The 134,476-nt window shown below is 42.9% G+C and overlaps 2 protein-coding genes, 2 long non-coding RNA genes and 1 pseudogene across 7 annotated transcripts; 2 read left to right on the top strand and 3 right to left on the bottom strand.

Annotated features, from left to right (window-relative positions):
* Positions 1–6,627: 6,627 nt before the first annotated feature.
* On the bottom strand, positions 6,628–9,124 carry LOC129051823 (zinc finger protein 345-like; the record flags this gene model as incomplete). Its single annotated transcript, XM_054539246.2, has 1 exon — positions 6,628–9,124. A coding segment is annotated over one exon (891 nt), but the record flags the coding sequence as incomplete, so codon positions are not given.
* Positions 9,125–31,094: 21,970 nt separating this feature from the next.
* LOC100433922 (IST1 homolog) lies at positions 31,095–35,819 on the bottom strand (annotated as a pseudogene).
* An 897-nt stretch (positions 35,820–36,716) lies between these two features.
* Positions 36,717–37,422, top strand: LOC129051958 (uncharacterized). The gene is made up of 2 exons (XR_008516563.2): positions 36,717–36,774; positions 36,918–37,422. It is a non-coding gene; the product is annotated as an uncharacterized LOC129051958 (long non-coding RNA).
* A 971-nt stretch (positions 37,423–38,393) lies between these two features.
* LOC129051957 (uncharacterized) lies at positions 38,394–49,443 on the bottom strand. Its single transcript, XR_010138615.1, has 3 exons — positions 49,000–49,443; positions 39,995–41,048; positions 38,394–39,390 (listed from the first exon to the last, which is right to left on the bottom strand). It is a non-coding gene; the product is annotated as an uncharacterized LOC129051957 (long non-coding RNA).
* ZNF573 (zinc finger protein 573) lies at positions 49,363–97,582 on the top strand. Of its 4 annotated transcripts, XM_054540303.2 has the most exons (7): positions 49,363–49,477; positions 55,181–55,271; positions 55,951–55,995; positions 57,223–57,355; positions 58,798–58,890; positions 88,880–90,171; positions 92,583–97,582. In XM_054540303.2, the coding sequence occupies exons 2-7, from the start codon at positions 55,203–55,205 to the stop codon at positions 92,745–92,747; spliced, it is 1,797 nt and encodes a 598-aa protein (XP_054396278.2). In that variant the 5' UTR covers positions 49,363–49,477; positions 55,181–55,202; the 3' UTR covers positions 92,748–97,582. The 4 variants fall into 4 exon arrangements, with proteins under 4 accessions (XP_054396278.2, XP_054396275.2, XP_003779216.3 ...); XM_054540300.2 differs by lacking the exon at positions 92,583–97,582 and having other exon boundaries at positions 88,880–91,197; XM_054540302.2 differs by lacking the exons at positions 49,363–49,477; positions 92,583–97,582 and adding an exon at positions 49,488–49,673 and having other exon boundaries at positions 88,880–91,197.
* Positions 97,583–134,476: the final 36,894 nt, after the last annotated feature.

Genomic DNA, 134,476 nt, shown 5'->3' with positions numbered 1-134,476 from the left:
ATCCCTTCATTAAGGACATTACATGGATGGCACATCTCTCTTCTCGTTATCCCTCTCAGGCCGCGGCCCTGTATATTTAAATTCCCCTAGTAAACACTTTGCACTCATTGCCCTGACTTTCAGTGCTTCTGTCTTTAGGATCCCAGCTGGCTCCATCTTGGGATGGAATTCCTTCTGAGAACTTCCCTGCTGCCACTTCTGGGGTGACTCCAGCCTTGCTTAGGACAGAACAGATGCCATGAACTCTATGAGCTCTGTTTCACATTTCTAAAATCTGACAATCAACCCGATTCTTCTGAATTTGAACAGCATAAAATTTTCAAATTATAGAAATATATTTTGTCATTATTTCTATTTTTATTTTTCTGAGACACGGTCTTGCTTGGTCACTCAGGCTGGATGGAGTTCAGTGGCACGGTCACGGCTCACTGCAGTCTCTATCTGCTGGGCTCAATCAGTCCTCCCACCTCAGCCTCCTGAGTAGCTGGGATCATAAGCATGCACCACCACATCTGGCTAATTTTTTTATTTTTTGTAGAGACAGGGTCTCACTACATTGCCTCGGCTGGTGTTGAACTCCTGAGCTCAAGCAGTCCTCCCACCTTGGCCTCACAAAGTGGCAGGATTACAGATGTCAGTCACCCTGCCCAGCTGGAAATTTATTATTTTAAACCTGCCTTCCTCGTTGATTCTTCTTGCATATGTTTCTTTGTTAGTCTAGGTTAAAATCAATATGATTAACAATGTTGAGCCAGACACAGTGGCTCACGCCAGCACTTTGGGAGGCCAAGGCAGGTGGATCGCCAGAGCTCAGGAGTTCAAGACCACCCAGGGCAACATGGTAAAACCCCGTCTCTACTAAAAATACAAAAAAATTAACCGGGTATGGTGGCATGCACCTGTAGTCCCAGCTACTTGGGAGGCTAAGGCAGGAGAATCACTTGAGCCCCAGAGGCGCAGGTTGCAATGAGCCAAGATCATGCCACTGCACTCCAGCTTGGGCTACAGAGTGAGACTCTATCTAAAAAAAAACAAAAAACAAAACAAAACAAAAAAATGTTGTATTTGCTGTCATATAGCAGAGCCGAAGTAATTAATGTGTTGCTGTTAGATTTTTGTTTTAAATGTTTGGTTATCAAAAATACCTTTTGAACGTCATTGTACACGCATTTTATGTATTTTTACTAATGCAGTCATAGGCTATAATGTTTCAGTGAACAACAGACCACATATATGGCAGTGGTCCCATAAGATTATAACGGACCTGAAAAATTCCTGTTGCCTAGTGATGTGGTAGCTGTCATATCATCATAGCACAATGCATTCATCACATTTATGGTGATGCTGGTGTAAAACATACTGTGCTGCCAGTTGTATAAAAGTATATAGTTACTTTGATAATATGTACTGTACATATATAATACTTTGATAATAAATAACTATGTTACTGGCTTATGTGTTTACTATACTCTCTATCATTATTTTAGAGTGTAGTCCTGCAATTTACAAGAAAAAGTTAAGTGTAAAATAGCCTCAGGCATGTCATTCAGGAGGGATTCCAGAGGCATTGTTACAGACGATGACAGCTGTATGTGTGTTATCGCCACTGAAGACCTTCCATGGGACGCGATGTGGAGCTGGAAGACAGTGATATTGATGATCCTGACACAGTCCTAGGATAAGTTGTGTGTTTGTGTCTCAGCTTTTACCAAAAAAGTTCAAAAAGCAAAAAAAGATTTAAAAATAGAAAAAGGTATATGAATAAGGACTTAAAAGGAAATATTTTTATACAGCTGTATAATGTGTGTTTTAAGCTGTCTTATTACAAAAGTCAAAAAGTAAAAAAAAATTAAGTTACAAGTTATAGTAGGCTAAGATTGTTATTGGAGAAAAACATTATTGTATAAATTTAGTGTAGCCCAAGTGTACAGTGTTTACATGAAGTCTGCAGTAGTGTATAGAAATATTTTAGGTCTTCACATTCACTCACCACTGAATGACTCACTTAGAGCAACTTCCAGTCCTGTAAGCTTCATTCATGCTAAGTGCCCTACATAGGTGTACCATTTTTTATCTTTTATACTGTCTTTTTTTTTTTTTTCCTCTTGAGACAGAGTCTCGCTCTGTTGCCCAGGCTGGAGTGCAGGGGCACGATCTCGGCCCACTGCAGCCTCTGCCTCCCAGGCTCAGGCGACCCTCCCACCTCAGCCTCCTGAGTAGCTGGGACCATGGACGCCTGCCACCAGGCCCGGTTAATTTTTCTATTTTTTGTAGAAATGGGGATTTGCCGTGTCACCCAGGCTGGTCCTGAACTCCTACACTCAAGCGACCCCCCTGCCTCAGCTTCCCAAAGTGCTGGGATTACAGGCATGAGCCACCACACCCAGGCTGTGTTTTTCTGTTTTGTGTTTTGAGATTGGATCTTATTATGTTGCCCAGCCTGAACTTGAACTCCTGGCTCAAGCAATCCTCCACAGTGGCTGGGATTGCAGGTGTGCACCAGCACACTGGGCTATACTATATTTCTACTGATCCTTTTCTCTGTTTAGATATGTTTAGATACACAAATACCATTGTGTTACAGTTGCCTACAGTATTCACTACAGTAACATGCCGTATAGGTTTGTAGCCTAGGAGCAATAGGCTATACCATGTAGCCTGGATGTGTGTGTAATCGGCTATACCAAAGGTTTAAGTACATTCTGTGATGTCTGCACAGTGACAAAATTGCCTAACCACACATTTCTCAGAGTGTATCCCTGTTGCTAAGTGAGGCGTAATTGCATTTCCTTAAGCGAATTCCTAGAAGCATAATTTGCCTACAGGTATAAGTGCTTATAGTGTAACAGACCTTGCAATCATAGCATTTGAGGTGGTAGACTAAAATGACATAGTTGCTAAGGTGTCTTATAATCTAGTAAAATAAACTCTGATTAGGAATAAATGTATTAAGGACGGCTATCCAGATTCAGGTGATGTGACAGAAATCTTAGAGGAGGTTCAGCTATGAGGAAACTGAAGGAAACACAAGTAATTCAGCAAAAACAGTCCAAATTTATTGTTTTTCTATAAGATCAAGTAGAGATGGTTTTATTTTTTATTTTTTATTTTTTATTTTATTTATTTATTTATTTTTTTTGAGACAGAGTCTCGCTCTGTCGCCCAGGCTGGAGTGCAGTGGCACAATCTCGGCTCACTGCAAGCTCCGCTCCCCCGGGTTCACGCCATTCTCCTGCCTCAGCCTCCCGAGTAGCTGGGACTACAGGCGCCTGCCACCTCACCCGGCTAATTTTTTGTATTTTTAGTAGAGATGGGGTTTCACCGTGTTAGCCAGGATGGTCTCGATCTCCTGACCTCGTGATCCGCCCACCTCGGCCTCCCAAAGTGCTGGGATTACAGGTGTGAGCCACCGCGCCCGGCCGAGATGGTTTTAAAAAGTGAACATTCTGCTTTTGAGAGTGTAGGTTTCCCCTTAAAACACACACACAAAAGTTTACATACATATATTTCCAGTAAGGCATGGCAACTGAACCAAAAATTATGATATATTTAACCAAAATACCCCAAGATCAAAACAAAAAGATAAACACCATTAATATAAGGGTGTATGATATTCTAGACTTTTTCAGTCTAGTTATATATAATGGCCTGAATCCTATATTGAAATATGTGTATGTTTTACAAATAATATCATGTTCTACATGTGGCTTGTAACCTGATTTTCTTCAAAAATAGTATTTCTGAAATATTTTTTATGTCCTCAAGATTTTTCCCTATCTATCATTTATTACATGGGTCCTTTAGTAATCAGGTTCTCTGGAATAAGAATGCCCAAAACTGCCTGACTGTGCAGGAAAGGGTTACCTCAGCAGGTCTGTGGTGGTCAACCCTTATACATTCCAATGAAAAGCCTGTGTTCAGGAGGACTGGCCCTTCACTGGCCCCTGGGAGATAGTCTCTGAGTACTTGGACTATCGTGCTTCCTATGCTGTATCACTGTCACCACAAAGTTTATGCAAAAAATGTGACTTATGATGAATGGCTGTTTTGTGTGCCTAAGGCCTATGCTATATAAGCTTGACTTCTAGAAGGCTGGAGACTGAGTAAATTCAGGAGTTAAGTTCAGTCACCCAGGCACCATGGACACCAACATTCAGACGAGATTCCCTGTTTGGCACTACTTTGCACATGCTGGCACACATCATGGTGGGAAGAATTAAGTGCTCTTGCCATGCAATTGTAATGGGAGGGGAAAACTGGAAGCTTGTGCCTGGTCTCTCCTGGACTTTGTCCAGTGCCTTCTCCCATTGTTCATCGTTGTCTGCATCCTTCGCCTTGAGTTTGAGTATGGCAGCTCTTCTGGATCCCAGGAGTCCTTCCAGCAAATCATTGAGCCTGAGTGGTCCTGGAGACCAGTGGCACACCTTTGTTCAAGATAATGGTTCACTTCTCAATCAATAAAAATGTACTTATAGACGCATTCATTGCTTTTCACTGGTGGGAACAAAACTGTTTGAAACAGTACTATTTTGTTTACTAATCACTAGGCTCTCATTCTTCTGTTGTATTAACTGTTGCTTTGTATTGGCTTAGGGTTCATTTTGCTATCTTTATAACTTTGTGTATTGAATGCTTATTCATTGTTTTATCAAGTTTATCAATGCCAGCTCATTAACAAGTATCGAATGGGTTCTGGGGATAGAGTGGTGAACACAAATTCTGGCCTTTACTCTTCGTTTCCTGTGTGCACTGAAGGGTATTAAATTCCCAAAAAGGTCTGGCAGTATCCCCATGTTCTAATATACAGGCCTTTAATTATTATTACTTTCTGAAGAGGCCTTGATTTCCATTTTTAATTCCATATTTAATTAAGGATTTACACAAGATTATAGATTTCTAAAAGGATGTGACACAATATCCCTGAGATTAATAACTGTAAAATTGCTCTTTATAATGGGGCTCTATTCTGGAGAGATCAAGCCATCACCACTATAACCAAGTGATGACACTTAGCATCCTTAGTACTGGAAAAAATCAAACCTTATAGGCTTTTTAGTGTGCACATCATCTGTGACATATTCTTGCTGAAAATTTTTAATCATAACCTAGTAAAACCTCTTGGTTTAACTTTAAATATACTAGAATTATGAGGACTAAGATAAAGAAAAATAAGACTTCACAATGAAACAATTTTTAAAATCCACAGTTGGGTGTGATGGCTCATGCCTGTAATCCACTTTGGGAGGCCGAGGTGGGAACATCCCCTGAGCCCAGTAGTTCCAGACCAGCATGGGCAACATAGAGAGACCCTGTCTCCACAAAAAAATAAAGTTAGCCAGGTATAGTGGCACACACCTGTGGCCCCAGTTATTTGGGAGGCTGAGGTGGGAGGATTGCTTGAGTCCAGGTCAAGGCTGCAGTTAGCTGTGATTGCACCATGGCACTCCAGCCTGGGTGACAGTGAGACCCTGTCTCAAATGAAAAAAGAAAACCACACACACACACAAAACAACCCAGAATGTTCAGCATTCTATTAGACAACTTTCCTGTGGTCTTCAAAAAGCCAAACTCATGAAAAAACAGAACAAAACAGTAGAGATATTGTTCTAAATGAGTTGGCAAATGTTTTCTAGAAAGGTCATGATATTATATACAGTAGGTTTTGTGACCATTGCAAATGGTCTCATTGCAATGACTTATCTCTGACATGGTAGTAAGAAGGAAACTATAGACAACAGGTAAACAAGTGAATGTGGCAGTGTTGCAATAAAACTACAAAATCTACTGGCAGGTTGCAATTAGCCTGTAGGCCGTAGTTTTCCAGCCACTATTATAAATTAAAAGTGAGTAAAGCTTTATCATAAAGGCATAAACTAGAGCAAATACCAGTTTGAAAATGACCAAAAAGATATAACTTGGATAAATTTTCAAAATTTGAATACAGGTTAGGCATTAGAATATGAAATTATTATTATTATTATTTTTGAGACGGAGTCTCACTCTGTTGCCCAGGCTGGAGTGCAGTGGCGCGATCTCGGCTCACTGCGAGCTCCGCCTCCCGGGTTCACGCCATTCTCCTGCCTCAGCCTCCCGAGTAGCTGGGACTACAGGTGCCTGCCACCACGCCCAGCTAATTTTTTGTATTTTTAGTAGAGATGGGGTTTCACCGTGTTAGCCAGGATGGTCTCTATCTCCTGACCTCGTTATCTGCCCGCCTCAGCATCTCAAAGTGCTGGGATTATAGGCTTGAGCCACCGCACCTGGCCGAAATTATTATTTTTCTTATGTAATTAGAAATCTGTCTCTTGGCCAGGCACGGTGGCTCACACCTGTAATCCCAGCACTTTGGGAGGCCGAGGCAGGTGGATCACCTGAGGTCGGGAGTTCAAGACCAGCCTGACCAACATGGCGAAACCCCGTCTCTACTAAAAATACAAATTTAGCCAGGCATGGTGGCTCATGCCTGTAATTTCAGCTACTCAGGAGGCTGAGGCAGGAGAATCGCTTGAACCCGGGAGGCGGAGGTTGCGGTGAGCCGAGATCGTGCCATTGCACTCCAGCCTGGGCAACAAGAGCGAAACTCCGTCTAAAAAAAAAAAAAACAAAAAAAGAAATCTGTCTCTTTGGGGGATTCATTTTGATATATTTAAAAGTGAAGCATCATGATGTTTACAACTGTCCAATGATACAGCAAAATATACAAAACAGAAAGGTCATATGACATAATATTAACATATATTTGCTGTACTATTATTTCAGCTTTTCTTTATGTTTCTAATTTTTCATAAATTTGGGGGAAATTGCAAAATAGATATCCTTTGGCTAATTTCTAATCAATTTTGAAATGTGGAAGTGGAATGTAAATCATTGGCTAATTTAACATTTTTTTACACTTTCTAAAAGTATAAATATAAATTTCATTAAGGATTAAGTGTTTGATTCACCTTAAGACCTCAGAATGAAGACGCTCTCAGGTTTTTTATATTCTATTAGAGTAGTTCAGAAAGAAAAAATTCACATTAAAAAAGGGGTAAGCAGTTACATGAAATGTTCCTAAATTCATTAGACCCATAAGAGTTTCATCTCAAAACACAAATGATATTAGAAATAGTCGCTAATGTTTATCGAACATGAACTATTATGTCAAAAACTTTCCCATGTTTTCCACATAAATGACCTGATTTAATTCTAACAGCCACTATAATGTAGATATTATTAGTATCGCCATGTACAAATGAGAAAAAACAAGGAGTGGAAAGACAATTAGAACGGTTAAGATCGTACAAAGGCTAAACACTTTCCTACGTCTGTCTGTTACATTAGCAGAGGTTTTCTGTGATATGAATTTGCTCAAGTTTAATAATGATTTGTGCTGGAAAGCTTTTATACATAGAACAAATAAATAAGGTTTGGTGTGTTCTCTTAATATTCCTTTAGTATAAATATTCTGAGACTCCATAAATAGTGTTGGGAAAGGCCGTCATGCAGTCTTTCAGCTCTCACATGGCCACATAAAACTGAGCCTTGGGCCTGGAACACTTCCTTACCATGAGATTCAAAAGCCCTCATAGCCTGTCCTGGGATTATTGACTTGTGTGGGACTGTATTTCCCTGTTTTGGACTTATTGTATACTCTTTTGTTCTGTTTAAGCACATCTGTCAGTGGCCTTGAGGCACATTCCCAGCATTGTGTATTTCAGACCCCAGGGGGGAGGGGATGAAGTCCTGTCACTGCAGCACAAAGTGGGGTGTGTGCAGTTGCTAGTGTCTTCCATATCAGCTGCACAGTGGAACTGCCGGCTAGGGGGACTGACACGTTGCAAGCGGCACAATCTTATGCCCTCTTTCTCCTCTCTAGCTTTAAGTAAATGCTGAACCACTTGAGCCTGGTGTGCTTGTAGTCTGTCTTCCACAACCTCAAACCATGTACCAGTCTCTTCCCTGGGTGGCACTTACCTGCCTTTTAACTTTGGCTGCACAGTCTGGCCACACAGTGAACAGTGAAACAGAGGAATGCCATAAAATACTTTCTTTTATAAAATACAACATAAATACTCTGAACACTTGAGTCATAAATTAAAAACTTCAAACGTTTATATTCCAAAAGAGTTCATACCAGTATAGATTATTTTATGTCCTGTAAAAACTGATCCATGCATAAAAGCCTTCTCATATTTTCTTCATTCAACTGTTTTTCAGTGGTATAATTCATTCATATACTGTACATTGCCTATTATATGTATATGCCATAAAGTATTTCACTGGTATGAATTCTCTGATGTACTTTAAGGATTGAACTAAGCCTAAAGGACTTTCCACATTTGTCACATTCAAAGGGTTTCTCACCAGTATGCATGCTCTGATGCACTTTGAGACTTGAACTGAGCCTAAAGGACTTCCCACATTTGTTACATTGAAAGGGTCTCTCACCACTGTGAATATTCTCATGCCGACTCAGTCGTCCATACACACTAAAAGCCTTCCCACACTCCTTGCATTCATAGGGTTTCTCACCAGTATGAAATCTATGATGTACAGTAAGTTGATGGTTACTCCTAAAAGCTTTCCCACACTCTTTACATTCATGGGGTTTCTCACCAGTATGAATTCTTTCTCTAACAAGATGTGACGTGTGACTAAAGGCCTTTCCACATTCTTTACATTTGTAGGGTTTTTCACCAGTATGAATTCTGTCATGTTGTGCCAGGTTTGAGGCTTGACTGAAGGCCTTCCCACATTCCTTACATTCATAGGGTTTCTCACCAGTATGAATTCTCTGATGTTGCCTAAGTCTTCCAACTTCACTAAAGGCCTTCCCACATTCATGACACACATAGGATTTCTCACCGGTATGAACTCTTCCATGTTGAGCAAGGTTTGTGTCACGACTGAAGGCCTTCCCACATTCTTCACATTCATAGGGTTTCTCACCAGTATGAATTCTCTGATGTACTCTAAGGTCTGTAAGACGACTAAAGGTTGTCCCACAGTCTTCACATTGATAGGGTTTCTCACCAGTGTGAATTCTTTTGTGGATTCTAAGGTCTGTATGGTGACTTCCCACATTCCTGGCAATCACAGGCCTTCCCACATTCCTGGCAATCACAGGGTTTCTCACCAGTATGAATTACTTGATGTACTCTAAGGTCTGTATGACGACCAAAGGCCTTTCCACATTCCTTACATTCATAGGGTTTCTCTCCATATTGAATTCTGTAATGGAGAGTAAGAAATGAATGTTTTCTATAAATGTATATGTTCCCGTAGTTGATTATTTCATATCTCGAATCCAAATCTAAAAGAAATAAGAAAAACATTTTGTTTCCTTGACCAGAAAAAGTAAATGTTGTATGGTAGAATTAAGAGAAAATTGATAATCTCATCTGTTAGATATGACATGAAGAACTCTAAAATACAGTTATATGGACAGAGGGTTCTAGAAGATGGCAGAGCAGGAAGCACTAGGAATGTGTCATCCCACCTAGACAACAATTGTACTGGCAGAATCTACCTTATGTGACCATTTTGGAACCTGAATATATTCAAAGGCTTGTAACTTCCAGGGAAAGGCATGGATGGCAAACTGTGGTTAATTTCTGCCAATTTCAGCTCCAGGCAGCAACTCATCCCCCAGCCATGGGGCAAGCAGCCATGCATATCTGGCAGCTTAAGGGAGACAGGGTGGGCAGCAAGGAACCTGTCCTCCAAAACTTGGGTATCTGATTTCTCATTGCTGTTTCTGATCTTGGCGGTGCAGACAGATTAGCAGTCTGCCATTGCTGCACCCTTCTGCTCCAGTATTCCAAGCCCCTCTTGCTCCAGCTGAAGCTACTTCCAGGTGATTTAAAGGTCCAGTTCCCTTCTTTCCTCTTTGTTTTTCTCTTTTTTCCCTTCTGGGGGCCAGACATTCAAACTCTAGGATGGGGTCCCCAACCGATAGTACTGGTCTGTGGCCTGTTGGGAACTGGGCCACACAGCAGGAGGTGAGCAGCGGGCAAGCAAGTGAAGCTTCATCTGTATTTCCAGCTGCTCTCTGTTGTTCACATGACCGCCTGAGCTCTGCTTCCTGTCTGATCAGCAGTGGCATTAGATTCTCATAGGAGCATGAACCCTACTGTGAACTGTGCATGTGTGGGGTCTAGGTTACACACTCCTTATGAGAATCTAATGCCTGATGATCTGTCACTGTCTCCCATCACCCCTAGATGGGACCATCTAGTTATGGGAAAACAAGCTCAGGGCGCCCACTGATTCTACATTATGGTGAGTTTAATAATTATTTCATTATATATTACTAAGTAATAATAATAGAAATAAAGTACACAATAAATATGACACACTTGACTCATCCTGATATCACCCCACTCCCTCCCCGGGCCCATGGAAAAACTATCTTCCACAAAACCAGTCCCTGGTGCCAAAAAGATTGGGGACTACTGATCTAGGAGATTTTATTAAAAACCAGACACACAGGGGAATTTAGAGAGTCATGGTGCATGCCCAGAGAAGGATGCAGGCTTCAAGAAGATCTGAGAAGACTTTAAGCTTACATCTCTGGGTAATCCATGACACAGAGAGCCTACAATGATCAAAAAACAAAAAAATTCACAAACACCAAAAAAGAAAGAACCTGATTTCCAGAGTTACTATATTATTGGAGTCAAATATCTAGCTTTCAACAACAACAACAATCACAAGGCACACAAATAAATAAGACAGGCCCATTCAAAGTACAAAAACAGAAAATGTCCCTGAGGAAGGGACACCATCAAGCAGACCAGCATATGCTCTGTAGAAATTTCAGTAGGAAAAGAGAAAGGACCAGAGAGATTATTTCAAAAATTAATGCCTAAAATTAATGCCTAAAACTTCCCAAATTTGATGAAAGATATGTATGTTAACATCCAAGATGCTTAATGAACTCCAGTTAAGATGAACTCAAAGAGATCCATTCCAAGACACATCAAACTGTTGAAAGCCAAGGCAGAGAGATTCCTGAAAGCAGCAAGAGAGAAGAAACCAACTCATCACATACAAGGGATCCTCAATAAGATGATCAGTAGATTTCTCATAAAAAAAACTTTGGGCCACACAGCATTGGTGGGGACACGGCTGGTTTGGAGCAGGAGCAGCTTGGCAGGCTGGCTTGTCAGGGCAGCTGGAGCTGCAGCCTCTGGGTACAGGGCCCAGGGGGCAGGCCTCTTGGGAGTCTGGAGGAAGCAGTGGGTGGAGGCGCCCCTTTGACCCTGGCCGGGTGGGCTTGTGAGACCACTGCATGGGCTCAGTCCTAACACACAGAGGCACTGGAAGGATGGGGAGAGAAGGGTGCCCTGAGCAGCTGTGCTGACTCCAGGAGCCTATGACTTTCAGGTCGAAAATATTTGATTCGTGTTCGCTTAGACCATCCCACTGTGAATTGCTAGATAAAATAGAAAATGCCCTAATCAATTGGAATTTCAATTAAGGGGTGAATAATTTTTAGTCCAAGTGTGTCTGAAATACTGCACTGGACACGGGTAAAACGAAAAACAGTTTTTCGGTGTTTCTCTCCAATTCTAATTTAACCCAGCATCCTGCATTCTTGTTTGCTAAGTTTGGCCACCCTACTATAGGAAGTGAAGGCAGCGACTCCTGCTGAATGGCGAAGGCTTTTAGAATAGGGACGGTGACTAATGGTGATGTCGCCTTCAGCTAGACCGAGGATAGTGCTTTCCTTGCACTTTCTTTTGGACTATCCTCGGCTTCGGGACCTGCTGTGGACGACCCGCCGTGCTAGCTGAGGTTGTGCTGCCCACGCCGGCACAGTGGGTTCCTGACGGTCCTGCCTGCTCGCACCTCTGCAGCTGCCACTGCACACCTGGCCCTCGGCCGGGGAGACTCTCTCCCTATCTACTTGATCTGAGAACTCCTACCAGTTTTGCAAGATTCTAGGAACTCAAGATTAACTTTCCAGACCGAGCTAGAGACCCCTCCTTAAGATGCTAATCACATGTTGTTAACTATTTGACAGCTCTTTAAGGCCCGCAGTGTTTTTCTGCGTATCCTTGGGGGCATATCGCATTTTGCCTACTTAGCACATAGTAGGCGCTCCATAAGTGTGGCATGACTAGGTGCTTCATCCTTGTTGAAATGAAATGTTTATTGTGCACTTAGTTCCTCCACAGATGTTTCTTTTCATAGTTCTTGGCAATTTTTACCAAGATCAACTAGAAATTGAAGGGAAAGGGTGCCTTCCAGAAACTCTTTTATTTGGCAGAGAAGTGGGTAATATTTCAGAATGTACCTCCTACTTCCTCTCATTATCAGAGAAAACGTTCTCTTGTGTTCAATTGGAGTTCCTGCTTCAGTAGTGAATGCTATAGTAGATGGTTCGGGTATGACAGTTTTAAGTGCTGGACCTGAGATGAAAAGGACTTTTTTTTTTTCAGTTGATAAACCAAATACAGCTTGCTGACTTATTCCAACCAATACCCTTCTTTGGGTCTCGGTCAGTGCTGCCTAACCTTTTTTGGTTTAGGCTTCAGGAACTCAGCTTGCTTTTTTCTTAAAGCTTCAACCTTCTCCTGAATTGGCTGCAGTTTCCCCAGCTTGCTACTCCCAAGCCCTTTCTGAATTCAGTGCACAGGACTTTCATTTTTTTGTTTTAAAGGGTTTCTTGCTAATCTATTGGGAAGCAAGGAATAATAGATTGTAAACACTGGGTAGTTACAATGTTATAATGTTTAGTTCCTGTCTCTCTTCCTCTTCTTTGTTATAGCTGAAGGTGATGTTTGTTGTAGCTTCCTCACTCTAAGTGTGCAGATATCATTATACAGTAGTTCCCTCTTATCTGTGGTGGACATGTTCCAAGACCCCCAGTTGAGCATAAAACCATGGACAGTACTGAACCCTATATATGCTGTTTTTTCCTATACATACATGCCTATGATAAAGTTTAATTTATAAATTAGGCAGGGTAAGAGATTAACAATAATAAAGGAACAATCATTTTTACAAAAAAAACTTTGGAGGTCAGAAGGCAGTAGGCTAATATATTCAAAGGGCTGAAAGAAAAAAAAACCTGTTAACCAAGAATCCTATCTGGCAAACTCATCCTTCAAAAATGATAGAAAAATTAAGACATTTCATATAAAGAAAAGCTGAGGGAGTTCATTACCACTAGAACTGTCCTGCAAGAAATGCTAAAAGACGTCCTTCAGGTTGAAATGAAAGGACACTAGACAGTAACTTGAAGTTGTATGAAGAAATAAAGATCTCAATAAAGGTAAATACATGGATAATTATCAAAGCTAGCATTATTTTAACTTTGGTTTGTAACTCTACATACATTTTGTTTTCTACATAATTTAAGATGTTAATGCATTAAAAACCAATTATTTGTATTTTTGGACACAAAATAGACATAATTTTGTAACAAAAACTGAAAAGATGTGGTGACAGCACTATAAAAGAGCAGATTTTTTGTGTATTATTGAAGTTAAGCTGCTATCAATTTGAACTGGACTGTTATAATGACATTAGGATGGTAAATGTATCCCTATGGCTACTGCAAATAAAATAACCTGTAGAATATACAGAAAAGAAAACAAAAAGGCAATTAAAACATTTCACTGCAAAAAAAGGAACTGAACACAAAAGACAGTAATACATGAAGTGAAGGACAAAAAGGTATAAGGCATATAGAAAACAAACAGCAAGATGACAGAAGTGAGTGCCCCTGTATCACTAATTAAGTGTAAATGAATTAAACTCACCAATCAAAAATTAGAGATTAGCTGAGTGGATTAAAAAATGATCCAACTAGATGCTTGTCTACAAGAGACTCACTTTAGATGTAGAGACACAAATAGGTTAAAAGTGAAAGGATGGAAAAAGAGAATGAGGTGGCTATACGTAAACTAGTCTCAAAAGATAAATACTGAATGATCCACTTATATGCAATACATAGAACACTCTTATAGCGACAGAAAGTAGAATGGTGGTTGCGTGGGGCTGGATGAAGAGGGGGATGAGGAGTTACTGTTCAGTGGATAGCATTTCAGTTTTGCAAGATGAATAGTTCTGGAGATGGTGATGGCTGCACAACAATATAAATGTACCTAGTACCACTAAATTGTACACTTAAAAATGACGGAAATTATACATTCTGTTAAGTGTATTTTACAATAAAAAAGTTATTAAATTTAAAAAAAGCAAAAGTGCAGGTACAAAATTTGAAGACCTAAAAAGAGAGCTCAGAAAATAATAAGAGTATATGCAGGGGGTGCTAGCAAGTGTTTAACAACCAGCTCTACACACACACACAGAGAGAGCCCTGATTTGGAATGTCTATGGTGTAAACACTTCCACCACAGGCAATTTCAGGCTATGGGTATCATATAACCAAACCCAAACTTTGGATAAGATGTAAACAATTACCTCTAGAGAGCAAATACTAGCCAGCTCTAACACACCATTTCCATATAACATATATATAATGAAAAATTGGAAAGTAAGTATACCTGACCATTCTCCAATTGCAAATCTTCTATTAAAAAAACGTACACGTTTTGACTTTGGGAGGCCAAGGCAGGCGGATCACGAGGTCAGGAGATCGAGACCATCCTGGCTAACACAGTGAAACCCCGTCTTTACTAAAAATACAAAAAAAAAATAAAAATTAGCTGGGCGTGGTGGTGGGTGCCTGTAGTCCCAGCTACTCGGGAGGCTGAGGCAGGCGAATGGCATGAACGCAGGAGGCGGAGCTTTCAGTGAGCCAAGATCACGCCACTTGCACTCCAGCCTGGGCGACAGAGCGAGACTCTGTCTCAAAAAAAAAAAGTACACGTTTTTACTACTGCCATTCATGTCCACCTATGTATAGCCATGTGTTTTCTTCTTTGATGTTCATATAAATTAAGCTAATGAGACTTTTTAGTTTTATTCACCTGACATTTTTATTATTTACCACTCCTATAAATGTTTGATCTGTTTATTTTTTTCTTTTTCCCTAGACAGGGCTTGCTCGGCTGACTAAGCTGGAAGGCAGTGGCATGGTCATGGCTCACTGCAGCCTCGACCTACTGGGCTCAAGTGATCCTCCCACTTCAACCTCCCAAGTAAGCTGGGACTACAGGCTAATTTTTTTCTACATTTTATAGAGACAGGGTCTCATAGGCTGGTCTCAAACTCCTAGGGTCAAGTGATTTTCCCATCTTGGTCTCCCAAAATACTGGGATTATAGGCGTGTTTTATTCTTTTATATATTTTCTCAGGTCTTCTATAGCTTTCCCTTTTGACTAAGATCAACCATTCTGGTAATCCCCATTGAGAGTGTTTCAATGGATTTTGCAACATTACCAGGCTTACACACCAATTTTATGGCATTTTGAACATTTAAGATACTTTCGGCTAGGCGTGGTGGCTCACACCTGTAATCTCAGCACTTTAGGAGGTTGAGGCGGGTGGATCACCTGAGGTCAAGAGTCCGAGACCAGCCTGACCAACATGGTGAAACCCGTCTCTACTAAAAATACAAAAATTAGCTGGGCGTGGTGGCGCATGCCTGTAATCCCAGCTACTTGGGAGGGTGAGGTAGAATCGCTTGAACCTGGGAGGTGGAGGTTGCAGTGAATCAAGATCATGCCACTGCACTCCAGTCTGGGTGACAGAGTGAGACTCCATCTCAAAAAACAAAAACAAACAAACAAAACAAAAACAAACAAACAAAAAAAAACACTTTGGACAAAAGAGGGGAGCTGAATATACGAAGCAATCTAAAATAAGAGTGCCAACCACAAACTATATGAAAAAGACTGGGCAGGTCAGATGTGGGTTGGAAGATAACAGTATAGAGGAAGTAAGCAGTATCTTGAGCAAAATCAAAAGTGATGAGTTTACAGGACATGACTTGGGGGCAGAAATTATCTTCTTGTAGAGTATGGTAAGTGTACATAAAGTTACAATAGTATGAACATCACACTTCAAAATAGAGTAACAATAGAAATTAATAATACAGAAATCCAAGGCCGGGCACAGTGGCTCACACCTGGAATCCTAGCACTTTGGGAGGCTGAGACAGGCAAATCACCTGAGGTCAGGAGTTTGAGACCACCCTGGCCAACATGGCAAAACCCGGTCTCTACTAAAAATACAAAAATTAGCCGGGTGTGGTGGTGCATGCCTGTAATCCCAACTACTGGGGAGGCTAAGGCAGAAGAATTGCTTGAACCCAGGAGGCAGAGATTGCAGTGAGCTAAGATCACACCATTGCACTCCAGTCTGGACAACAGAATGAGACTCCATCTCAAAAAAAAAAAAAAGCCCTACCATGTGGAAATGAAAATGCACTCTCCAAAATAAATGCTGAATCAATATTGAAACAAAAATGGAAATGGAAGAATTTAAGTTACTATAGAGAAAATAAACACATATCAGAATTTTGGCCATTCAATTTCAGCAATCAGAAAATTCAAAACTTAAATAATTATCTCAATAAAAATAAAAGAAGGTGGGTTAAGCATCAAAGCCCAGAATGTAGAAAATAAACACCAAAGTAGAGGAAAGCAGAAAAATAAAGATAAACGCAGAATGTAACGAGTTACAAAACAGAGTAGTGTTAAATAAATCACAGAGCCGGTACTTTAAAAAAAATTGATAGGTAAAATTTGCTAGGAAAATTAATCAAAATTGATCATGAAAGAGAAAACCTAAAGAAACCGCTGTGGGAAAAATGGAAAAAGCCGTCAGAAAAGACAGTTGTCACAAGCCAACTTTAACAATAACTACAGTAGTCCTCCCTTAACCATGGAGAATACAGTCCAAGACCCCCAGTGGATGCCTGAAATTGTGGATAGTACCAAACTCTATATGTTTGGTTAGGCCCTCCATACCTGTGGGTTCTGTATCCGTGAATTCAACCAACTGCAGACAAAAAATACTTGAGGAAAAAAAGATGGTTTCATTTCTACTGAACATGTACAGACTTAATTTTCTTTTTCTTATTTTTCTGAGACGAGGTCTCATTCTGTTGCCCAGGCTGAAGTGCAATGATGCGATCATGGCTCACTGCAGCCTTGACCTCCCCAGTTCAAGCAATGTTCCTACCTCTGCCTCTTGAGTAGCTGAGAGTACAGGTGTGGACCACCATGCTCAGCTAATTTAAAAAAAAATTGTGGAGATGGAATCTTACTGTGTTGTCCAGCCTGGTCTCGAACTCCTGGCCTCAAGCAATCTTCCCACCTCAACCTCCCAAAGTGCTGAGTTTACAGGCATAAGCCACTGCACCCAGAGACTTTTTTTGCTTGTCATTATTCTCTAAACAATACTGTATAACAATATTTATATAGCATTTATATTAGGTAGTATACATAATCTAGAGATGATTTAAAAGTATACAGGAGGATGTGCATGGATTATATGAAAATACTACACCATTTTATATAAAGGACTTCAGCATCTGTGGATTTTGGTTTCTCTGGGGATCCTGGGAACAATCCTCAATGGACTGAAGGATGACTTGGTATATGTTTTTTCCTATACATACATACCTCTGATAAATTTTAATTTATAAATTAGGCACACTAAGAGATTAACAACTAATAATAAAATAGAACAATTATAACAATATATTGCAATACATTATGTAAATATGGTCTCTCTCTTTCTCAAAATATCTTATTATACTATATTTGACCTTGTTGACTGGGGGTAACTGAAACCACAAAATGCAAAACTGCAGAGAAGCAGGGACCATTGTATTTTTATTTCTTTATTTCTGATTAAGTTTTTTTATTTTATTATTTTTTATTGTTAATTTTTAATATTTTAAATAGAAATGGGTCCCCACTATGTTGTCCAGGCTGATCTTGAACTCCGGGGCTCAAGTAATCCTCCTGCCTCAGCCTAACAAAATGTTGGGATTACAGGCATAAGCCACAGCACCCAGCCTGGGGACTATTGCCATTTCTAAATATCTAGATTTAAAATGTGGACATAGGATCATGGACAAAGGGACAATTCACAAAGGAGGCAGGAAAATGAGTCTAGAAATCTTCTGCCAAGGAGAAAGGAAGTCTTCAAAGAATTACAGAGTTGTGACTGTCAAAAGTGTGAAAATATGGCCAGGCATGATGGCTCACACCTGTAATCCCAGCACTTTGGGAGGCCAAGGTGAGAGGATCGCTTGAATCTGGGAGTTTGAGACCAGCCTGGGCAACACAGTGAGACCCCCATCTCTAAAAGTAATTAAAAGTGTGAAAATACTAGCATAAAAATGATCATGGGCCAGGCGCGATGGCTTACACCTGTAATCGCAGCACTTTGGGAGGCCAAGGTGGGTGACAGAGTGAGACTCCACCTTAAAAAACAAAAAAAAAAAGAAAGAAAGGTGAGCCTTACCTGTTCAATCTCTAGAGAGATTTGTTCAAAATCTGGACCTAGAAGAATAAATAAACAAGATTTGCCTGAGTAGGTTTGGCTTCTTCCTTCTTAGGGGAAGCCCTTAAGAAATATCAGCCCCTTGGCCAGGCGCCCACCTATAATCCCAGCACTTTGGGAGGCCGAGGCGGGCAGATCACCTAAGGTCGAGAGGTCGAGACCAGCCTGACCAACATGGAGAAACCCCATCTCTACTAAAAGCGCAAAATTAGCCATGCGTGGTGGCCCATGCCTATAATCGCAGCTACTCGGGAGGCTGAGGCAAAAGAATCGCTTGAACCCGGGAGGCGGAGGTTGCAGTGAGCCGAGACCGCGACATTGCACTCCAGCCTGGGCAAGACAAGCGAAACTCCATCTCAAAAATAAATAAATAAATAAAAAGGAAATGGACAAAGGAAAATTAATGCATGAAATCAAACAAATGCTTTCGCTGACGGGCTCCGTCTTTGCAAAACTGAACCTAGGACAATGCGCACGTTTCTAACTAGCAATTCCGGAGGACAGAGCGGGTAGAGAGCATGAACTTGTTTTTCTGTAATTTAATTGACTTGTCCGTAAAGTCATTGTTTGCAGGCATTTTCAGTGTTCTGTAGTGGGCGTTAGTTCCAATCGCAGTGTGGCAGGCCAGGTTTCCGTTAGCAACCAGAACAGTTTCCACTAATCCTTTACTATAATTTTGATGAATGCATAAGTTAAACGTTGAAGAAATGGAGAAACTGGTGCCTGAGTATCAGGGATGGAATGCGAAAACAAACCCATTAAGACCCTGCCTGGGTCTTCTCAGACCCTAAAGTCTGATCGAATAATAATAGCATTCTTAGGCCAGGCACGGTGGCTCATGCCTGTAATCCCAGCACTTTGGGAGGCCGAGGTGGGCAGATCACGAGGTCAGAAGTTCCAGACCAGAGTGACCAACATGGTGAAACCCCATCTCTACTAAAAATACAAAAATTAGCTGGGCATGGTGGTGCGTGTCTGTAATCTCAGCTACTGGGGAGGCTGAGTCAGGAGAATCGCTTGAACCTGGGAGGCAGAGGTTGCAGTGAGCCGAGATCGCGCCACTGCACTTTAGCCTGGGCAACAGAGTGAGACTCCGTATCAAAAATAATAATAATAATAATAGCATTCTTACACATTCACCTCGGCCTGTCTTAAGGTTCAGAAACTTTCCAAGACTCTAGAGAAATGTTTCCAGACCCTAGACCCTAGCTAAAGATTAGATGTTGATTGAATGAAACACTCCTGCTTGTAGGTGCAATTTCACCGTAGCATGGAGCTTAAGATATATATAAGCACTAAAAAAAAACTTGTAACTTTGAGTTGGTCTGGTGAGTTACTCGTCCCTTCTCCATGTAACTGGCTGCAGAAATAAACTTCCTTCTTTCCCAGTCTGTCTGCATCTTGTTATTGGACAATCGCAATGGACCGGCTCAGCAAACTCCTCTTCTGTGTGGTTACCTGGGACTCCTTTTGGAGGGAACAATTTAAATTTTCCATTGCAAAGGATTCTATTGGCACTCTTGCACTGTTTTTCTCTGCCTACCCTGGGACCTGAGTTCTGGACTGGAATCTCCAGCCAGGGAGTCCAGAAGCCCACACCTCCACATTCTGTGACTGTTCCCAAACACAGGGAGAATTTGCAGAAAATATGCACAAAAACCTTGCCATTCTTCGCAATAAAACCCTACATTACAAACTGGATTTTAGCCCAAATAGGTTTTTCCTCTATTTGAAAGCAATCATTTCCCTTTTACAATTTTGGAGTGAAGTTTCAAAATCAATAAGCACCTCCCCAGGTTTATCCTCATGTAAAGTGCCCCCTCTGCACATACAACATTGAGTAAACCTAGAAAATATGATGCTAAGTGAAAGAAGCCAGTCACAAAAGACCACATGTTATGTAATTCCATTTAAATAAAATGTCCAAAATAGACCAATACATAGAAACAGAAAGTAGATTAGTGGTGGCCCAGGGTTAGGGGAGTTGTGGGGGAATGGAGGGATATGGGGTTTACTTCGGGGTAACGAAAATGATCTAAAATTTATTGTGGTGATGTTTGCACAACTGTGCAAATATACTGAAAACCGTTGAATTTTACACTTTAAATGGGTGGCTTCTGTGATATGTTTTTAATATTTCTCAATAAAACTTCAAAAAAATTGCCTGTGTGTCTCTTTATGTATTATTCCTTCAGAGTCCACATTTTTACACATGATCAAGAAATCAAGATTTTGCTGCTGTTTCCTCTTCTTCCTCCTTTTTCTCCTCTTCCTCCTCCTCCTCCTCTCCTTCTCCTTCTTCTTCTTTGAGACAGAGTCTCCCTCAGTAACCCAGGCTGGAGTGCAGTGGCAGGATGTCAGCTCACTGCAACCTCTGCCTAGGGTGCTGAAGCGATTCTTGTGCCTCAGCAACCTGAGTAGCTGAGATTACAGGCATGCGCCACTACACCTGGCTAATTTTTGTATTTTTAGTAGAGACGGCATTTCGCCATGTTGACTAGGCTGGTCTCGAACTTCCAACCTCAAGTGAGTCCCTCACCTTGGCCTCCCAAAGTCCTGGGATTACAGGCGTGAGCCACCGCGCCCAGCCCAAGATTTAGTTTACACTCGTTCCCAAAGTATTTTACTCTTTTTAAGATTTTATCACCTGGGTGCAGTGGCTCACACCTGTAATCTCAACACTTTGGGAGGCCAAGGTGGGAGGATCGGTTAAGCCCAGTTCAAGACCAGTCTCTGTAACACAGTGAGACCCCCATCTGTACAAAAAAAATTTTTTTTTAATTAGGTGGATGTATTGTTGCATGCCTGTGGTCTCAGCCAGTAGGTAGGCTGAGGTGGGAGGATCACTTGAGCCCAGGAGCTCGAGGCTGTGGTGGCTATGATTATACCACTGCACTCCAGCCCGGGTGACAGAGCAAGACCCTGACTAAAAAATTTTTTTAATCACAATTTTTTTTAGAAAACAAAATATAGACTTAGTGACTTGACACAAATGAATAACTTTTATAATCTACAGAAACCAAAAAGTAATAATAATAAAAACCCACAGCCATTCTTCTTATGTGAGTGTTTGGTGTCTCTGAGTTGTAAGAATTGTGAATTATGATTAATAACAAATATGCAAGACAAGGACTCAATAAGGGATAGGCATTAATAAATTGCAATCCACACTTACTGGAGTAAGGTCTTTAAAGATGTACAAGAAAAAGAAAAAGAAAAGGCATTGAAAAACTGCATTGGCGGCCGGGCGCGGTGGCTCAAGCGTGTAATCCCAGCACTTTGGGAGGCCGAGGTGGGCGGATCACGAGGTGAGAAGATCGAGACCATCCTGGCTAACAAGGTGAAACCCCGTCTGTACCAAAAATACAAAAATTAGCCGGGCTTGGTGGCGGGCGGACTGTAGTCCCAGCTACTCGGGAGGCTGAGGCAGGAGAACGGCGTGAACCTGGGAGGCGGAGCTTGCAGTGAGCTGAGATCGCGCCACTTACACTCCAGTCTGGGAGACAGAGCGAGACTCCGTCTCAAAAAAAAAAAAAAAGAAAGAAAGAAAAAGAAAAAAAAGAAAAACTGCCTTGGCTACCAAAATGGTAAAGTTTACCTAAATCCATTAATCCGCACACACACATGCACACGCAATGAATGTGTAAAATGCTTTCTTACATCCCTGTGCTAATCTCGCCGTCTGCTCCTACCTACCCCAGGCATTTGCCGCATGCTGGTCCTTTCTTCCCTGGCAGGCGGTCCGTCTCTCCAGCTTCTGGGAGGACAGTTCAAATTATGGAGGAGGGGGCAGGTGCAGGGCAGCAGGGCCGAGGGGAGTAGGGGTGAGTTGGGAGAGCAGGGGCTCATTTTTCTTTGTAGCTCAGATTCCTAAGCCTGTGACTTTGAGAATCAGCGTCTCCCTTGCAAGGTTTCAATCTGAGGCTCTTGGGGAGAGGGCAGAGTTGGAGCCGGATGGAAGCGTGGTGGGGAGAGGGGTGGGTGCAGGGAACATGGAGAATGTGTCAGGCGTTGTCTTTATTCCTGGCACCTTACTTTGCCTGCTAGAGTTTCCCAGTCTGTTCTAGGTGCACTCTTCTCGACCCTGAAGGGAACTGAGCGGGGATGTTGGTCGCCAGTGTGTGCTCCCCTGGACAGGATTGGAATTGGTCCCACAAACTTTTTCTTTTTTGAGGGAGTCTAGCTCTGTCACCCAGGCTGGGGTGCAGTAGTGTGATCTCGGCTCACTGCAACCTCCACCTCCCGTGTTCAAGCGATTCTCCTGCCTCAGCCTCCCTAAGTAGCTGGGACTACAGGCGTCCGCCAGCACGCCCGGCTAATTTTTGTATTTTTAGTAGAGACGTGGTTTCACCATGTTGGTGAGGCTGGTCTTGAACTCCTGACCTCAGGTGATCCACTCACCTTGGTCTCTCAAAGTTCAGGGATTACAGGCAGGAGCCACCACGTCCCACCAATCCCACAAATTTAGGCATCATGATACATTGCTACTTTTAGACTCACTTGGTTTTCACATTTGTTTTTCCCCCTCCTTATTTATTTATTTATTTTGAGACGGAGTGTCACTGTGTCACCCAGGCTGGAGTGCAGTGGCATGATCTCCACCCACTGAAACCTTTGCCTCCCGGGTTCAAGCGATTCTCCCGCCTCAGCCTTCTGAGTTGCTGGGATTACAGGTGCATGCCGTCACATCCAGCTAATTTTTGTATTTTCAGTAGAGACAGAGATTCACCATGTTGGCCAGGCTGGTCTCAAACTTCTGACCTCAAGTGATCTGCCTGCCTTGGCCTCCCAAAGTGCTGGGATTATAGGTGTGAGTCACCACGCCCGGCCTCCCCTCCTTTTCCTTCAGGGACTTTAAATGTTTTCTTTGTTCCATCTATTTAATTATATATGATTGCCTTGACAATTTCAGCTTGAATTAAAATTACATATTTATTTTTTGTCTGTCTTTATTAATATTTAAACATACTAAAACAACACATTCATAATGAAAATGAAACATTACAGGCCAGGTGCGGTGGCTCACGCCTGTAATCCCAGCACTTTCGGAGGCCAAGGCAGGTGGATCACCTGAGGTCGGGAGTTCGAGACCAGCCTAACCAACATGGAGAAACCCCGTCTCTACTAAAAATACAAAAAAATTAGCTGGGCGTGGTGGCACATGCCTGTAATCCCAGCTACTCGGGAGGCTGAAGCAGGAGAATCACTTGAACCCAGGAGACAGAGGTTGCAGTGAGCCGAGATTGTGCCATTGCACTCCAGCCTGGGCAACAAAAGTGAAACTCTGTCTCAAAAAAAAAAAAAAGAAAAGAAAATGAGCAAATAAATATACAGGAAAGGCAGTATTCCCCCTCCAGTTCCACTCTTGAAATAACCAGTTAACAAAATGATGAACATCTTTTCATGTTGTTCTCCAAGATTCATATAAGTATTTGCAAGAATACAATGGCATATACAGGCCAGGCACGGTGGCTCACGCCTGTAATACCAGCACTTTGGGAGACTGAAGCGGGTGGATCATTTGAGATCAGGAGTTCGAGACCACCCTGGCCAACATGGTGAAACCCCATTTCTACTAAAAATACAAAAATTAGGTGGGCATGGTGGCCCACACCTGCAATCTCAGCTACTCAGGAGGCTGAGGCAGAAGAATCACTTGAACCTTGGAGGCGGAGGTTGCAGTGAGCCAGTATCGCAACACTGCACTCTAGCCTGGGCCACAGAGTGAGATTTCATCTCAATAAATAAGTCAATAAATAAAATAAAGAGAAATAAAGAAAGAGAGAGAGAGGAAGGGAGGAAGGAAGGAAGGGAGGAAGGAAGGAAGGAAGGAAAGAAGGAAGGGAGGGAGGGAGAGAGGGAGGGAGGGAGGGAAGGATAATTCGTCATGTGCTCAGGTTGCTAAGATCTGTGGTAAGAACAAATCCTCTAGCAGTGAAAGTGTAAGAAGGAAAAAGAAATTTCTGTTAGTCTTCTTGTTGCACTCTAAGCTCCAAAAAGTACAGCCACTTGTGTGATAAGTGCTTAGTTAAGATGAAAAAGGCATTAAATTTCTGTGTGGAAATCATAAACAGAAATGTGTTCTGATTGACAGCAATTGGGTCAATGCTATCCAAGGTTCAGGCATCCACTGCGGGTCTTAGAACACGTCTCCTGCAGATAAGGGAGGGCTACTATATAACGTTTCTTTTTTCTTTAATTATAAAGCATTCTCCTTTTGAAATATAACAATTTGCCACAAATATCACTTCAGGTATAAAGATATTAAGATACCTTTATAGTAGATAAAAAGTTAACTCACTCTTTTTAAGAGTTATCTTCCATTATATGAGCATTTAAGATATTAAAGTACTTTTGCAACCAAAAATAATGCTTCTGTAAATATTCTTTTACTTCTATCTTTATGATATTTTACTTCTGCTGAAACAAATTGCATGAGGAAACAAATGTATGCGTATATAATGTAATATATGTATATATTTAATATGTGTATATACAATTTAATATATACACATACATACAATAACATATGCAATTTTTTGTTGTTTTTTGAGATGGAGTTTCGCTCTGTCGCCCAGGCTGAAGTGCAGTGGCGCTATCTCGGCTCACTGCAACCCACGCCTCTGGGGTTCATGTGATTCTCCTGCCTCAGCCTCCCGAGCAGCTGGGATTACAGGCATCTGCCACCGTGTCCAGCTAACTTTGCCTTTTTAGTGGAGATGGGTTTTCACCATGTTGGCCAGGCTGGTCGCGAACTCCTGACCTCAAGTGATCCACCCACCTTGGCCTCCAAAAGTGCTAGAATTACAGGCGTGATCCACCGTGCCGAGCCTAACATATACAATTTAATTTATACAAAAAAAATACAGGTTGGGTGCAGGGGCTCACTCTTGTATTCCTAGCACTTTGGGGAGCTGAGGTGGGGGATTCCTTGAACCCAGGAGTTTGAGACCAGCCTGGGCAACACGATGAAACCCCCCGTGTACAAAAAACACAAAAATTAACTGGGCGTGGTGGCACATGCCTGTGGACCCAGCTACTCAGGATACTGAGGTGGGAGGATAGCTGGAGCCTGGGAGGTCGAGGCTGCAGTGAGTTGTGATCATGCCACTGCACTCCAGCTTGGGTGACAGAGTGAGACCTGTCTCAGACAAAAACAAAAACAAACCAAATATAATGTCTATGCACTACACACTCGATTTCTTTCCGGAGGTTTATATAACACTATACTTTCACCAGCAATATATGAGACTACTCATTTCCTACATACTCACTATCACTTGTGTGCAGTCAAGGAAACTTAGTAGGCCTGAATTGTCCAAACCCCGCACATTCTAAAGAAAGGTTTCACTCTAGCCCAGCTCGTGGAAAATAACCTCTAACTCCTTGGAATATCCTGCCTATATAGTCCATGTTAACAATGTGATTTATTGTGGGGACCTTGGACCATGCAGTGTCAGCTTGACCTTGGGAAGGGTGGAGACAGAGAAACTAAGGTCATCCAAATGGGTGCTCTTGTCCATGTGACCAACCTCCAGTAAAACCCTCAACACCAAGGCTCAGGTAAGCTTTTTGTTGGGGAGTATTTTCTGTACTTTCTGCCACATATCGCTGGGTGAATTAAGCACTGTCCACACAATGCCGCTGGGAGAGGACAACTGGAAGCTTGCGCTTGGTCTCTCCTCAACTCTGCCCTATGCACCTTTTTCTGCTGCCGATTTTAATCTGTACCTTTTTGTTGTAATAAACTATAACCATGAGTATAACAGCTTGACTCAGTTTTGTGAGTTCTAATTAATCACTGAACTTTTGGGACCCCAGAACACAACTTTGTTTCTTAATTGAATTTTACATGTTATGTAAGAAACCTATGTGCATAATTGAAAAATCACACCCTAAGAAAGAGCTTTCCATGCAGTCTACTCCCCCACCCTGTTTCTCCAATGCTCCCAGGTCTACTCCCTGAATAATCAAATGTTTAAATTTTCTAAACTATTTCTAATCTATATATCTGAGTGATTATCTCTGTGTTATATAATAGGTAGATCCTGCTCCTTCTCAATATATCAACTTGATATATTACCTGATGACTTCCTGTTCTCACAGGTGATGACTTGGCTGACACTCACTCCAGTGCCTGGACCACTTTCCAAATATGATACTCTCACTCTTTTTTTTCTTTCTTTCCTTCCTTTCCTTTCCTTTCTTTTTCTTTCTCTCTCTCTCTCTCTTTCTTTCTTTCGACGGAGTCTTGCTCTGTCACCGAGGCTAGAGTGCGATCTTGGCTCACTGCAACCTCCACCTCCCGGGTTCAAGTGATCCTCGTGCCTCAGCCTCCCAAGTAGCTGGGATTACAGGTGCCTGCCACCATGCCCGCTAATATTTGTATTTTTAGTAGAGATGGGGTTTCACCATCTTGGCCAGGCTGGTCTTGAACTCCTGGCCTCGTGATCCACCCACCTCGGCCTCCCAAAGTGCTGGGATTACATGCATTAACCACCATGCCTGGCCACTCTATTTTCAATGGCTCTGTTGGTTACCTTTCACAACGTTCAACAATTAGACTTATACCTCATTTATTTATTTATTTATTTATTATTTTTTCTATTTTTAGGTTTAAGGGATACATGTGCAGGCTTGTTACATGGGTAAATTGCATATCACTGGGGTTTGGTGTACAAATGATATCATCACCCAGGTAGTGACCACAGTACCCAATTTTTTTTGATCCATAGCCTTATGCCACCCTCCCCCCTCAAGCAGGCCCCAGTGTCTGTTGTTCCCATCTCTGTGTCCATGTGTACTCAATGTTTAGCTCCCACTTATAAGTGATAACATAGGGTATTTGGTTTTCTGATGCTGCATTAATTCGTTTAGGATAATGGCCTCCAGCTGCATTCATGTTGCTGCAAAGGACATGGTTTATTTTTTTACGCCTGTGTAGTATTCCGTGGTGTATATGTACCACATTTTCTTTATTCAGTCCACTGCTGATAGGCATCACATATGCAGCTTCAAACTATACTGCAAGGCTACAGTAACCAAAACAGCATGGTACTGGTACAAAAACAGACACATAGACCAAAGGAACAGATTAGAGAACCCAGAAATAAAGCCACACACCTACAACCATCTGATCTTCAACAAAGTCAACAAAAATGTGCAATGGGGAAAGGACTCTCTATTCAATAAACGGTGCTGGGATAACTGGCTAGCCATATGCAGAAGATTCAAGCTGGGCCTCTTACCTTTCACCATATACAAAAATTAACTCAAAATGGATTAAAGATTTAAATATAAGACATCAAACTATAAAAATCCTCGAAGACAACCTAGGAAATACTCTTCTCAACATGGGCCTTGGCAAGGAATTTTTGGCTGAGTTTCCAAAAAAGCAATTGCAGCAAAGACAAAAATAGACAAGTGGTACCTAATTAAACTAAAAGCTTTAACACAACAAGACAAACTACCAACAGAGCAAACAGACAACCTACAGAATGGGAGAAGATACTCACAAACTATGTATCCAACAAAGGCCTAATATCCACAATCTACAGAGAACATAAACAAATGGAACTTAAATGTAAACAGAATTCTTACTACGTAGCAAGTTCTATATGCATAAGCCTGTCTTTATTCTTTTTTTTTTTTTTTTTTTTTTTTGAGACAGAGTCTCAATCTGTGGCCCAGGCTGGACCACAGTGGCACGATCTAGGCTCACTGCAACCTCTATACCTCCCAGGTTCAAACGATTCTCCTTCTGCCCTAGCCTTCCAAGTAGTTGGGATTATAGGTGTGCACCTTCATGCATGGCTAATTTTTGTATTTTTAGTACAGACAGCGTTTCACCATGTTGGCCAGGCTGATCTTGAACTCCTGACCTCAGGTGATCCACTCGCCTCGGCCTCCCAAACTGCTGGGATTACAGGCGTGAGCCACCATGCCCAGCCTCTTTGTTCTTATTTGGTTGGCCTTTGTTTATTTTTACAAAGAGCAATAACTGATATTCCCCATAAATCGTGGCTTTGAAAATGGCCACAGGAACTTATGACACTTGGAAGAACTTTGCATTTATGTTAGTGGAGTAGTGGCAGTATATGGGGCAGGAACATTTTGTTGTAGGTGATGATGCTAAATTTAATTGTGGAAGAAAGGTGTATGTTAGTGATGAGATGTCAAAAGATACAAGATAAGGGCTGGGAGCGGTGGCTCATGCCTGTAATCCCAGCACTTTGGGAGGCCGAGGCAGGCGGATTATAAGGTCAGGAGTTCGAGACCAGCCTGACCAACATGGTGAAACCCCGTCTCCACTAAAAATACAATGATTAGCTGGGCGTGGTGGAGCACACCTGTAATCCAAGCTACTCGAGAGGCTGAGGCAGGAGAATCGCTTGGACCTGGGAGGCAGAAGTTGCAGTGAGCCGAGATCATGCCACGGAATTCCAGAATGGGCAACAGAGCAAGACTCTATCTCAAAAAACAAAACAAATAAAAAGATACAAGATAGGAGGCATTTATTCTGTTTTTCTGGCCACTCAGTACCTTTTGAATATTTTTAACTTTTTTTTTGAGACAGGGGCTCACTCTGTTGCCCAGGCTTGAGTGCAGTGGTGCTGTCACAGCTCACTGCAGCCTGAGACTCCTGGACTCAAGTGAGTCCAGTCCCACAGTTGCCTGAGGAACCAGTCCCTGAGGCTTGGCAATGCAGGAGCCCTCCATTCCAGTGTTTGGGTGTCAGGACCCTGAGGCTCCAGCCTGACCTCTCCAGGGTGTTGACAGGATGGTCTCCGGATACCATGAGTGGCGGAGTTCCGACCAGGATGATAAAACCACAGGCAGAATCCGGGGGAAGCAGTGTGGCATCCCAGCCTCAGGCCTGCCCGGACGGTGTTCGGGTGAGTCTCCCCAAAAGTCATGCCCTCCGTGACCTCGAGGACAGGTCTGCCTGTGTGCCCGTGGGCTGCTCTCTCACCCGAGAGTTGTTCTGGAGAGCGGAACCCCGCAGCCTATGTGGGTTCTATAGGCAAGCGCTCCCATGCCCAGCTAATTTTTGTATTTTTTGTAGAGACACGGTTTTGCCATGTTGCCCAGGCTGGTCTCAAACTCCTGGGCTCAAGCCATCTACCCACCTCAGCCTCCCAAAGTGCTGGGATTTTACAGACATGAGCCCAGCATAAATTATTAATTCTGAGAGGATGTCTTACTTCATAATTTGTGATGTCTTGAGTGTTAAGTGACGTTTTTAGTATCTAAAAGGCGTAAATACGTAGTTGTTTTTCACCTCAGATGGTCCCTGGTACTTCCCTGTTCTCCTAAGATACACAGATACATGGAAACCCATGTCAAAAGACAAAGTTACAATAAATTGACTTTAGATCTCATGGGCTTTTATTTGGGATTCACAAACGGGGCAGCCTCCATTGTATAAAATAGAATGAGAACCCTTGCCCAATGCAGTGGGTTTTGTGTAAGGTGGGAACAAATAACAGAACTAGAGAAAAAAGAACTGAGGCCTGGTGACACATGTCTGTAGTCCCAGCTACTTGCGAGGCTGAGGCGAGAGGAACGCTTGAGCCCAAGAGTTTGAGGCTGCAGGGAGCCATAATCACTCCACTGCATTCTAACCTGGGTGACAAAGTGAGACCCTGCCTTTAAAAAAAAGTTTTTTAAATAAAATTTAAAAAAGAAAGGAGTGGTGAACATCAATTATTTAGACCGGAATCTCCTGTTTTCAGGAAAAACAGGTTTGTTTTGAGATTTATCTGCTCCCTTAAAGTTTCAGTTTGATAATGTGGCATTTAGCATGAGTGACTTCATTTTGGTTTGGTGTGGTCTGTTGGAGCCTAGTGCAGAAGCTCAGTCCAAAGCAATACCGTACCATAATTTTGGTTTAACAGCAACAATTGAGGTAGATTCCATTTTCGAACTAACAGTTGGAGTCTTTGTGTCTCTATTAATTCTCTTCTGCAATGACAAATCTACACGCAAATGTTCATACATGAAAATTAGAAACACATACACCAAAATATGTAAAGTGATTTTCTCTGGGCAGGGGGGATTTGGGGTTATTCTTTCTTCTTCATAACTTCCTTAGGTAATGAAATTTTTGCAATGAGCCTGCCTTAATTCCATCATTACAAATAGAACATCAATACATTCCAAAGCATTAAACTTTTTAGAAGAGGGTACATTTTTGTCATTAAAAGAAACCTAAATACTAGGACTAGAATTAAAAAATATCAACGTGTCATGTAACATGTGTCCTCTTGAATAGCCTTTAGCTGTGCCACTTCTACATAATTAGAAACATTTCACTATTAAGATTCTTCCCTTAATGAACAGGGAAATGGCCTTTGCGCATTAAATGAGAAAAGATACAGAAAACAGACCACATGATTTGGGTACACATTAGATGTTCAATAAATGTGGCCTCTCCCCTTCTATTCTTCTCTGAAAAACCAATTGAATGGTCATATTAGATACAATCCTTGCAAAAGGTTTTGGAAACTTCCATTTTTAAAAAATGGGATGCATATACAGTTTTTGAGAACTGCGATCTACAACTATGAATACTATTTAAGGTTAGACCATAGTCATTTTTCTGTTAATGACGAATTCTTATTATTTTTTGTTTTCCTGATACCTGGTATGCAGCTATTCACAAATTCTTTATAAACATAAATTTTATTATCAGTATAATGTCCAATCCCATGGATGTTGTATGATTTTCTTAACCATTCTCATAATCTTGATCATTAGTTTTCTGCAAAACCATTCAAAGGTATAACACTCTGATTCCGGGTCTAAAGCTCAAGTCTAAATAATTTGAAAGATGGAACCCTGGAAAAATGCAAATTAACAAACATGTATATAAAGTTTCAGGGGGATTGTGGTGCCCTGTATGCCCGTAAAAACAGACAATGGACCCAATGACTAAGAATGCCTATTTTGGGACACTTAAATTGCTGGCTCACTTCCTTCATTTGCACGAACACATCACAACTGAGTTCATATTCCTATTGCTTTTGATCTACAGAAATCCAAAATGGGATGATCCAAAAACTCCTCAAAATAGTGTTTCTGTTTCCCCCTCCAAGGCTACAGGTGCATAATTTCATACACATAACCAGAAGGAAGTATGGTGGGTGAAATCTCCAGTCATCCTTCACTGCAGGTTCTTAGAGTCAGAATTCAAGAAGGCCGTGATTCTTCTTTTTTTTTTTCAGGATCTTTAACTTTATTAAAAGCTACTGAGCTACAGAATACAAACCAACTGAAAACATTAAAGAAAGGCTGCCTGAAACAAGTATGTACAGGTATACTACAGAAGTAAAAGCTGTGTCATCCAATCCCAAAGCCACCCCTGTGGGGAAGGATGACCTTAGCTATGGGCCAAAGGAGTATAGAAGTTATGACATAAGAGTCCCATCCATCCAGGAAAGCAGTGGACAACTACAGCCACATGGGCACCAAAAATTTTTTTTTTTTTTTTTGGGCACCAAAAATTTATCTGAAACTAGTTTTAAAGTTTCCATGAATCAAAGTTTTCAAATGAAAACAGGTACCACTCTTTTCCTGTAGGCTTTCCAGCTCACTACCCAAAAGACTTGAGTACTTCTATTAAGGCAGCTGGAAGCCCACCCTAGACTTGAATGGCAACTTGTCCTTTCTCTGCCAGTAAGGCAATCCAACACAATATGCTACAGGGAAAACAGAATTTCCATGGTGCCACCCTCTAGTACAAAGGAAACAGCACTCAAAGCAAAAGGCCACAGAGGACTCCCTGAGAATCCAGTACAACTAAGCGAGGCCTTCAACTGTCGAGACAAACTTTGCAACTGGATCCCGGTGGGATGGTGCCCCGCGGCGAGGAGTAGTGTATATGCCAATGAGAGGGTCCAGCTTCCAGGAACCGTTACAATGGCGTCCTGAGTCATTTTCTCTCTCCCACTTGCATTCGAGTGCGAAAACACACACCGTGGCCTTGATTCTCACTCACAATCCCCCTGTACAGAGGGGTTTGTTTCTAAGTCTGGAACCTCAACACGAGGCTGGGATGCTTCACGATGTGCTCTTTCCCACTGTCCAGCCATCTTTGGTGGTCTCCCACAGTGCTTTCCCATCCTCTCATGCTCCTGTGGAGGGACCGTGGGACGGGCCAGGAGGAAACCTGGGATCACTCTGACAGGAAACGGACAAGCACAGCTGCCAGGAGCCAGTTGCTCCGGCTTTAATCTCCAGTTGTTAGTCTCAAGATCAACAGAGAACTGGAAAGCAGCAGAATCTGGAGGAGCAGGCAGAGAGCCCAGAGGAGGAGTGTTGTGCTCAGTGACGGTTAACAGATGAAACAGAATTTCATGGAGATTCTTTGTTACAAGGAGAAATTGCTCAGTCTCAACTCCCAGAACGTGAAAGTTGCCTGGTTTAAGAGACCTATATTTTCTTTTTCAGCTCTTCAAACCTCTGGGAAAGATCATCAAAGTCAATTTCTTCAGATGCTGAGGTGCTGGCACCAGCAGATGCAGTTGGTAGTGTGTCTGGCACAGATGGCAACTCTGGTAGGACAAAGTTGTCACAGTTATCCGCAGGTCTGGAAGGAAGCTTTGCAGAGGCTTCTGGCTTGGATCCAGGACCAACAATCTGTGCAGAAGAGATATTCTTATCAGCATTAACGTCATCTATAGATTCATATGATGGGGGAGTTGCTGGTATCTGAGATGGATAAATACTGGGAAAGTCCTGATGAGTCTCCATTGGCAGTCCATTGAAATCTGATGGTCCCTTTGGCAGTGGATATGAGAAAGGCGCATTTGCAGATGGCATGGGCATAGGCATGGGCATTGGCACCATTCCATCAGGTCCACCAACTGGTGCTGTGAACCTACCACCCCCTCCTCTTCCAGGGCCTCCTTTCTTCACATTGTGTCCGGAATTGGTGGGTTCTTGGTCTCACTGACTTCAAGAATGAAGCCGCGGACCCTTGCGGTGAGTGTTACAGCTCTTAAGGTGGCGCGTCTGGAGTTTGTTCCTTCTGATGTTCAGATGTGTTCAGAGTTTTTTCCTTCTGGTGGGTTTGTAGTCTCGCTGGCTCAGGAGTGAAGCTGCAGACCTTTGCGGTGAGTGTTACAGCTCTTAAGGTGGTGCGTCTGGAGTTGTTCGTTCCTCCCGGTGGGCTCGTGGTCTTGCTGGCTTCAGAAGTGAAGCTGCAGACCTTTGCCGTGAGTGTTACAGCTCATAAAAGCAGTGTGGACCCAAAGAGTGAGCAGTAGCAAGATTTATTGCAAAGAGTGAAAGAACAAAGCTTCCACAGTGTGGAAGGGGACCCAAGCGGGTTGCCAATGCTGGCTTGGGCAGCCTGCTTTTATTCTCTTATCTGGCCCCACCCACATCCTGCTGATTGGTAGAGCTGAGTGGCCTGTTTTGACAGGGCGCTGATTGGTGCGTTTATAATCCCTGAGCTAGATACAAAGGTTCTCTAGGTCCCCATCAGATTAGTTAGATATAGTTTCCACACACAGGTTCTCCAAGGCCCCACCAGAGCAGCTAGATACAGAGTGTTGATTGGTGCATTCACAAACCTTGAGCTAAACACACGGTGCTGATTGGTGTGTTTACAATCCTTGAGCTAGATAGAGAGTGCCAATTGGTGTGTTTACAATCCCTGAGCTAGACATAAAGGTTCTCCAAGGCCCCACCAGAGCAGCTAGATACAGAGTGTCGAATGGTGCACTCACAAACCTTGAGCTAATCACAGGGTGCTGATTGGTGTGTTTACAATCCTTGAGCTAGATACAGAGTGCCGACTGGTGTGTTTACAATCCCTGAGCTAGACATAAAGGTTCTCCAAGGCCACACCAGAGCAGCTAGATACAGACTGTCAATTGGTACACTCACAAACCTTGAGCTAAACTCAGGGTGCTGATTGGTGTGTTTACAATCCTTGAGCTAGATACAGAGTGCCGATTGGTGTGTTTACAATCCCTGAGCTAGACATAAAGGTTCTCCAAGGCCCCACCAGAGCAGCTAGATAGAGTGTGGATTGGTGCACTCACAAACCTTGAGCTAAATACAGAGTGCCAATTGGTGTGTTTACAATCCCTGAGCTAGATATAAAGACTCTCCACGTCCTCACCAGACTCAGGAGCCCAGCTGGCTTCACCTAGTGGATCCTGCACCGGGGCTGCAGGTGGAGCTGCCTGCCAGTCCCGTGTGGTGCGCTCGCACTCCTCAGCCCTTGGGTGGTCGATGGCACCGGGCGGCGTGGAGCAGGGGGCGGCGCTCGTCAGGGAGGCTCGGGCTGCACAGGAACCCACGGAGGAGGAAGGCTCAGGCATGGCGGGCTGCAGTCCCGAGGCCTGCCCCTCGGGAAAGCAGCTAAGGCCCGGCGAGAAATCGAGCGCAGCGCCGGTGGGCTGGCACTGCTGGGGGACCCAGTACACCCTCCGCAGCCGCTGGCCCGGGTGCTAAGTCCCTCATTGCCCAGGCCGGCAGGGCCGGCCGGCTGCTCCGAGTGCGGGGCCCGCCAAGCTCACGCCCACCCGGAACTCCAGCTGGCCCACAAGCGCCACACGCAACCCCGGTTCCCGCTCGCGCCTCTCCCTCCACACCTCCCTGCAAGCTGAAGGAGTGGGCTCCGGCCTTGGCCAGCCCAGAAAGGGGCTCCCACAGTGCAGCGGTGGGCTGAAGGGCTCCTCAAGTGCCGCCAAAGTGGTAGCCCAGACAGAGGAGGCGCCGAAAGCGAGCAAGGGTTGTGAGGACTGCCAGCACGCTGTCACCTCTCAACATCATCTGTGAATTCAATATCAATAAGCTCTGTCTCTACCCCAGAAGAAGCTTCTGCCATGACCACAGAGTCAGGTTCATAGGGTACATTGTAATTCTTCGCAATTTCAATCAGGTATCTCTCCACCAGGATTTTGGATGGGGCTTCCACACTCAGCTTGTGCATTAGCCTGTCATTCACAGTTCCAATCTGGTTGGTCCTACACAGCTTGCCATATTCCTTGCTATACTTGGCACAGAGCTGATCAGCAACTATTTTCAACTCAGCCACTTCTGACTGGAGTCGAGGAGCAGCCCAGATCAATGTAGACACAGATTAAGCCAGACCAGAATCTAGTTCCTTCATAGACTGGATAAGGCCAAACCGAGCCAGCAGCAGATCACAGTACAGCTCCAGGATCTCCATGGCCTCCACGAGGTAGTCTTCCCGGATAATGTGCTCCACACGGATCCAAGCTCGTTCATCTTTCCCAGCAGCCAGATAGTCAGCAATCTCCTTCCTTGCTTTCTGGGCCAGTTCCGTTTTTTTTTCTCCAATAGTTTAAGGCGATTTATGACTAATCTCAAATTCACTCTTAAACGCTCAGCTTTAAATCCAGAGCCCAGCATGCTGTGCTGCTCCTCCTAACCGAATTCTACCGTGAACACAGCAGACACCGACTTCAGAATCAGGGTTCACCATCCACGTGATTCTTAAACACGTAAATGAAACTCCAAGAACCAGGAGATGGGGGCGGAGTGTATAACCCTTCCCGGAAGAAATCCTACACAAACCCTGCCTGACCAAACTTTACTCAGGCTCTTACACCTTCTCCTAGGCCCATCTGTACACTTCATTGTAAAATCCAACAATAACAAAGGCCCCTTCTAAGTCAGTTTAGCAAGAACCCTCTGCCCTACTTCATCCTCCACCATCCCCCAGGCGATGATGTCTTATCACCCAGGTCTCTCTCTTCAAAAAGAATCCCAACAGGTGCGTTTAGCCAGAATCCTACTTATCCCAGACATTTCCTCTTAGTATTTTGTCATCCAGTGATCCCTAACCTGCTCCTTGACTATAAATTCCTACTCATTCATGCTGAATTTGGAGTTGAACCCAATCTCTTGTACCCACTGCAAAATCTCACTGCTGTGCTTCCAATACCTATCACAATGATCCTGAATAAAGTCTTCCTTTGCATGCTTTAACGAGTGTGACTGAATATTTTTTCTTTAAAAGAGTCTATCACACCGTCTTCAGGGAATTCCTGCTCTAAGCTTCCCATCCTATCCGTTTCTTCTCACTGGAAAACTTCATCTAAAACTCAGTATCTGATTTCGCGCTTAGATCATTTCTCTGTGGCAGTCATACGAGGCTGAGAGGAGACAGGGAAACTGAGACCCTGACCCACGGGTCAGTGACACCACAGAGCTATAGCAAAGCACACTTTCAAAGGACACTCACTCTATGTCCCGGTCACACAACACACTCACGCACCCTTCTCAGTCTCCACGTCACAAAGGAGACGTTCTCCACCTGTCTCCCTTGAGATAAGCCCCTTCCTTCGCAGCTCCGGCACCCCAGGGCCTGAGGAGGTGGGAGACAAGTCCGCACCCGAGGCCTCCGCGCTCTGAGTGCCTTCTGCAGCTCCACTCTCACCGCCACTCAGGGTCCCACGCGGGCTGCGGGCTGGGGCTGCAGAAGCTCCCGCAGCGACCCGCGCCGCCTTCTTCCTCAGGTGGGACCACGTCACGGGCAGCGCAGAGGTCCGGGAGACGGAGCCAGAGGTCCAAGATTTCTCCGTCGCCCGTAGAACATGTAGTCCAAGACGGAACAGTCAGGACCACAGGCAACCCTGAGAAGTGGAGTCCAGAGTCCTAAAAACCTACAGGAAATACGGATGTGACCACGGGAACCACGCGTCCCGCTCACCGCGCGAGCCCCGGACTCTTGGGAGTGGCCGCCTGGCCTAGGAGTACGCATGCGCAGATCAGCCAAATGCTGGGGCCCCCGACCTGAGGCTAAGGGTGGAGTCACTGCGTTCTCAGGGCCAGTAGGAGGCGAGTCTGGGTGGAACCTGACTCGGGTAAAAGAAAAGGGTTAGGTAAATGGACTCACGTCCTATAGGAGTGACTTAAGTCCCATCACATTCTTCAATACATTATGTTCTTCACCTTTGGACACGAATGCATATGATTAAAAATTTTATTTAAAAACATCCGAAGAAATAAATATTTTCATTATTTTTGTTTTGGAATAGGCTTGTTTGTTTGAGGGACGGAGTCTCACTCTGTTCCACAGGCTGGAGTGCAATGGCGTGATCTCGGCTCACTGAAACCTCTGCCTCCCGGGTTCAAGTGATTGTCGTGCTTCAGCCTTCCAAGTAGCCGGGATTACAGGCATCCGCCACCACACCCGGCTAATTTTTGTATTTTTAGTAGAGATGGGGTTTCACCATGTTGGCCAGGCTGGTCTCGAACTCCTGACCTCAGGTGATCCGCCCACCTCGGCCTCCCAAAGTGCTGGGATTATAGGCGTGAGCCACCGTGCCCGGCTGGCCTGGAACAGGATTTTTTTTTTTTTTTTTGACGCTTTGTTGCCCAGGCTGGAGTGCAGTGGCACGATCTCAGCTCACTGCAACCTCGCCTCCCGGGTTCACGACATTCTTCTGCCTCAGCCTCCCGAGTAGCTGGGATTACAGGAGCCCGCTACCACGCCTGGCTAATTTTTTTTTTTTTTGTATTTTTAGTAGAGACAGGGTTTCACCATGTTAGGCAGGATGGTCTCGATCTCCTGATCTCATGATCCGCCTGCCTCGGCCTCTCAAAGTGCTGGGATTACAGGCGTGAGCCACCACACCCGGCCTTCTTCTTTTTTTTTTTTTTGACACGGAGTCTCGCTCTGTCGTCAGGCTAGAGTGCAGTGGCGTGATCTCGGCTCACTGCAACCTGCGACTCCCTGGTTCAAGCCATTCTCCAGCCTCAGCCACCCGAGTAGCTGGGACTACAGGCGCATGCCACCATGCCCAGCTAATTTTTGTATTTTTAATAGAGACGGGGTTTCACCATGTTGACCAGGATGGTCTTGATCTCTTGACCTCATCATCCCCCGACCTCAGCCTCCCAAAGTGCAGGGACTGTAGGCGTGAGCCACAGCCTCGGGCCTGGAATAGGCTTCCTAAACATAACAAAGGGAAAAAATGTTTTTTAAAATTTAGAACCTTGATATGGTAATTACTTATCTTGGTAGTTATCTATAAACATCCCATATATCTGAATGGTTAAAAAAAAAAAAAAAAAAAGAGTTTAAACAAAACAAAACAAAAAAAAACTTTTTACTTCCCAGGCTGAAGTGCAGTGGCGCGATCTCAGCTCACTGCAACCTCCGCTTCTGGGCTCAAGGCATTCTCCTGCCTCAGCCTCCCGAGTAGCTGGGACTACAGGCATGCGCCACCATGCCCGGCTTTTTTTTTTTTTTTTTTTTTTTTGAGACAGAGTTGCGCTCTTGCTGCCCAGGCTGGAGTGCAATGGCGAGATCTCGGCTTACCACAACCTCTGCCTCCCGGGTTCAAGCTATTCTCCTGCCTCTGCCTCCCAAGTAGCTGGGATTACAGGCCTGTGCCACCATGCCTGGATAATTTTTTTTTTTTTTTTTGAGATGGAGTCTCGCTCTATCGCCCAGGCTGGAGTGCAGTGGCACAATCTCCGTTAACTGCAAGCTCCACCTCCCGGGTTCGCCATTCTCCTGCCTCAGCCTCCCGAGTAGCTGGAACTACAGGCGCCCGCCATCATGCCCAGCTAATTTTTTCTATTTTTAGTAGAGATGGGGTTTCACCGTGTTAGCCAGGATGGTCTCGATCTCCTCACCTCGTGATCCGCCCGCCTCGGCCTCCCAAAGTGCTGGGATCACAGGCGTAAGCCACCGCGCCAGGCCAATAATTTTGTATTTTTAGCAGAGACCAGGTTGCTCCATGTTGGTCAGGCTGGTCTCGAACTCCTGACCTCAGGTGATCTGCCTGCCTCGGCCTCCCAAAGTGCTGGGATTACAGGCATGAGCCACTGTGCCTGGCAGCCCGGCTAATTTTTGTATGTTTAGTAGGTACAGGGGTTTTCCATGTTGCCCAGGCTGGTCTCGAACTGCTGACCTCAAGTGATCCTCCTGCCTCAGCCTCCCAAAGTGCTGGCATTACAGGCATGAGCCACTGCGCCCGGCTAAAAAAAAACAAAAACTTTAGATAAGTGAGTTTGGAAGAAATATTTATAACAGATAAAATGGACAAATAGGTAATAATTCTAATTTACTGTCTCTCTGGCTTAATAAAATATTAGTCAATACCCTAAGAAGAAAGGAACAAAATAAAAATTAGCCATTCACAAATACAAATAGTCAACAAACAAAGTCAAAACCTAAGAACTTGTTGTTGAGCACTTATTTCTTCTCTGAAATTGGCTCTTGAATTTGTTGAACATGCATTGACATGGGATTAGGACATTTTAAAAATATTTTTTAAAGTTTCACTTTTTGGAATTTAAAATTAATCCAAATTATTTAATATTCAACATTTGGAATTTACCAATCAATATTCTATCATTTTATTTTTCACTCTTCAAATAATTCCTTGTTCAAGAGTTTAAAATATTTTTAAAATTAATAGATTCTGCAGGCTGGGCAACATAGGGAGACCCTGTCTCTATAAAAAATTATAAAAAATTATTTTTAAAATACATAGAAAATATGTAATTCTTTAAATATATATTAAGTATAGAAAACATTTTAAATTTTTATTTTTTTTGCCGGATAGTATGGTAAGCTTACGTTTAGTCTGGCAGGAACTTGCAAAACTGCCTTCCACAGTGGCTGTACCATTTTGCAATCCTAGCAGCAATAGATGAGAATTCCTGTCGCTCCGTATGTTCACCAGCATTTGGTGTTGTTGGTGTTTGGATTCAAGCCAGTCTAATAGATGTGTAATGGTATCTCATCGTAGATTTAATTTGAATTCCCTAGTGACATATGGTGTTGACCATCTTTTCAAATGCCTACGAAATGTGCAGGGCATGGTGGCACACGCTGGTAGTCCCAGCTACTCAGGAGGCTGAGGTGGGGAGGAGGATTGCTTGAGCCCTGGAGGTTGGGGCTGCAGTGAGCCGTGATTGTACCACTGCACTCTAGCCTGAGTGACAGAGCGAGACCCTGTCTCCAAAAGATAGATAAATAATTGACTTAATTTTTAGAACAGTTGTAGGTATACAGAAAAACAGAGCAGAGGGCATACTGAGCTCTAATATCCCCCTCACACCATAGTACACACACTTCCTCTATTATCATCTTGTTAGTGTGGTACATTTGTTATGCTTGATGAGCCAATATGGATATTATTAAGTTCATGGCTTATATTAAGATTCACTCTGTGCTGTACCATTCATGGGCTTTGACAAATGCATAAGGACATATGTCCACTATCATAGGGTCACACAGAAAAGTTTCAGAACCTTAAAAATCTTCTGTGCTCCACCTATTCATCCTTCCCTCTGCTCAAGCCTCTGGTGTGTCCGGTATTGGTGGGTTCTTGGTCTCATTGACTTCAAGAATGAAGCCGCGGACCCTCGCGGTGAGTGTTACAGCTCTTAAGGTGGCACGTCTGGAGTTTGTTCCTTCTGATGTTCAGATGTGTTCGGAATTTCTTCCTTCTGGTGGGTTCGTAGTTTCGCTGGCTCAGGAGTGAAGCTGCAGACCTTCGCGGTGAGTGTTACAGCTCTTAAGGCGGTGCGTCTGGAGTTGTTCGTTCCTCCCGGTAGGCTCGTGGTCTTGCTGGTTTCAGGAGTGAAGCTGCAGACCTTCGCGGTGAGTATTACAGTTCATAGAAACACTGTGGACCCAAAGAGTGAAAGAATAAAGCTTCCACAGTGTGTAAGCGGACCCGAGCGGGTTGGCAATGCTGGCTCGGGCAGCCTGCTTTTATTTTCTTATCTGGCCCCACCCACATCCTGCTGATTGGTAGAGCCCAGTGGTCTGTTTTGACAGGGCGCTGATTGGTGCGTTTACAATCCCTGAGCTAGACACGAACGTTCTCCAAGTCCCCACCAGATTAGTTAGACACAGAGTATCAACACAAAGGTTCTCCAAGGCCCCACCAGAGTAGCTAGATACAGAGTGTCCATTGGTGCATTCACAAACCCTGAGCTAGACACAGGGTGCTGATTGGTGTGTTTACAAACCTTGAGCTAGATACAGAGTGCCAATTGGTGTATATACAATCCCTGAGCTAGACACAAAGGTTCTCCACGTCCCCACTAGATTAGCTAGATACAAAGTGTCCCTTGGTGTATTCACAAACCCTGAGCTAGACACAGGGTGCTGATTGGTGTATTTACAATCCCTGAGCTAGACATAAAGGTTCTCCACATCCCCACCAGACTCAGGAGCCCAGCTGGCTTCACACAGTGGATCCCGCACTGGGGCTGCAGGTGGAGCTGCCTGCCAGTCCCCCACCGTGCACCCGCACTCCTTAGCCCTTGGGTGGTCAATGGGACTAGGCACTGTGGAGCAGGGGGCGGTGCTCATCGGTGAGGCTTGGGCCGCACAGGAGCCCACGGAGCGGGTGGGAGGCTCAGGCATGGCGGGCTGCAGTCCTGAGGCCTGCCCCGCAGGAAGGCAGCTAGGGCCCGGCGAGAAATCGAGCGCAGCGCCGGTGGGCTGGCACTGCTGGGGGACCCAGTACACCCTCCGCAGCCGCTGGCCCGGATGCTAAGCCCCTCATTGCCCGGGGCGGCAGGGCCGGCCGGCTGCTCCGAGTGCGGGGCCCGCCAAGCCCACCGCCCACCCGGAACTCCAGCTGGCCCGCAAGCGCCGCCCGCAGCCCTGGTTCCCGCTCCCGCCTCTCCCTCCACACCTCCCTGCAAGCTGAGGGAGCCGGCTCTGGCCTTGGTCAGCCCAGAAAGGGGCTCCCACAGTGCAGCGGTGGGCTGAAGGGCTCCTCAAGTGCCGCCAAAGTGGTAGCCCAGGCAGAGGAGGCACCGAGAGCGAGCGAAGGCTGTGAGGACTGCCAGCACGCTGTCACCTCTCACTGGCAACCACTGAACTTTTTATAATACCATCTGCCTAGTTTTGCCTTTTCTAGTATTCCATATAATTGGAACTATACACTATGTGGCCTTTTTGCATTGGCTTCTTTCACTTAGAAATACGTGTTTAAGATTCCTCCATGTCTTTCCATGCCTTGGTGGTTCATTTCTTTTTATTCCTGAATAATATTCCATTGTATGATTGTTTCAGAGTTAGTTTATGCATTTCCCTATTGTAGGATATCTTGGTTACTTCCAATCTTTGTTGGTTATGTATAAGCTGCTGTCAACATTCATGTGGAGGATTTGAGTGGATATAAGTTTTCAAGTCATTTAGGCATATACCGAAGAATGCAATTGCCAGATCGTATGGTAAGCGTATGTTTAGTTTTGCAGGAATTTGCAAAACTGCCTTCCACAGTAGCTATACCATTTTGCATCCCCAGCAGCAATCAATGAGAGTTCCTGTTGCTCCATATCCTCACCAGCATTTGGTGGTGTCAGTGTTTGGATTTGAGCCAGTCTAATACATGTGTAGTGGTATCTCATCATTGTTTTAATTTGAATTCCCTAGTGACATATGGTGTTGAGCATCTTTTCAGATGCCTATTTTTGCTACCTATATAGCAAAGGGCAGATACAGATGATGAACTGCAGGAAAAGAGCTTACTGTGATGATAGGAAGCTGCAGGCAGAGATGATCTCAGGGTTAATTGGGCATCAACTGTGCCTTCTCCTATCACATAAAATGTGGTCTACCTGAGTTTTGACTGGAAACACAGAATAATACCTGGTTGTCCATAAATATTTCTGACTGAGGCTTCAGGTTTATGTATATTTTAACTGAAAGGTGATATAAACCCAATATATAAACAGGTTGGGGTACAACAGGCAATGACTGTCAGATATGTTGAGAGTCTACACTGAATGGATGGTATCACTAGCTGCCCATGTCTTTCTCATTATGGACTTTCACTTTTCTTTTGCCATACGAAAGGCCACTGAGATAGGCTACATCTGATTTTTCTCCTGAGGGTCTCTATTACTGAGAAATTTCTGTATTCTGGGCTACACTGGGTTGATAATCTATCTATATCATGTGTGTTTGTTCCTTCCCTAAAGTGCTCAGTTCAGCTGCAGTTGTAGAGGTAAATACTACTATGTTTCCATTTTCGAGAGTTGAAGATCTGAGGTCTGGAGAGGTTAGTGTGTAGAAAGTTATGTTGAATAAGTGGCAAGGCCATGTATGTGGCCAGGTCAGATAAGCTGCCTTCAGTTCAGTAAAATCTGAACTTCTACTGGATAATGTCTTTTCATTATAGAAAAGAGGAGAGTGAACTTAGGTGTTTTGTTCAAAATCAATGACTGTAGGAGTTCTTTCAAGATATAATGAAAAGCAATAATTGTCTCATTTTACATTACCTGTAATTATTGCTCACCAGAAATTGATTATTGATGCAGCAACCTTTTATATTCCTTTCTGCTTTATTATGCATGGCCAGGCTTCACTGTAACTAAGAGGTCCAAGATTCAGAAATATCTTTAACTTGCAATGCTTGTTCACAAGTATCCAAGTGAAAAATATTTTGCTCATTAGCCATAGAGACACATATGGCACACTACAGCCAGAGACACAAAATGTGGAAAGAAGAAAGGGCTATCAGAAGTCCTGTGTCTCCTTAAATTTTGTATTTCTATTCATATGCATCTACAATCATAAGGAAGTTGAGAAATGGGAAATGCAAAGTCCTAATCAAAGCATACCCACATTTCAGTTATCTGCATTATTGCACATTTAAATTTATAATGCATACATAGGATTCAATAGGTATAAAAATGTTAAGTAACCTTTTCTCTCATGCACCCCGTTATGAGAGTAGCTCTTTAGAGTCAACATTTTAATTTTGCTGTGCATCCTTTCATAATTTTGTTTTCTTTTTCTTTTTTCTTTTTTTTTTTTTTTTATGAGACAGAGTTTTGCCCTGTCGCCCAGGCTGGGGTGCAATGGCGCAATCTCGGCTCACTGCAACCACCACCTCCTGGGTTCAAGCAGTTCTCCTGCCTCAACCTCCCGAATAGCTGGGATTACAGAAGCGCGCCACCATGCCTGGGTAATTTTTTGTATCTTCAGTAAAGATGAGGTTTCACCATGTTGGCCAGGCTGGTCTCGAACACCTGACCTCGTGATCTGCCTGCCTCAGCCTCTCAAAGTGCTGGGATTATAGGCATGAGCCACCACGCCTGGCTTCTTTTTCTTTTTTGATAGCGACGGGGTCTCACTATGTTGCCCAGGCTGTTCTTGAACTCCTGAGCTCAAGCAATCCTCATGCCTCAGCCTCCCAAAGTGCTGGGATTACAGGCATGGGCAACCACACCCAGTCAAAACTTTTTCTTTTTTTAAATGTATTTTATTCTGTATATTTAAGGTACACAACATGATGTTATAGGATACATATACATAGTATAAAGGGGTTACTATAGTGAAGCAAATTAACATCTCTGTCATCTCACAGATACCCACGTTGTTTGCGTGTGGCAAGGGAAGCTAAAATCTACTCATTTAGCATGAATCCCGGCCTTATTATGTATTTTTTATATGCCTAAAGTATAGTCTGATTTTGCCTGGTTTCTCTCTTACATAATTGGAGTAATAGTCTGTATCCTGCTGCATCTGGCTTCTATTACTCAATATTAAGTATTTAATATTCACATTTAGCATCGATTCTGCATTCTATTAAAACAGTACACCAGCTAGGTGTGGTGGCTCATGCCTGTAATCCCAGCACTTTGGGAGGCTGAGGTGGCCGGATCATGAGGTCAGGAGATCGAGATCATCCTGGCTGACACGGTGAAACCCCGTCTCTACTAAAAATACAAAAAATTAGCCGGGTGTGGTGGCACGCACCTATAGTCCCAGCTACTCGGGAGGCTGAGGCAGGAGAATCGCTTGAACCCAGGAGGCAGAGGTTGCAGTGAGCCAAGATCACACCACTGCACTCCAGCCTGGGCGACACAGTGAGACTCCGTCTCAAAGCAAACAAAGAAACAAAAAACCAAAAGTTAGCCGGGAGAGGTGGTGCACACCTGTAATCCCAGCTACTCGGAAGGCTGAGGCAGGAGAATCACTTGAACCTGGGAGGTGGAGGTTGCAGTGAGCCGAGATTGCGCCACTGTACTCCAGCCTGGGCAACACAGTGAGACTGTGTCTCAAAAAACAAACAAATAAACAAACAAAAAACAGTACACCAGTGTGTATCCCTTCATGGTTGGTGGACATCTGGGTTGTGTTCATTTTTTCAGTTACAAATGACGCCGTTGTGAACATTTTTGTATTTCTATTTGGTTACCAATAGTGTGTATTTATGTACAGTATAAAGCAAGAGGTAAAACCATAGGTTACATGGTAAACATATCTTCAGTTTTACTAGGTATTATTGGTTTCATCCCAATGTTAACACACCAACTGACAGTCTTACAATGTCTGATAATTCCCAAATCTTTGCATTCTTGCTGACACTTAATGTTGTCAAAATTTAAATTTGAGTTTTTTGGTGGGTATGTGTCAATGATTGTAGTATTAATTTACTGGACCTTTTCTTCTCTGTGACAGGCCCTGTCAAGATATATGTGTGGTATGGCAGGGGTAGGATGGCAGGTGTAGGAGCCCTAGAGGTAGCAGGGGCTCTGGAATCCTTCATCATCCTATGTGAAAAAGTTTGTGGCAGTGATTTTTTTTGTTTTGTTTTGTTTTGTTTTGAGACAGAGTTTCACTCTTGTTGCCTGGGCTGGAGTGCAATGGTGCCATCTCAGCTCACTGCAACCTCTGCCTCCCAGGTTCAAGCGATTCTCCTACCTCAGCCTCCCGAGTAGCTGGGATTACAGGCGTGCGCCAACACACCCGGCTAATTTTTTTTATTTAGTAGAGATGGGGTTTCACCATGTTAGTCAGGCTGGTCTTAAACTCCTGACCTCAGGTGATCCACCTGCCTCAGCCTCCCAAAGTGCTGGGATTACAGGCGTGCGCCATGGTGCCCTCATATTTCCTGTATACAGTGGTGTAGCCAGGGTGCAAAGCCACTTCCTAATGATTCTGTGATCTAAATATTATATCTTCTTGCTCCCCTTTAAGATATGTTCATTCCTCCATACAATTAAACAATCTCAATTACTCTTGAGGGAGCATAAAATCCTCACTGTCTAATCATGGGCCCTTCCAAATTATTTGTTGGCTTGTGTTTAAAATATGAAAAAGATAATGTAGATTTTGTTGTATTCTTACTGCTTAATCTGAACAAAATGTCATAGATACCTCCTGGCCTGTTGCTCAACCAAGGAGAGTCACTTGAATAATGAACAAGACTGGAGGGAAACCACATTGATAATTTATCATTACGCTGTCATCACATACATGGAACTCATCAATGATGCTTACAAAAAAATTGGGTCATTTGTGGAAAAGTGCAAAGAGAATATAGGAGATGTCTCAACTGAAGACAAAAAGCTACAGAAAATAATTGCAAAAAAAAAAGTGTTAAGATGTGAACACAAATTCAGAGATTCAGAAGCACAAATGGCTAAGTTAAGGGAAAAAAAGAGTTACCAATACTTTCTTCCTTATGGAGAACAGGATGAATTCTTAAAAGGGCAAGTAATTGTGAGTCTGATATATCTGATGATAATTAGTATTTCTAATGTTGTAAATGGTTGTGAATTTATAGTCACTATTACTATTTCCTTTAGACTAGTGACCGTGAGTTTGATCAACAGAAACACACTGGGTTAGTACTGTTTTCTATGTCTGTTCATCATACTCTGTGTTCAAATAAGTCGATCAATTTTTGTCTTGTATTTGTTTTCATTTCACTTTATTTTAGTTTCTTTGGAACAGGCTCTCACTCTGTTGCCCAGGCTAGAAGTGCAGTCACACGATCACGGCTCACTGCAGCCTCGACTTCTCCAGGCTCAGGTGATCCTCCTGCCTCAGCCTCCCAAGTAGTGGGGACTACAGGCATGAGCCACCCCGCCTGGCTAATTTTTGTATTTTTTGTAGAGACAGCATTTTGATGTGTTGCTCAGTCTGGGCTCAAACTCCTGGACTCAAGCAATCTCTGTCTTGTCCTCACAAAGTACTGGGATGACAGGCATGCACCATGGCCCCAGGCCTGTTTTAATTTTATTAATTGGCTGATTCATTCAGACACATAATTATCAAGTAAAATCTCACTATTTCCTTAGCATTTCCCTTCAATTTAGCTTAGAAAATCTATTCCTAAGTTAATATTTTAAAACATATACAATTAGCCAGGTATGGTGGCGCATGCCTGTAATCCCAGCTACTTGGGAGGCTGAGGCAGGAGAAGCGCTTGAACCCGGGAAACAGAGGTTGCAGTGAGCCGAGATCGCGCCACTGCACTCCAGCCTGGGCGACAGAGCAAGACTCCATCTCAAAAAAAAATGTTTTCTCCAGATCATTTTTACATTTAATTATTCAGTCTGTTTTGACTATACCTTTAAGAATTAAGTAAATATAACTTCACTTCTACACACTATTAGTCAATGTACCTAACACAATTTATTGAATAAACCAGTCCATTCCCAACAACATCAAAAGTAAGTACATTTCCCAATGTAAATTAATACAGCCATGATGGAAAATAATATGGAGATTCATCAGAAACTAAAAATAGAATTACTATATGTTCCAGCAACCCCACCTGTGGGTGTATAGCTAAAGGAATTGAAATCAGCATGCTGAAGAGATAACTGCACTACCATTCACTGCAGCATTATTCTGCATTGGATACGGAAGCAACCTAGGTGTCCAGCATGTTATAAACGGATAAAGAAAATGTTACATATTATATATATTATGTACATAACGTTATATACACATATATGTATATATAAAGGAATACTATTCACTTTTTAAAAAGAGGAAAATTGGCCGGGCACAGTGGCTCATGCCTGTAAATGCAGCACTTTGAGAGGCCAAGGTGGGTGGATCACCTGAGGTCAGGAGTTCGAGACCAGCCAGCTCAACGTGGTGAAACCCTGTCACTACTAAAAATAAAAAAATTAGCCGACGTGGTGGCGCATGCCTAGAATCCCATTTACTTGGGAGGCTGAGACACAAGAATCGCTTGAACTGGGGAGGTGAGGTTGCAGTGAGCTGAGACTGTGCCACTGCACTCCAGCCTGGGTGACAAGAGCAAAACTCCGTTTCAAAATAATAATAATAATAATAAGTAAATAGATTTTTAAAAAATAAATAAATAATAAAAATAAAACAAGGAAAATTCTGTCATCTGTGACAACATGGATAAACCGGGAGGACATTATGCTAAGTGAGAGACGCCAGGAACAGAAAGATAAATACCAAATACCACATAAGTGGTATTTGTGGAATCTAAAAAAGTCTAACTCTTAAGAAGCAGAGAATGGTGTTTACCAGAGACTGAAAAATGGGGAAAAGGGAGATGTTAATTAAAACAGTACAAAATTTCAGTTAGTCAGGAGAAATAAACTTTAGTAATCGATTGCATAGAATAGCAACTACATAAATAATGTGTTGTATGTTTCAAAATTGCTAAAAGTAGATTTTAAATGTTTTCACCACAAAAAAGTGAGGTGATTTAATTAGCTTGATTTAATCATTTCACATTGTAAACATAGATCAAAACAGCATATTGTACTCTATCCGTATATAAAACATACAATTATTATTTGTCCATTTTTAAAAAGTTACTTTTCTCATACCTTATAACAAGGCTGGACTTCCTCAGGGGACACAGAGCAGAGTCCCCGCTCTCGGGAGCTCATACCCGATCCCCCACGCTCGCCCTCGCGGCCACACCTTGAACGCCCTCCCCGACCGGCTCTACACTCAAACATCCCGAGGCTTCGGGCAGCCTCGAGTTCGGATTCCCCTTCTCAGCCTTCTGGGGTCACTGAAACCCTCAGAACTCCGAGGACAAGTCGGACACGCCTTCGCCTCGGCCATCTTCGCCAGCGCAATAATTCTCTGTCTGCACACTCCTGGTAGAGGGAAAACTAAAACCTCCGGGAGCTGGCGTCCGGCGTTGCCTGCAATCTAACCGGGATTTGGGGTTCCGAGCCACTTTTCCCACAAGCCACCGCGGTCATGGAGCTTTAGGCTTAAACTACATTTCCCAGAGGGCAACGGGAACACCCAATCTATGGCTTCCCTTCCGTTTTCGCGTGGTTCTTTTGCAAGGTGGGTTGAACTCATTTCAGGATATAATAGGTACAGAGTACTCGCAGGCAAGGCTCTGGGCAATCAAGTTACGTTGGAGCCCAACCTAAACCAGCCCGGGTGGTGGAGGAAGCCTTTAAACCGTGGAAGCCTGTAGTGTGGATGGCCAGTTGTTATCGGAATCTCAGGCCCGTGGGTGCATGAACAGCGGAGGAGGGTATTTGAGTGCGCACGTGAGAGAATGTTGTATATGTCAGATGAGGAATGTTTGAGAGTGTGTGACAGAGAAACTGCGTGTGAGAGGCTGGGATGTGCCTCCTTGACGGTGGGTGCGGTTGTGAGGCTGTGACAGGTGAGTGAGTGGCTGTGCTTGCGTGACGGGGATATGAGGTGCTTGTCCTTTTCATGTACGTTGATTGCGGTGGCACTTTGAGTCGTGGCTGTAGGTTCCCGGCTGCTGCTTCTCTCCTCCCTCCTCACAGCTGCTTGCGGCTGACACACACAAAAAATGTCTGCAAGAGGGAAGTTGGATACTGAACTCTACATCAAGTTTTCCAGCAAGAAGGCATTGACTTGCTGTGAGATTGGAAACGCCTGGGAGGTTATTTCTTTGTGAGCTCTGAGAGCGAGCTACCTGTCTCAGAACCTCGTCTTTCCCAGAGCTCTGACCCCAGGAACCTGCTGTGAACTCATACGCAGATTCCAGCCTCTCTCCTACCTCCATGTGTTAAAGTGTGTGAACAGGGAAGGCGTGGAGGGTATTGTGTAAGGAGGCATTCCGTGCTTCAAGGAAAGACCTGATAACTCATGATTCTTTTCTCCCTCCCTGGTCCTGCTATTCCTCAAAAGGACTCTGAGGAGGAGGAAAAAAATTCTTTCACATCTAAAAATCAATGTTTAGACTAGTTGGCTTTTTTCTTTCCTAAGATTACTGGTTTTAGAGTATGCTTTACTTCATCTGAAATGTGTCTGAATGTCCTAATACCAATCTGCTTTCTTTCCAGTAGATGTTGGGAGCCATTGAGCTGAATCTCATTAACGTTCTCATATTTGGCCGGGTGTGGTGGCTCACGCCTGTAATTGCAGCATTTTGGGAGGCCAAGGCGGGTGGATCACTTGAGGTCAGGAGTTCGAGACCAGCCTGGCCAACATGACGAAACCCCATCACTACTAAAAATACAAAAATTAGTCTGGCGTGATGGTGCATGCTTGTAATCCCACCATCTTGGCCAGGTTTCAAACTCCTGACCTCATGATCCATCCGCCTCGGCCTCCCAAAGTGCTGGGATTACAGGCGTGAGCCACCGCACCCAGCCTTATGTGGATTATTTTACTTCATCTTCAGACTATTTTATATGCTAAATGACATTCTCTCCCAATTTACCAATGAGACTTTAAGACACATTTTATTAAGTATCAGAGCTTAAATCTGAAAGTCATATCCTAAAAGACTAACAACAGAGTTTGTATTAGTTACTTCAGGAGACCACCTCTTAAATATTACTTTTTTTTTTTTGGAGATGGAGTCTCGCTCTGTCGCCCAGGCTGGAGTGCAGTGGCGCGATCTCGGCTCACTGCAAGCTCTGCCTCCCGGGTTCACGCCGTTCTCCTGCCTCAGCCTCTCTGAGTAGCTGGGACTACAGGCGCCCGCCACCATGCCCGGCTAATTTTTTGTATTTTTAGTGGAGACTGGGTTTCACCGTGGTCTCGATCTCCTGACCTCGTGATCCGCCCGCCTTGGCCTCCCAAAGTGCTGGGATTACAAGCGTGAGCCACCACGACCGGCATTTTTTTTTTTTTTTTTTGAGACAGAGGCTTCCTCTATGGCCAGGCTGGAGTGCAGTGGCACAGTCTTGGCTCACTGCAACCTCTGCCTCCCGAGTTCAAGCGATTCCCGTGCCTCAGCCTCCTGAGGTCCATTATATCATTATTATGTCTTTGCATCCTCATAGCTTAGCTTCCATTCATAAATGAGAACATGTAATGTTTGGTTTTCCATTCCTGAGTTACTTCACTTAGAATAATGGTCTCCAACTCCATTCAGGTTGCACCCAATGGCGTTATTTCATTCCTTTTTATGGCTAAGTAGTATTCCAAATTTTCTTTATCCACTTGTTGATGGGCATTTAGGCTGGTTCCATATTTTTAATTGTGCTGCTATAAACATGTGTGTGCAAGTGTCTTTTTTGTATAATTACTTCTGGCTGGGTGCAGTGGCTTACACCTGTAATCCCAGCATTTTGGGAGGCTGAGGCCAGCAGATGACTTAAGGCCAGGAGTTTGAGACCAGCCTGGCCAACATGATGAGACTCCTGTCTCTATCATTGAAAAAAATAATAATAATAATTTTATATAATGACTTCTTTTCCTCTGGGTAGATACCTATTAGTGGGATTGCTGGATCAAATGGTAGTTCTACTTTTAGTTTTTTCAGGAATCTTCATACTGTTTTTCATAGTGGTTGTACTAGTTTTCGTTCCCACCAGTAGCGTAGAAGTGTTCTCTCTTCACCACAACCATGGCAACATCTATTATCTTTTGGTTTTTTTAAATTATGGTCATTCTTAGAGGAGTAAGATGGTATCACATTGTGATTTTTATTGGCATTTTCCTGATCATTAGTGATGTTGAGGATTTTTTCATATGTTTGTTGGCCATTTGTATATCTTCTTTTGAGAATTGTCTATTCATATCCTTAGCCTACTTTTTGATAGGATTATTTGTTTTTTTCTTGCTGATTTGTTTGAGTTCCTTATAGATTCTGGATGTCAGTCCTCTGTTGGATGTACAGTTTGTGAATACTTTTTCCTATCCTGTGGGTTGTCTGTTTACTTTGCTGATTATTTCTTTTGCTGTGCAGAAGCTTTTTAGTTTAATTAAGTCCCATCTATTTATCTTTGCTTGTGTTGCATTTGCTTTTGGGTTCTTTCTTGGTCTTGAACTCTTTGCCTAAGCCTACGTCTAGAAGAGTTTTTCCAGTGTTATCTTCCAGAATTTTTATGGTTTCAGGTCTTAGATTTAAGTCTTTGATCCATCTTTTCTCTAAGGTGAGAGATGAAGCTCCAGTTTCATTCTTCTACATGTGGCTTGCCAATTATCCCAGCACCATTTTTTGAATAGTGTGTCCTTTCCCCACTTTATGTTTTTGTTTACTTTGTTGAAGATCAGTTGGCTGTAAGTATTTGGCTTTATTCTGGGTTCTCTATTCTCTTCCGTTGGTCTACATGCCTGTTTTTATACCAGTACCATGCTGTTTTGGTAATGATTGCCTTGTAGTATAGTTTGAAGTCAGGGAATGTTATGTCTCCAGATTTGTTCTTTTTGCTTAGTCTTGCTTTGACTATGCGGGCTCTTTTTTTGTTCCATATGCATTTTAGGATTGTTTTTTCTAGTTCTGTGAAGAATGGTGATGGTATTTTGATGGAAATTGCATTGAATTTATAGATCGCTTTTGGCAGTATGGTCATTTTCACCATACTGATTCTACCCATCCATGAGCGTGGGATGTGCTTCCATCTGTTTGTGTCATCTATGATTTCTTTCAGCAGTGTTTTGTAGTTTTCCTTGTAGAGGTCTTTCACCTCCTTGATTCGGTATATTCCTAAGTTTGTTTGTTTTTGTTTTGTTTTGTTTGTTTGTTTTTGCAGCTGTTGTAAAAGAGATTGAATTCTTGATTTGATTCTCAGCTTAGCTGATGTTGGTATATAGCAATGCTACTGATTTGTGTACATTAATTTTGTATCTTGAAACTTTACTGTATTTATTTATCAGATCTAGGGGCTTTTTGGATGAGTCTTTAGGGTTTTCTAGGTATATGATTATATCATTGGCGAACAGCAAGTTTGACTTCCTCTTTACCAATTTGGATGCCCTTTATTTCTTTTTCTTGTCTGATTGCTGTGGCTAGGACTAGTCACTACTTTAAAATGCCAGTAATTCAGCAAGGACCATAAGTTGTAAATAGGAACGGGTAAGTCAGTGTATAGTGAAGACCACTAGAGAGATTCAGGTGATGTGCCTTGGGAATTCATGTGGAGGTGGCATTGATTAGATTCTGGTCATCATTGTAACTAAGCCCATGGAATCTATATGGAAGTTAGTGAATATATTCTGTAAGTTTTTACTGTCTAATTTTTTCTTCAGGTGATGTTAGATAAAAAGTGAAACCAGGCCAGGTGTGGTAGCTCATGCCTGTAATCCCAACACTTTGGGAGGCCTAGGAGGGAGGATCTCTTGAGCCCAGGAGTTTGAGACCAGCCTAGGTAACATAGTAAGACCCTGTCTCTAAAAAAATATTTTTTAATTAGCCAGGCATGGTGGTGCACACCTTTAGTCCCAGCCACTCAGGAGGCTGAGGCAGTAGGATTACTTGAACCCAGAAGCTTGGGTTTGCAGTGAGCTATGATCACACCACTGTACTCCAGCCTGGGTGACAGAGCAAGACCCCTACCCCTTAAAAAAAAAAAAAAAAAAAAAAGAGAGAGTTTAGCAGTAGTCTGGATGACACTGTGGCTAAGTGGCAAAATAAACCCACCTTTTAATACACACATTTGTGTGTGAGTGTATGTGTGTGTGTACACATGTATTTTTTAAGTTAATGTATGAACAATGTTAAAATGATTATGAAATATATTCAAAAAAGAAAATCCAGATAGCAACTAAAAGAAAAGTAATGGTAACATATGATCATATTGTAATGTAACAGAATAAATAAATTACCAGACTTTCTCAATGTATTGATGTCCTATAGCCTGTGCCTCAATGCTTGTCTGTCTTTTTAATGATCCAATGATATTGTACATTCTGTTTTTTCATCTTAATTTTCTGTTGACAGTATATCTGAAATTTTTAAATTTTATTAAATACATTTCCCTACTTAGCATCTGATAGCTTCTTGGTATTCTATTACATGTATATTTTGTCTTTAGCAAGGCAGTTTGTGCTCAACACAGAACCAGGCCTAAGCATTTCCTCCTGTGCTGTGTTCTTTCTCATATTTTGACCAATTTCAACTGATTCTGATGCCGTAGAAGAGGTTCTAGTTTGAGGCCAGGCATGGTAGCACATGACTGTAATCTGAATAGTTTGGGAGGCCAAGGTGGGTGAATCACCTGAGGCCAGGAGTTCAAGACCAGCCCCGCCAACATAATGAAACCCCGTCTCTACTAAAAATACAAAAAAAATTAGCTAGATGTGGTGGTGCGTACCTGTAGTCCCAGCTACTTGGGTGGCTGAGGCAGGAGAATCACTTGAACCTGGGAGGCAGAGTTTGCAGTGAGCCGAGATCTCACCACTGCACTCCAGCCTGGGCAACAGAGCAAGCCTCCATCTCAGAAAAAAAAAAAAAAAAGCTTCTAGTTTGAACGATAAGTCCTCTCTCAGTCTTGGAAGGTGGGAATGAAGGCAAGTAAATCTTCTCATGGAAAAACTGAGCAGCCTAATCTCAAGTCTAGATCAGCCTTCCCAAATTGGAGTCTTGTCCAGAAAACCTCTTGCTATCTTGTCTGGATCTGGCTTCAGTGAGCCAGTGACTTACTCTAAAACTACCTTTGTATAGCTGGGTTTCCTGGGGTGTGAGGTAGTGCTTAGATTTATTGTCTGTTTTTCCCTAAGTTATGTGTTCAGTTGTGAGGGATTAACTTGGAAGGAGAAATAGAAGAGCAGAAAGATTTTATTTTAAATTAAGTCATATTGGGAACACTAACATCTCTTTTCTTCTCTCAGCTCTGGATTCTCTGGAGTTTGAATGTTTCCAGTGTTGGAACCCCACCGAGTAGGACTGATCAGGTCTTACAATTCTAAAACCATGACCTGTGTAAGTTGATTAATTCTGTTTCCTTGCAATATCATGATCATAAGTTATGTGGATTTTTTCATTAACCTAAGGCTTCCTATTTAAGAAGGCTTCCTTCAGTTATCTGTCCCCACTTTCTTCTAATATAGTGAATAGTGATAGCAAATAACTCAGTTTTCTCCCTATGAGTATTTTCTGTCTACTTTCATATTTATTGTCAAATGTATTTAATACTCACGTGCTTATTCTTCAACCAAAGTCTATGATAGAGCAGTAAAGGAGTGAAGTCTCAACAGGGAACTATTTGAGCTTCCTTTATAGGTCCTTAGTTTGGTGAATTAGAGATGTTGGTCCTATTTGGATACCATAGGTAGGCCTTGACATTCTCACAGACCTGAGTTTTCTAGGCAAATAAGATGGGATTTGGTTATCAATTGGTCTGTCTTAGTATGTGATGAGATCTCATATTCTTTGAGAATTTTAGAATTGTTGGAGATAAACCATGGATCTTGCCAAGGAATTACTGACAGACAAGTTTTTATTTTGCGGTTGAATATGTTCTGCTGAACTTCGGTGGCATCTTTTTGATTATGAGTCATTCCTATATCAGTATCCATTCTAGAACAAGAAAAATATTAAGTGATGGAAAATGACAATGAATGAGAATATTATCCTAAGGAGTAAATATGTTGATTTCCAGAACTGGGGAAGACCTTTGAAGTTTTGTCCAACAAAGTATATGAAGGTAGGCTAGCTACGGTGGCTCACACCTGTAATCCCAGCACTTTGGGAGGCCAAGGCAGGAGGATCACTTGAGGCCAGGAGTTTGAGACCCCTTGCAAAAAAAGTGAGACCCCCATCTCTACAAAAAAAAGTACAAAAATCAGCTGGGCGTGGTGGCTTGCACCTGTAGTCCCATTTACTCAGGAGGCTATGGCAGGAGGATTGCTTGAGCATGGGAGGTCAAGGCTGCAGTGAGCTGTGATTGTGTCATTGCACTCCAGCCTGGGCAACAGAGTGAGCCTGTCTCAAAAAAAAAAAAAAAAAAAAAAAAAAAAAAGATTTTAAAAATGTACATGAAGGTAAAACATGGATTAACGATGGAGTAAGTCTGAAATATTCATAATAAAATTGATTGTTGCACAGTCAGTAAAAGTATATTTGTCAAAATAAAGAAAAATGCTTATTATGTGCTCTGACATAATGATGTAACTTGAGGCTTTTGGAAATGTCTAAATGTTCTGCAAAAGCTTTTTTTTTTTTTTTTTTTAAATATGGGGATTGGCCAGGTACAGTGGCTCACGCCTGTAATCCCAGCACTTTGGGAGGCTGAGGCAGGCGGATTGCTTGAGCCCAGGAGTTTGAGACCAGCCTGGGCAACATGGTGAAACCCTGTCTCTACAAAAAAATACAAAAATTAGCTGGGCAGGTCCTGCACACCTGTAGTACCAACTACTTGAAAGGCTGAGATGAGAGAATCACCTCGGCCTGGAAGGTCAAGGATACAATGAGCCATGTTTGAGTCACTGCACTCCAGCCTGGGGAGCAGTGAGACCCCGTCTCAAAAAAAAAAAATAAATAGCACAAAACGATAAAATATTGGAGATTATTAAATTTGGCAAGGACATCTCATTTTTCTAACTTAAAGGAAAAATACTTTAGAAACTCATGTTTATTGGGAATTTACGCATCACATGACTAGCAGACTATGTAGTTGTGTCTTTAATACTTTATTGAATTTTATTTTATCCATTCCTCAGCAGGTCTGAATTATTGTGGTAACCTCCAACATGCAGAAACATTTGTCTGTGGCAATAGGATCCTTTAGGAATATGTAGACATGTTGCTTTAGTCTGCTACCAGTCATTAGCCACATATACTATATCACTCCTTTTCTCTACTGTGCTCTTCTAATCTCCTGTCTTTCCATCTTTAAAATGTTTTTAAAATTTTGTAATGCATGGGTTTGCAGTTTCAGGAATTAGTGACGTTCAGGGATGTGGCCATAGACTTCTCTCAGCAGGAGTGGGAATACCTGGACCCTAATCAGAGGGACTTATACAGGGATGTGATGTTGGAGAACTATAGAAACCTGGTCTCACTGGGTAAGTTTATTTGCCTCAGGTAATTTAAAATGTGATCTGTGATATGTTACCTTTCAACACAGTGAATTTCAAGGCCGTATTTCAAGACATAGTTGAATTTCTCCTTCCTGTTCTTAGAGGAATATTTCAGCTCCGCCTGTTTGACAATGGCTGTGCCACCAAGCACCATCATTTTCTTCATCCTTTAGAGATAGTCACATATTCTCCTGCCCCTTATGATTGCCTCCTTTCCTTAATATCCAAGGAGCTGGGTTAAAATTATGTATTATTATTATTAAATTATATATTATTAGTCCATGAATAACCATTGTCCAGGAATCCTGGTTTCCCATTGTGCATATTTCCAGAATTCCTATAGATATGCTGTGCCATCATCTGATCCACCTGCAGGGACAAAAGATGCAGATTCATGATTTACTCTGAGTATAAGAAGAACCCCTGTGACTTATATAGTGCTGGATTAGATGAACAATATTTATTGAAAACTGAAGAGTCTACAGTTCATTTCTTGTAGCCAATTTGTATGATTTATTGTTGAAAGTTATAATTCATGAGCTTTGCACTGAGTTTGAATGAAGATTTTATATATCAGTCAGAATGCTTTTTTTTCTGTCATACAGAAATAATAAAATAATTGTAATTGGTACAATTGTGCTCATTATGTCCCCAGCCGCTCTTCGGAAGGGAGGGGGAATATATATATATAATAACTTAATCCTCAAAGAACTGTGTGATAATATTATTGTTATTATCTTATTTATTTATTTATTTTTTTGAGACTGGATCTTGCTCTGTTGCCTAGGCTGGAGTGCAGTCATAGCTCACTGTAGCCTTGACCTCCTGGGCTCAAGTGATCCTCCTGCTTCAGCCTCCTTAGTAGCTGAGACTATAGATGTACCACCATGCCTGCCTAATTTTTTTTTTTTTTTTTTTTTTAAGTAGAGATGAGGTCTCGCTGTGTTGCCCAGGTTGGTCTCAAACTCCTGGTCTCAAGTGATCCTCCCACCTCAACCTTCCAAAATGCTGGGATTACAGGCGTGAGCCACCGTACCTAGCCAATAGTAGTAGTATTATGCCCAGCTTATTTGCCAAATTGGAATAATGAGTTGAAGTCACATGGCCAAAGTCACAAGGTTGGTAGATTTAAGAGGAATAATTTGTGTCCCAGCCTTCTGGCTCCAGAGAACTTCACAGCTACTTTGGGGTGGTAATATTTGGAAAGAGACATTTTATAAGGTCACAGGTTAAACTTTCTCCTAAGAGACCACGTGTGTGTGAGTTTACATTAAAATAAGGTTTTACTGTACCTGCTTCATTTCTTCAATCATCTCACCCCTCTTTTATTTGAAGTCCTTAGTTCATTGTAAATTTAACCAAAGCTCAAAAGTTTCTGTTACTTTTGTTTTTATTTTTATACCATGTGGCATTTCTTTTCTTATAAGGAGGACATTCCATTTCTAAACCAGTTGTGGTTGATTTACTGGAGCGAGGAAAAGAGCCCTGGATGATTTTGAGAGAAGAAACACAGTTCACAGGTAAGGAAGGCAGGGCACCCCATCAGGGCCAGCCACAGCCCATGGGGTAAGAGAAAGGAGGCACTTTTGTGTTGTTTGTGAAACCTTCCTCCAAGGCACCCAGACTTGTGGAGCAAAGGTCTACAACCTGGTTGGGAATAAAGATTGCAGCGTAAGCTATGGAAGAAGCTTCAACTTTACCCCATTTACCAGTCACCTTATTTCTTTTATATTTCAAACCCGTTTTCAGTTATGGGGTCTTTCTTTTTTCTTTTCTTTTTTTTTTCCGAGACAGAGTCTTGCTCTGTCGCCCGGGCTGGAGTGCAGTGGCTTGAATCTCCGCTCATTGCAACCTCCACCTCCAGTTTCAAGTGATTCTCCTGCTTCAGCCTCCCGAGTAGCTGGGATTACAGGTGTGTGCCACCACGCCCGGCTAATTTTTGTATTTTTAGTAGAGACATGGTTTCACCATGTTGGCCAGGCTGGTCTTGAACTCCTGACGTCGTGATCTGCCCGCTTTGGCCTCCCAAAATGCTGGGATTACAGGTGTGAGCCACTACATCCAGCCTCTTTTTTCTTTAGTGCAATATTTTACCTGTATTTTGGACTCAACTGTTTTTTCAGCTCCCCTTTTGCACACACAAACAACACATATCAATGTAGTGATCATGAGGAAGACATGTAAGGTCCTTATCCTCATGGAAATTTACATTGTACTAAAGAACACATAAAAATAAATAGGTAGGCTGGGCGCAGTGGCTCACGCCTGTAATCCCAACACTTTGAGAGGCCGAGGCGGGTGGATCAGGAGGGCAGGAGTTCAAGACCAGCCTGGCCAGTCTTGAATGGTGAAACCCCGTCTCTACTAAAAATACAAAAATTAGCCAGGCATGGTGGCAGGTGCCTGTAATCCCAGCTATTTGGGAGACTGAGGCAGGAGAATCGCTTGAACCCGGGCGGCAGAGGTTGCAGTGAGCCGAGTTCACGCCATTGTACTCCAGCCTAGGCGACAGAGTGAGACTCTGTCTCAAAAGTAAAATAAAATAGGCCAGGCGTAGTGGCTCACGCCTGTAATCCCAGCACTTTGGGAGGCCGAGATGGGTGGATCACGAGATCAGGAGATCGAGACCATCCTGGCTAACACGGTGAAACCCCGTCTCTACTAAAAATACAAAAAAAATTAACCGGGCATAGTGGCAGGCGCCTTTAGTCCCAGCTACTCGGGAGGCTGAGGCAGGAGGATGGCGTGAACCTGGGAGGCAGAGCTTGCCATGAGCCGAGATCATGTCACTGCACTCCAGCCTGGGTGACTGAGCGAGACTTCGTCTCAAAAAAATAAATAAATAAAATAAACAGGCAAACAACTACTATTAGGCAGTGGAATAAGCAATGGTAGAAAGTAAGCAGAGATTAGGCCATTTTGGATGAGATGGCCAGGGACAGCTTCTTTGGGGCAGTAGTATTTGGAAAGAGACATGGTATAAGGTCACAAGCCATGTGTTTATCTGAGGAAGAATATTCCAAGCTGAATAAAGAGCTTAGAAGGCTAAGGGGATGGCTGAGGCATTGGAGGGAAGGAGTAAGGAGAGTCAAGGGAGGGGAACAGAGAGAGCTATGTGAGTTTGAGGAGCACCAAAGTAGACCAGAATAGAGATCCTAAGAGGAGAGTGACAAGAAATGAGGTCACACTGTTAGGAGGAGTCAGATCACATGAGGTATTATTTAATTTGAATTGTTGGGAATAAGAAGGATTAGAACCAATGATGTAATTGTTTTCAAGGCATTTTTAAAAACATCACACAGATTCAGAGAACAACATATAACAAATGTGTAGCTTACTGAGTCTTATAAGTTAAACAATCATGTCACCACAGCCATGTCAGGAGTTAAAACTTAAAATTTTTTTTATTTTAATATAATTTTAGAGTTACAGAAAGGTTATAATAATGACATACAAGATTCTTTTATACCCTCAAAGCAGTATTTCTAAACAAGGAGAGAGTTTCTAGTTAATTCTGAAGTCCTCCACATGTCTGCAACCAGTCACAATCTTCTTCCTCCTGCTAAGTGTAACCATTATTCTGATTTTAATGGTAATAAGTTCCTTCCTTTTATTCTTTCTCCAATTTCAAGTCTTTTTAAGTTTTCACAAGTCTCTAAGTTTTGTCTTCATCTTTCTTTGTGTTCTTAACCCCTTATTTGCTGAAGAAACATCTTCCATTCTAGATTTTGCTGTTGCCATCCCTGAGATTTCCTTATGTTCTCTGACCTCTCTATATCCTCTAAATAAGTAGAGGAGTCAAGAGCCTTATGTATCTGAGTCCAGAGCTCATACTGCTCACTGCACAACTGCCAGTAAGTCAAGAGACAAGGTGTTAGGGCAAGGAACTTTATTTCAGAGAGCCAGCAAATGGAGAAGATGGCAGACTAATGTCCTAAAGAACCATCTTAAAAGACATGAATTCCATGCCGTTTTTTATGTTGGGGAAGGGGGAACTGGGAGGAGGTTGAGGTCAGGAGGTGACTGGCGACTACAGATATCTGGGCGTCAGTAGGGGTCTGAGAAGGTTGCACAACGTTGTCCTTGGTCAGATCACAATGCTCCTATAAATCTTTAACATAACGTGATTACTCGTATGTACACCGTCCCTATCTCCTTGGGAATTATTAATAGTTTTGGAAAGGGATTATTATCCTTGCTTTAAAGTTATACTATTAACTAAATCCTCACTAAATAGTTAACTTGGCCAGCGTGCAGGAATGAGCAAATGCCATTAGCTTGTGAGGTTGGAAGCAAGGTGGAGTCAGCTATGCTAGATTTATCTCACTGTTACACTTAAATCGATTTTGATTCAATTTATTTTATTTATTTTTTTGCAAGACAACTTCCTGGCCAGTATTGTATGCATCCTATGTTGGCACTTTTCCTGCTCCCCTCATACCAGAGAGTGCTGGGCTTATGGTTTACTGTGTTAAAGGAAAACACCACCTCTAAAGAGCTTTATATAGTGTCTCAGAGGCAAAAGGGCAAGGATGGCTTTTACTGAGAATTAAAAGTTTGGTTTAAGGCTGGTCTTCATGCGGGGACTTGATTAGGATTAGGTAAAGATGAAGACACCACAGTGGAGAATTAGTGGAAACAGCTAGGTTAGAATTTTGAGGTTGGGAACTGAAAATTTTCTAGAGTACAAACTGTTGATGTTTGCCATTTAAGAGTTGATAGATCTTTCAGGAACTTCCAGTAATGAACAATGAAGCCATTTGCCTGTGCAAGAAACTTCCAGAACAGTAAAATTGTGCTGAGGAAAACAGTGGAATATGTTTATGTAGACAGTAAGCTACCTGTCGGGGGATTGGTAGGTCCACTTCTCTGTTTCAAGGCTGAGTGTGGGAGTGAATCGTTTAGGTTCTCAGCATAAACTTTCTGGTTGTCTCTCTTTCTGTGATTTTTAGCAGGCATTTATGCTCAGTGCCTGGATGTATTAATTCATCAGACATTCCAAAATGGTCATATTCTAATTCTAACATTTATTTTTCATTATGTACAAATATAAACAATTTTTTACATCACCTACTATTTGGTAACTATTGATACCATTTGGAAAATAAAGGCTGATCAATATTTGGTCTTTCTCTTTTCTTTCTTTTTTTTTTTTTTGAGATGGAGTTTTGCTCTTGTCGCCCAGGCTGAAATGCAATGGTGCGATCTTGGCTCATTGCAACCTCCACCTCCTGGGTTCAAGCCATTCTCCTGCCTCAGCCTCCCAAGTAGCTGGAATTACAGGCATGCACCACCATGCCCGGCTAATTTTTATATTTTTAGTAGAGACGGGGATTTTGCCATGTCGGCCAGGCTGGTCTTGAACTCCTGACCTCAGATGATCCACCCAACTTGGCTTCCCAAAGTGTTAGGATTACAGGCATGAGCCACTGTGCCTGGCCCCTAGAATCCTTCATAGGTAACTAGACAGTTTTTGTTTTTGAGACGGAGTTTTGCTCTTGTTGCCCAGGCTGGAGTGCAGTGGCACAATCTCAGCTCACTGCAACCTCCATCTCCCAGGTTCAAGTGATTCTCCTGCTTCAGCCTCCCGAGTAGCTGGGATTACAGGCATGTGCCACCATGCCCAGCTAATTTTGTACTTTTAGTAGAGATGGGGTTTCTCCATGTTGGTCAGGCTGGTCTTGAACTCCTGACCTCAGGTGATCCACCTGCCTCGGCCTCCCAAAGTGCTGGTATTACAGGCATTATCCACTATGCCCAGCCTTAGACAGTTATTTTATTGCCAGTTTTCTCCCATCTGATATGACAAAGTGTTACAGGCTTATCTTGTACGTTTCCTGTACCAAAGCTTTTAGTCAGCCATAAGTTTGTGAACTGTTGGGTTCTTTTAGTGGGAAATGGTATTTTAAGGCCACAGTCTAGCCTCTAGAAGTGCCCATTTTTTCTGGGTTGAAGATTGTTATAGGCTTTTTACCAGCTAAAGATAGAAAAATCTGTAAGTGACCGGGCGTGGTGGCTCACGCCTGTAATCCCAGCACTTTGGGAGGCCGACCTGAGGTCAGGAGTTCAAGACCAGCCTGGCCAACATTGTGAAATGCCATCTCTACTAAAAATACAAAAATTAGCCGGGCATTCTGGCGGCTGCCTGTAATTCCAGCTACTGGGGAGGCTGATGCAGGAGAATCACTTGAATCCAGGAGGCGGAGGTTGCAGTGAAAAGAGATCATGCCACTGTGCTCCAGCCTAGGCGACAAGAGTGAAACTCCATCTCAAAAAAAAAAAAAAGGCCGGGCGCGGTGGCTGACGCCTGTAATCTGAGCACTTTCGGAGTCCGAGGCGGGCGGATCACGAGGTCAGGAGATCGAGCCCATCCTGGCTAACACAGTGAAACCCCATCTCTACAAAAAATACAAAAAATTAGTCGGGCGCAGTGGCGGGCACCTGTAGTCCCAGCTACTCGGGAGGCTGAGGCAGGAGAATGGCGTGAACCTGGGAGGCAGAGTGGCCGAGATAGCGCCACTGCAGTCCAGCCTGGGCGAAAGAGCGAGACTCCGTCTCAAAAAAAAAAAAAAAGTGACTCACGCCTGTAATCCCAGCACTTTGGGAGGCCGAGGCGGGCAGATCATGAGGTCAAGAGATCGAGACCATTCTGGCCAACATGGTGAAACCCCGTCTCTACTAAAAGTACAAAAATTAGCTGAGCGTGGTGGCACTGGTCTGTAGTCCCAGCTACTCGGGACGCTGAGGCAGGAGAATTGCTTGAATCTGGGAGGTGGAGGTTGCAGTGAGCCGAGATCGGGCCACTGCACTCCAGCCTGTTGACAGAGCGATACTCCATCTTAAGAAAAAAACAAAAAAAAACCCCCAAAAATTGTAAGTATACATATATGTATGTGTTTACATATTTACATAAAAATTAATTACCTAATGAGTTTATATGGCAACTTCCTGGCCAAACTTAGAACTAAATGGTGTTTAATTGAAATTTTCTGTCTTTGATCTGTATCTCTTTTCCTCAGTACCAATTCTCCAATACTCCAGTGATGATAAAATTAAAATACCACGCAAGTATTCATTTCCTTTATTCTTTTTTTTTTTGAGACAGAGTTTCGCTCTTGTCACGCTGGCTGGAGTGAAATGGTGCGATCTCAGCTTATCGCAACCTCTGCCTCCTGGGTTCAAGTGAGTCTCCTGCCTCAGCCTCCAGAGTAGCTGAGATTACAGGCATGCGGTACCATGCCTGGCTAATTTTGTGTTTTTAGTAGAGATGGGGTTTCTCCATGTTGGTCAGGCTTGTCTTGAACTCCTGACCTCAGGTGACCTGCCCACCTCGGCCTCCCAAAGTGTTGGGATTGACAAATGGGATCTAATTAAACTAAAAAGCTTCTGCACAGCAAAAGAAACTACCATCAGAGTGAACAGGCAACCTACAAAATGGGAGAAAATTTTTGCAACCTACTCATCTGACAAAGGGCTAATATCCAGAATCTACAATGAACTCAAACAAATTTACAAGAAAAAAACAACCTCATCAAAAAGTGGGCGAAGGACATGAACAGACACTTCTCAAAAGAAGACATTTATGCAGCCAAAAAACACATGAAAAAATGCTCACCATCACTGGCCATCAGAGAAATGCAAATCAAAACCACAATGAGATACCATCTCACACCAGTTAGAATGGCAATCATTAAAAAGTCAGGAAACAACAGGTGCTGGAGAGGATGTGGAGAAATAGGAACACTTTTACACTGTTGGTGGGACTGTAAACTAGTTCAACCCTTGTGGAAGTCAGTGTGGCGATTCCTCAGGGATCTAGAACTAGAAATACCGTTTGACCCAGCCATCCCATTACTGGGTATATACCCAAAGGACTATAAATCATGCTGCTATAAAGACACATGCACACGTATGTTTATTGCAGCATTATTCACAATAGCAAAGACTTGGAACCAACCCAAATGTCCAACAATGATAGACTGGATTAAGAAAATGTGGCACATATACACCATGGAATACTATGCAGCCATAAAAAATGATGAGTTCATGTCCTTTGTAGGGACATGGATGAAATTGGAAATCATCATTCTCAGTAAACTATTGCAAGAACAAAAAACCAAACACCGCATATTCTCACTCATAGGTGGGAATTGAACAATGAGAACACATGGACACAGGAAGGGGAACATCACACTCAGGGGACTGTTGTGGGGTGGGGGGAGGGGGGAGTGATAGCTTTAGGAGATATACCTAATGCTAAATGACGAGTTAATGGGTGCAGCACACCAGCATGGCATATGTATACATATGTAACTAACCTGCACATTGTGCACATGTACCCTAAAACTTAAAGTATAATAATAATAAAAAACTTCACAGTAACACAATGTGTTACTATTTGAGAGCCAAAAGATAAAAACTTTAATCCTGGCTCCAATCTTAATTAGGTATTAGCTGGGGGAAAATCAGTTAATTCTTTCTAGGCTTGTGCTTCCTATTTTTAACATGAACAGGGTGGTCATTTCAACACAAAAATGAACTAAAGTTTCTTTGCTACTCTGATATTCTCTAGTTGCAGAGTCCCTAAGTTCCCCGACAACACTTTACACATTATAAATATCTTTGTTAAAAAAAAAGAAAAAAAAAGTGTTGGGATTACAGGCATGAGCCACCATGCCCAGTCATTTCCTTTATTCTTTATGACACATAAAACATTCTTAGAACATTAATAACAGCTTTACTACCTAAATGATTATTGAAAACGGTTGTTTTTTAGTATGCCCAGTCTCCTCCCAAATTTTAGTTTTACTGTAATCATATGAAATATATAGTCATTGGATCATATGCTTTCTCCCTTATGACTGATATTTACTTTGTTTTTTTTTTTTTGAGACCGTCTCACTCTGTCGCCCAGGCTGGAGTACAGTGGCGGGTCTTGGCTCACTGCAACCTCTGCCTTCTGGTTTCAAGTGATCTTCCTGCCTCAGCCTCCCAAGTAGCTGGGATTACAAGTGTGTGCCACCATGCCTGGCTAATTTTTGTATTTTTACAAAATGCAAAGGGTGGTCTCGAACTCCTGACCTCAAGTGATCTGCCCACCGGGGCCTCCCAAAGTGCTGGGATTACAGTCTTGAGCCCCGGTACCCGGCCCTGATATTTACTCTTTACCTAAATGTATATTTTTAATATATGTATAAATATAGTTGTTGTTGGGTATTTGGTGCTCAGCACCCTGTGGCATGGCTGCAGTGATTCATTCACATGAGACTCAGCCTTCCAGGAGCTCTCTTTTCCACAGGTGCTAGAGCTCAAGTGCTAGGAAATGAAATCCACACAGCACGAGTGTGGGCCTCCCCTGACTTAAGAAGACTGGTTTGGCCAGGCGCGGTGGCTCATGCCTGTAATCCCACCACTTTGGGAGGCCAAGGCAGGTGGATCGCTTGAGGTCAGGAGTTCGAGACCAGCCTGGCCAACATGGTGAAACCCCGTCTCTACCAAAAATATAAAAAATTAGCCGGGTGTGGTGGTGCACACCTGTAATCCCAGCTACTCAGGAGGCTGAGGCAGGAGAATCACTTGAACCAGGGAGTTGGAGGTTACAGTGAGCCAAGATCGCGCCACTGCACTCTAGCCTTGGTAACACAATGAGACTCCATCTCAAAAAAAAAAAGACTGGCTCCATAGGTTGGTACAATATCTGGTGTGAGGATTCTTTAGTCATCGTTTCCAGGGTCTTTCAAGGACAAGCCCTTTTAAAAAGAAATGTAGTCAAAGAAACCCTAAATATGGTGTTCTCTTCATCTAGCCCCTATTCCACACTCTGAGGTGCAACTTGCCAATCAGGGTCATTGTTACCATAAATAATGAAACTTATTAACATAGTTGACACATTCTGTTTTTAGGGAAGCAACCTTAGAGAGTTAGCCTAAGAGTACATCCTCATGCAGAATGGGATTCCCATTCTGTTTAATGTTTAATAACAGAACATTAAAAAATATATTGTTAACCCTTTGCCCACATTACCCAAGTGATTTCACAATACTCTAAGAATGTTATCAAATATACAGTCCACATCCAAATTTCTCCCAAGTATCCCAATAATGTCCTTTTATAAATTTTAAAATCTAGGATCAACTGAAGGAACATCTGTCATACTTACTCACCAAATCTATTTAATATCCTTTAATTCAGAGCATCTTCCTTCATGAAATTGACATCTTTGCAAAGTCCAGTCCACTTGATTTCTTTTTAGAATGTCCTACAATCTGCAATGTATTATCACTTCTTTATGATTAAATTCAAGCCAAACATATTTTGAAAAATTGCCCCCAGGTGATGTTCTATTCTTCTCATTGTATCACATGAGGAGACAATAATAGTTTGTTCCACCGGTAATGCTAATATGATAATTTGGTGAAATAAGAACTTGTGCCTTAGGCAATGCTAATATGATATAACTTGTTTGAGATGCTTTCCATAATTGTATCTGTCCGGGCCAAGGAAAAACTTCTTTTTCACCCTCTGAAGTTTCACTGAAAATCACTGACAAAAGGCAGATTGAGGAGAAAAGGCATACAAATTGATCTAATCACACTTTTTCATGACACAGGAGCCTTTAGAAAGAAGATCCAAAGGTATAGGGGAAATTACCTATTTTTATGCTTAGGTTTAACAAAGTATGGACAGCTATGTAGAAACAGGATTGGGCAAAAAGGGTGTGATCTAATGCTAATAGCCTGAGTAGGGAAACCCAGCAAGGCCTGTCTGTCTAGGTTCTTCTTGGCCTCTCAGAACACGTATTTCTTCCTTCTGGAATGGGAGACTCTCTCTGGAATGGGGGTCTTATGACCAACAGTCAAACAAAGTAGACCAGGGAATTTTTTATGGCCAGTTTTTACCCAAAAAGGCAGGGGAAAGTTAGAGTAATATTTTTAGGTTTTATGAGTAGCTCTGGGGACAAGGGGTTCTGGTTTCCATGACTTGCCTTGGGGAAGAGGGATTCTAGTCTTTATGGTTAGCCTTGGGGGAGAATGGGACTGAGAGACAGGAGGGCAAGAGAAGGTCCGAGAAAAAACTTTTGCTTCTGAGGATGCTTTTGCGGACTTCATTTTGTGGTATTATTTTGTGAGTCCCAGGAAAACAATACAGATATCCTATTTCTCCTCCAACTTTTACATCCCCCCCATCCCCGCCACAGATTTTAGCTTCCAACAGTAGATTTTGCTTATACCAGTTCTTTTTTTTTTCTTTTTGAGACAGAGCCTCACTTTGTCACCCAGGCTAGAGTGCAGGTGCAGTGGTGCTATCTTGGCTCAGTGCCACCTCCGCCTCCCAGGCTTAGGCTGGGATTACAGGCTCTGTAGCTGTGATTACAGGCTTGTGCCACGACCCCCAGCTAATTTTTGTAGTTTTAGTAGAGATAGGTTTTCACCATGTTGGCCAGGCTGGTCTTGAGCCCCTGACCTCAGGTCATCTACCTGCCTCAGCCTCCCAAACTGCTGGGATTACAGGCGTGAGCCGCTGCGCCTGGCCTGCTTGTACCCATCTTTAATGCAACATTTGCCTACTGATGATTTTGCATTAACCTCCTACATTTATTAGCTGGAAACTTTTTTTTTTTTTTCTTGAGACAGAATCTCACTCTGTTGCCCAGGCTGGAGTGCAATGGCGCGATCTCAGCTCACTACAACCTCCGCCTCCCAGGGTCAAGTGATTCTCCTGCCTCACCCTCCTGAGTAGCTGGAATTACAGGCATGCACCACCACGCCTGGATAATTTTTGTATTTTTAGTAGAGATGGGGTTTCACCATGTTGGTCAGGCTGGTCTCGAACTCCTGACCATGTGACCCACCCGCTGCGGCCTCCCAAAGTGCTGGGATTACAGGCTTGAGCCACTGCACCCGGCCCATTAGCTGGAATTCTTCTGTAAGAAGGAATACTCCCTTTTTCCTCTATTTATTCAATTATTTATATCAATATGGATTCATAGATGTTTATTTTATTCCATGAGTTATAATCCAATACTATCCTTAGTTATTTTTCTTCTGCTTTGGCCATTGGGAACTCTTTCAAGTTGGCATCTGTGCCTTTTCAACCTGCGCACCTTTGGTGAGCATTTCTTATTGTCTGGCACTACAAGTTGTTAATCTAGGATTATCTTATATTTTCTTTGCCATAGCCCTGGAATCAGCCACTTCTGTAAGGAGCACCAGTTCCTTTTATTGGGAACGCCATTTAGAAATCCAGATCTAGGCTTAGGTATGCTAATTGCTCCTGGACCCTCTTAGTGCTAGGCCCTCTTAACTCATTGAACTGGCAGGTATGTACGTATGTGTGGCAATGTGGCCAATCACTCTGGAGTATTTTCCTGTTCTTTTGAAGCTGCAGCACCAGAACATGATTTATACAAATCTTAAAACTCCAAATCATGTGTGTGAACAATGTCAGTCTTTATAGTTTGCATTTCTTATCACTGAAGCTGAGAAAAATAATTTTCTCCATTTCATCTTGTCCAAATTTTACATATACTAAAGGAATTGCCACACTGGCAGTAATATATAGTCATTTATCCAGTTGCAGTGAGAATGAACAAAGACCAGTGAAGGTTGATATGCCATTATTAAATTAGGATAAAGAAACCAACAACGTAAGTTTTACACTCTAACTTAAACTATAATTTTTATTTTTATTTTTATTTATTTATTTATTTATTTATTTATTTTTTGAGATGGAGTCTCGTTGTGTTGCCCAGGCTGGAGTGCAGTGGCGCGATCTTGGCTCACTGCAAGCTCCACCTCCCGGGTTCACGCCATTCTCCTGCCTCAGCCTCCCGAGTAGCTGGGACTACAGGTGCCCACCACCACACCCGGCTAATTGTTTTGTATTTTTAGTAGAAATGGGGTTTCACTGTGTTAGCTAGGATGGTCTCAATCTCCTGACCTCGTGATCCGCCCACCTCGGCCTCCCAAAGTGCTGGGATTACAGGCGTGAGCCACTGCGCCCGGCCTAAACTATAATTTTTAAAAAGAAATTTGAGAAATGATAGTTTTAAAAAACCCTTAAAACTAAATCTGTGTTTATATTTTATTAAATGTTTATAAACTTTTGAGTTACAGTTAAACCAGGTCAATTAAAATAGAGTTCTTTTATTTGATGTAAAAGAAATTGTTGTCTGATATTGCTATAAATCTCTAATGGTGCTATGTTCTTGTCAGAGATTAAGAACTTGTATAACATATAATTCTATAATATGTAATTATATACTTCTATATTGTGTGATTCGTTATTTTGTTTGTTTGTTTGTCTATTAGAGATGGGGGTCTCACTGGGTTGCTTAGCTGGTCTCTAACTCCTGGGCTCAAGCAGTCCTCCTGCCTTGGCTTCCCAAAGTGCTGAAAATACAGGTGTGAGCCTATAATTAGTTATTATTGATTATTAGATATATTGATATATCAGCCTATAATTAGTTATTATTGATATATTAGAAAGCAACTGATTTTTGTCTGAAAATAGCAGCCTTCCTGATATGTCTTCATTATTCTGGTAATGTATTATTTTGAGTTGGACTTACTTGTTATATGTTTATGATGTTTCAAAATATTTATTTTTCTATATTTAACAATATTTTTCATAAGTTATTTCCTAGGGTGTCTATATACTGTTGACTTCCAAGAATTACCAGATATTTCTGTTCAACTAGCAAAGCTAAGCTTATTAGATTTATTGCAAAAAAGGGAGAGCAACCTCTTGAAAGAGTAACAGTAGTATCTTAAAATAAGAAACCAGGAAACTTACTTATCAGGTTTTAGAACCAGACTGGGTAATTTTTTTTTCCTTTTTTTTTTTTTAGACGGAGTCTTGCTCTGTTGCACAGGCTGGAGCGCAGTGGCCCGATCTCAGCTCACTGCAACCTCCGCCTCCCAGGTTCAAGCAATTCTCCTGCCACAGCCTCCAAGTCACTGGGATTACAGGTTTGTGCCACCACGCCTGGCTAATTTTTGTATTTTTAATAGAGACGGGGTTTCACCATGTTGGCCAGGCTGGTCTGGAACACCTGACCTCAGGTGATCCACCCACCCCTGCCTCCCTAAGTGCTGGGATTACAGGCGTGAGCCACCACATCCAGCCTTTTTCTTTTTTTAAAAACGTGCTCCACAGAAAAGTAGTGACTGGGTAATTTTATATATATATATATTTTTTATTATACTTTAAGTTCTAGGGTGCATGTGCACAACATGCAGGTTTCTTACAAATGTATACATGTGCCATGTTGGTGTGCTGCACCCATTAACTCGTCATTTACATTAGATATACCTCCTAATGCTATCCCTCCCCACTCCCCCCACCCCACAACAGGCCCCGGTGTGTGGTGTGTGATGTTCCCCTTCCTGTGTCCAAGTGTTCTCATTGTTCAATTCCCACCTATGAGTGAGAACATGCAGTGTTTGGTTTTTTTGTCCTTGCGATAGTTTGCTGAGAACGATGGTTTCCAGCTTCATCCATGTCCCTACAAAGGACATGAACTCATCATTTTTTATGGCTGCATAGTATTCCATGGTGTATATGTGCCACATTTTCTTAATCCAGTCTATCCTTGTTGGACATTTGGGTTGGTTCCAAGTCTTTGCTATTGTGAGTAGTGCTGCAATAAACATACATGTGCATGTGTCTTTATAGCAGCATGATTTATATTCCTTTGGGTATATACCCAGTAATGGGATGGCTGGGTCAAATGGTATTTCTAGTTCTAGATCCCTGAGGAATCGCCACACTGTCTTCCACAATGGTTGAACTAGTTTACAGTCTCACCAACAGTGTAAAAGTAATTTTTAAGGCAGGTTTTGCAAAACAGAGCGAACTAATTGGGATGGGGCTGAGTTTATGACATCATAATTTTAGTGTGGGCTGAGCACAGTGGCTCACGCCTGTAATCCCAGCACTTTGGGAGGCCGAGACAGGCAGGTCACGAGGTCAGGAGATCGAGACCATCATGGCTAACACGGTGAAACCCCGTCTCTACAAAAAAATACAAAAAATTAGCCGGGCGTGGTGGCGGGCACCTGTAGTCCCAGCTACTCGGGAGGCTGAGGCAGGAGAATCACTTGAACCCGGGAGGTGGAGGTCGCAGTGAGCCAAGATCACGCCACTGTACTCTAGCCTGGGTGACAGAGCGAGACTCCGTCTCAAAAATAATAATAATAATAATAATAATAATAACAATAATAATTTTAGTGTGGTAGGCAGTGAGAGGTGAGATACTTGGAGCCTTGATGAGTAAGCAATGGCCTTAAGAGGTGATTGTGTTGGTTTCACTTCTCAGTAACCCCCATTTTTCCATTTTTGGTCATCCTTCTGCTTGAGATGGAAGATAAACTTATGTGGGAACACTAGTTCAGATGTACAGTGCTGTTTGATGTATCATTGTGTTTTAAAAAGTTTTCCCTCATGGTTATTCTAATCGCCATACATTTCATATTTTTGTATTCCTTTTGTTGGAAGATAATTTGTTGGCCCATTCGATGGGACATATATAGTAGCATTGCTATATATATGACTATATAGTAGCATTTTATTATTTTATAAATGAGATTATATATTTTATATATATATAAAATGATATAGTAGCATTTTATTATTCTGGAGATCACACTTTTGAACAAACGTATTTAGGGAAGAATTGCGATCACAGTTTATAGTCTCCTAAATCAGGAGCCAACAGAGGCCAAATTAAAACAAAAGAACAGATTCCTTACCGAATGCAAAGAGCCATTATAGCTAGATAAGTGGGGGCATTCTGCAAGTTTCCTAATGTTATTGCGACTCTGTTTTTTGAGTCGTTAATATTAGTAATATTAAAGATTCCACAGAGGCCTCTAGTGATATAACATTCTTCCCATAAGACAGCACATAAGCCTGCCCCCTTAGACCAGCATTGCATCTAAAGCAGCTCTCTTTTGAGTGACCATGCCTGCAATTTTACGCACCTCCGTTGAGGAGTTCTGTGCTTTAATCCCATGATCTTAATCTACTATTTCTGAAACTGTATGTACAATTCTTAACATTTTTCAGGCCTCATAAAGCATAACATGAAGAGGTTTGGGGGAAGAAGGAGATGGCAGAATTTCCCTTCAACAGTTAAAGTTCTTTAAGTGGCATCAGGCCCACTTTCTCTACTTGAATTAAGTGATCTAAAGATCTCTTATTCTGAGAAAGGAAGTTGATAGGCCAACATCGGTCCTAGGTAAAATAAGGATCAGTTTACTGAGATATAACAACTCCGTGCCCACTTCGCAGATAGAAGCCAACAGCCTTTTCACAGTATCAGTCATTAGGAGACAGCCAGACATCTGTTTTCCCTGCAGGCTTTCCTGAAGGGTCAGTGGTGGCATAATATAGGTTAGCGTGTTAACCTAAGTGAAGGAGCACAGGGTTGAGCCCAAGTAGTGGGCTTTTCTTACAAGATTTATAAAAGTGATTAATTTCCTCATGTTATTCTTTATTTCATGTATTAGGAAATTTGCCTTTTATTCTTACTGCATTGCCTCATTTAACTTTTTTTTTTTTGCAAAGAACCATTTTGCAGTTATTTTATATTTTTCTAAATACAGTAAATCATTTTTGCTCTGATTTTACCAATGCCTCTTCTGTTGCATCAATTTATTTTCTTTCTGATTTTGAAATTTGTGAGTCATAATTACTCACTTATTTTCATTCTTTTTTGATCTCTTCAGCATTTAAGGCCATAGATTTTGCTTTGAGCACAGATTTTGCTGTTCTATCTCGTTATATAATATTTACACACTTATAATTTTAGTTTATTTTGGCCCCTTGCTTCAGGTCAATTAAAATAGAGTTATTTTACTTCATGTAATAGAAATTGTTCTCTGATACTGCTATAAATTTCCAGTGGTACTATGTTCTTGTTAGAGATTAAAGTCTGTGTTCCTAATTCTTCAAGAACTTGTTGAAATGTCAGCTCAACAAATTGTTGGCGCTCTATGGGATTAGATTTCCATGAATGCTCTGAGGTCAATGTTTTAAGTATTCTTTGTCCACTTGAAATAAAGTTTATTATCAGAGATAAGCATTGTAATTAGATTTCATCAGTGCTTATTTAGATTTATTCCATTGGGCCGGGCGTGGTGGCTCACGCCTGTAATCCCAGCACTTTGGGAGGCCGAGGTGGGCAGATCAGGAGGTCAGGAGATCGAGACCATCCTGGCTAACACAGTGAAACCCTGTCTCTACTGAAAATACAAAAATTATCCAGGCATGGTGGCAGGGGCCTGTAGTCCCAGCTACTCGGGAGGCTGAGGCAGAGGAATGGCGTGAACCTGGGAGGCGGAGCTTGCAGTGAGCTGAGATGGAGCCACTACACTCCAGCCTGGGAGACAGAGAGAGACTCCATCTCAAAAAAAAAAAAAAAAAATAGATTTATTCTATTGATTTGAGACTGTCATTCTTTACCTCTAATTAGTTACTTTTTATTTTTAGAAATCTTTTAGTTCTTTTTCTTTGAAAATTGATTTGATAGTAGGTGTTGTCGTGTGGCTGTTCCTAACTTTTAAATTCATTGTTATTTCATTGTTTAATATTATGGAGTGCCATTTGGTCTGTTTTCTAATTTGTGCCCTTAATTCCAAATTTTTTTATATCGAGTTTAAGATACCTTTTTTTAACCTTTGCCTTCTGTACCGTTTCTCATCATTCTATTTTAGAGTCTTTTTTTTTTTAATGAAATCTAGAAATGGATTTTTTTTCTGGAATGCAAGCAAAAGCCATTTAATAGAGACTTTCACATTTTTACATTTATTGTATGACAATTTTTGGTTCTTTTTGTATTATGCTTTCTGGTTTCATCATTTAAAAAATAATTCACTTTGTGTTCTATGTTCTTTTCTTTTCTTTTCTTTTCTTTTTTTTTTTTTGAGATGGAGTCTCACTTTATCACCCAGGCTGGAGTGCAGTGGCATGATCTAGGCTCACTGCAACCTCTGCCCCCCGGGTTCAAGCGATTCTCTTGCCTCAGCCTCCCTAGTAGCTGGGATTATAGGCACCTGCCACCGCACCCAGCTAATTTTTGTATTTTTAGTAGAGACAGAGTTTTACCATCTTGGCCAGGCTGGTCTTGAATTCCTGACCTTGTGATCACCCACCTCGGCCTCCCAAAGTGCTAGGATTACAGGAGTGAGCCACTGTGCCCGGCCATTCTTTTCAATTATTTGATATACTGGCTTTAAATGACACTCTTTTCCATGGAATATTATACAAATTGACCGTACAACATTCATGGATTTTTGTCCCCAAATCAGCATTTTTACATGAATTACTTCTTTAGACATTCTCCCAACTTTTCTAGGAACATGACTTTTATCTTTTACTCCCTTTTATGTATCTGACATTGTGGTCGCTGTATGTTCCCAGTTCTCCATTTCCCGGCTGTTGATAATGACCAAAGAGCCTGCCAAGATGAGATCATGAGAAATATATTGTGAGAGTTCTTGTATATTTAAACTATTGGCTATTTTTGTAGTTGAAAGATACTTTGGATATCAAATTCTTAATTCATCTTACTTTTCTTGAGAACTTCATACCTATTGCTCCTTTACTTTCTGAGTTTAAATAACACTAAGTGTAACTCTAATGCCCACTGGATATTTCCTCCCTTCAAAGTGACTTGATCTTTTTGCCTGGCAACTTTAAAAATTTTTTTGTTTTTTGAAGTCATAGAACTCTAGTAGTATGTGCTTTAAATGGACCATTCTAGTTAGTTTTCCTTGGTATACATAGTGGCTTTTTAATATATAATTCATGTGCTGATAATGTCCAGAAACTTTTCTGGAGCAATATCTTAAAATGTTAATAATCTCCAGTTCTTTTTGTTTTTATTTTGAATACCATATATTTCCATTTACAAATATACTTTTTCTGCCTGTCTTTTATAGCTACTGTTTTCTCTTTAAAAAAAAAAATGTACTGTGATAAATAAGATCTAGTATTTGATAGCACAACAAAGTGACTATAGTCAATAATAATTTAATTATATATTTTAAAATAACTAAAAGAATATAATTGGATTTTTTGTAGCACAAAGGATAAATACTTGAGGTGATGGATGTTCCATTTACCCTGAAGTGATTATTACACATCGTATGCCTGTATCAAAATATCTCGTATACCCCATAAATATATACACCTACATTGTACCCACAAAAATTAAAATAATAATAAAATTTTACTGTGAAATATAACAATTTTGCATGAATAGATGTACACTAATATATAACTAAAATATATACTACAGGTGTGTGCCACACTCCCTGCCCCAACCCCAGCTGATTTTTTAAAAAAATTTTTGTAGAGACAAGGTCTTGCTTTTTGGCACAAGCTGATCTTGAACTCCTGGGCTCAAGCAGTCCTCCCACTTCAGTGTCCCAAAGTGTTAGGATTACAGACATGAGTTACCACACCCAGCCTGAAATAATTTTAGACTTAGACAAAAGTTACAAAAATTATGCCGTTCATATGCCATGGCTCATACTTGTAATCCCAGCATTTTGGAATGCTGAGACAGGAGAATTGCTTGAGCCCAGGGGCTTGAGACCAGCCAGCTTGGGCAACATAGTGGGACCCTGTCTCTACAAAAAGTACAAAAATAAGCCAGGCATGCTGGCATGTGCCTGTTGTGCCAGCTACTCAGGAGGCTGAGATGGGAGGATGGCTTGAGCCCTGAAGGTTGAGGCTGCAGTGAGCCATGATCACGCCACTGTACTCCAGCCTAGGAAACAGAGCAAAATCCCCATCTCTGAAAAAAAGAGAAAAGAAACCTCATACACATTGCCAGTCATTCCCTATCCTCTCACTCTCAGCCTCTGGCAACCATTAATCTCCTCTGATATCTATAGATTTGCTTGTTCTGCATATAAAAAAGGAATCAAGCAACATGTGGCCTTTTGCGAATGACTTTCTTTCACTTAGCATAATGTTTTTGAGTTTCATCCATATAATAGGAGGTGTCAATACTCATTCTTTTTTTTATGGCTGAATAATATTCTATTCCATCCTATTATTTCTTCTGTTGCTGTGCTTTTGATTTTATTATCTAGGAAACTTTTGTAATCCAAGGTCATGACGATTTACTTCTATGTTATCCTCTAAGTTGGTAGTTTTAGCTCTTACATTTAGGTCTTTGATCCACGTTGAGTTAATTTTCATATGTGATATAAAGGATAGATGCTCAGCTTCATTCTTTTGCATGTGAATATCCAGTTGTGCTAGCACTATTGCTAAAGAGACTCCTTTGAATTTTGTTGGCACCCTTTTTGATAATGAATTAATCATAAATTTGAGATATATGTAAGTGTATGTGTGTATATATATATACACACAGTCTTTCTGTCTATATACTGTACTATATACTATATACAGTATATATACTGTACTATATGCTATATACAGTATATATACTGTACTATATGCTATATACAGTATATATACTGTACTATATGCTATATACAGTATATATACTGTACTATATACTATATACAGTATATATACTGTACATATACTATATGCAGTATATATACTGTACATATACTATATACAGTATATATACTGTACTATATACTATATACAGTATGTATACTGTACATATACTATATACAGTATATATACTGTACTATGTACTATATACAGTATATATACTGTCTATATACAGTACTATATACAGTACTATATACAGTGTATATACTGTCTATGTACAGTATATAGACAGTATATATACTGTCTATGTACAGTATATAGACAGTATATATACTGTCTATGTACAGTATATAGACAGTATATATACTGTCTATATACAGTACTATATACAGTGTATATACTGTCTATGTACAGTATATAGACAGTATATATACTGTCTATATACAGTACTATATACTGCTTGATTTACTGTAGCATTATAAAAAATTTTGAAGTCACAAAGTATGAGTACTGATACTTGAATTCTTGTCTTTCAAGATTGTTTTGGCTATTCTGAGTCTTCTATATTCACATATGAATTTTAGTTCAGCTTGTCATTTTCCACAAGAAAAAGGCAGTTGACTTTTTTTTTTTTTTTTTGAGACTGGGTCTTCCTCTGTCATCTGGGGTTGGAGTACAATAGTGTGGTCTTGGCTCACTGCTGTAATTCTCCTGCCTCAGAGTCCCAAAGTGCTGGGATTACAGGCGTGAGCCTCCGCGTCTGGCTAAGGTATGTTTTTTAAAAATTTATATAAATACTCTTTCACATGGAGGAGGTTTGCTTTTTTATACAATTGCTAAAATTTTTCTTAGGAATCATTCTTTCTGCATGTATTAACATAATTCATACGATTTTTTTCCTTCATTATTCTGTACTATGTTGAATTCTGTTACTTGACTAACCTTGCATGCTGGACTCCAATTTGGTCATCATGTGTTGATATTTTATGTCTTATCAATTATATCTGAACTTTTAATGTTTTCTTTAGGTTTCATGAGTGGGATTGGATTGCAATTTTTTTTTTCATTATCCTTCCTAACGTTGGATGGCTGGGCGCAGTGGCTCATGCCTGTAATCCCAGCACTTTGGGAGGCCGAGGCAGGCGGATCACTTGCAGTCAGGAGTTTATGACCAGCCTGGCCAACATGGTGAAACCCTGTCTCTACTAAAAGTACAAAAATTAGTGAGGCATGGTGGCACGGGCCTGTAGCCTCAGCTGCTCAGGAGACTGAGGCAGGAGAATTGCTTGAACCCAGGAGGCAGAGGTTGCGGTGAGCCGAGATCGTGCCACTGCACCCCAGCCTAGGCAACAAAGGGAGACTCCATCTCAAAAAAATAAAATGAAATAAAAAATAATGTTGGATGTAAGTGTTTCATTAGCTTCATACATGTGTTGAGGGAATGTACCCTTTTACCGCCTCTTAGAATGTCTGAAGAAACGCTCCAGAAAAAAACATCTGAAACTTCAGTTTCCATTGTGCTTTTTAAAAACTTATAAGCAAATTACGTAATGCTTATAGAATTGTCCAAGTTTTCTGTGTGTTGATTTTGCAGTAGCCACTTTTTAGAGTTTTATGCATTTCAAGCAAGTTAGTAACATGTTTTTATCCTAATGCCATCTTACTGTGTTTGTGCAGTGTGGAGAGCTATAGCTGAGGTACCTGGTAGCACTCCTAGGTTGGATATTGTAGCATTTACTTTTTTCTTCATCAGTGTTGAGAGAATTGCATCAGTAACATTAGTTTGAAATAAAATATTTGCCGTTGTGGCTCTTCTGTGGTATTTGTGAACTCCATTTTTTAAAATTACTGGACTTTTGTCTTATTTTTGTTTATTTTGTTGTATTTTCCAGCTTCTTGTGATGAATATATAGGTCACCAATTTTCAAATTTTCTCCTTTTCTCATATGTATTTACATCTGCTTTATAAATTGTTTTTTCTACTTCTTTCGTGCTATCAAATATAAATGGATATATACTATTATTTGGTTCAAAATAATTTTATATGGGAATTTAGGTAATATCTCCTTAAATTCTGGGTTGCTGTTTCCTTCCTTTCCCCATCTTTTTATTTTAAAAATCATCAAGCCAAGTGAGAATATTTTAAAAATATATATTTGTGTATATATGTATGTGTGTGTATGTGTATAATGTATAATATATAATATATATACAGTTAATTACCTTTCACATAGATTCATCTTTGGTTATTAACATTTTACCTTACTTTTTCTCTGTATATATGCACCTTTCTTCTTGGCTCACTTGATGGTAAGTAGCAGTTGTCATTAAATTTCACCTCTTAACTATGTACATCTCTTAAGAATAAAGACATTCTCTTTCAAAGTCACAATATTATTATAATAGTAATGTAGTCTTATCTACTATAGAATCTATACTTACATTTGTTATGCTGTTTCTAAAAATGTCATTTATAAAATGTTTCCAGGATCCATTGTGTATTCATACATTGCATTTAGGTCTTAGGCTTTTTTTTTTTTTTTTTGAGACCGAGTCTCGCTCTGTCGCCCAGGCTGGAATGCAGTGGTGCGATCTCGGCTCACTACAACCTCCGCCTCCTGGGTTCAAGCGATTCTCCTGCCTCAGCCTCCGAGTTAGCTGGGACTACACAGGCACCCGCCACCATGCCTGGCTAATTTTTGTATTTTTAGTAGAGATGGGGTTTCACCATATTGGCCAGGCTGGTCTCGAACTCCTGACCTTGTGATCCGCCTGCCTTGGCCTCCCAAAGTGCTGGGATTAAGGCATGAGCCACCATGCCCAGCCAGGTCTTAGGCTTTTTATCTTGGTGTTACCTTACTACATTTTCCCCTTTGAGTTTGGCTTTTTTGAAGTGTCTACTCCAGTTTTCTTGTGGAATGTCAGATTTATAGGTTTGATGGTTTCCCCTCATGATTAGAGTAAGATTAAACATTTTTTGCCAAGAATATTGCAGAAGTAGTGTGTAATGATCGTTTTTGTTTGTTTTCTTTTCTCCACCAACCAACCAAAGACCACTGGTAATTATCTTTTTTTAAAATAACTTTTTAATTTTAGAATAATTTTAGATTTACAAAATTTACAGATTTACAAAGATAATACAGAGATTTCCTGTATACATCTCTCCCACTCTCCACCATTGTTAACATCTTACATAAAGTATGTTTGTCAAAACTAGGAGACTGACATGAGACTATTGGGATTTCACCAGTTTTTCCATATAGCTCATATTTCTGTTTCAAGATGCATCCAGTTAGGGGTACCACATTGTATATATTTGTCTTATCTTCCAGTCTCTTCTGTTCTGTGACAGTTTTTTCTGCTTTTCTTTGTTTTTCATGACTTTGACTGTCTTGACAGACCATGCCAGTAGTGTTCTCCCAATCCAAGTCTGTTGGATTTTTGTAATTAGGCTGGAAGTAGTAGTTTTTAGAAAGACTGTAACAGCCGGGCGCGGTGGCTCATGCCTGTAATCCCAGCACTTTGGGAGGCCGAGGCGGGCGGATCACGAGGTCAGGAGATCGAGCCCATCCTGGATAACACAGTGAAACCCCGTCTCTACTAAAAATACAAAAAAATACCCAGGCGTGGTGTCAGGCGCTTGTAGTCCCAGCTGCTCGGGAGGCTGAGGCAGGAGAATGGCGTGAATCTGGGAGGCAGAGTTTGCAGTGAGCAGACCAGCTTGGGCGACAGAGCGAGACTCCGTCTCAAAAAAAAAAAAAAAAAAAGAAGAAAGACTGTAACAGAGGTGAAGTATGCTTTTCATCACATTACATCAGGGGTACATGACATCCATATGACATCACTGGTGATATTAACCTTTATCATTTGGCTAAAGTAGCGTCTGCCAGGTTTCTTCACTCCAAATGTACTATTGTTTCCTTTTCCATTCTCTATTCTTTAGAAACAACTTGTTAAGTCTAGCCCACCCTGGGAGCAGGTACATAGGAGTTGAAATTAAGCTTTACATTCCATAGAGTTTAATATCTAATATCTAGAATTCTTCTATAAGACATATTTGTTTCTTCTCATTTATATCAGTGTAGACTCATGTATATTTGTTTTATACTTCAAGGTAGAATATTACATTATTTCTTTTGCCACCCATACTGTTTCAACTTCAGACATTGATAGCTCTTTTAGGTTGGTTCCTATGTTCATTTAATACCCTGATCCTTCTGTTTTTTGAGGACTTCTTTCCTGGTACTACCTTCAGGTTCATTTTGTTTTCTCCCTCCCGTGGTCCTGGAATCAGCTGTTTCTCCCAGGAGCGTGGTTCCTTTTAGTGGAGAATGGGATTTAAAAACCAAGGTCAGCTGGACACAGTGGCTCACACCTGTAATCCCAGCACTTTGGGAGGCCAAGGCGGGCGGATCACGAGGTCAGGAGTTTTTAAGACCAGCCCGGCCAACATGGTGAAACCCCTTCTCTACTAAAAATACAAAAATTAGCTGGGCGTGGAGGCGCGGGTCTGTCCGTAATGCCAGTTACTTGGGAGGCTGAGGCAGGATAATGGCTTGAACTCGGGAGGCAGAGGTTGCAGTGAGCCAAGATCGCACCACTGCACTCCAGCCCGGGTGACAGAGCAAGACTCCGTCCCAAAAAAAAAACAAAAACGAGGTCTGGGTAATGGATATATGCACATTCGCCGATGTATGCTTACATATATTAATAATTGTCTTTCTGTCTATCCATTTGTATGCATCGAAGCTAAACATGAGTTCATACTGATGTCTCTGACTCTCATCCAGTACTACAAAATGTATTCTAATCTTCCTGTCTTGTTTATCTGTAACTTTTTACCCTGACAGCAAGAAAACTGGCTCTCCCCGTCCACCATTTATTTATGTACCTGTTCAACTCCAGTGTACGTGTAACACATTTCTGAGTTGTTAACCTGTACCCCCATGAGCATCAAGTTTACTCACTTGAGTAGTGTTTGTATATACTTCCTTTAGTGTATGGCCTTATAATTTTCAGTCAAAACATAATTTTCCAAAGTTTGTTATTTTATCATATCACAGTGCACTTTGTTCAGTATATTGATTACCTACAAGCAGTATATAATTACCAAATATATGTTGTCTAGTTATCTTTGCAGTATTGATTTCTAGCATAAAATTTTTTTTTGTGGTCAGACTACATACTCTATATGATCTTGATCCTTTGAAATACATTGAAACTTGCTTTATAGCCCAGTATATGGTCAGTTTTTAGGAAAAATATGTGTGTGACTGGAAGGTAACTGAGCTCTGCAGTATTTGAATTGTATCTATGAAGTTCTGGATCTTTATTGATTAAATGTTCCACTCAGACTTTGGATTGTCTTTGCTTAATCAGACTTTGGATAATTTGTTTTCTTTATTTCATACCATGTTAATAGAGAAATACAGAATTATTTATAACCCTTATAAATAAATTATTTATAACATTAAGAAATCCTCTATGTACATTGTAGTTCATTAGAAAATAGAGATGGTTAAAACTGCTTTCAAAACATTAAAATCTTGTCGAGTGTGGTGGCTCACGCCTGTAATCCCAGCACTTTGGGAGGCTGAGGTGGGCAGATCATTTGAGTTCAGGAGTTTGAGATAAGCCTGTCCAACATGGTGAAACCCTGTCTCTACTAAAAATACAAAAATTAGCTGGGCATAGTGGCAAGCACCTATAATCCCAGCTACTCCGGAGGCTGAGGCAGTAGAATCCCTTGAACCCGGGAGGCAGAGGTTGCAGAGCTGAGATCGTATCACTGCACTCCAGCCTGGGCAACAGAGCCAGACTCCATCCTACCACCCCCACCCCCCAAAAAAATTAAAGTCTTGGCTGGATGCAGTGGCTCATGTCTGTAATCCTAACACTTTGGGAGGCTGAGGCAGACAGAGGCGAATCACTTGGCACCAGGAGTTTGAGACCAGCCTGGCCAACATGGTGAAACCTCATCTCTACCAAAAATACAAAAAAATTAGCCAGGCATAGTGGTGGGCGCCTGTGGCCCCAGCTACTTGGGAAGCTGAGGCACAAGAATCGCTTGAACCTGAGAGGCAAAGGTTGCAGTCAGCCAAGATCACACCACTGCGCTCCAGCCTGAGTGACAGAGCATTTTCTTTCTTTAAGTATTTCCTGGCTGGGCACGGTGGCTCACGCCTGTAATCCCAACACTTTGGGAGGCCAAGGCGGGCACATCACGAGGTCAGGAGATCAAGACCATCCTGGCTAACATGGTGAAACCCCGTCTCTACTAAAAATACAAAAAAATTAGCCGGGCGTGGTGGCAGGTGACTGTAGTCCCAGCTACTCGGGAGGCTGAGGCAGGAGAATGGCATGAACCTGGGAGGCGGAGCTTGGAGTGAGCCGAGATGGTGCCACTGCACTCCAGCCTAGGAAACAGAGCGAGACACCATCTCAAAAAAAGTGTTTTCTTTTTCTTTTTTCTTTTTTTTTTTTTTGAGATAGGGTCTTGCTCTGTTGCCTGGGCTGGAGTGCAGTGGCGTGAACATAGCTCACTGCAGCTTTGGCCGCCTGGGCTCTAGCAATTCTCCCACCTTGCCCTCCCGAATATCTGGGACCACAAGTGCACGCCACCATGCCCAGCCAAGTTTTTCATTTTTTTTTGTAAAGAAGAGGTCTTAATTGTGTTGCCCAGGCTGGTCTTGAACTCCCGGGCTTGAGTGATCCTCCTGCCTCGGCTTCCCAAAGTGCTGGGATTATAGGCGTGAGCCACCACTCCAGTCCCTGACTCTGTTTTTGATGTTTAACTGCTGATGACTCCTCTTTTTTTCCCCCTTCTGTCTACTTCTGGGACAGCTGGTAAAAAACCTAGGTGCTCCCTCCTTCGCATTCAAACCATGTGAACACCATGCCATGAGCAGGAACACTCAGCCCAGCACCACGCCCTAACCACCATGCAAACTCCAAGCAGCCTCCTTTTCCTAATCTCTCAAGTAGTTTTATGACCGGCTTGGGAGCTGCTCTGCTCTCTAGAAAGCCTCATGATGAGAGTTATAAACCTTTTCATACCTTTTTGGTGTATCTGTGTGACATCACTAGTCTTTTTTTTTCCTTTCTTCTAAAAAAAAAAAAACGGGATACATGGATACATGTGCAGAACATGCAGGTTACATAGGTATACGTGTGCCATGGTGGTTTGTTGCATCTTTTGACCTGTCCTCTAAGTTCCCTCCTCTCACCTCCCAGCCCCCAACAGGCCCTGGTGTATGTTATTCCCCTCTCTGTGTCCATGTGTTCTCATTGTTCAACTCCCACTTACGAGTGAGAACATGCGGTATTTGGTTTTCTGTTCCTGTGTTAGTTTGCTGAGAATGATGGCCTCCAGCTTCATGCATGTCCCTGCAAAGGATGTGATCTCATTTCTTTGTATGGCTGCATAGTATTCCATGGTGTATATATGTACCACATTTTCTTTATCCAGTCTATCATCGATGGGCATTTGGGTTGGCTCCAAGTCTTTGCTATTGTAAATAGTGCTGCAGTAAACATACATGCACATGTGTCTTTCTAGTAGAATGATTTATATTTCTTTGGGTATATACCCAGTAATGGGATTGCTGAGTCAAATGTATTTCTGGTTCTAGATCCTTGAGGGATTGCCATACTGTCTTCCACAGTGGTTGAACTAATTTACATTCCCACCAACAGTATAAAAGTATTCCTATTTCTCCACAGCCTCACCAGCATCTATTGTTTCCTGACTTTTTAATAATCGCCATTCTAACTGGTGTGAGATGGTATCTCATTGTGGTTTAGATTTGCATTTCTCTGATGATCTCTGATGATGATGTTGAGCTTTTCTTCATATGTTTGTTGGCCGCATAAATGTCTTCTTCTTTTTTTTTTTTTTTTTTGAGATGGATTCTCATTCTGTCACCCAGGCTGGAGTGCAGTGGCTTGATCTCGGCTCACTGCAACCTCTGCCTCTCGGGTTCAAGTGATTCTCCTGCCTCAGCCTCCCGAGTAGCTGGGATTACAGGCACCTGCCACCATGCCTGGCTAATTTTTTTTGTATTTTTAGTAGAGATGGTGTTTCACCATGTTGGCCAGGCTGGTCTTGAACTCCTGACCTCGTGATCCACCCGCCTTGGCCTCCCAAAGTGCTGGGATTACAGGCATGAGCCACCGCACCCAGCCAAATGTCTTCTTTTGAGAAGTGTCTGTTTATATCCCTTGCCCACTTTTTGATGTGTTGTTTGGTTTTTACTTGTAAATTTGTTTAAGTTCCTTGTAAATTCTGGATGTTAGACCTTTGTCAGATGGGTAGGTTTCTCCCATTCTGTAGGTTGCCTGTTCACTCTGATGATAGTTTCTTTTCCTGTGCAGAAGGTCTTTGGTTTAATTAGCTCCCATTTGTCAATTTTGGCTTTTGTTGCAATGGCTTTTGTCATTTTTGTCATGAAGTCTTTGCCCATGCCTACGTCCTGAATGGCATTGCCTAGGTTTTCTTCTAGGGTTTTTATGGTTTTGGGTTTTACAGTTAAGTCTTTAATCCATCTTGAGTGGATTGTTACATAAGATGTAAGGAAGGGGTCTAGTTTTAGTTTTCTGCATATGGCTACCCAGTTTTCCCAGCACCATTTACTGAATAGGAGATCCTTTCCCCATTGCTTGTTTGCGGCAGGTTTGTTGAAGATCAGATGGTTGTAGATGTGTGGTGTTATTTCTGAGGTCTCTTTTCTGTTCCATTGGTTTATATGTCTGTTTTGGTACCAGTACCATGCTGTTTTGGTTACTGTAGCCTTGTAGTATAGTTTGAAGTCAGGTAGCATGATGCCTCCAGCTTTGTTCTTTTTGCTTAGGATTGTCTTGGCTGTACGGGGTCTTCTTTGATTCCATATAAAATTTAAAACAGTTTTTTTCTGATTCTGTGAAGAATGTCAATGGTAATTTGATGGAAATAGCATTGAATCTATAATTTACTTTGGGTAGTATGGCCATTTTCATGATATTGATTCTTCCTATCCATGAGGATGGAATCTTTTTCCATTTATTTATGTCCTTTCTTATTTCCTTGAGCAGTGGTTTATAGTTCTCCTTGAAGAGGTCCTTCACATCCCTTGTTAGCTGTATTCCTACGTATTTCATTCTCTTTGTAGCAATTGTGAATGGGAGTTCATTCATGATTTGGCTCTCTGCTTGTCTATTGTTGGTATAAAGGAATGCTTGTGATTTTTTCACATTGATTTTGTACCCTGAGACTTGGCTGAAGTTGCTTATCAGTTTAAGGAGTTTTTGGCCTGAGATGATGGGGTTTTCTAAATATAAAATCATGTCATCTGCAAACAGAGACAACTTGACTTCCTCTCTTCCTATTTGAATACCTTTATTTCTTTCTCTTGCCTGATTGCCCTGGCCAGAACTTCCAATACTGTGTTGAATAGGAGTAGTGAGAGAGGGCATCCTTGTCTTGTACTGGTTTTCAAAGGGAATGCTTCCAGCTTTTGCCCATTCAATATGATATCGGCTGTGGGTTTGTCATAAATAGCTCTTATTGAGATATGTTCCATCAATACCTAGTTTATTGAGAGTTTTTAACATGAAGGGATGTTGAATTTTATCAAAGGCCTTTTCTGTATCTATTGAGATAATCATGTGGTTTTTGTCTTTGTTTCAGTTTATGTGATAGATTATGTTTATCAATTTGCGTATGTTGAACCAGCCTCGCATCCCAGGGATGAAGCCAACTTGATCATGGTGGATAAGCAACACAGTGAGACCCTGTCTCTACACATAATTTTAAAATTAGCCAGGTGTGGTGTTGTGCATCTGTAGTCCCAGTTACTTGAGAGGCTGAGGTGGGAAAATCGCTTGAGCCGGAAGAGTACAAGGCTGCAGTGAACTATGATTGGGCTATTGTACTTCAGCCTGAGTGACAGAGCAAGACTCTGTCTTGATGATTGATTGATAGCTAGATGGATGGATAGATAGATAGATAGACAGATAAAGATAGAGAGACAGACAGAGTTAGCAGGTACTGCCTTTCTAAAGAAAGAACATTTACCCTGAAACATAAAGGATGAGAAGGATTCAGTCTACAAAATGTCTAAGTCCAAGGACTCTTGAGCAGTTAAACAGTCTGTGGAAAGCATTAAGTGTTGGGGGAAGCTGTACAGTTGGCCCTTTGTATCTATGGGTTCTGCACTCACTGATTCAACCATCTTCAGATCAAACATATATTTTTAAATTGTGAGGGTACTGACCACATACAGACTTTACTTGTCATTATTTTCGAAGCAATAGTAGAACAGCTATTCACATAGCATTTACATTGTATTGGGTATCGTAAGTAATCCAGAGATGATTTAAAGTATACAGGAAGATGTGTATAGGTTATGTGCAAATATATGCCATTTTATATCAGGGACTTAAGGCGTCGGTATCTGGGTTGGGTTTTGGTATCTGCAGGAGGTCCTGGAACTGATCCTTCGCAGATACCAAGGGGCAATTGTACTATACTCTAGGTGTTGAAAAGAGGGACTATGATAGAGAATAGGAAGCAAAGAGTTGATGTTTTGACATGAGGCCTCCTAGGTAAGCAGCAGTCCTTGGAAAGGGATTTGTATTTTATTCTAAGAACAATGAAAAATCACTTGAGGAACTTAAAGGATGTATTCTTAAACACTGACCTGCATCTAAATCAGTGATAGGTTCAAAATAAAGATGTCAAGGTTTTTCTCCTCTCAGTTTTAATTCACTTGGTCTTTGATGGTGCCAATATAGCAGATTTGGAACAAGCTTGTCAAAGATTCTGGCCCCACCTAAATGTTACCTATGACCTCAATCAGTAATTTCACTATCTTACATAAACTGTCATACATCTCTGAACTCTTCTTGGCCTTTTTCAAATTTCGTAACCGTATTTTTGAATTCTGTATGCCATTCACTTATTATGAATGTTGGTTTTTCTTTGTTGCATAAAGTTTCTTGTTCTCTGGTATAGAAATACAAATTTTTTTTTGTTGTCTTCTTTTGTTTCAGATTTGGATTTACAGTGTGAGATAATCAGCTACATAGAAGTACCCACTTATGAAACAGATATATCCTCTACACAACTTCAGAGCATATATAAGAGAGAGAAATTCTATGAATGTAAGAAATGTCAGAAGAAATTTAGTAGTGGTTATCAACTTATTCTACATCACAGGTTTCATATTATTGAGAGACCCTATGAATGCAAAGAGTGTGGGAAGAACTTTCGTAGTGGCTATCAACTTACTCTACATCAAAGATTTCATACTGGTGAGAAGCCCTATGAATGTACAGAATGTGGGAAGAACTTTAGAAGTGGTTATCAGCTGACTGTGCATCAGAGACTTCATACTGGTGAGAAAACCTATGAATGTAGGCAGTGTGGGAAGGCCTTTATATATGCCTCACACATTGCTCAACATGAGAGAATTCACACTGGTGGGAAGCCTTATGAATGTCAGGAGTGTGGGAGGGCCTTTAGTCAAGGTGGACACCTTAGAATTCATCAGAGAGTTCATACTGGTGAAAAACCATATAAATGTAAGGAATGTGGGAAGACTTTTAGTAGGCGCTCAAATCTTGTTGAACATGGGCAGACTCATACTGATGAGAAGCCATACGTATGTGAGAAATGTGGAAAAGCCTTTAGAAGAGGTCACCAACTTATTGTACATCAGAGTGTTCACACTGGTAAAAAGCCATATGAGTGTAAAGAATGTGGGAAGGGCTATACCACTGCCTCATACTTTCTTCTACATCAGAGGATTCATAAAGGTGGAAAACCCTATGAATGTAAGGAGTGTAAGAAAACCTTTACTTTGTATAGAAATCTTACTCGGCATCAGAATATTCATACTGGTGAGAAACTTTTTGAATGCAAGCAATGTGGGAAGACATATACTACTGGTTCAAAACTCTTTCAACATCAGAAAACTCATACTGGCGAGAAACCCTATGAATGCAAGGAATGCGGGAGGGCCTTTAGCTTGTATGGCTACCTTAAACAACATCAGAAAATTCATAGTGGCACGAAACGCTTTGAATGTAAGGAGTGTAAAAAAACCTTTACTTTGTATAGAAATCTTACTCGACATCAGAATATTCACACTGGTAAGAAACTTTTTGAATGTCAGGAATGTGGGAAGGCCTATAGTACTGGCTCAAACCTTATTCAACATCAGAAAACTCATACTGGTGAGAAACCCTATAAATGTAAGGAATGTGGAAAGACCTTTAGCTTGCATGGATATCTTAATCAACATCAGAAAATTCATACTGGTGTGAAACCCTATGAATGTAAGGTATGTAGAAAAACCTTTACTTTCTATAGAAATCTTACTCTACATCAAAGTATTCATACTGATGAGAAACCTTTTGAATGTAAGGAATGTGGGAAGACCTTTAGACGTAGTTCACACCTTACTGCACATCAGAGCATTCGTGCTGATAAAAAACCCTATGAATGTAAAGAATGTGGAAAGACCTTTAAAATGTATGGCTACCTTACCCAACATCAGAAAATTCATACTGGTGGAAAACCTTATGAATGTAAAGAATGTGGGAAGGCCTTCAGTCGTGCTTCAAACCTTGTTCAACATGAGAGAATTCATACTGGTGAGAAACCCTATGTGTGTAAGCAATGTGGGAAAACCTTCAGATATGGTTCAGCCCTTAAAACCCATCAGGGAATTCACAGGAGCATAAAAGTGTAAGACCATAAAGAGTACGAGCGCGCCATTCATCATCAGACAGTCCACACTGGTGAGAAATGATGGAATGTTAGTCTTATAGGTATGGCTTTAGCAATTGAGAGAGTTCAAAATGCAGTTCTTGCCACATTAGAAAGCATTTAATATCAGTCCTGTTTTAATGGAATATCTGACTATTCAATGGTAAATTAAGAAAAAAACAAAACAAAACACGAAACCCAGTTTCTTCACGCCTACAACATCCATGGCATGGATTTAAAAAAAAAAAAACTTATTAATTAAGGCCGGGCGCGGTGGCTCACGCCTGTAATCCCAGCAATCTGGGAGGCCGAGGTGGGCGGATCACGAGGTCAGGAGATTGAGACCATCCTGGTAACATGATGAAACCCCGTCTCTACTAAAAATACAAAAAATTAGCTGGGCGTGGTGGCAGGCGCCTGTAATCCCAGCTACTCGGGAGGCTGAGGCAGGAGAATAGCGTGAACCCAGGAGGCGGAGCTTGTAGTGAGCAGAGATCGCGCCACTGCACTCCAGCCTGGGCGACAAGAGCGAGACTCCGTCTCAAAAGAAAAAAAAAAACTTATTAATTAAAAGGATGACCAAAAGCCTTTCATACTAGATTTCAATGGCTGTATTACAAATTACCTCAAGCCTTAATGTCTTACCACAACAATAAACATCACTAATAGGTTCTGAGGGTCAGAAATTCGGAAGAGGCTTAACTGAGTGCTTTTGAGTTGGTTTTTCCATGAGCTTGCTGTCTTCCTAAGGCTTGTTGGGGCTGAAGGATCTGTTTTCCAGGTGGCACGCTCACACTGGCTGGCTGGCTTAGAGAGTGAGAGTGCCAGGAGAAAGCTGTGACTTTGGAGCTGTTTTTTGTTTGTTTGTTTATTTTTGTTTTTGTTTTTTGAGACAGGGTCTTGCTCTATCACCCAGGCTGGAGTGCAGAGGCATGATCATAGCTCACTGCAGCTTTCAACTTCTGGGCTCAAGCAATTTGGGTGGCTTCTTGAGCATATTTTGCATGACATAGAAATATAAGCAATCTGTACTCAGAGTGCCAGTCATGGTGTTTTAAAAATATGCCCTCAAATTCTTTGAAACTCTACCCTTCAAACTTGAAGTCTGGCCAGGTGTGGTGACTCACGCCTGTAATCCCAGCACTTTGGGAGACCGAGGCCTAGCCAGGCATGATGGCACACGCCTGCAGTCCCAGCTACTAGGGAGGCTGAGGTAGGAGAATCGCTTGAACTTGGGAGGCAGAGGCGGCAGTGAGCTGAGATTGTGCCTCTGCACTCCAGCCTGGGCAACAGCATGAGACTCCATCTCAAAAACAAAAACAACAGATAAAAAAACCTGAAATCCAATTCCCCTCCCTTTGCATGTGAGCTGAACCTAGTCACTTGCTTCTAATGAACAGAATCTTCAGGATCGCCTTTCCCTGGTGCTCGTGCTCACTTGTTCATTCACTCTTGTGCAAATCCAGCCTCCTCTACCTAGGGCTTCTGCAGAGGCTGCTGACAGAACCTTTTATAGAAGTTTCATTGATTGGTGATTCTCATAATTGTCACATTAGATATTGCTGGAGTCTTAACCAAAGGTTTTTAATAGTCATACTCTATCTGTTCTTTGGAGAACAGATAACCTGCTGTGAAATGCCCCCTCTGCTCCCTCTCTGAAATAATCATCGTGTTAATGTTGAGGCCATGCTTCCCATGGGCTGCCCCCAGCCCCTTTTCTGAGCGCAACAGAAGTATTCATGCTAGTCAATTCTTATGAAACCCAGACCCTTCAGCTGGGGAACTGTGAATCAGCCAGACTTAAACTGTCTTCATACTGCCCCACGTTTTCATAGTTTTTCTACCAATCTTGCTTCATCCCTCTCCTTCAGAGTCATCTGTCTTGTACTATGGCCTGAAGGCTTTCACTGCCTTTCCTGGACCTCTTTTTCATTCATAGCCCCTTCCTTCCTTCTGATCTGATCTTGTTTTTTTGCTTTTCAGAGGATCAAGATGAACACATACCCTAAGGTTACCTACATACTGTGTTTCCCTAACAGTGCTCTGGATTTTATCTTTGTCCAGAGACCATTTCTGAAGTTTAGCATCATTTGCTTTCTGGAGAGGCTGGGAGTTTCCAAAAGCAAGTCCTGGTTCACTTCTGTTTAACAATCTTTTTCTAGCTTATCTTCCTTCTTGCACTTAAGCAACAAGAAGCAAGACACCTTCAACATTCTGCTTGGAAGTCTCCTAAGCTAAATTACCCACTTTTTTTGTTGCTGTTGTTTGTTTTTGTTTCTTAAAGACACAATCTTGCTTTGTCACCCAAGTTGGAGTGCAGTGGTGTGATCATAGCTCACTACAACCTTGAACTCCTGGGCTCAAGTGATCTGCCCGTCTCAGCCTCAGGAGTAGCTAGGACTACAGGTGTATGCACAACTACACCTAGCTAATTCCTTTTTTTTTTTTGGTAGAGATGAGGCCTCCCTATGTTGCCTGAGCTGGTCTCAAACTCTTGGTCCTCCTACCTTGACCTCCCAAAGTGATGGGATTATAGCGTGAGCCTGGCCCAGTTACACAGTTCTGTAGGTATTATTTTGTACTTTTCACAGTTACCACGTGCAGCAATGTTGCTTTCTGCTATTACATAACAAGAATCCCTTCCCCGCAGTCTCCAGTAACATTTTTCAGTTTTCTTTAAGCCCTTACTAGGAGCCTCTTCAAAAATATCCAGGTTTCTGCTAATAATATTTTCCAGGCCCTTCCAATTTCCACCCAGTTTGTCGTCCCAATGCCCCTCTGACATTTGTAGCTTTTTGTTTCAATAGCATCCCTTGTCTAGGTACCAAAATCTGTTATCTCATGCCACATTCCAAAGAACCCGAAGAATTAGTGGCTTAAAATGCCAATAAATGTGTATTTTTCTCACAGTTTCTGTGAGTCAGAAATTTGGGAGCAGCTAAGCTAGGCAGTTCTAGCTCCAAGTGTCTCAAGAGGTTGTGCTTATCTAAAGGCTTGACTACAGCTGGAGGATATGCTTTCAAATGGCTTAGTTCTGTGGCTGATAAGTTTATACTGGCAAGTCGTTTCTTCTCCCACGGGGCCTTGTCCATAAGCTGCTTGAGTGTGCTTGTGACGTGACAGTCAGATGTGATCCTTTTTATAATCTCTCTTTGGAAGTTAGTTCTGCCACATTCTATTTGTTCCCAGAAAATCACTAAGTCTGGCCTACATTCAATAAGAGAGGAATTAAGTTTCACCTTTGTTTTTTTTTTTGAAGGCAGGATCTTTCACTGTCATCCAGTGGAGTGCATATGGCTCACTTCAGCCTCAACCTCCTGGGCTTCAGTGATCCTCCTGCTTCAGCTTCCCGAGTAGCTGGGACTACAGGTGTGTGTCACCATGCCCAGCTAATTTTTAAATTTTTGGTAGAGATGGGGGTCTCACCAACTTGCCCAGGCTTGTCTCAAACTCCTAGGCTCAAGCATTCTTCCCACAGTGTTCCCACAGTGCTGAGATTATAGGCGTGAACCACCGTGCCCAGCCCACTTTCACCTTTTAAAGAGAGAAATGTCAAAACATTTGCAGACATATTTTTATTTTTAAGTCACCACACATGACACCACTCAATCATTGTTGAAGTCTCAAAAATTAGTACTAATAAACTAACTTGTTAATGTCACATATGCAATAGTGCTTTTAGCCACAGCACATGCCTTACCTGTCATCACTGCCACATAACTCCCTGTGTGTCGTTGGCCAAGATATTTATCATCTATGGGAATTATTTTTAAAGTATAATCAAGAAACCCAGGCATGGTGGTGCACACCTGTAGTCCCAGCTACTCAGGAGACTGAGGCGGGAGGATCGCTTGAGGCAAGAGTGTAAGACTGCAGTGCTCTATGATGGTGCCTGTGAATAGCCACTGCACACCAGCCTGGCTTTTTTAGGCCCCGTCTAAAAAGAAAAAAGGTACATAAGAGTCCTATTATGTGGATGTGGCCCAAATTATACTTGTCAAAACCTGGGAAGACTGTTTGGCATATAGCGCTATGCTCAATAAATATGAGCTTTTGGCCAGGCGCAGTGGCTTACGCCTGTAATCTCAGCAGTTTGGGAGGCCGAGGAGGGTGGATCACATGTCAGGAGATCGAGACCATCCTGGCTAGCATGGTGAAACCCCATCTCTACAAAAAATACAAAAAATTAGCCGGGCGTGGTGACACACACCTGTAGTCCCAGCTACTCAGAAAGGCTGAGGCAGGAGAATCACTTGAACCTTGGAGGCGGAGGTTGCAGTGAGCTGGGATCGTGCCACTGCACTCCAGCCTGGGTGACAGAGCGAGACTCTGTCTTAAAATAAATAAATAAATAAATATGAGCTATTATAGATATCGTCATTATTTGTGTTGCTGATAATTACTTTTTATGAAAGATTCTAATAGCATAATTAATTTAGAACAGCTTCTTAAAGCCACTCATCTATTATTAAATTTTGTATAATTTTGGAAATTAAGAATATGATTTTAGTGTGTCTAAAGATTTTGGCCAGGTGCAGTGGCTCACACCTCTAATCTCAGCACTTTAGGAAGCCAAGGCAGGCAGATCACCTGAGGTCAGGAGTTCAAGACCATCCTGGGCAACATGGCAAAACCCGATCTCTACTAAAAATACAAAAATTAGCCAGGTGTGGTGGCACACACCTGTAATCCCAACTACTCGGAGGGCTGAGACATGAGAATGGCTTGAACCCAGGAGGCGGAGGTTGCAGTGAGCCGAGATCACACCGCTACACTCCAGCTTGAGTGACAGAGCAAGACTCCGTCTCAAAAAAAAAAAAAAAAAGATTTTGCATATCTTGTTTTGTTTTGCTTTTGCTTTTTTTATTTTTTGTGGAGATGGGGTCTCACTATGTTGCCTAGGCTGGTCTCAAACCCCTGGCCTCAAGCAATCCTCCTGCCTTGGCTTCCCAAATTGCTGGGATTATAGGCGTGAGCCACTGTGGCTGGCCAAGATTTTGATAATAGCCAACAATTCATATTCTCTGTTCACAATTTAAGATAAAGTAGGAATTAATAATGGGCTATCAAGAAGTAAATTGTTCTCTTGGAGGTTTTCCCTAAATTTGAAATGTACATTTTAATTTAACATACAGAAAAATTGAAAGAATTGTTTAGTAACCCACCATGTATGTTTACATTCATGTTATTTGCTTTATCTTATGTCAGCTATTTTTATCTGCTTATGTATGGGTTATTTCTGTATCATTTGAGAGTAAGTTGTAGATATCATGGCACTTTGCCTTTAAATATATGTAAATTTCCTGGATAACTGTGATACTATAATCATACTGGAAAAACTTAAGAATTTCTATAGTGTCTTCAAATATGTGCCCAAAGATTTTTTTATAACTACTTATTTTCTAATCAGTATCCACTCTTGGTTAATTCATTGCATTTGGGATTTTTTTTAAATTTATTCTTTTTCTCTAGGATAATATCCCCACTTTTTCATGCTTTTGAATTTTTCTTTTTTTTCTTTTGAGACAGAGTCTTGCTCTGTCACTAGGCTGGAGTGCAGTGGTGCGGTCTCAGCTTACTGCAACCTCTGCCTCTCGGGTTCAAGCAATTCTGCCTCAGCCTCTCAAGTAGCTGGGACTACAGGCACATGCCACCACACCCAGCTAATTTTTGTATTTTTAGTAGAGACAGGATTTCATCATGTTGGCCAGGATGGTCTGGATCTCTTGACCTTGTGATCCGCCCGCCTTGGCCTCCCAAAGTGCTGGGATTACAGGCGTGAGCCACCGCACCCAGCCTGAATTTTTCTTTTTTAAGTACCCAAAGAATGTCCCACATTCTTGATTTCTGCTTCACAGTATGATTTAACTTGTTGCTCTGTCCCTCATGTTTCCTATAAATTGGAAGTTATGTCTAGAAAATTCATTAGGTTGAGATTAGGTTGAGATTTTTGTCAAGAACATCTCAGGAATGATGCTGCAGACTTCTGAAAGCATATCAGGTTTTTACATGATTATTTATGCTACACTGTAAAGCTTGCTTAAAGAGGTAACTGTCAGCTCTCCATTGAACAATTCCATTTTGCATTAGTAATTTGATGGGTGCTACATTGATCCATTAATTTGAAAATATAATACCTTTAATTCAGGAAACAAGGATTGAAACAAAAAGATGTCATTGTATTCATCTCTCTGTATAGCACATATGAACTGCCTGTTAAAGGCTAGACTATAAATCTGTGGATAGAAACAATGTTAATATATGAGGCTAGAAGAAAGGAAAACAAATATACCAATATTAAGAAAAAAGTAATAAAACTAGGTAAAGAGATTAATGATTAGGAAATAAAACTAGTTTTTATTCAGATCCTACTCCCTCCTCCCTCCCATTTTGTGGAACATGAGCTAAATCTCTAGACATAAGAAAAATTTTAAAAGAGCAATATGAAGAAAATGCTTTAAATTAAAAGTTAATTTTTGCCGGGCACAGTGGCTCACACCTGTAATCCCAGCACTTTGGGAGGCCGAGGCAGGTGGATCATTTGAGGTCAGGAGTTCGAGACCAGCCTGGCCAACATGGTGAAACCTCATCTCTACTACAGATACAAAAATTAGCTGGGCATGGTGGCATGTGCCTGTAATCCTAGCTACTTGGGAGGCTGAGACGGGAGAATCTCATGAACCCGGGAGGCGGAGATTGCAGTGAGCCAAGATCATGCCATTGCACTCCAGCCTGGGCAATACAGCGAGACCCAGTCTCAAAAAAAAAGAGTTAATTTTTGATGTTTATACCAAAATATTTAGCAATCTCTAATGTATTTTGAGAAGGAATTATATTTGTAAAAGAATATAGTTTTTCAAAATGACATAAATATTGTAGGAAATCAGAATTTTTAAAAGATGATTGAAAACAAGATGAGTTTCACTCATTAGGGTAAATGGAAAATTTCTGAGTATGATATCAGCAAACTCTAAGATTCTTTTTTTTTTTTTTTTTTAATTTCTGAAGTATTTATTGATCATTCTTGGGTGTTTCTCGGAGAGGGGGATATGGCAGGGTCATAGGATAATAGTGGAGAGAAGGTCAGGAGATAAACGCATGAACAAAGGTCTCTGGTTTTCCTAGGCAGAGGACCCTGCGGCCTTCTGCAGTGTTTGTGCCCCTGAGTACTTGAGATTAGGGAGTGGTGATGACTCTTAAAGAGCATGCTGCCTTCAAGCATCTGTTTAACAAAGCACATCTTGCACCACCCTTAATCCATTTAACCCTGAGTTGACACAGCACATGTTTCAGAGAGCAGGGGGCTGGGGGAAAGGCCATACATAGATCAACAGCATCCCAAGGCAGAAGAATTTCTCCTAGTCAGAACAAAATGGAGTCTCCTATGCCCACCCCTTTCTACACAGACACAGCAACAATCTGATCTCTCCTTCCTTTCCCCACACTTCCTCCCCTTCTCTTCAACAAAACCGCCATCGTCCTCATGGCCGGCTCCCGATGGTCGCTGTCTCTTCGGAGCTGTTGGGTACACCTCCCAGACAGGGCAGCCGGGCAGAGGCGCTCCTCACCTCCCAGACAGGGCGGCTGGGCAGAGGCGCCCCTCGCTTCCCAGACGGGGCCGCCCGGGCAGAGGCGCTCCTCTCCTCCCAGACGGGGCGGCCGGGCAGAGGCGCTCCTCACTTCCCCGACGGGGCCGCCCGGGCAGAGGCGCTCCTCGCTTCCCAGACGGGGCCGCCCGGGCAGAGGCGCTCCTCAGTTCCTCCCAGACTGGGTGGCAGCCGGGCAGAGGCGCTCCTCACCTCCCAGACGGGGCGGCCGGGCAGAGGCGCTCCTCCCTTCCCCGACGGGGCGGCCGAGCAGAGGCGCTCCTCACTTCCCAGAGGGGGCGGCCGAGCAGAGGCGCTCCTCACTTCCCAGAGGGGGCGGCCGGGCAGAGGCGCTCCTCACTTCCCAGACGGGGCGGCCGGGCAGAGACGCTCCTCACTTCCTCCCAGATGGGGTGGCGGCCAGGCAGAGGCGCTCCTCACCTCCCAGACAGGGCGGCCGGGCAGAGGCGCTCCTCACCTCCTAGACGGGGCGACCAGGCAGAGGCGCTCCTCACTTCCCAGACGGTGTGGCGGCTGGGCAGAGGTGCTCCTCCCTTCCCAGATGGGGCGGCCAGGCAGAGGCGCTCCTCACTTCCCAGACGGTGTGGCGGCCGGGCAGAGGTGCTCCTCCCTTCCTTCCTCCCAGACGGGGTGGCGGCCAGGCAGAGGCGCTCCTCACTTCCCAGAGGGGGCGGCCGGGCAGAGGTGCTCCTCACTTCCTCCCAGACGGGGTGGCAGCCGGGCAGAGGCACTCCTCACCTCCCAGACGGGGCGGCCGGGCAGAGGTGCTCCTCATCTCCCAGACGGGGCGGCCGGGCAGAGGTGCTCCTCATCTCCCAGACGGGGCAGCCGGGCAGAGGTGCTCCTCACTTCCTCCCAGACGGGGTGACGGCCGGGCAGAGGCACTCCTCACCTCCCAGACGGGGCGGCCGGGCAGAGGCGCTCCTCACCTCCCAGACGGAGTGGTCAGGCAGAGGCGCTCCTCACTTCCCATATGGGGTGGCGGCCGGGCAGAGGCGCTCCTCACTTCCCAGATGGGGCAGCCGGGCAGAGGTGCTCCTCACTTCCTCCCAGACGGGGTGGCAGCCGGGCAGAGGCGCTCCTCACTTCCCAGATGGGGCAGCCGGGCAGAGGTGCTCCTCACTTCCTCCCAGATGGGGTGGCAGCCGGGCAGAGGCGCTCCTCACCTCCCAGACGGGGTGGCCGGGCAGAGGCGCTCCTCCCTTCCCAGACGGAGTGGCCAGGCAGAGGCGCTCCTCACCTCCCAGACGGGGCGGCCGGGCAGAGGCACTCCTCACCTCCCAGAGTGGGCGGCCGGGCAGAGGCGCTCCTCACTTCCCAGAGTGGGCGGCCGGGCAGAGGCGCTCCTCACTTCCCAGAGTGGGCGGCCGGGCAGAGGCGCTCCTCACTTCCCATAGGGGGTGGCAGCCGGGCAGAGGCGCTCCTCACTTCCCAGATGGGGCAGCTGGGCAGAGGTGCTCCTCACTTCCTCCCAGACGGGGTGGCGGCCAGGCAGAGGCGCTCCTCACTTCCTCCCAGACGGGGTGGCGGCCAGGCAGAGGCGCTCCTCACCTCCCAGACGGGGCGGCCGGGCAGAGGCACTCCTCACCTCCCAGAGTGGGCGGCCGGGCAGAGGCGCTCCTCACTTCCCAGAGTGGGCGGCCGGGCAGAGGCGCTCCTCACTTCCCAGAGTGGGCGGCCGGGCAGAGGCGCTCCTCACTTCCCGTAGGGGGTGGCAGCCGGGCAGAGGCGCTCCTCACTTCCCAGATGGGGCAGCTGGGCAGAGGTGCTCCTCACTTCCTCCCAGACGGGGTGGCGGCCAGGCAGAGGCGCTCCTCACCTCCCAGACGGGGCGGCCGGGCAGAGGCACTCCTCACCTCCCAGACGGGGCGGCTGGGCAGAGGCGCTCCTCACCTCCCAGAAGGGGCGGCTGGGCAGAGGCGCTCCTCACTTCCCATATGGGGTGGCAGCCGGGCAGAGGCGCTCCTCACTTCCCAGACGGGGTGGCGGCCAGGCAGAGGCGCTCCTCACTTCCCAGATAGGGCAACAGGGCAGAGGCGCTCCTCACTTCCTCCCAGACGGGGCGGCCGGGCAGAGGTGCTCCTCATCTCCCAGACGGGGCAGCCGGGCAGAGGCGCTCCTCACTTCCTCCCAGAAGGGGTGGCAGCCGGGCAGAGGCGCTCCTCACCTCCCAGATAGGGCGGCCGGGCAGAGGGGCTCCTCACATCCCAGACGATGGGCGGCCAGGCAGAGACGCTCCTCACTTCCTAGACGGGGTGGCGGTGGGGCAGAGGCTGTAATCTTAGCACTTTAAGAGGCCAAGGCAGGAGGCTGGTAGGTGGAGGTTGCAGAGAGCCGAGATCACACCACTGCACTCCAGCCTGAGCACCATTGAGCATTGAGTTAGCGAGACTCCGTCTGCAATCCCAGCACCTCGGGAGGCCGCGGCAGGCAGATCACTCGAGGCCAGGAGCTGGAGACCAGCCCGGTCAACACGGCGAAACCCCGTCTCCACCAAAAATACAAAAACCATTCAGGCGTGGCGGCGCGCGCCTGCAATCCCAGGCACTCGGCAGGCCAAGGCAGGAGAGTCACAGGAGCCCGAGGCAGGGAGGTTGCAGCAAGCCGAGATCCCGGCAGTACAGTCCAGCTTCGGCAACAGAGGGAGACCGAAAAAAGAAGGAGAGGGAGACCGAAAAAAGAGGGGAGAGGGAGAGGGAGAGGGAGAGGGAGAGGGAGAGGGAGAGGGAGAGGGAGAGGGAGAGGGAGAGGGAGAGGGAGAGGGAGAGGGAGAGGGAGAGGGAGAGGGAGAGGGAGAGGGAGCTAATATTCTTTTAAAATAATTGTGCAATAGTCATTTTTCTGGCAGAGTGAATTCATTCTTCTGGTTCACTATATTCTAGACAAATGAAAGAAAAGGAATGTTGATCTATGTTTATCCTTGTAATTTTTCTAAGCTTTATATACAGTTTTGCAAATGGGATGAATTATGTGCACATGATACCATCAATTCTGAAAACTACATTTTTAAAAACCTTTTGGAAATCAGGATTGCAGTTGTTAACTACCTAAACTCACTTCCAGCCCTATAAAAATTACTTTTCCAAACTAAGGAGCATCACGCATTATGCATTGTCAGCCAAAGGTCTGTAGTGTCAGCGTGATCATTCGTTGTGTCTGTAGTGTCAGCGTGATCATTCGTTGTGTCTGTAGTGTCACTGTGATCATTCGTTGTGTCTGTAGTGTCACTGTGATCATTCGTTGTGTCTGTAGTGTCAGCGTGATCATTCGTTGTGCTTGTAGTGTCACCGTGATCATTCGTTGTGTCTGTAGTGTCACCGTGATCATTCGTTGTGTCTGTAGTGTCACCGTGATCATTCGTTGTGTCTGTAGTGTCACCGTGATCATTCGTTGTGTCTGTAGTGTCACTGTGATCATTCGTTGTGTCTGTAGTGTCACCGTGATCATTCGTTGTGTCTGTAGTGTCACTGTGATCATTCGTTGTGTCTGTAGTGTCACCGTGATCATTCGTTGTGTCTGTAGTGTCACCGTGATCATTCGTTGTGTCTGTAGTGTGAGCGTGATCATTCGTTGTGTCTGTAGTGTCACCGTGATCATTCGTTGTGTCTGTAGTGTGAGCGTGATCATTCGTTGTGTCTGTAGTGTCACTGTGATCATTCGTTGTGTCTGTAGTGTCAGCGTGATCATTCGTTGTGTCTGTAGTGTCACTGTGATCATTCGTTGTGTCTGTAGTGTCAGCGTGATCATTCGTTGTGTCTGTAGTGTCACTGTGATCATTCGTTGTGTCTGTAGTGTCACTGTGATCATTCGTTGTGTCTGTAGTGTCACTGTGATCATTCGTTGTGTCTGTAGTGTGAGCGTGATCATTCGTTGTGTCTGTAGTGTCAGCGTGATCATTCGTTGTGTCTGTAGTGTCACCGTGATCATTCGTTGTGTCTGTAGTGTCACCGTGATCATTCGTTGTGTCTGTAGTGTCAGCGTGATCATTCGTTGTGTCTGTAGTGTCACTGTGATCATTCGTTGTGTCTGTAGTGTCACTGTGATCATTCGTTGTGTCTGTAGTGTCAGCGTGATCATTCGTTGTGTCTGTAGTGTCACCGTGATCATTCGTTGTGTCTGTAGTGTGAGCGTGATCATTCGTTGTGTCTGTAGTGTCAGCGTGATCATTCGTTGTGTCTGTAGTGTCACCGTGATCATTCGTTGTGTCTGTAGTGTCAGCGTGATCATTCGTTGTGTCTGTAGTGTCACCGTGATCATTCGTTGTGTCTGTAGTGTCACTGTGATCATTCGTTGTGTCTGTAGTGTCACTGTGATCATTCGTTGTGTCTGTAGTGTCACTGTGATCATTCGTTGTGTCTGTAGTGTCACCGTGATCATTCGTTGTGTCTGTAGTGTCACCGTGATCATTCGTTGTGCTTGTAGTGTCAGCGTGATCATTCGTTGTGTCTGTAGTGTCACTGTGATCATTCGTTGTGTCTGTAGTGTCACCGTGATCATTCGTTGTGTCTGTAGTGTCACCGTGATCATTCGTTGTGTCTGTAGTGTCAGCGTGATCATTCGTTGTGTCTGTAGTGTCACTGTGATCATTCGTTGTGTCTGTAGTGTCACTGTGATCATTCGTTGTGTCTGTAGTGTCAGCGTGATCATTCGTTGTGTCTGTAGTGTCAGCGTGATCATTCGTTGTGTCTGTAGTGTCAGCGTGATCATTCGTTGTGTCTGTAGTGTGAGCGTGATCATTCGTTGTGTCTGTAGTGTCACTGTGATCATTCGTTGTGTCTGTAGTGTCACTGTGATCATTCGTTGTGTCTGTAGTGTCACTGTGATCATTCGTTGTGTCTGTAGTGTCACCGTGATCATTCGTTGTGCTTGTAGTGTCAGCGTGATCATTCGTTGTGTCTGTAGTGTCAGCGTGATCATTCGTTGTGTCTGTAGTGTCAGCGTGATCATTCGTTGTGTCTGTAGTGTCACCGTGATCATTCGTTGTGTCTGTAGTGTCACCGTGATCATTCGTTGTGTCTGTAGTGTCAGCGTGATCATTCGTTGTGTCTGTAGTGTCACTGTGATCATTCGTTGTGTCTGTAGTGTCACTGTGATCATTCGTTGTGTCTGTAGTGTCACCGTGATCATTCGTTGTGTCTGTAGTGTCACCGTGATCATTCGTTGTGTCTGTAGTGTCACCGTGATCATTCGTTGTGCTTGTAGTGTCAGCGTGATCATTCGTTGTGTCTGTAGTGTCAGCGTGATCATTCGTTGTGTCTGTAGTGTCAGCGTGATCATTCGTTGTGTCTGTAGTGTCACCGTGATCATTCGTTGTGTCTGTAGTGTCACCGTGATCATTCGTTGTGTCTGTAGTGTCACCGTGATCATTCGTTGTGTCTGTAGTGTCACCGTGATCATTCGTTGTGTCTGTAGTGTCACCGTGATCATTCGTTGTGTCTGTAGTGTCAGCGTGATCATTCGTTGTGTCTGTAGTGTCACCGTGATCATTCGTTGTGCTTGTAGTGTCAGCGTGATCATTCGTTGTGTCTGTAGTGTCACCGTGATCATTCGTTGTGTCTGTAGTGTCACCGTGATCATTCGTTGTGTCTGTAGTGTCACCGTGATCATTCGTTGTGTCTGTAGTGTCACCGTGATCATTCGTTGTGTCTGTAGTGTCACCGTGATCATTCGTTGTGTCTGTAGTGTCACCGTGATCATTCGTTGTGTCTGTAGTGTCAGCGTGATCATTCGTTGTGTCTGTAGTGTCACCGTGATCATTCGTTGTGCTTGTAGTGTCACCGTGATCATTCGTTGTGTCTGTAGTGTCACCGTGATCATTCGTTGTGTCTGTAGTGTCACCGTGATCATTCGTTGTGTCTGTAGTGTCACCGTGATCATTCGTTGTGTCTGTAGTGTCAGCGTGATCATTCGTTGTGTCTGTAGTGTCACCGTGATCATTCGTTGTGTCTGTAGTGTCACTGTGATCATTCGTTGTGTCTGTAGTGTCACTGTGATCATTCGTTGTGTCTGTAGTGTCACCGTGATCATTCGTTGTGTCTGTAGTGTCAGCGTGATCATTCGTTGTGTCTGTAGTGTCACTGTGATCATTCGTTGTGTCTGTAGTGTCACCGTGATCATTCGTTGTGTCTGTAGTGTCACCGTGATCATTCGTTGTGCTTGTAGTGTCAGCGTGATCATTCGTTGTGTCTGTAGTGTCACTGTGATCATTCGTTGTGTCTGTAGTGTCACCGTGATCATTCGTTGTGTCTGTAGTGTCACCGTGATCATTCGTTGTGTCTGTAGTGTCAGCGTGATCATTCGTTGTGTCTGTAGTGTCACTGTGATCATTCGTTGTGTCTGTAGTGTCACTGTGATCATTCGTTGTGTCTGTAGTGTCAGCGTGATCATTCGTTGTGTCTGTAGTGTCAGCGTGATCATTCGTTGTGTCTGTAGTGTCAGCGTGATCATTCGTTGTGTCTGTAGTGTCACCGTGATCATTCGTTGTGTCTGTAGTGTCACTGTGATCATTCGTTGTGTCTGTAGTGTCACTGTGATCATTCGTTGTGTCTGTAGTGTCAGCGTGATCATTCGTTGTGTCTGTAGTGTCACCGTGATCATTCGTTGTGTCTGTAGTGTCACTGTGATCATTCGTTGTGTCTGTAGTGTCACTGTGATCATTCGTTGTGTCTGTAGTGTCAGCGTGATCATTCGTTGTGTCTGTAGTGTCACTGTGATCATTCGTTGTGCTTGTAGTGTCAGCGTGATCATTCGTTGTGTCTGTAGTGTCACTGTGATCATTCGTTGTGTCTGTAGTGTCAGCGTGATCATTCGTTGTGTCTGTAGTGTCACCGTGATCATTCGTTGTGTCTGTAGTGTCACCGTGATCATTCGTTGTGTCTGTAGTGTCAGCGTGATCATTCGTTGTGTCTGTAGTGTCACTGTGATCATTCGTTGTGCTTGTAGTGTCAGCGTGATCATTCGTTGTGTCTGTAGTGTCACTGTGATCATTCGTTGTGTCTGTAGTGTCAGCGTGATCATTCGTTGTGTCTGTAGTGTCACCGTGATCATTCGTTGTGTCTGTAGTGTCACTGTGATCATTCGTTGTGTCTGTAGTGTCAGCGTGATCATTCGTTGTGCTTGTAGTGTCACCGTGATCATTCGTTGTGTCTGTAGTGTCACCGTGATCATTCGTTGTGTCTGTAGTGTCACCGTGATCATTCGTTGTGCTTGTAGTGTCAGCGTGATCATTCGTTGTGTCTGTAGTGTCACCGTGATCATTCGTTGTGTCTGTAGTGTCACCGTGATCATTCGTTGTGTCTGTAGTGTCACCGTGATCATTCGTTGTGTCTGTAGTGTCACCGTGATCATTCGTTGTGTCTGTAGTGTCACTGTGATCATTCGTTGTGTCTGTAGTGTCAGCGTGATCATTCGTTGTGTCTGTAGTGTCACCGTGATCATTCGTTGTGTCTGTAGTGTCACTGTGATCATTCGTTGTGTCTGTAGTGTCAGCGTGATCATTCGTTGTGTCTGTAGTGTCACCGTGATCATTCGTTGTGCTTGTAGTGTCAGCGTGATCATTCGTTGTGTCTGTAGTGTCACTGTGATCATTCGTTGTGTCTGTAGTGTCAGCGTGATCATTCGTTGTGTCTGTAGTGTCACCGTGATCATTCGTTGTGTCTGTAGTGTCACTGTGATCATTCGTTGTGTCTGTAGTGTCACCGTGATCATTCGTTGTGTCTGTAGTGTCACTGTGATCATTCGTTGTGTCTGTAGTGTGAGTGTGATCATTCGTTGTGTCTGTAGTGTCACTGTGATCATTCGTTGTGTCTGTAGTGTCACCGTGATCATTCGTTGTGTCTGTAGTGTCACTGTGATCATTCGTTGTGTCTGTAGTGTCACCGTGATCATTCGTTGTGTCTGTAGTGTCACTGTGATCATTCGTTGTGTCTGTAGTGTCAGCGTGATCATTCGTTGTGTCTGTAGTGTCACTGTGATCATTCGTTGTGTCTGTAGTGTCACCGTGATCATTCGTTGTGTCTGTAGTGTCACTGTGATCATTCGTTGTGTCTGTAGTGTGAGTGTGATCATTCGTTGTGTCTGTAGTGTCACCGTGATCATTCGTTGTGTCTGTAGTGTCAGCGTGATCATTCGTTGTGCTTGTAGTGTCAGCGTGATCATTCGTTGTGTCTGTAGTGTCACTGTGATCATTCGTTGTGTCTGTAGTGTCAGCGTGATCATTCGTTGTGTCTGTAGTGTCACCGTGATCATTCGTTGTGTCTGTAGTGTCACTGTGATCATTCGTTGTGTCTGTAGTGTCAGCGTGATCATTCGTTGTGCTTGTAGTGTCACCGTGATCATTCGTTGTGTCTGTAGTGTCACCGTGATCATTCGTTGTGTCTGTAGTGTCACCGTGATCATTCGTTGTGCTTGTAGTGTCAGCGTGATCATTCGTTGTGTCTGTAGTGTCACCGTGATCATTCGTTGTGTCTGTAGTGTCACCGTGATCATTCGTTGTGTCTGTAGTGTCACCGTGATCATTCGTTGTGTCTGTAGTGTCACTGTGATCATTCGTTGTGCTTGTAGTGTCAGCGTGATCATTCGTTGTGTCTGTAGTGTCACTGTGATCATTCGTTGTGTCTGTAGTGTCAGCGTGATCATTCGTTGTGTCTGTACTGTCACCGTGATCATTCGTTGTGTCTGTAGTGTCACTGTGATCATTCGTTGTGTCTGTAGTGTCAGCGTGATCATTCGTTGTGTCTGTAGTGTCACCGTGATCATTCGTTGTGCTTGTAGTGTCAGCGTGATCATTCGTTGTGTCTGTAGTGTCACTGTGATCATTCGTTGTGCTTGTAGTGTCAGCGTGATCATTCGTTGTGTCTGTAGTGTCACCGTGATCATTCGTTGTGTCTGTAGTGTCACTGTGATCATTCGTTGTGCTTGTAGTGTCAGCGTGATCATTCGTTGTGTCTGTAGTGTCACTGTGATCATTCGTTGTGTCTGTAGTGTCAGCGTGATCATTCGTTGTGTCTGTAGTGTCACCGTGATCATTCGTTGTGTCTGTAGTGTCACTGTGATCATTCGTTGTGTCTGTAGTGTCACCGTGATCATTCGTTGTGTCTGTAGTGTCACTGTGATCATTCGTTGTGTCTGTAGTGTGAGTGTGATCATTCGTTGTGTCTGTAGTGTCACTGTGATCATTCGTTGTGTCTGTAGTGTCACCGTGATCATTCGTTGTGTCTGTAGTGTCACTGTGATCATTCGTTGTGTCTGTAGTGTCACCGTGATCATTCGTTGTGTCTGTAGTGTCACTGTGATCATTCGTTGTGTCTGTAGTGTCAGCGTGATCATTCGTTGTGTCTGTAGTGTCACTGTGATCATTCGTTGTGTCTGTAGTGTCACCGTGATCATTCGTTGTGTCTGTAGTGTCACTGTGATCATTCGTTGTGTCTGTAGTGTGAGTGTGATCATTCGTTGTGTCTGTAGTGTCACCGTGATCATTCGTTGTGTCTGTAGTGTCAGCGTGATCATTCGTTGTGCTTGTAGTGTCAGCGTGATCATTCGTTGTGTCTGTAGTGTCACTGTGATCATTCGTTGTGTCTGTAGTGTCACCGTGATCATTCGTTGTGTCTGTAGTGTCACTGTGATCATTCGTTGTGTCTGTAGTGTCACCGTGATCATTCGTTGTGCTTGTAGTGTCAGCGTGATCATTCGTTGTGTCTGTAGTGTCACTGTGATCATTCGTTGTGTCTGTAGTGTCACCGTGATCATTCGTTGTGTCTGTAGTGTCACCGTGATCATTCGTTGTGTCTGTAGTGTCACTGTGATCATTCGTTGTGTCTGTAGTGTCAGCGTGATCATTCGTTGTGCTTGTAGTGTCACCGTGATCATTCGTTGTGTCTGTAGTGTCACCGTGATCATTCGTTGTGTCTGTAGTGTCACCGTGATCATTCGTTGTGCTTGTAGTGTCAGCGTGATCATTCGTTGTGTCTGTAGTGTCACCGTGATCATTCGTTGTGTCTGTAGTGTCACCGTGATCATTCGTTGTGTCTGTAGTGTCACCGTGATCATTCGTTGTGTCTGTAGTGTCACCGTGATCATTCGTTGTGTCTGTAGTGTCACCGTGATCATTCGTTGTGTCTGTAGTGTCACTGTGATCATTCGTTGTGTCTGTAGTGTCAGCGTGATCATTCGTTGTGCTTGTAGTGTCAGCGTGATCATTCGTTGTGTCTGTAGTGTCACTGTGATCATTCGTTGTGTCTGTAGTGTCAGCGTGATCATTCGTTGTGTCTGTAGTGTCACCGTGATCATTCGTTGTGTCTGTAGTGTCACTGTGATCATTCGTTGTGTCTGTAGTGTCACCGTGATCATTCGTTGTGTCTGTAGTGTCACCGTGATCATTCGTTGTGTCTGTAGTGTCACTGTGATCATTCGTTGTGTCTGTAGTGTCACCGTGATCATTCGTTGTGTCTGTAGTGTCACTGTGATCATTCGTTGTGTCTGTAGTGTCACCGTGATCATTCGTTGTGTCTGTAGTGTCAGCGTGATCATTCGTTGTGTCTGTAGTGTCACCGTGATCATTCGTTGTGCTTGTAGTGTCACCGTGATCATTCGTTGTGTCTGTAGTGTCACTGTGATCATTCGTTGTGTCTGTAGTGTCAGCGTGATCATTCGTTGTGTCTGTAGTGTCACCGTGATCATTCGTTGTGTCTGTAGTGTCAGCGTGATCATTCGTTGTGTCTGTAGTGTCAGCGTGATCATTCGTTGTGTCTGTAGTGTCAGCGTGATCATTCGTTGTGTCTGTAGTGTCACTGTGATCATTCGTTGTGTCTGTAGTGTCACCGTGATCATTCGTTGTGTCTGTAGTGTCAGCGTGATCATTCGTTGTGTCTGTAGTGTCACTGTGATCATTCGTTGTGTCTGTAGTGTCACTGTGATCATTCGTTGTGTCTGTAGTGTCAGCGTGATCATTCGTTGTGTCTGTAGTGTCAGCGTGATCATTCGTTGTGTCTGTAGTGTCACCGTGATCATTCGTTGTGTCTGTAGTGTCACCGTGATCATTCGTTGTGTCTGTAGTGTCACCGTGATCATTCGTTGTGTCTGTAGTGTCACCGTGATCATTCGTTGTGTCTGTAGTGTCACCGTGATCATTCGTTGTGCTTGTAGTGTCAGCGTGATCATTCGTTGTGTCTGTAGTGTCACTGTGATCATTCGTTGTGTCTGTAGTGTCAGCGTGATCATTCGTTGTGTCTGTAGTGTCACCGTGATCATTCGTTGTGTCTGTAGTGTGAGCGTGATCATTCGTTGTGTCTGTAGTGTCAGCGTGATCATTCGTTGTGTCTGTAGTGTGAGCGTGATCATTCGTTGTGTCTGTAGTGTCAGCGTGATCATTCGTTGTGTCTGTAGTGTCAGCGTGATCATTCGTTGTGTCTGTAGTGTCACTGTGATCATTCGTTGTGCTTGTAGTGTCAGCGTGATCATTCGTTGTGTCTGTAGTGTCACTGTGATCATTCGTTGTGTCTGTAGTGTCAGCGTGATCATTCGTTGTGTCTGTAGTGTCACCGTGATCATTCGTTGTGTCTGTAGTGTCACTGTGATCATTCGTTGTGTCTGTAGTGTCAGCGTGATCATTCGTTGTGTCTGTAGTGTCACCGTGATCATTCGTTGTGCTTGTAGTGTCAGCGTGATCATTCGTTGTGTCTGTAGTGTCACTGTGATCATTCGTTGTGTCTGTAGTGTCAGCGTGATCATTCGTTGTGTCTGTAGTGTCACTGTGATCATTCGTTGTGTCTGTAGTGTCACCGTGATCATTCGTTGTGCTTGTAGTGTCAGCGTGATCATTCGTTGTGTCTGTAGTGTCAGCGTGATCATTCGTTGTGTCTGTAGTGTCACCGTGATCATTCGTTGTGTCTGTAGTGTCACTGTGATCATTCGTTGTGTCTGTAGTGTCACTGTGATCATTCGTTGTGTCTGTAGTGTCACTGTGATCATTCGTTGTGTCTGTAGTGTCACCGTGATCATTCGTTGTGTCTGTAGTGTCACCGTGATCATTCGTTGTGCTTGTAGTGTCAGCGTGATCATTCGTTGTGTCTGTAGTGTCACTGTGATCATTCGTTGTGTCTGTAGTGTCACCGTGATCATTCGTTGTGTCTGTAGTGTCACCGTGATCATTCGTTGTGTCTGTAGTGTCAGCGTGATCATTCGTTGTGTCTGTAGTGTCACTGTGATCATTCGTTGTGTCTGTAGTGTCACTGTGATCATTCGTTGTGTCTGTAGTGTCAGCGTGATCATTCGTTGTGTCTGTAGTGTCAGCGTGATCATTCGTTGTGTCTGTAGTGTCAGCGTGATCATTCGTTGTGTCTGTAGTGTCAGCGTGATCATTCGTTGTGTCTGTAGTGTCACTGTGATCATTCGTTGTGTCTGTAGTGTCACTGTGATCATTCGTTGTGTCTGTAGTGTCACTGTGATCATTCGTTGTGTCTGTAGTGTCACCGTGATCATTCGTTGTGCTTGTAGTGTCAGCGTGATCATTCGTTGTGTCTGTAGTGTCAGCGTGATCATTCGTTGTGTCTGTAGTGTCAGCGTGATCATTCGTTGTGTCTGTAGTGTCACCGTGATCATTCGTTGTGTCTGTAGTGTCACCGTGATCATTCGTTGTGTCTGTAGTGTCAGCGTGATCATTCGTTGTGTCTGTAGTGTCACTGTGATCATTCGTTGTGTCTGTAGTGTCACCGTGATCATTCGTTGTGTCTGTAGTGTCACCGTGATCATTCGTTGTGTCTGTAGTGTCACCGTGATCATTCGTTGTGTCTGTAGTGTCACCGTGATCATTCGTTGTGCTTGTAGTGTCAGCGTGATCATTCGTTGTGTCTGTAGTGTCAGCGTGATCATTCGTTGTGTCTGTAGTGTCAGCGTGATCATTCGTTGTGTCTGTAGTGTCACCGTGATCATTCGTTGTGTCTGTAGTGTCACCGTGATCATTCGTTGTGTCTGTAGTGTCACCGTGATCATTCGTTGTGTCTGTAGTGTCACCGTGATCATTCGTTGTGTCTGTAGTGTCACCGTGATCATTCGTTGTGTCTGTAGTGTCAGCGTGATCATTCGTTGTGTCTGTAGTGTCACCGTGATCATTCGTTGTGCTTGTAGTGTCAGCGTGATCATTCGTTGTGTCTGTAGTGTCACCGTGATCATTCGTTGTGTCTGTAGTGTCACCGTGATCATTCGTTGTGTCTGTAGTGTCACCGTGATCATTCGTTGTGTCTGTAGTGTCACCGTGATCATTCGTTGTGTCTGTAGTGTCACCGTGATCATTCGTTGTGTCTGTAGTGTCACCGTGATCATTCGTTGTGTCTGTAGTGTCAGCGTGATCATTCGTTGTGTCTGTAGTGTCACCGTGATCATTCGTTGTGCTTGTAGTGTCACCGTGATCATTCGTTGTGTCTGTAGTGTCACCGTGATCATTCGTTGTGTCTGTAGTGTCACCGTGATCATTCGTTGTGTCTGTAGTGTCACCGTGATCATTCGTTGTGTCTGTAGTGTCAGCGTGATCATTCGTTGTGTCTGTAGTGTCACCGTGATCATTCGTTGTGTCTGTAGTGTCACTGTGATCATTCGTTGTGTCTGTAGTGTCACTGTGATCATTCGTTGTGTCTGTAGTGTCACCGTGATCATTCGTTGTGTCTGTAGTGTCAGCGTGATCATTCGTTGTGTCTGTAGTGTCACTGTGATCATTCGTTGTGTCTGTAGTGTCACCGTGATCATTCGTTGTGTCTGTAGTGTCACCGTGATCATTCGTTGTGCTTGTAGTGTCAGCGTGATCATTCGTTGTGTCTGTAGTGTCACTGTGATCATTCGTTGTGTCTGTAGTGTCACCGTGATCATTCGTTGTGTCTGTAGTGTCACCGTGATCATTCGTTGTGTCTGTAGTGTCAGCGTGATCATTCGTTGTGTCTGTAGTGTCACTGTGATCATTCGTTGTGTCTGTAGTGTCACTGTGATCATTCGTTGTGTCTGTAGTGTCAGCGTGATCATTCGTTGTGTCTGTAGTGTCAGCGTGATCATTCGTTGTGTCTGTAGTGTCAGCGTGATCATTCGTTGTGTCTGTAGTGTCACCGTGATCATTCGTTGTGTCTGTAGTGTCACTGTGATCATTCGTTGTGTCTGTAGTGTCACCGTGATCATTCGTTGTGTCTGTAGTGTCAGCGTGATCATTCGTTGTGTCTGTAGTGTCACCGTGATCATTCGTTGTGTCTGTAGTGTCACTGTGATCATTCGTTGTGTCTGTAGTGTCACTGTGATCATTCGTTGTGTCTGTAGTGTCAGCGTGATCATTCGTTGTGTCTGTAGTGTCACTGTGATCATTCGTTGTGCTTGTAGTGTCAGCGTGATCATTCGTTGTGTCTGTAGTGTCACTGTGATCATTCGTTGTGTCTGTAGTGTCAGCGTGATCATTCGTTGTGTCTGTAGTGTCACCGTGATCATTCGTTGTGTCTGTAGTGTCACCGTGATCATTCGTTGTGTCTGTAGTGTCAGCGTGATCATTCGTTGTGTCTGTAGTGTCACTGTGATCATTCGTTGTGCTTGTAGTGTCAGCGTGATCATTCGTTGTGTCTGTAGTGTCACTGTGATCATTCGTTGTGTCTGTAGTGTCAGCGTGATCATTCGTTGTGTCTGTAGTGTCACCGTGATCATTCGTTGTGTCTGTAGTGTCACTGTGATCATTCGTTGTGTCTGTAGTGTCAGCGTGATCATTCGTTGTGCTTGTAGTGTCACCGTGATCATTCGTTGTGTCTGTAGTGTCACCGTGATCATTCGTTGTGTCTGTAGTGTCACCGTGATCATTCGTTGTGCTTGTAGTGTCAGCGTGATCATTCGTTGTGTCTGTAGTGTCACCGTGATCATTCGTTGTGTCTGTAGTGTCACCGTGATCATTCGTTGTGTCTGTAGTGTCACCGTGATCATTCGTTGTGTCTGTAGTGTCACCGTGATCATTCGTTGTGTCTGTAGTGTCACTGTGATCATTCGTTGTGTCTGTAGTGTCAGCGTGATCATTCGTTGTGTCTGTAGTGTCACCGTGATCATTCGTTGTGTCTGTAGTGTCACTGTGATCATTCGTTGTGTCTGTAGTGTCAGCGTGATCATTCGTTGTGTCTGTAGTGTCACCGTGATCATTCGTTGTGCTTGTAGTGTCAGCGTGATCATTCGTTGTGTCTGTAGTGTCACTGTGATCATTCGTTGTGTCTGTAGTGTCAGCGTGATCATTCGTTGTGTCTGTAGTGTCACCGTGATCATTCGTTGTGTCTGTAGTGTCACTGTGATCATTCGTTGTGTCTGTAGTGTCACCGTGATCATTCGTTGTGTCTGTAGTGTCACTGTGATCATTCGTTGTGTCTGTAGTGTGAGTGTGATCATTCGTTGTGTCTGTAGTGTCACTGTGATCATTCGTTGTGTCTGTAGTGTCACCGTGATCATTCGTTGTGTCTGTAGTGTCACTGTGATCATTCGTTGTGTCTGTAGTGTCACCGTGATCATTCGTTGTGTCTGTAGTGTCACTGTGATCATTCGTTGTGTCTGTAGTGTCAGCGTGATCATTCGTTGTGTCTGTAGTGTCACTGTGATCATTCGTTGTGTCTGTAGTGTCACCGTGATCATTCGTTGTGTCTGTAGTGTCACTGTGATCATTCGTTGTGTCTGTAGTGTGAGTGTGATCATTCGTTGTGTCTGTAGTGTCACCGTGATCATTCGTTGTGTCTGTAGTGTCAGCGTGATCATTCGTTGTGCTTGTAGTGTCAGCGTGATCATTCGTTGTGTCTGTAGTGTCACTGTGATCATTCGTTGTGTCTGTAGTGTCAGCGTGATCATTCGTTGTGTCTGTAGTGTCACCGTGATCATTCGTTGTGTCTGTAGTGTCACTGTGATCATTCGTTGTGTCTGTAGTGTCAGCGTGATCATTCGTTGTGCTTGTAGTGTCACCGTGATCATTCGTTGTGTCTGTAGTGTCACCGTGATCATTCGTTGTGTCTGTAGTGTCACCGTGATCATTCGTTGTGCTTGTAGTGTCAGCGTGATCATTCGTTGTGTCTGTAGTGTCACCGTGATCATTCGTTGTGTCTGTAGTGTCACCGTGATCATTCGTTGTGTCTGTAGTGTCACCGTGATCATTCGTTGTGTCTGTAGTGTCACTGTGATCATTCGTTGTGCTTGTAGTGTCAGCGTGATCATTCGTTGTGTCTGTAGTGTCACTGTGATCATTCGTTGTGTCTGTAGTGTCAGCGTGATCATTCGTTGTGTCTGTACTGTCACCGTGATCATTCGTTGTGTCTGTAGTGTCACTGTGATCATTCGTTGTGTCTGTAGTGTCAGCGTGATCATTCGTTGTGTCTGTAGTGTCACCGTGATCATTCGTTGTGCTTGTAGTGTCAGCGTGATCATTCGTTGTGTCTGTAGTGTCACTGTGATCATTCGTTGTGTCTGTAGTGTCAGCGTGATCATTCGTTGTGTCTGTAGTGTCACCGTGATCATTCGTTGTGTCTGTAGTGTCACTGTGATCATTCGTTGTGTCTGTAGTGTCACCGTGATCATTCGTTGTGTCTGTAGTGTCACTGTGATCATTCGTTGTGTCTGTAGTGTGAGTGTGATCATTCGTTGTGTCTGTAGTGTCACTGTGATCATTCGTTGTGTCTGTAGTGTCACCGTGATCATTCGTTGTGTCTGTAGTGTCACTGTGATCATTCGTTGTGTCTGTAGTGTCACCGTGATCATTCGTTGTGTCTGTAGTGTCACTGTGATCATTCGTTGTGTCTGTAGTGTCAGCGTGATCATTCGTTGTGTCTGTAGTGTCACTGTGATCATTCGTTGTGTCTGTAGTGTCACCGTGATCATTCGTTGTGTCTGTAGTGTCACTGTGATCATTCGTTGTGTCTGTAGTGTGAGTGTGATCATTCGTTGTGTCTGTAGTGTCACCGTGATCATTCGTTGTGTCTGTAGTGTCAGCGTGATCATTCGTTGTGCTTGTAGTGTCAGCGTGATCATTCGTTGTGTCTGTAGTGTCACTGTGATCATTCGTTGTGTCTGTAGTGTCACCGTGATCATTCGTTGTGTCTGTAGTGTCACTGTGATCATTCGTTGTGTCTGTAGTGTCACCGTGATCATTCGTTGTGCTTGTAGTGTCAGCGTGATCATTCGTTGTGTCTGTAGTGTCACTGTGATCATTCGTTGTGTCTGTAGTGTCACCGTGATCATTCGTTGTGTCTGTAGTGTCACCGTGATCATTCGTTGTGTCTGTAGTGTCACTGTGATCATTCGTTGTGTCTGTAGTGTCAGCGTGATCATTCGTTGTGCTTGTAGTGTCACCGTGATCATTCGTTGTGTCTGTAGTGTCACCGTGATCATTCGTTGTGTCTGTAGTGTCACCGTGATCATTCGTTGTGCTTGTAGTGTCAGCGTGATCATTCGTTGTGTCTGTAGTGTCACCGTGATCATTCGTTGTGTCTGTAGTGTCACCGTGATCATTCGTTGTGTCTGTAGTGTCACCGTGATCATTCGTTGTGTCTGTAGTGTCACCGTGATCATTCGTTGTGTCTGTAGTGTCACCGTGATCATTCGTTGTGTCTGTAGTGTCACTGTGATCATTCGTTGTGTCTGTAGTGTCAGCGTGATCATTCGTTGTGCTTGTAGTGTCAGCGTGATCATTCGTTGTGTCTGTAGTGTCACTGTGATCATTCGTTGTGTCTGTAGTGTCAGCGTGATCATTCGTTGTGTCTGTAGTGTCACCGTGATCATTCGTTGTGTCTGTAGTGTCACTGTGATCATTCGTTGTGTCTGTAGTGTCACCGTGATCATTCGTTGTGTCTGTAGTGTCACCGTGATCATTCGTTGTGTCTGTAGTGTCACTGTGATCATTCGTTGTGTCTGTAGTGTCACCGTGATCATTCGTTGTGTCTGTAGTGTCACTGTGATCATTCGTTGTGTCTGTAGTGTCACCGTGATCATTCGTTGTGTCTGTAGTGTCAGCGTGATCATTCGTTGTGTCTGTAGTGTCACCGTGATCATTCGTTGTGCTTGTAGTGTCACCGTGATCATTCGTTGTGTCTGTAGTGTCACTGTGATCATTCGTTGTGTCTGTAGTGTCAGCGTGATCATTCGTTGTGTCTGTAGTGTCACCGTGATCATTCGTTGTGTCTGTAGTGTCAGCGTGATCATTCGTTGTGTCTGTAGTGTCAGCGTGATCATTCGTTGTGTCTGTAGTGTGAGCGTGATCATTCGTTGTGTCTGTAGTGTCACTGTGATCATTCGTTGTGTCTGTAGTGTCACCGTGATCATTCGTTGTGTCTGTAGTGTCAGCGTGATCATTCGTTGTGTCTGTAGTGTCACTGTGATCATTCGTTGTGTCTGTAGTGTCACTGTGATCATTCGTTGTGTCTGTAGTGTCAGCGTGATCATTCGTTGTGTCTGTAGTGTCAGCGTGATCATTCGTTGTGTCTGTAGTGTCACCGTGATCATTCGTTGTGTCTGTAGTGTCACCGTGATCATTCGTTGTGTCTGTAGTGTCACCGTGATCATTCGTTGTGTCTGTAGTGTCACCGTGATCATTCGTTGTGTCTGTAGTGTCACCGTGATCATTCGTTGTGCTTGTAGTGTCAGCGTGATCATTCGTTGTGTCTGTAGTGTCACTGTGATCATTCGTTGTGTCTGTAGTGTCAGCGTGATCATTCGTTGTGTCTGTAGTGTCACCGTGATCATTCGTTGTGTCTGTAGTGTGAGCGTGATCATTCGTTGTGTCTGTAGTGTCAGCGTGATCATTCGTTGTGTCTGTAGTGTGAGCGTGATCATTCGTTGTGTCTGTAGTGTCAGCGTGATCATTCGTTGTGTCTGTAGTGTCAGCGTGATCATTCGTTGTGTCTGTAGTGTCACTGTGATCATTCGTTGTGCTTGTAGTGTCAGCGTGATCATTCGTTGTGTCTGTAGTGTCACTGTGATCATTCGTTGTGTCTGTAGTGTCAGCGTGATCATTCGTTGTGTCTGTAGTGTCACCGTGATCATTCGTTGTGTCTGTAGTGTCACTGTGATCATTCGTTGTGTCTGTAGTGTCAGCGTGATCATTCGTTGTGTCTGTAGTGTCACCGTGATCATTCGTTGTGCTTGTAGTGTCAGCGTGATCATTCGTTGTGTCTGTAGTGTCACTGTGATCATTCGTTGTGTCTGTAGTGTCAGCGTGATCATTCGTTGTGTCTGTAGTGTCACTGTGATCATTCGTTGTGTCTGTAGTGTCACCGTGATCATTCGTTGTGCTTGTAGTGTCAGCGTGATCATTCGTTGTGTCTGTAGTGTCACCGTGATCATTCGTTGTGTCTGTAGTGTCACCGTGATCATTCGTTGTGTCTGTAGTGTCACCGTGATCATTCGTTGTGTCTGTAGTGTCACTGTGATCATTCGTTGTGTCTGTAGTGTCAGCGTGATCATTCGTTGTGCTTGTAGTGTCACCGTGATCATTCGTTGTGTCTGTAGTGTCACCGTGATCATTCGTTGTGTCTGTAGTGTCACCGTGATCATTCGTTGTGCTTGTAGTGTCAGCGTGATCATTCGTTGTGTCTGTAGTGTCACCGTGATCATTCGTTGTGTCTGTAGTGTCACCGTGATCATTCGTTGTGTCTGTAGTGTCACCGTGATCATTCGTTGTGTCTGTAGTGTCACCGTGATCATTCGTTGTGTCTGTAGTGTCACTGTGATCATTCGTTGTGTCTGTAGTGTCAGCGTGATCATTCGTTGTGCTTGTAGTGTCAGCGTGATCATTCGTTGTGTCTGTAGTGTCACTGTGATCATTCGTTGTGTCTGTAGTGTCAGCGTGATCATTCGTTGTGTCTGTAGTGTCAGCGTGATCATTCGTTGTGTCTGTAGTGTCACCGTGATCATTCGTTGTGTCTGTAGTGTCAGCGTGATCATTCGTTGTGTCTGTAGTGTCACCGTGATCATTCGTTGTGTCTGTAGTGTCACCGTGATCATTCGTTGTGTCTGTAGTGTCACCGTGATCATTCGTTGTGTCTGTAGTGTCACCGTGATCATTCGTTGTGTCTGTAGTGTCACCGTGATCATTCGTTGTGTCTGTAGTGTCACCGTGATCATTCGTTGTGTCTGTAGTGTCACTGTGATCATTCGTTGTGTCTGTAGTGTCAGCGTGATCATTCGTTGTGTCTGTAGTGTCAGCGTGATCATTCGTTGTGTCTGTAGTGTCAGCGTGATCATTCGTTGTGCTTGTAGTGTCACCGTGATCATTCGTTGTGTCTGTAGTGTCACTGTGATCATTCGTTGTGTCTGTAGTGTCAGCGTGATCATTCGTTGTGTCTGTAGTGTCAGCGTGATCATTCGTTGTGTCTGTAGTGTCAGCGTGATCATTCGTTGTGTCTGTAGTGTCAGCGTGATCATTCGTTGTGTCTGTAGTGTGAGCGTGATCATTCGTTGTGTCTGTAGTGTCACTGTGATCATTCGTTGTGTCTGTAGTGTCACCGTGATCATTCGTTGTGTCTGTAGTGTCAGCGTGATCATTCGTTGTGTCTGTAGTGTCACTGTGATCATTCGTTGTGTCTGTAGTGTCACCGTGATCATTCGTTGTGTCTGTAGTGTCAGCGTGATCATTCGTTGTGTCTGTAGTGTCACCGTGATCATTCGTTGTGTCTGTAGTGTCACTGTGATCATTCGTTGTGTCTGTAGTGTCACCGTGATCATTCGTTGTGTCTGTAGTGTCACCGTGATCATTCGTTGTGTCTGTAGTGTCACCGTGATCATTCGTTGTGCTTGTAGTGTCAGCGTGATCATTCGTTGTGTCTGTAGTGTCAGCGTGATCATTCGTTGTGTCTGTAGTGTCACCGTGATCATTCGTTGTGTCTGTAGTGTCACCGTGATCATTCGTTGTGTCTGTAGTGTGAGCGTGATCATTCGTTGTGTCTGTAGTGTCAGCGTGATCATTCGTTGTGTCTGTAGTGTCAGCGTGATCATTCGTTGTGTCTGTAGTGTCAGCGTGATCATTCGTTGTGTCTGTAGTGTCACCGTGATCATTCGTTGTGTCTGTAGTGTCACCGTGATCATTCGTTGTGTCTGTAGTGTCACCGTGATCATTCGTTGTGTCTGTAGTGTCAGCGTGATCATTCGTTGTGCTTGTAGTGTCAGCGTGATCATTCGTTGTGTCTGTAGTGTCACCGTGATCATTCGTTGTGTCTGTAGTGTCACCGTGATCATTCGTTGTGTCTGTAGTGTCACCGTGATCATTCGTTGTGTCTGTAGTGTCACCGTGATCATTCGTTGTGTCTGTAGTGTCACTGTGATCATTCGTTGTGTCTGTAGTGTCAGCGTGATCATTCGTTGTGCTTGTAGTGTCAGCGTGATCATTCGTTGTGTCTGTAGTGTCACTGTGATCATTCGTTGTGTCTGTAGTGTCACCGTGATCATTCGTTGTGTCTGTAGTGTCACCGTGATCATTCGTTGTGTCTGTAGTGTCACCGTGATCATTCGTTGTGTCTGTAGTGTCACCGTGATCATTCGTTGTGTCTGTAGTGTCACCGTGATCATTCGTTGTGTCTGTAGTGTCACCGTGATCATTCGTTGTGTCTGTAGTGTCACCGTGATCATTCGTTGTGTCTGTAGTGTCACCGTGATCATTCGTTGTGTCTGTAGTGTCACCGTGATCATTCGTTGTGTCTGTAGTGTCACCGTGATCATTCGTTGTGTCTGTAGTGTCAGCGTGATCATTCGTTGTGTCTGTAGTGTCAGCGTGATCATTCGTTGTGTCTGTAGTGTCACCGTGATCATTCGTTGTGCTTGTAGTGTCACCGTGATCATTCGTTGTGTCTGTAGTGTCACCGTGATCATTCGTTGTGTCTGTAGTGTCAGCGTGATCATTCGTTGTGTCTGTAGTGTCACCGTGATCATTCGTTGTGTCTGTAGTGTCACCGTGATCATTCGTTGTGTCTGTAGTGTCACCGTGATCATTCGTTGTGTCTGTAGTGTGAGCGTGATCATTCGTTGTGTCTGTAGTGTCACTGTGATCATTCGTTGTGTCTGTAGTGTCACCGTGATCATTCGTTGTGTCTGTAGTGTCAGCGTGATCATTCGTTGTGTCTGTAGTGTCACTGTGATCATTCGTTGTGTCTGTAGTGTCACTGTGATCATTCGTTGTGTCTGTAGTGTCACCGTGATCATTCGTTGTGTCTGTAGTGTCACCGTGATCATTCGTTGTGTCTGTAGTGTCACCGTGATCATTCGTTGTGTCTGTAGTGTCACCGTGATCATTCGTTGTGCTTGTAGTGTCAGCGTGATCATTCGTTGTGTCTGTAGTGTCACTGTGATCATTCGTTGTGTCTGTAGTGTCAGCGTGATCATTCGTTGTGTCTGTAGTGTCACCGTGATCATTCGTTGTGTCTGTAGTGTCAGCGTGATCATTCGTTGTGTCTGTAGTGTCAGCGTGATCATTCGTTGTGTCTGTAGTGTGAGCGTGATCATTCGTTGTGTCTGTAGTGTCAGCGTGATCATTCGTTGTGTCTGTAGTGTCACCGTGATCATTCGTTGTGTCTGTAGTGTCACTGTGATCATTCGTTGTGTCTGTAGTGTCACCGTGATCATTCGTTGTGTCTGTAGTGTCACCGTGATCATTCGTTGTGTCTGTAGTGTCACCGTGATCATTCGTTGTGCTTGTAGTGTCAGCGTGATCATTCGTTGTGTCTGTAGTGTCACTGTGATCATTCGTTGTGTCTGTAGTGTCAGCGTGATCATTCGTTGTGTCTGTAGTGTCACCGTGATCATTCGTTGTGTCTGTAGTGTCAGCGTGATCATTCGTTGTGTCTGTAGTGTCACCGTGATCATTCGTTGTGTCTGTAGTGTGAGCGTGATCATTCGTTGTGTCTGTAGTGTCACTGTGATCATTCGTTGTGTCTGTAGTGTCAGCGTGATCATTCGTTGTGTCTGTAGTGTCACCGTGATCATTCGTTGTGTCTGTAGTGTCACTGTGATCATTCGTTGTGTCTGTAGTGTCAGCGTGATCATTCGTTGTGTCTGTAGTGTCACTGTGATCATTCGTTGTGCTTGTAGTGTCAGCGTGATCATTCGTTGTGTCTGTAGTGTCACTGTGATCATTCGTTGTGTCTGTAGTGTCAGCGTGATCATTCGTTGTGTCTGTAGTGTCACCGTGATCATTCGTTGTGTCTGTAGTGTCACTGTGATCATTCGTTGTGTCTGTAGTGTCAGCGTGATCATTCGTTGTGTCTGTAGTGTCACTGTGATCATTCGTTGTGCTTGTAGTGTCAGCGTGATCATTCGTTGTGTCTGTAGTGTCACTGTGATCATTCGTTGTGTCTGTAGTGTCAGCGTGATCATTCGTTGTGTCTGTAGTGTCACCGTGATCATTCGTTGTGTCTGTAGTGTCACTGTGATCATTCGTTGTGTCTGTAGTGTCAGCGTGATCATTCGTTGTGCTTGTAGTGTCACTGTGATCATTCGTTGTGTCTGTAGTGTGAGCGTGATCATTCGTTGTGTCTGTAGTGTCAGCGTGATCATTCGTTGTGCTTGTAGTGTCAGCGTGATCATTCGTTGTGTCTGTAGTGTCACTGTGATCATTCGTTGTGTCGGTAGTGTCAGCGTGATCATTCGTTGTGTCTGTAGTGTCACCGTGATCATTCGTTGTGTCTGTAGTGTCACTGTGATCATTCGTTGTGTCTGTAGTGTCACCGTGATCATTCGTTGTGTCTGTAGTGTCACTGTGATCATTCGTTGTGCCTGTAGTGTCACCGTGATCATTCGTTGTGTCTGTAGTGTCACTGTGATCATTCGTTGTGTCTGTAGTGTCAGCGTGATCATTCGTTGTGTCTGTAGTGTCACCGTGATCATTCGTTGTGTCTGTAGTGTCAGCGTGATCATTCGTTGTGTCTGTAGTGTCACCGTGATCATTCGTTGTGCTTGTAGTGTGAGCGTGATCATTCGTTGTGTCTGTAGTGTCACTGTGATCATTCGTTGTGTCTGTAGTGTCAGCGTGATCATTCGTTGTGTCTGTAGTGTCACCGTGATCATTCGTTGTGTCTGTAGTGTCACTGTGATCATTCGTTGTGTCTGTAGTGTCAGCGTGATCATTCGTTGTGTCTGTAGTGTCACCGTGATCATTCGTTGTGTCTGTAGTGTCACCGTGATCATTCGTTGTGCTTGTAGTGTCAGCGTGATCATTCGTTGTGTCTGTAGTGTCACTGTGATCATTCGTTGTGTCTGTAGTGTCAGCGTGATCATTCGTTGTGTCTGTAGTGTCACCGTGATCATTCGTTGCGTCTGTAGTGTCAGCGTGATCATTCGTTGTGTCTGTAGTGTGAGCGTGATCATTCGTTGTGTCTGTAGTGTCACTGTGATCATTCGTTGTGTCTGTAGTGTCACCGTGATCATTCGTTGTGTCTGTAGTGTCAGCGTGATCATTCGTTGTGTCTGTAGTGTCACTGTGATCATTCGTTGTGTCTGTAGTGTCACCGTGATCATTCGTTGTGTCTGTAGTGTCAGCGTGATCATTCGTTGTGTCTGTAGTGTCAGCGTGATCATTCGTTGTGTCTGTAGTGTCACCGTGATCATTCGTTGTGTCTGTAGTGTCACCGTGATCATTCGTTGTGTCTGTAGTGTCACCGTGATCATTCGTTGTGTCTGTAGTGTCAGCGTGATCATTCGTTGTGTCTGTAGTGTCACCGTGATCATTCGTTGTGCTTGTAGTGTCAGCGTGATCATTCGTTGTGTCTGTAGTGTCACTGTGATCATTCGTTGTGTCTGTAGTGTCAGCGTGATCATTCGTTGTGTCTGTAGTGTCACCGTGATCATTCGTTGTGTCTGTAGTGTGAGCGTGATCATTCGTTGTGTCTGTAGTGTCAGCGTGATCATTCGTTGTGTCTGTAGTGTGAGCGTGATCATTCGTTGTGTCTGTAGTGTCAGCGTGATCATTCGTTGTGTCTGTAGTGTCACCGTGATCATTCGTTGTGTCTGTAGTGTCACTGTGATCATTCGTTGTGTCTGTAGTGTCACCGTGATCATTCGTTGTGTCTGTAGTGTCACCGTGATCATTCGTTGTGTCTGTAGTGTCACCGTGATCATTCGTTGTGCTTGTAGTGTCAGCGTGATCATTCGTTGTGTCTGTAGTGTCACTGTGATCATTCGTTGTGTCTGTAGTGTCAGCGTGATCATTCGTTGTGTCTGTAGTGTCACCGTGATCATTCGTTGTGTCTGTAGTGTCAGCGTGATCATTCGTTGTGTCTGTAGTGTCACCGTGATCATTCGTTGTGTCTGTAGTGTGAGCGTGATCATTCGTTGTGTCTGTAGTGTCACTGTGATCATTCGTTGTGTCTGTAGTGTCACCGTGATCATTCGTTGTGTCTGTAGTGTCACCGTGATCATTCGTTGTGTCTGTAGTGTCACTGTGATCATTCGTTGTGTCTGTAGTGTCACCGTGATCATTCGTTGTGTCTGTAGTGTCAGCGTGATCATTCGTTGTGTCTGTAGTGTCACTGTGATCATTCGTTGTGTCTGTAGTGTCACTGTGATCATTCGTTGTGTCTGTAGTGTCACCGTGATCATTCGTTGTGTCTGTAGTGTCACTGTGATCATTCGTTGTGTCTGTAGTGTCAGCGTGATCATTCGTTGTGTCTGTAGTGTCACCGTGATCATTCGTTGTGTCTGTAGTGTCACTGTGATCATTCGTTGTGTCTGTAGTGTCAGCGTGATCATTCGTTGTGTCTGTAGTGTCACCGTGATCATTCGTTGTGTCTGTAGTGTCACCGTGATCATTCGTTGTGTCTGTAGTGTCACTGTGATCATTCGTTGTGTCTGTAGTGTCAGCGTGATCATTCGTTGTGTCTGTAGTGTCACCGTGATCATTCGTTGTGTCTGTAGTGTCAGCGTGATCATTCGTTGTGTCTGTAGTGTCACCGTGATCATTCGTTGTGTCTGTAGTGTCACCGTGATCATTCGTTGTGTCTGTAGTGTCACCGTGATCATTCGTTGTGTCTGTAGTGTCACCGTGATCATTCGTTGTGTCTGTAGTGTCAGCGTGATCATTCGTTGTGTCTGTAGTGTCAGCGTGATCATTCGTTGTGATCTGCATGCTCATACCCCTTTTGTCCACAAAGGGAATAATTCACTATTAAATATTAACATAATTTCCCCTATGCAATTTTAAGTTTTGATAATGAAATAAAACACAATGCAGAATGATTTGGCTATAGGTTAGATGACCACTGTACTTGATAATTGAAACGTGGTTTGTGTTCTTAGACAAGCCAATGAAGCAATCTCCTGCTCTAAACAAAAACCACATGATTAGCCTCTCACAAGATTGGCATGCACTGTGGTGTAGAAAGTTTGTTTGTCTTTCCATAACCCAGTGTATCTAAGAATTACCTCGGAACTTCCATTTCTATTAATATTACCTACTAACACTTAAGTCTGAGTGTGGTGGCTCATGCCTGTAATCCCAGCACTTTGGATAAGGCCGAGGTGGTCGGATCACTTGAGGTCAGGAGTTCAAGACCAGCCTGGCCAACACGGTAAAACCCCATCTCTACTAAAAATACAAAAATGAGCCAGGTGTGGTGGTGCATGCCTGTAATCCCAGCTGCTCTGGAGCCTGAGGCAGGAGAATCACTTGAACCCAGAGGCGTAGGCTGCAGTGAGCCAAGATTGTGCCACTGCATTCCAGCCTGGGTGACAAAGTGAGACTCTGTCTCAAAAAAAAAAAAATTGGGACATGAAACCATAAGCTGAAATGCTGCCAAGACCTAAAGGAATGACCCTCAAACTGGAATTTCAGCACTCTGTCACGTGATTAATCCCTGGGAGGATGCAGTCAGCTCACATGATGATAGGCGAGTAACCACTTTTTCTGTACTCATACTACTGTTACTTTTCTACAAAATGAAAAACCTAAATGTGGGGGTTTTTTTGTTTTGTTTTTTGGGTTTTTTTTTTTTTTTTTGAGACGGAGTTTCGCTCTTGTTGCCCAGGCTGGAGTGCAATGGTCCGATCTTGACTCACCGCAACCTCCGCCTCCCAGGTTCAAGCGATTCTCCTGCCTCAGCCTCCCGAGTAGCTGGGATTACAGGCATGCATCACCACGCCTGGCTAATTTTTTTGTGTTTTTAGTAGAGACAGGGTTTCTTCATGTTGGTCAGGCTGGTCTCTAACTCCCGACCTCAGGTGATCCGCCCACCTCAGCCTCCCAAAGTGTTGGGATTACAGGCGTGAGCCACCACGCCGGGCCTAAATGTTTTTAAACTCTCACACTGATCAGTATTTAGGTTATAGATAATTTTTTAAAACTCTACTTAGAATATTGTTTCAGAGGAGTCTGTAAGTAACAAAACTCTATAATTGCAGTCATAGCTGATGTATATACTTGGATCTTTTCTAAATGCTCTTCTACTCTTGTAATTTCTAGTCTGGTCAGCTGGAAATAAAAGTATCCAGTAACTCCACTTGTCCACCTAAAAATATATATATATATTTTAATTAACCCATTAAGTATTTTTTATATGTATTTATTGGCCAATCATGTTATTTACTGTGACTTTCCTGTTTGTTTCTTTTGCTCATTTTCTCAACCTGCTGACTTATGAATACCCACACATACTCTAGATCTTGATTCTTTTGTTATTTTATATATAATATCCTTTTCCTGGAGAGTAACTTTTTAAAGTGCATTCATGATTTTTCTGATACTGATAGTTTTCCCACATACTATCATATTATATTTGGATGTTGCCATTATCAGTCTAACCATAAACTGGTAATCTATTTATATTTTTAATAGTACGTGAGATTTCTATGTATTCAGTCAGATTATCTATGAATGGAAATGAATTTTCTTTTAAAATCATTATTCTTTACTTTTATTACAATAAATATGATTATGTCAAGTATTGGGGTAATAGCCAGTGTCTTAGTTGTTTAACCAGTTTAATGGAAATCAGTAAAATATTTTACCATTAAACTAATATTTACTTTGTTGTATGCAAGTATGCTCTATAATTAGGGCTAACTTCTTATATTTTTTCAAATCCCATCACTTATTTTGCTTTGTTCATATATCATTCTCCTCTGCTATTTTAATGTTATAATTCATACTGATTTCTTGTTTTAAACCATTTCTGAAATATAATATGCTTAGCTGTGGTATATTATTGTTTTGATAAGCTGCTTAATTTATCTTATGAATATTTTGTTTGGGATTTTTGTCCAAATATTCAAAATTGATATTAATATTGATATTCAAAATTGATATTAATATTATTAGCATTCATATATTAACATTCAAAATTAAGAACATTTTTAAATTTTTGTTATTGCCATTATTTGTTTATTAAAGGTTAGATAAAATTTGGCTTTAAACCCATATGGTCCTGTTTTTTCTTTATTTTGTTTTCCTTCTTACAGTTTTAATATTGGATTGTTAAACACTTCCAAAATCACCTGATACTCTATTTGAATTTCTACTTTATATGAAAGCAACAGATTAACTGAGCTGAGTACCTTCCCCAGGCACAAAGTGCCTTTGAGCACTGCACATTTTGGTATTACCACTGGGTTCCACAAAAAAGAAGCATCCCCACATGAACCCCTCAATGAAAATCAAGCATTATGTGTTCTTGGCAATACAATGCTAGGAGCTCAGAACTCTTTAGCAAGAATATAAGATGTGGGCCAGGCACGGTGGCTCACGCCTGTAATCCCAGCACTTTGGGAGGCCAGGGTGCATGGATCACCTGCGGTCAGGAGTTTGAGACCAGCCTGACCAACATGGAGAAACCCCATCTCTACTAAAAAAAAAAAAAATACAAAATTAGTGGGGTGTGGTGACGCATGCCTGTAATCCCAGCTACTCGGGAGGCTGAGGCAGGAGAATTGCTTGAAACCGGGAGGCAGAGGTTGCAGTGAGCCAAGATCAGGCCATTGCACTCCAGCCTGGGCAACAAGAACGAAACTTCATCTCAAAAAAAAAAAAGAATATAAAATGCATTGCTGCTTAGACATGTTTGGATACTTACCAGCAGCCCTCATGACAATGATAGATTCTTTAATGTGTGAAAAATTTTAATGCAGGGTGAGTAAATATCCACAAATATCCACTAATAGTTTTATTTTATTGCCTCATGTTAAAGTTATAATTTGTCACATAATTAGCATTGATTGCATTAAATATTAAGCAATTGACTTTCCTCTAGATCTGCACTGTCAGATAGATACATTAGCCACCAGCTACATGTGGCCATTTTAAATTAATTTAAATTTAGTAAGGCATAAAATTGAGTTCAGTAGGACTAGTCACAATTAAGTGTTCAATAGCCATGTGTATTGGACTTTACAGATAACAGTAGTCCCCTGTTTATCTAATGTTTGCTTGTTGTTAATCTCTTGCTGTGCCTAATTTATAAATTAAACTTTATCATAAGTACATATATTTAGTAAAACAGTAGGATGGTTTGGTGCCATCCTTGGTTTCAGGCTTCCCCTGGGGGTCTTGGAACACAACCCCTGCAGATAAGAGGGAGACTACTGTATACAATGTTTCCATTATTAGAAAACTTTCTATTAGATAGGAATATTCTGAATACTTACATTCTATTCACATAAAAAATAATCTTATGGATTTAACAAATATTGCCAAGCACTTAATTATCATTTGCAAAATTAATTGAGCAATTTTAGGTATATATTAAAAATCACAGGCTGGGTGTGGTGGCTCATGCCTTTAATTTCAGCACTTTGGGAGGCCGAAGAGGGAGGATTACTTGAAGTCAGGAGTTCAAGGACAGCCCTGGCAACATAGTGAGACCCTGTGTCTACAAAAAAAAAAAAAATTTTTTTTTAATTAGGCATACTGGTGCATGCCTGTAGTCCCAGCTACTCTGGAGGCCAAGGCAGGAGGATTGCTTGATCCTAGGAGTTTTAGATTGCAGTGAGCTATGATGGCACCACTGCACTCTATCCTGGACAATAGAGTGAGACCCTGTCTCTAAAAAAGAAAAGAAAAGTCATTAATTTTTAGCAGATACTTGAAAGCATCTTAAATATTTTAAAGTGGAAACAATATGCAAAAAAGTTGTAATATTGATTTATATTTTATTCTTACTATTTTCTTTTTTTGAGATGGAGTCTCACTCTGTTGCCCAGGCTGGAGTGCAGTGGCACGATCTTGGCTCACTGCAACCTCCACCTCCCGGGTTCAAGCAATTCTCTGCCTCAGCCTCCCGAGTAGCTGGATTACAGGCACCCACCACCACACCTGGCTAATTTTTTGTATTTTTAGTAGAGACAGGGTTTCAACATCTTGGCCAGGCTGGTCTTGAACTCCTGGCCTTGTGATCCACCCGCCTCGGCCTCCCAAAGTGCTGGGGTTACAGGCGTGAGCCACTGCGCCCGGCTATTCTTAGTATTTTTATGCACTTATGTTCTTATTCCTTCCCATTTTTCTCTCTACGGTTAATGGTAATTGAGCAATTTTTAGATACTCCTCTAGTTTCCATGGTCTTCACTGACACACACGCATGCAAAGATATAATCACAAAAAGTGAAAGCTTTACCATGTGGATTATCAACCATATATTTCTTTTTTTTTTCTTTTATTATTATTATTATTATTATACTTTAGGTTTTATGGTACATGTGCGCAATGTGCAGGTAAGTTACATATGTATACATGTGCCATGCTGGTGCGCTGCACCCACCAACTCGTCATCTAGCATTAGGTATATCTCCCAATGCTATCCCTCCCCCCTCCCCCCACCCCACAACAGTCCCCGAAGTGTGATGTTCCCCTTCCTGTGTCCATGTGTTCTCATTGTTCAATTCCCACCTATGAGTGAGAATATGCGGTGTTTCAACCATATATTTCTTGACCAGGGCCTTGGTCTTGGTGATCTTATGGAAGAGATCATTAAGTGTTTTTCTTTTAGCTTTTTCTTCTTAAATAAGCATTATTGAGATAAAGCAAGATATAATTTTAGGCTGAACACAGTGGCTCACTCCTGTAATCCCCACACTTTGGGAAGCCAAGGTGGGAGGATCCTTTGAGCCCAGGAGTTTGAGACCAGCCTGGGTAACAAAGCAAGACTCATCTCTACAAAAAATAAAAAAAAAAATTTGCCAGGCATGGTGGCATGCACCTGTAGTCCCAGTTACTCGGGAAGCTGAGGCAAGAGGATCGCTTGAGCCAGGAGTTCGAGGCTGCCATGAGGGCACCACTGCATGTTAGCCTGGACTACAAAGCAAGACCCTATCTCAAAAAAAAATTAAAGTTTTGCTTACTTTTAAGATATAATAACAGGGTAGGATGTACCCTCCCATCTCAATAATTTTTAAAAATATATAGAATGACAGTTTTCAGATACTGAACAATAAGCAGACCACGATCCCCAATTGTAGAAACCACCAAGGTGAGCTCTATTATTTCTCCCAACTTAACATCTGGAGTATTTTCAGTCCATTGCTCAGGGAGAGTTAACAGAAGCAGAGCCCAGTGTTCTTCCCGAATTGAGACACAAACTTGAGGATTTGCAGAAGCCAGGGTATGTGGAACAAAGTACTAGACAGGAACAATCTCCACGAAGAGATCTCTGGAGAGCTGCCAGGGAATTCCCTTGAATCTTCAGCTGAAAGTACTGACCAGTTAGCTCATATGTGAAAACACCCGAAGCTGTGGAAAAACTCACTTGAAATGAATAGAGGGAATAATCCTCATAGCTCAAACAAGTCCAGGAATAGCAGGTGTTAACCAATAGCCAAAGTGGAAAAACCCTCATAATTCACAAGACCTTGGGTACTCAGAAGGATACTGTCTTAACAGAGAGGAAAAATCAGCTTTGGACTAATTAGTCTTGGTCTGGTCCTGCCTTATCAAAGCTGAAAAAGAACCCATGAAAAAGATCAAACTGCTTTCAAGTACATGAACTATATTTCAAAACAAAGCTCAAAAATACTGAAAAATATACCAGAATACCTGGCAAGGTAATATTTCAATGTTTAGCATCCAATCAAAAGTTACAAGACGGGTGGGTGCAGTGGCTCACGCCTGTAATCCCAGCACTTTGGGAGGCCGAGGTGGGCAGATCACCTGAGGTCGGGAGTTCCAGACCAACCTGACCAAAATGAAGAAACCCCGTTTCTACTAAAAATACAAAAAATTAGTCGGGCGTGGTGGTGCATGCCTGTAATTCCAGCTACTCAGGAGGCTGAGGCAGGAGAATCACTTGAACCCGGGAGGTGGAAGTTGCAGTGAGCAGAGATCTCACCACTGCAATCCAGCCTGGGCAACAAGATCGAGACTCTGTCTCAAACAAAAGAAAAAAAAAAAGGTTACAAGACATGCAAAGGACCAGGAAAACATGATACACAATGAGGAGCAAAATTAATTAATCAAAATTGTCTCATGTATTAGAATTGATAGGTTATCAGAATAATTATGATGATATTTCATATGTTGACAAAGGTAGACCAAAATATAAGCACTTTTTTTTTGTTTTTTAAAAGACAGGATATCACTCTTTGGCCCAGACTGAAGTGCAGTGGCCCAGTCATGGCTCACTGCAGCCTCAACCTCTTGAGCTCAGTTGATCTTCCCACCTCAGCCTCCCTAGTAGCTGGGACTGCAGGCATGCACCACCATGCCCGGCTAATTTTTTATATTTTCTAGTAGAGACAGGGTCTTGCCTTAGCCTCTCAAACTGCTGGGATTACATGTGTAAGCCACTGCACCTGGCCAAAATATAAGCACTTTTAGGAGAATCATGGGAGATGTTTTTTTAAACCACATTAAACATCTACAAATGAAAGCTACAATGTCTGAGATGTAAAATACTCTGGAGAAATGATTAGACATTGCAGGAAAAGGATTAGTAAGCTTAAAAATTTTCCCAATTGGTGAAAACTGTAGACTTACAAATTGAAGAAACTCAATGAATTCTAATCATAAGAAATGTAGAAATCTAAACAAAGATTGATCATAATCTAATTGCTTTAAAATAGTGATAAAGAATAAGTCAGCAGAGAAAGGAGACTACATAGAGAGGAACGAATGCAAGAATAAAAGTGTTTCTTGTTGAAACCAACATAACCTAGAAGACAGTTGAGCAAAATTCTTATATAGTGCAGAAATAAAAAATGTTACCTTGAATTCTATACAATGTGAAAATACTTTTGTACAAAGGTGAAAATTTGTGGATGTCTGATTTTTTAGGCATCTAAAAGATGAGAGAATTGATTGATGCTTTCCTACACTCTAAGAAATGTTAAGGTTCTTCAGACAAATGGAAAGTGATATCAGATGGAAATTTGGACCTACACAGGAAATGGCTAATATGTGGGTAAATATATCTTATTATTTAAATTGCTTAAAAGATGATTGAGCTGGGTGTAGTGGCTCACACCTGTAATCTCAACACTTTGAGGCTGAGGTGGGAGGATCACTTGAGCCCCGGAGTTTGAGACCAACCCGGACAACATAGTGAGGCCCTGTCTCTTCAAAAAAATTTAAAAATTAGCCAGGTGTGGTGGTGCACACCTATAATCCCAGCTACTCAGGAGGCTGAGGTAGGAGGATTTCTTGAGCCTGGGAGGTTGAGGCTGCTGTAAGCTGTGATTGCACCAGTCGAGGCTGCTGTGAGCTGTGATTGCACCACTGCACACCTGCCTGGGCAACAGAGCAAGACCCTGTCTTTAAAAAAACAATAAGATAGTCTGGGCGCAGTGGCCCACACCTGTAATCCCAACACTTTGGGAAGCCAAGGTTGGTGGATCACTTGAAGTTAGGAGTTCAAGACCAGCCTGATCAACATGGTGAAACCCTGTCTCTACTAAAAATACAAAATTAGCCGGGCCTGGTGGCGCGTGCCTGTAATCCCAGCTACTTGGGAGACTGAGGCAGGAGAATTGCTTGAATCTGGGAGGTGGAGGTTGCAGTGAGCTGAGATCACACCACTGCACTCCAGCTTGGGCGACAAAGCAAGACCGTATCTCAAAAAATTTTAAGAATAATAATAATAACATTATTACTATCTTTCAGAGAAACTAAATATGAGAAAAAAATGGTTTTACTTCCATTAACTTTAATTCTGACTCTTCATTTCTTGTTTAGATACAAATTTCTGATTCTGTCCTATTCTTTCTCTGTCTCAAGAATTTTCTTTAACATTTCTTATAAAGAAGATCTGCTAGCAACAAATGCTCTCAGTTTTTACCTGTTGAAATGTCTATATTTCTTCTTTATATCTTTTGGTAACAACTTTGTATATAATTCACATTCCATCCAATTCACTCATTTAAAGTGTAAAATTCAGTAGTTTTTAACGTAGTCACAAAGTTGTGAAACCTTCAACACAGTTTTAGAACATTTTCATCACGCCAGCATGAAAGCCTTTAGCCACCATCCCCAATTCCTCCTGCCACCCTTCAACTTAGGAAACTATTTACTTTCAGCCTCTATAAATTAGCCCACATTGGAAATTTTATATGAGAAGAAATTTCACATAGAAGGAATCTTAAATATGTGGTCTTTTGTACCAGCTTCATTCACTTAGCATAGTGTTCAAGGTTGATCTATGTTGTAGCTTGCATCAGATCTTCATTTCCTTATATTACCAAATAATAGTCTATTGTGTAGATATGCCACATTTTACTTATCTACTTATGAAATGAAGAACAATTGGGTTTTCTTTCCAGTTTTTGGCTATCATGAATCATGCTGCTGTAAATATTTGCGTACAAGCTTTGTGAGAACATATGGTTTTGTCTTGAGAATATACCTAGGACTAAAATTGCTACATCACATGGTAACTCTACATTCTTCTGAGGAACTGCCAGACTGTTTATACAGTAGTTCTACCATTTTCCAGTGCCACCATCAATGTATATAGGGTTCTGTTTCTCCAAATCCTATCCAAAATTTGTTATTGTATATTTATTTGATTTTAGTCATCCTAAGTAGTATGAGTTGATATCTCATTGGGGTTTTGATTTACATAGTCTTTTTTCTTTGTTTCCCAGGCTGGGTTCGAACTCCTAGGCTCAAGCAATCCTCCTGCCTCGATCTCCCAAAGTGCTGAGATTACAGGCATGAGCCACTGCTCCTGGCTGATTTGCATATTCTTAATGATTAATATAGAACATGTTTTCAAGTATTTAGTAGCCATGTGTATACTTTTTTTTTTTTTTGAGAAATACTTATTCAGTTACTTTGCCCATTTTTGTTGGGCTTTTTATTATTGAGTTGCAAGACTTCTTTATATATTCTAGATACAAACCCCTTATTGGATACCTAGTTTACAAACAATTTTTCTCATTCTTTGGGTAGCTTCTCACATTCTTGGTGGGTTTTGAAGCACAATGTTTTACAATTTATGTCCAATTTCCTTTTTTGATGTTGTTGCTTGTGATTCTGATGTCACAGTTAAGAAACAATTGCTGACTATAGAGTCCAGAAGACTTATGCCTACATTTCCTTCTAAATGTTTTACTGTTTTAAGTCTTACACTTAGGTGTTTGATCCATTTTGAGTTGATTTTGTATATGGTGAGAGGCAGGGAACTCAATTCATTATTTTCTATGTGCATCTCTAGTTCCAGTCTTTGTTGAAAAGACTACTCTTCCCTTCCTTAAAATGCCTTGGTATCCTTGCTGAAAATAGTATGTGGAGCCGGGCGCAGTAGCTCATGCCTATAATCCCAGCACTTTGGGAGGCCGAGGCGGGCGGATCATCTGAGGTCGGGAGTTCGAGACCAGCCTGACCAACATGGTAAAACCCTGTCTCTACTAAAAATACAAAATTAGCTGGGCATGGTGGTGCATACCTGTAATTCCAGCTACTCAGGAGGCTGAGGCAGGAAAATCGCTTGAACCTGGGAGGTGGAGGTTGCAGTGAGCCAAGATTATGCCATTGCACTCCAGCCTGGGCAACCAGAGCAAAACTCCGTCTCAAAAAAAGAAAAAAGAAAAAGAAAATATGTGGAGTCAATTTAATCCATTGATCTATATGTGGTATTTCTGAGGGATTACTCAGGAGATTCAGGAGCAACAAATCCAAGAACTAATTAAGAGAAGAAATAAGTGATCAATAAGTTCTTCGATTGTAACTTTAATAGTTTTTTTTTTCCTTGACTATTTGTATTTTTGAATGGTGAATTTTTAGTTTTTGTTCCTTTTCCTCTTAGGGTATAGACAAATACTTTTTATGTTTAAATTAATTTTACCTATTTATTTTTTGAGACAAGGTCTTGCTCTGTTGCTCAGGCTGGAGTGCGGTGA

This window comes from Pongo abelii, chromosome 20, assembly GCF_028885655.2.
Source record: "Pongo abelii isolate AG06213 chromosome 20, NHGRI_mPonAbe1-v2.0_pri, whole genome shotgun sequence".
Taxonomy (NCBI): domain Eukaryota; kingdom Metazoa; phylum Chordata; class Mammalia; order Primates; family Hominidae; genus Pongo; species Pongo abelii.
The sequence above is the reverse complement of the archived record's forward strand: the minus strand, read 5'-3'. Positions and strand labels throughout refer to the sequence as shown.

What these genes read in the sequence shown, in the direction of transcription:
- ZNF573 (XM_054540300.2), top strand. Translation starts at nt 55,203, where the DNA reads ATGTTTCCAGTGTTGGAACCCCACCGAGTAGGACTGATCAGGTCTTAC. An exon ending in ATTCTAAAACCATGACCTGT is followed by an intron (nt 55,272 to 55,950) that starts GTAAGTTGATTA and finishes GTTGATTTCCAG; the next exon opens with AACTGGGGAAGACCTTTGAA. An exon ending in TAGAAACCTGGTCTCACTGG is followed by an intron (nt 57,356 to 58,797) that starts GTAAGTTTATTT and finishes TTTTCTTATAAG; the next exon opens with GAGGACATTCCATTTCTAAA.